Source organism: Numenius arquata, chromosome 14 (assembly GCF_964106895.1).
Source record: "Numenius arquata chromosome 14, bNumArq3.hap1.1, whole genome shotgun sequence".
Lineage (NCBI taxonomy): Eukaryota > Metazoa > Chordata > Aves > Charadriiformes > Scolopacidae > Numenius > Numenius arquata.
This window is the reverse complement of record NC_133589.1, coordinates 225533-367206: the sequence shown is the minus strand read 5'-3', so window position 1 is coordinate 367206 and position 141674 is coordinate 225533. Positions and strand designations below refer to the sequence as shown.

At 43.2% G+C, this 141674-nt stretch overlaps 7 protein-coding genes across 10 annotated transcripts; 2 read left to right on the top strand and 5 right to left on the bottom strand.

Moving 5' to 3' along the window:
- Nucleotides 1-14603: 14603 nt before the first annotated feature.
- Nucleotides 14604-22388, bottom strand: SMIM10L3 (small integral membrane protein 10 like 3). Its single transcript, XM_074158438.1, has 2 exons — nt 22149-22388; nt 14604-20544 (listed from the first exon to the last, which is right to left on the bottom strand). The coding sequence occupies exons 1-2, from the start codon at nt 22341-22343 to the stop codon at nt 20524-20526; spliced, it is 216 nt and encodes a 71-aa protein (XP_074014539.1). The 5' UTR covers nt 22344-22388; the 3' UTR covers nt 14604-20523.
- Nucleotides 22389-30629: 8241 nt separating this feature from the next.
- Nucleotides 30630-45506, top strand: RAC1 (Rac family small GTPase 1). 3 transcript variants are annotated; one of them, XM_074158435.1, is made up of 7 exons: nt 30669-30900; nt 37535-37606; nt 38930-39047; nt 41253-41309; nt 42884-42946; nt 43622-43781; nt 43943-45506. In XM_074158435.1, exons 1-7 carry the CDS (start codon nt 30866-30868, stop codon nt 44071-44073), a joined length of 636 nt encoding a protein of 211 aa, XP_074014536.1. In that variant the 5' UTR covers nt 30669-30865; the 3' UTR covers nt 44074-45506. The 3 variants fall into 3 exon arrangements, with proteins under 3 accessions (XP_074014537.1, XP_074014536.1, XP_074014538.1); XM_074158436.1 differs by lacking the exon at nt 41253-41309 and having other exon boundaries at nt 30630-30900; XM_074158437.1 differs by lacking the exon at nt 41253-41309 and having other exon boundaries at nt 30866-30900; nt 43622-43803; nt 43949-45500.
- Nucleotides 45507-45928: 422 nt separating this feature from the next.
- Nucleotides 45929-58624, bottom strand: DAGLB (diacylglycerol lipase beta). Its single transcript, XM_074158623.1, has 15 exons — nt 58530-58624; nt 57977-58128; nt 55702-55876; nt 54802-55063; nt 53572-53697; nt 52487-52614; nt 51485-51611; nt 51036-51119; nt 50541-50618; nt 50055-50135; nt 49841-49968; nt 49293-49361; nt 49124-49196; nt 47885-48138; nt 45929-47019 (listed from the first exon to the last, which is right to left on the bottom strand). The coding sequence occupies exons 1-15, from the start codon at nt 58622-58624 to the stop codon at nt 46827-46829; spliced, it is 2025 nt and encodes a 674-aa protein (XP_074014724.1). The 3' UTR covers nt 45929-46826.
- A 486-nt stretch (nt 58625-59110) lies between these two features.
- KDELR2 (KDEL endoplasmic reticulum protein retention receptor 2) lies at nt 59111-72146 on the bottom strand. Its single transcript, XM_074158471.1, has 5 exons — nt 71936-72146; nt 65340-65440; nt 62331-62489; nt 61003-61255; nt 59111-60204 (listed from the first exon to the last, which is right to left on the bottom strand). The coding sequence occupies exons 1-5, from the start codon at nt 72024-72026 to the stop codon at nt 60170-60172; spliced, it is 639 nt and encodes a 212-aa protein (XP_074014572.1). The 5' UTR covers nt 72027-72146; the 3' UTR covers nt 59111-60169.
- Nucleotides 72147-79819: 7673 nt separating this feature from the next.
- On the bottom strand, nt 79820-104209 carry OTOA (otoancorin). Its single transcript, XM_074158475.1, has 18 exons — nt 104066-104209; nt 103467-103682; nt 102768-102935; nt 102315-102455; nt 101674-101729; nt 101182-101299; nt 100602-100675; nt 99504-99639; nt 98000-98190; nt 95739-95832; nt 94477-94606; nt 90524-90711; nt 85944-86099; nt 84432-84574; nt 83898-84034; nt 82866-82963; nt 81220-81415; nt 79820-79907 (listed from the first exon to the last, which is right to left on the bottom strand). The coding sequence occupies exons 1-18, from the start codon at nt 104207-104209 to the stop codon at nt 79840-79842; spliced, it is 2454 nt and encodes an 817-aa protein (XP_074014576.1). The 3' UTR covers nt 79820-79839.
- A 15625-nt stretch (nt 104210-119834) lies between these two features.
- On the bottom strand, nt 119835-138284 carry METTL9 (methyltransferase 9, His-X-His N1(pi)-histidine). Of its 2 annotated transcripts, none has more exons than XM_074158603.1 (5): nt 137997-138284; nt 135693-135883; nt 133242-133451; nt 131984-132168; nt 119835-120569 (listed from the first exon to the last, which is right to left on the bottom strand). In XM_074158603.1, the coding sequence occupies exons 1-5, from the start codon at nt 138168-138170 to the stop codon at nt 120364-120366; spliced, it is 966 nt and encodes a 321-aa protein (XP_074014704.1). In that variant the 5' UTR covers nt 138171-138284; the 3' UTR covers nt 119835-120363. The 2 variants fall into 2 exon arrangements, with proteins under 2 accessions (XP_074014704.1, XP_074014705.1); XM_074158604.1 differs by having other exon boundaries at nt 119841-120566; nt 137997-138170.
- IGSF6 (immunoglobulin superfamily member 6) lies at nt 121359-128600 on the top strand. Its single transcript, XM_074158696.1, has 6 exons — nt 121359-121454; nt 123045-123398; nt 124314-124414; nt 125482-125538; nt 126166-126249; nt 128151-128600. The coding sequence occupies exons 1-6, from the start codon at nt 121388-121390 to the stop codon at nt 128187-128189; spliced, it is 702 nt and encodes a 233-aa protein (XP_074014797.1). The 5' UTR covers nt 121359-121387; the 3' UTR covers nt 128190-128600.
- Nucleotides 138285-141674: the final 3390 nt, after the last annotated feature.

The following is a 141674-nucleotide window of genomic DNA, read 5'->3' as shown; positions in this document are numbered from 1 at the left end:
GCGGCGGAGGCGCCGGCTCTTTGGAGGGGGTCTTCGTCGGGTCAAAGGGCGGGAGGTGACAGGGCGGCGAGGGCCGGGCTGGCCTGAGGGCCCGTCCCGGGGGACGAGGTGGGCTGAAGGCTCCGGACAGGAGCCTGCGGCACACGGTGCTGTTTCTGCATGTTTTCCGCTGGTTCTCGCTGACTCCGTGCTCCGGGTCCCGGCGCTGGGCCCTTCCCCGGCGCCGCCGCCGTGAGGAGCCCGGTGTGTAAAGGGGATGGCTCCCTGCGGGGCGCGGGGTCTGTGGGGTCACGGAGGGTTTGCCGGTTACTGCCCCGGGAGCCGGCGCCGCTGCCGGGGTTTCACAAGTCCTCGTCAGAGTCTTCAGTGCGGTGCTCGGGAGCCGGTGTCGGCGAAGGTAAGCAGGAGTGTGCTGGCACGGACCCTCTCCCTCCCTTCCCTCTCAGGCACCACCCCTCTTCACGTGTTTGAAACGTTTGGTGTCAAAATTTTACTCAGATAGGAAGCTGTGGGAGGAAAGGGTCAGCCAACAGGAAAATATCGGTCTTTTCATTTTCCTGCTGTAGGCTGGCATGGGGCAGAGCGCCGCCGAGGAGGTGGCACCCCGCCGAAGGTGGTGGGTACAGCCCCTTTCCTGGCCATAAAGCATTTTACCCCGTCTAGAAATCATAAACATCGCAAACATTTAAAATATTCCGTATTTCATATCTTAAAAATTGTTGTAAGTTTAGTAAGTTAGTGTATAAAAAGGATATGATTACATAAACCAGAAGGATTACCTCCGTAAGAGATTTATTTTGAAATGTGTGTCTATAAAGTGCAGTTACAGGATGGTTTTAAAATAAGTCTGAATGCAGATGAACAGGCAATGGGCTTTGAATATTTTTGCACGCTGAGCAAACTGTTAAATTACATTAGAGGGGAATCTGGTTCATGAGAAAAAATCTGATTTTGTAATTGATTACAGATTGCTTTCATTTCATCTGTGATGTTTCACACCTTTATATAAAATATATTCCTTTCTTTTGTTGTTTTTCTTTATTATTATCACTTTTTTCCTTCCTTCCTATATTTCGGTATAACTTAACATGCTTTTGCTGTAAGGAAAGTTCTAATGCAAGAATAAAAGACAGCCCAATCACTAATTGTAGTACCAGAGAAGAGTGAGCTGTGGCGAGCCATCCTGCTCCCACCAGTTCAATGCAAAATTCCTGTTGACTTCATGGAGGCAATACTAGGTTTTAAAATTCTCCAAATTGATAGCAAGGATAAAAATTCTTGTGAAAAGATATGAAAGATATGAAAAAAATCTGTCCTAGTTAGAAGTGATCAGATGGGATATTTTATATAAACTTCATGGTGAAATCAGACAATTCCAAACTTGTGAGATAAGCAAAATGTTCTTTATTGTAACTTCATTATTAACTTGAGCAAACAGTTACATTTTCAATATTTCTCATTATTGAATATGTAGCTTACTCTGTTGTAACTTTGAAATATACGTACTTCAATACCCTCTTGAGGGAAATCTGTTCTTTCCAGTCCCATTTTAGCAGGATGACTTATTAGTGATACAGAGTACAAAAGAGTATTGAAATCAGAGTGTCTTCTTCAAGGCTGTATGTCTCTGAAATGACAGCAGATAGTCCTTAAAGCTTCAAATTTTCATATATATTGTGTATATTGTAAATAGACTTAATTTTGCATGGCCTGATCCTACCAGTATTTTAGACATAAAACTGTTAGTTTTAGCATACAAGGTGCTTACTGGACAAAGCCGTGTAATCTTCAGGTGAGATGTGCTGTAGAAACTTTTAAGATCAAGCCTTTGACCTTGTTGTCTGATTTTCCTTTGTATAAAATAAGTCTCATGTCTGGCTAGAACCTAACTAGGTCAGGAATAGATTTTTTTGGAAATGTACAAAATCAGCTGTAGAACTACAGTCATAATTCTACATCCTAGCTATAGTAGTTCTACCGTAGCAGAACTGCTCTGTAGTTTTTGGTAATTCAACAGTAACGATGCCTCTGCCATTAACTGCTGGGGAGTTCCTTACCGACAAAGACACCAGGAACCAGAGAGGTTGCTATCTCAGCAAACTTGGGGATACGCTCCAATAAACTATTTCCTACTTATGTGAATAATTCTCCCGCATCTACTTTGTTTTCAGGAGCTTTGATCATTCCTCTGTTTTGAGATACATGTGAATTTTATTTTTCCTCTCCATATTAGTAAGGCTTTCAATCAACAGTTTCCTAAAGATTGCTTGATCTTTTTATTCTTTCTTGCAGTCCCTTCTGTAGTCATAGCTCTGTTTTTACCACAAGTATGTTTTGCCAGTTTTATATCCACAAGTGTAACCTTCTGTGTTGGAAGAACATCATAGTCTGTCATTCATGTAAATAATAGTCTAATAGCTGGTCTGTTGGAACTATTTTTAGGGGAAAATTGGGCCATCTCCAAACCTGCTGTTGGCAGAGTTTATTCCTTGATGATAAATGTGGTTATTTGCTGAATTTTCAGGTAATACACTGTGTCTTCTTTTTTTTCCTCTTTGAATAGTTTAGTATGTGTTTTGATTCAGTTTCCACTAAGTAGTAATTTATTATGTCATTTTTGATTTTAAGGGGTCAGGAGCACATTTGTTGTGACATTTGTCCCTATGCAGAGAGTCAGTGAAGACAACTGAATCCCTTGCATCGCATTTTTGTGGTCTGAAAGGCTCATTAAATATGAAGCCATTTCTATGGATTTCAATCTGAACCAGATTCCAAGCAGCAGTGAATAAAAATTAAAATTACTCTTTATCCCTCCCTTTTTTTTCTTTTTCAAATAATCAAAGAATTCAAAAGTAGGAAAGCCCTGTTGGTTATCACATCCTTTCCTCAGCGGGTTCCTTTTTTTTCTGGATTGGTCTTTATTGGCTAATGGAAATTCTGAAAACAAAACGTCTTCATTATTCACCCTCAGTTTACTTATACAAATAAATAAGCTTAATCTTACTTTGGTAAGTTTCCTCTTTTAGTAATGGAAATGTTTCAGTCGTGTAAAATTCCATTTTATGAAGATAGATTTTGTAAATGTTTTATTTCTAATCAAAAGCATGAGATATGATGATGTTCATTACATGGATAGTAATTGGAAAGTAGATGGTAACATTGTATTCAAAGACAGGAAATACAATTCTGAATTTTCTCAATGCAGAAAGAAACAAATTATCTGCTGTTGTGCCATCAGACCAGACAGTGTCAGACACAAGGAGATGAAATAACGCACCTTACTATTGGAAGGAAAAAAGAATCTTAGAAATCCTAGTTAAAGATGTAGTCACCCCGCATGCAGGTATGCTCATTTCGTGCCTTTGGTCAAGACAGCACTAATTCGCAAGTCTGGCTTATTGTGACTTCTGTTAGATTTGGTAAGAAGTATTTTATAGTTACCCTTAAGGAGAACAGTTAATCTTAAAGACATGAACATCTGTGCAGTTTTAAGAATACATTATTAAAGGATATAGATAAATCTTAAAGAATATAGATATATCTTAAAGAATATAGATATATCTCAAATAATGTAGATATACCTTAAAGAATACAGAAAAGAATCAGCCAATTACTTGGCTGATTTTATTACTTGCTCACTTAGATGCTCGCATTTTTAGAAAAAATGGTGCAAGCAGTACATTTCCTAAGACAGTGTCTGCTTGACAGTCAGAATCAGTCATCAATCCTCAGCCATTGGATTGAAGAATACTTTTGCTTCAAATCTAGACAATCAAACAATTCTTATTTTTTAAGAAGCATTGCCTAATAATTTTCAGGCAGGAAGGTCTTAGTCCATCATCATACCTTTTTTCCTCCCCTTTTTTTTTATGTAATTTATCCGTACTTGAATAATCTAGTATTCTTAAACCCTTCAGGCAAACTCCTTGACTTTCTCCGTCTGGCAGGCGGTTTTTAGCTATGTATTCTTTCTGAAGATGTTTATGCTGTCACACATATCCTATCTGTCTCAGCTGGAAAAACACTTTTATAGAAAATCCTGTTTGCTGATTGTCTTAACGGTTTCAAAAGTGCTTGCACCTTTCATTTAGTCTGAAAAAACCTTTACATGCGAGTATTCTATATTGCTTTGGGGAACATCAAAGCTGAAGCTTAGCAAGTCAAACATCTTTTATGAATGGTGCTTTTTTGTATGGGTAGGAAGCTCGTTCCCTTAAAATAATCAAAAACCCCGAAGTTGAAGATGCCTCTCTTCGAAGAATTTTGCATGGGTTTTTCTCCAGATGAACTTTTAAATCATCTCCTGAATCTTATTTGCAGCTTATTTCAAATTTCAATTCTTCTCGTATTTTGAGGTTGCTTTTTTTTTTTAAGACTTCTAAATGGGCTTAATCTACTCCTAGCATCAAATATTACTGGTTTCGGAAGTCAGTGCTTGTTTCCATTGTGTAACACTGGTAGGGCCACTGGTGAGTCATTGGGTAAAGAACACCAGAATGTCCCAGTGAGGAAAACCAAATGCAGTAAAAATTGTGGAGGTCCACCAGCTCCGTAATGCTTATAATCTGAACTACACTTTGCATTAGAACTTGTTCTACCTGTATTAATTATGCATAGTACTAGACACAAACAGGATGCTTTCTAGCATGAAAGCTGTGTGTAAAATAACAGAAAAAGGGGACTCGGATTCAAAGGACACGGGCTGAAACAGATCACGAGTGGAATTTTGTGTGAAGCTTGAGAGGGTTTTTCTGTCTATGTCAGGAAAATGAAAGAGCTTGATGTAGAGTAGTTCTCAAAGGAGAGTGCACTGAGTAAGGCTGGGCTGTTCCCAACCTGCGAAGTACCCACAGTCTGTGAATTCAACTCTGCTGGCTCACTCCAGCTTGGGATGGGTAAATGTGTTATCACATACTGCTCTCCAGTCTCACAAGGCCTGGGAATTTGGAATTCCTCATTCTTCCTGCCCTGGGAGCGGTAGCTGGGCTGCACACCACACTGGTCCTGCTCTGCCTGCGTGTGGAGACGTTTATTGTAGTAGTGGTGGTAACGGGAGGCCCCCACGATCCCTTCCTCCTCCCTGACTGTTCTTAAACACCTCCGCCGGGGGACAGAGCTGGCACCCCTCAGTACGTGCGGCAGCCAAGTGACAGGCCGGGCTCGCTCGTGACACAGGCTGGAAGGGTTGGTCCAGGTGCTCTTGTCGATCCACCAGTGAGCATCTGAGATGCCATTGCGTATCTCCACATGAGCTGGCACAGATTCTGCTGCTGGCTAGTCAGCAGGGCACAAATCTGGGCTTAATAAATAAGGAACCATAAATTTAGACAGGAGCGGGAACTGGCAACTATTGATTGTTACTTTTAGTACCCTCTCAGCTGTTCATGCAACTGTTTGCAAAGCCAAGCTGTAAATCAGATCGCTCAATACGGATTGTAAAAGTTCTGTTTAAACTAATAATTTTTAACCAGAGCAATTCCATTGATGAAGCTCACACTCTGGTCCCACAAACAGTGGCATTGGCACAGCTGCAGCGTTCGTAGGGTGTGCCCCATGGTTGGTGTGGATGGAGGCAGCCGGCTGGATAGTTATTTTGTCAGTGGGGGCAACGTCCCCACATAACTGTAACCTTATGCTGAACCACAGGTTCTCCCATCAATTTCACTTTCTGATCCCTCATGCTCAGCCCTTCTCAAACTGTGCCTACAGCCAGACTTACACGCTTGTTAACAGCTGGTCTGTACAATACTCGATCATCTCATGGTAATAAATTGATCGAGATCAAATATGAGCATGTAACTGCATTCCTGCCAAGATTAGCCAGCTGTGGTTAGTGGTCAGACCAAGCTTTATCCTGGCTTCATACCAGCAGCATGAAGACAGACTCTAACATCAAATCATTAGGAGTAAAACCACTCTCCACTCCTTGTTTTGTGAGGGTTTTGGTTTTTTAAATAACTTTATACCGGAGGGTTGAATTTGTGCTGTGTCGCCATCCAGAAACCAAATGTATTGTATCACGCCCTGGCAGTTGTACTGGTGAAAGTACGCCGTCAGCTTCTCTTACAGGGTAGTTTTGAATACGTAGCTCCTGTTGAGTCCAGGTGAAAAGGGAAGGTGATTCTTTGTTAAAAGGTGATGTGTAATATTTTGAATTCTTACTGTCTCTAACCAAAAAAGGTCCTGTTTATTCCAATTGCTGCAGTTAGAAAGAAACACACGGGGGCTGAGGCAGAAAAACAACACTTAATCCTTTCCCTCCCATGGCTGTACAAGCTATTTTATTCCTTTCATATCCTCATGGATGTAAGAATAATCCTATACACTTCTATACCAAAACAAAAAGGTTTTTATGTTTTCTTACCATAATTGAAGTGTAATTTCAATTTAAAAAGCAGATCTTCACCTTAATTGTCTTTCTCCTGCTGTATTTCTTTCTTAGAGAAACTGTCTCTAAGTACAAGAAGATGTTAAGCAAGGGAGAGTCAAAGTTAAAACTTGGCAAGCGCTAGAACAAAGAATTTTTCCAAGGAAATGGAGGAGACAGGTCAAATTAATTCCTTATGTAACTCCCTTTACCTCAGTGCAGTTACATGAGGGATGAATTTGGTACCTTATACCTCTGTGGTCAGAAAAGGATTTCTGTGATCTCAATCAGCACAGTATAAAGTAATCATTCTTAAGAAACAAAATTGTAATTTAAGTCTGATAGAACTGCCCTTGTTATTTTTAGTCTATTAATATAATTGTGAAAGAACAATAGGTCTACAGAACAACAACAAAACCGGCTTCATAAAAAGATTAGTACATGATGATTTGCAGCTTACATCCTTGGTAACCGTTTCTTGTGGGAAAGAGGAATTTATGACAGACTGCTAAAATGGGCAGTGACATCAGGGACAGCTGCTCTTTCTTGTGAGTTCCAAAAGCTTTTCTCCAGTTTGCTGCATGGCAACTTTAACTTTTTTCCTCCAGTCTCATTCTTCTCCCCTGTCCGTCTCTAATTCAGTTCTCCTTCCCCTCAGGTTTCTTTGGGTTCTGCTGCGTGTGCAGGGATCTCTCTGGCTTCTCCTCCCTGCTGAGTTTTCCAGGTTCTTCTCCTCAGGCAGAAATATTCAACGTCTTGGGACAGATAAAGGAGAGATGTTTGGCTTCCACCATAATTTCCTTTTGGATTTTAAATCTCGATATGCTTAAATTTGAGATGCTCTAAAATAAGGCATTTTGACTGTGAGAACCCAGCCTCCATGTGTCAATCTTTAGTGCTCAAATGTAGCTCTACCCAGAGATTATTTCCATTTTAAAACCTTATGAAACATCAGCTCCTGCCTCCCCACCCCACTCCCAAATTCAGGAAACACTTTTAATATCAATATGTTAAGATCTTTTAATACTGTAATATAAAAGCATCCATAGAGTATATTAGTGCAACGAAATGGAAGTCAGCGGTCTGTCTTTTTTATCCTTACCAACTTGCAACTATCAGGTTTAATACAGAGGAAAGGATCTGTGTATACGTGCATATAAAAGATGTGAAGATACAAAGGCATTTATTGAAAACAGACAAAACCAGGAAGATGATAAAATACCAGAAGGAAGTGGCCTCAGATATAAAAACTTTTGCTTTGTATAACAGAATCTATCGCTAAAAGCTAAGGTTGGCAAATTGCCATGCTTCAGATAAAACAGGCAAAAAATGTAATGTAAAAAAAATTTGTCTTAGTGTACAAAGTACAATAGACACATTTGAAAAACTGATGTCCTACAAAGTAACTCAATTAAACATTTTTTGTTTCCTTTTTTTTTAATGTGTACCTTTAAAAGTTTCATTATATTTTCAAATACCAGAAGTCTCAGTTGTCCCGATGGAAGCTCTCCTCCAAGGGTGTCTGCATCAAGTGTGCCATTCGGCAGGTGGAGAAAATGTCCAAACATCCCAAATTAAACAAAGGCGGTGGAGACATGTTTTGGAAGCAAATCTTTTGCTTTCAACATAGCAGAACTACTAAAGCATGTTTTATAGCAAAATGATTCACATTTAAAATATCTACTGCACAAAGCTACTCAAGTAAATATGTACTCCCAACATTTTCACACTGGATAAAGAATATTTTGTTTAAATGGAGTATTTCTCCATTTCCTTATATGTTTGTGGGGAAGAATTGAAAGCTTTAGGAAATAACAGTACATTTATACCTGAGAGACTTTTCACATAGAAGTTTTTGAAATCTGTTGACTGAGACACTTCAAAAGCTTGAGAATCTGGGATGTTTAGCTGTTATCGTGCCAGCTGAGAACAAATGAATCCTTTTCTGCAGGGACGTGTTCTCCTCTGCCTGGGAAGGCCACTCTGCTATTCCTGCTGGAATTCCAGCAGAGGATGGGTAACGAGCACAGCTAAATTCTCATGACTAACAAAATCATCCCTTGCTCTTTGTTCCCATCTGTGAGGCTTTTCCAGAACTCAGCATGGAGGGAAGGCTCCAAACCTGAAAAACAAGATGGCAGACAACTACAATTAAAACAAACAGATAATTTTTTCAACATCTTCATCACATTTGCAAAATAAATAGACTGTTATCTGAGAACTATTTATATTCTTAAATAAGGTCTCATTCTCTCACAGTGAAAACCTTGTTTAACTTGTTGACGAGAACGGTTATCTCCTTCATAGATTAAATCATTCCATGAGGTATTTTTAGGCATTTCTTATATTTGAATCTTCAGCATCCTGACTGCTTCTATGGAATTTCCAGATTTACTCTTTATGAAGAGCAGTAGCCTGGCAGTTCTTTTTCTAGCTGCTGCTTTTTCCTGAAATGGTCTGGACTTTCTGCATAATTTGTACAAAGCTCTCCTTTCTATAAATGTTGTATTTCATTCTGTTTTCGTCAAGCTGATATATACAGATAGACACATAAAGTCGTCTTCATCTTCTTCAGCTAAAATAATGAAAGGCTCACTTGAAACTATTAGAAAGGAGATAATACTGTTTTTATTAGATTCTGAAACTGCAAGTAGTGGCAGATGAATGCAGATAGAGCAGTCTTCTCAGAAATCTAAACTGCTTATTATAACTGATATTATTCCAGAACGCTGACCATAGGCAATAGGAATGAGGAGAGCAGTATCTTTATCACACTGGGATTTTGGAAGATCCGTATTCATTCCAGAATAATGCAACAGAAAAGAAAGGTCTGGTTTTACCAGGCTTAGGGTAGTGCTGAGGGGTGCGTTTCCAGCCTTTGCTACTGGACTTTTTATCATTTATGGAAAGCACTTGAGCAGGAATTTATTCTTGAGCTAAACAAGGAAAGATATTTATGCATGTGTATGTTTATATGTAAATATTAATATGTGGTTATTTACATGCAGTCAGAAAAGTACAATTTCATATTTTATGGTAATGAAATGGTCTTTTATCTCTAGATCACAAGATTAGAGGTATGCTGGGAGTACGATGAGCAAAAGGCTCTGTGAAGGCTGCGGCAAAGCTGGTGTGGACATACTGCATTGGTTTCAGCCAGTTTTGTAGAGAGGCACATCACTCACCTTCAGTAATTGGTTAAATAACAGGAACTCTTTTCTGATGTCCTCACAGAGCCCATTAGCTAAAGTTTAGCCGCAGACCCCACCTCGGAGTTTGGAATCTGCCTGATTAAAATAATTTCTTCTCCCCTCCTGCTAACCATCAGAAATTGTTTAACACTTCTGTAGTACTTCTTTAATAAAGCCACTGGTAATAACAGCAAATTAAAAAAATGTCATGTAAAATTCTCCCTGAATTGTTGAATTATTTACTGTTAGTTACGGTGTCTTCTGTTGGAAGTGGAAATTGCAAGGAGACACTATTACCACTCTGCCGACATGCGTGTCAGTCGCAGCATCCCTTAGAGTAACTGGGAGAAACTGACTCTGGATTTTTCCTTACAATAACGTGGAACTATTACAACATAACAATGTTCGTCAGATTAATTTGAAAGCAGAATTTGTTGTGATTTAAACTGTGAAAAGAAAATGAGTTCTGAAAATATTTCTTCATACACATTTCTTCTAACAGACTAATTTCTTGTAAGGGCTTTCTAATTAACATGATTTGGTGTTACTTCATTAACTTGCCATTTCAAGAAGATCGTTCAATATATTTTCTTGATTATTAGTAGGAGACAAAAAATATTAAACTTCTTTTTCTTTAATTACACCACGACATCAGGCAGCTGAATGTAAACAAAGCAATGCAAGAGCCAGCATATCGCAGGTGAACAGTGTATAGTCGAGAAACACAAAAATTAAAATGTATTACTCCAGGGGGAAAAAAAAATAAAGTTAAAAACCCCCAATGTTACACTTACTTTGCATAAAAAGCTGTAATAACCTTGTTAACAAAGGCTTTGTGCACTTTGTGTGAGAATATCTAAGATTAAAAAACCAATAGTGACTAAAGCTGTGTAAAAATTGGTAGCCAAAGCTGTTGCCAATTTAATCATTCCAGTAGAGTAGCAAATTATTCCATTTTGTGAAGTGGAATTCCTAGAAGTTTTCTCTGGTTTAGAAGACCATCCCGTAGTATGCTGTAACTTTGGACACTGTGTATTTTAGTTTTATACTTCTCAGTTGGTAAATGCTGACTTTTTGTTTCAAAATAATACAGTTTATTTTAAGATTGTTTTTCTGTGAGGAGTGCAATATTTGGAAAGTATGCGATGACTTCCAGAGCCCTTCAGGAACGTGGTGTTGTCTCCATTGAATTGCTGGGAAGGTTCACACGGACTCTGCTGTCGGGAGGCCTGGACTTTGAACCTGGCCGGAATTTGCGGCTATTCCCCCCAAACACCCAAGCCCAGACCTCGTCGCCTGGTTCCCGCGGGGGGATCCTCATGCTGACGGGGCTCCGGTGGAGCCAACGAGCTGGACACCAGTGCTATCTCCTGTGATGGGATTGCAGGATTGAGGCTGGGATTCGTCCGACTAAAGCCACTTTAAGTTACTTAAACAGATAAAGCCTACTATCAGATTTCTTCTTTATTGGTTACACTTTCTGAAATGCAAAAGCAAACCCAACCCAAAACCTCGCTTCGTTCTCCACTTTTTAATGGCCTACAACACCTAGTTCTGCATTATCCTAAGGTGTATGTAAGAAGGACAACAGAAATAACTCTGAGGGGAAAATAGTGTTCCTTTTCCATAAAACAAATGTAAAATACTTTTGCTTTTTTATTTCCTCTGAGCCCATCTCCAGTCCTTATTTAACCCCACCCGCTCCCTGGGATCCGCGTTCCTGTTATAAAGGGAGATACCCGCGTTGCCTCTTGTCCCAAGTTGTAATTCACATCTTCTCATCCCATGTTTCCGGCAAAGTCACCTATTGAAATAAAACCAAGAATATGTTCAAAGCACTTTTTTTTCCTTGGTGGGTCTTTTCCCCCCAGAGTTTATTCGGGTTTGTCTGTTGGGCTGCGGGGGAGTCACCCCCCGTGTGTCATTACCTGTCACAGCTGGGAGGCAGAGTGTGGCGCCTTCCCCGGCAGATCAGCTGCTGGAATTAACAGTACATACCAGTAACAAGTATTTTCCAGAGGTGTCTTCACCGATAAAAGCATTCTTTTATAGTAACTATAGTAACAGTATACAAAATGGAATCAAGCCTTTGGACAATGCTATTTCAATGGGGGTCTTCAGAAAAACCACTTCCTACGGGAGGAAAGAGAAACTGCTCAATAGCCCCTTCAGAAGAGCTATAATGCCTTACAGATACTTAATGAAAATATGTTAGAATTAACTGCAAATTGAGCAAGTAGCCAAGAAGCTTGAACCGACGAAAACATGCAGTGATGAAAGTCTGCAAGGGCTTGTGGCTTGCTGGCACTGGCGAGTAGTTCAGCTAAATAGGAGGAAATCAGAAGGTGCACTTACCAACTGCAAATGAATGATTGTAATTGAGAAAGAAAATGCGAGGAAGAGCTCTGAAAATCATGTTTGACAGCGACAACACAGACCAGACAGCTTTTGTTTTAACCAGCAGGTTGTGGGGAACTCCCGCCGTACAGCAGCGGGGAGGACGTGGAACTGCCGCAGTCCGTGCAGATGCTCTCACTCGGAAAGCAGCCGGAGGGAACAGGAGATGAAAGAAGGCTGTCCAGCTTTGAAAAAGGTTAACATTTTCCGTCTGTCTTGACAAGTAAATCCAGTTTTTGTAGCAGTTTCTGGTTTTCAGCCTGACAGAAGATTCAGCATCTACACACCTGACCTAAAGCAACGGACACCTGAAGGTGCACAAGCAAGGCCTTAGAAAGGTGCTTGACAGTATCATAAAAACATTATCTGGGTTTTCTTAATCTTAATGCTTTTATATGGCAGGAGGGGAGCAAGGCCCAGACACTGGGAATGCTGTAAGTGCTCCAGCCGTGGAGCGGGCCGTCCGTGCTCGCAGGCAGGGTGCGGTATTGGAACGCCAGGCTGAGGTCTGGGAGGCCTACAGGAAACCTCTGCTGTAGAAAAGGGGTTTTATTAAACGAAGCAAGACAGGATTACTGAGCTCAGGAGCGTGATTTGCGAGTAACTCCCAGCTAAAGTGACTAAGGGCTGCAGCCGCTAGCCCCCCAACAAGAGCATGGAAAACACCCTGCTTGTCATCACGGCTGGCTTTTTGTTCAGGGAGCACGAGGTGAGCGTTGGACTCGTGTGCTGGTTTTGGTCCTTTGCCCTTGTGGATACTTTTAATAATGCATAGTACTTGAAAGAACTCCAAAATGTGTTTGGGGTTTTTTTTTTTTCTTTTCCTTGAACTATGAGGTTAAAGATAAATAAAGAAGTATTTTGATATGGCTAGAAAATACCTGTGATAACAAACAGACGCAATAGCACTTCCTAACACTCCGGAGACTCGTAACGTGCGCTTTGCAAGCACACCACAGTTCTTGATAACGAGACCCCATCCGATATTTTCTTTTTTAATGGAAGGTAAAGCGCTCCTTCACTTTTAAAAAATCAGCTCCTTAAGAAATATGCACATCTTCAGTAGAAGCTTTGGTATTTGTGTCTGGTTTGAGGTTTTGTTTCTTTAAGCTGCTATGATACCTGCCAGAAACACACTGACAGGGTGAATGTTGTGATGAGTCTAAATTGCCAAAATGTCCCTCTGCAAAGGGATTTGCACAGAGGAAAGCTGGGCTCCTGCACAGATGAGCTGCTCTCAGAGAATTCCGTAGTACGAGATGAGCAAAGACACGGATGACCCCAAAGTCATAGGGGTCTGACTTCAGACCCCTTCAGATCCCAACAGGAAGAGGTTTGGATACACGTGGTGGCATGTCTGTTCCCGAGTTTATTCACAGAAGGATTCTGAGTTCCTTGAAGTTCCCCAGGTACTGCAGGTATCATGCTCATAGATACATATATATATATAAAAAACTACCGCTAAACCAACTGACAGGGATGACAACACGAGAAACTAAGGGCAGATGACCTTGCTGTCACAGTGGGTAGCTGGAAGACACTGGGCAGCCAAAGAGGTGAGAAACAATGACCAGAGCGTGCCGTGAGAACTGCTGGAGCCATGAGGAATCCAGGGACACGCTGGTGGCACTTCCTCAACGGCCAGTGTCTCACCCTGTGCCGAAACTTCATAGCCCTTGGGAGATCAGTGCATTCATTTCCTGCTTCCCCTTGCTTTTTTTTTTTTGTTAAATGCATGTTTTGAGGGAAAAGATGCTCTCAGCATTCGTCATCAAGAAAAACAGTGTGTGTTAATTTTGTACTCAAGGTATCAGCCTTTTCTTCAGGGTTGTCAATACCGTTTCTTTTCAGAATAAATACAGCACATTACAATACCTTTTGAGGAAGAATGCCATCACTTGTGGCATCAAGGGACTCCGAGATCAAACAAAAACTGTAAGTTAATTATGTCTTTTGAGACTGGAATCAAAGAGTCACCTGATAGCAACTTTCAGAAGAGAGATCTGGAAAGTGAGGGGTTTCTGGTTTGTGTTTTAGATATATTTTTTAATGCTCAACATTAAGCAGAAGATACATATTTATTCCACTCCTTTAATGTATTTTATTCAGCAAAACCAAGAGGTTCTGGTGTATCTGTTAACATTTGGGTGACTTTAACTCTGAGGAGGAACATCCAGCAGCGTCACCGCGACTGACACAGGGGAGTTCCTGGGGCCCTTCTACAGACTCAGCCCAGGTTCACCTTCTCTTCCCCTTCCCCAAGGGACGGTGGCGCAAGATCAGAGCTGGTCAGTGAGGAAATACCTCGGAGTTACGTTGACAGTAACTGGTTTGTTAAGGCGTGTCACTAAAAGAATTAAAGCGTTTAAAAAGAACGCCTGTGAATGAACATTGTTGGCCAACATGGCTGAGGCAGCCCAGAACTCAGACACCGAGTCCCTTTCTCACACGGGTTTTAAATTTGTTTGGTATTCAGTAAACACACATCTCAAACTGTGCCTCTGAAACAGCCACTCGCCATCTCACTCGGTATTGTCAGAAACACCATCTCTTTAAGTACCTCTGTACCATTTATACAGTGAAAAACTGGAATGAGAAGAACCCAAAACCAACCCTTCCACTGAGCATGGACAAAAGATCATTTTTTTAAAAGATTTTTATTTGTTTTTAAATAGCTTGATAAAGCCCATCAATTGGTATTCAGAGTGCAATTGTAAACAGTTACGATACATTACTGCTGCGTATTGATTTTGTACATTAACCGATGTGCAGTGACAGTCCATAACACAAGCCAAAGTCAGCAATATTTATCAACTGAAATGCACTGTACTACGGAAAAATGGTGCCGGGACTGAAGCTACTTTTTGAAAGAGCGATGTGTAACTCCCTCCTGTGGTGTAAGTGAGCAGCATCACAACCAGCAGCTTCTGCAGGCTCAGACAGCACTCCCCATTATCCAAAAATCTGTATTCTCCTCATTAGGACAACAGGCTTCAAGTTTACCGTGGAAACTCCTCTCACAAGTTAAAAAGCGTTACAATAAGTTTCTAAAATACATACAAAGTTGTAAACATCTTTCCCTGAAACAAACAAAAATGGTTTGTGCCAGCCTTCTCCATCTCTCACCTTGCACTTAAAAAAAAAAATTAAAAATTAGGGCCAAAGACCCAGGCCGTAGAGTACAACTGTTCTGCGTGGGAAACGTCACCCTTCCCTGGGTGTCAGCACTTACAGTCAGTGTCAGTCCCCGCAGGGAGCAGGAAAGTTCAGGGACACCCATCAGCTTCAGGTGACGTTATCAGGCACCGGGCATTACGTGTACCTGCTTTTAAGAACAAAAGCTTAAATCGCATACAGGTATTTTTATAGATGATCATAGGTAAAAATTGACTACAGCCAGAAAATTAAAGAACATCAATACTTTTACAAGTCTAAATTGGAACCGTTTTTGCTATTGTGTTTATACAGATCTCCCACAAAGGAGGAAGAAAAGAGATTTGCAAACCAGACTATAAATATATTGAGATCACAGAAATAAACTGGATCTTTTCAAGGCAGATTTTATTTCTAGAAGTTCAGTTCCTTGGGCCATTTTCTAAAATATTTCAGCTTTTAAATGGATTTCATCAGTTGAATGCAACAATGAAATAACCATCTACTTGGTCCAAATCTTGTATCACCAATTCCCAAAAGGCTCAGGTAACTGAGATTCTGGAATGAACCGCGGGATTAATGGCAAAGGATTTACTTAGTGCATGTTCCAGCAGCCCCACACTATTCCTGTTCTCACACCGTACTCAAGTGTGTGAGCTGATCATCAATATTAACAGTTTCATAGGCCACAAGCTGTTTATTCCAAAGTTCTATCAAATGCAGCACCTCCCTGCGGATTAGAGGCTTTTAGTCCAAGATATCGAAAGGGGATTCGCCACAAATATTTTCAAAAAAATGCTAAGAAGTTTTTTCCCCAGTTGCTGACTGCGCATCACAAACAAGTGTCAGAACACATTTTATTCCATGCACTCTTAGAAAAAGGTGGTTTCAAAGTATTAAGAGTATTCATGTGAATTTTTCAGAGAGTTACGCTAATGATGTAGGAGCCTAAAGAGCACTGAAGCGACTGTAGCTTTGCCTGCGATGTACGGGATAGGCCCCACGTTCTCGCTGCGGTTCCCAGCTGACAGAGGTACCACAGGTTTGAGTTACCTGTCAGATACACCGCTTGTCACACAGCCCCGTGACGGATAAATACGGGGGAGTATCACCATGTGCTTATGCTGAGCCGTGATGGGGAGGGAAGAGAAGGAATATACAGGTAAGACCAGGCCACAAAACCAAAAGAAACAGCTTGACCAGAGAAAAAACATTAGGAGAGTAGGTACAGGCTCGCCTCATCCACAATTAAAGTGTGTCTATCTGTAAGGAGGGGCAAGGGAGGAGAAAAGGAGAAAAAAAAGCAAACTTTGGCAAAGTTGAAGAAAGTACAGTCTTTACAGTCCTGGAAAAGCCAACAAAACACACAAAAAAAACCCCAAACGAAACAAAAAACCCCAAACAACCCAACACTGAAAAAGCAAAAGGCTCAAAACTGTGCTGGTGCGGGTCAGTGCCCGCAGGTGATTTCGAGGCGGCAGCGGGTAACGCCAGACGGGAAGGACCACACCGTCTCTCCTGCCCTTTGCACCCAGCGTCAGAAGCATTTGCAGGAGCCCCCCAACATCGCCCCCAGACACAACACCCGCTGCACGCACACACCTCTGAAAGTGTCTTTTCAAAGCAGTACACCATACAGTCAACTTCTACTGCAGTGTACATTTATGGGAAACCACTAGGCAGTTCTCTAAATATGGAGTGTTTTCTTGCTTTGTTTTCTAATGGCAGAAACAGAACTCTTTGCTATCTGGTGCAGGAAGGACCTGACAACGATCAATGAAATTTTAGGAAGTGTGAGTTGTTTAGCAGAACCCTGACATTTTGCTCAGAAATCCCTCTTTCCAACACCAACAGAACAGCAAGAGGAGAGAGGAACTGGAAATAAGAAGGCAACTCCCGGTTCAGGATAAATGTCCCTTATCCTACCGAAAATGTTATTCTCCTGCACTATAATAATCCTCCGTCTCAGCCCAAACGAGACGTTTGCTCAGGGAAGCAGTTTCCACGTCTGACTTACTGAAGCCCACACGAGCTGGTTCTGGGCTGAGACACCTTCCCTCTTTGAGGTGAGTCGAGAGAAGAGTGGCCCGAGCCAGCCAGCGTTGGGTTGCTGTGGTTCCTCAGGATGGCCGTCCCCCCAGCCAGCAGAAGCCATGGGAGCGCAGTCCCCGCCAGCCCCACGGCTCCATCAGTGCCAGAAGAGCGTGTTCAGCTTACAGCCTCCACACGCCTAAAGTGCAGTGCATTACGTGAGATCTGAACACACCAAACTGTCCTTTATTTGAATTTCAGAAGGAATGTTCAAGTTAGAAAGTTACCTTTTAGGTTTTAAGCAACAAAATCCAAGGCAAAGTACATAAACTATCTTAAAATGGATTAAATCCACTCACTTAAGACATATTCTTTATATCTTATGTTCAATATACATATAATACATAAAAAACTTCCATCATTTCGCTTAGCTGTACTGTATATTTAAAGTGATGCTGTAGTGATTGAAGGCCACTCACTCACAGCAAGTTTTGCTTAGAGCAGGGCTGTGACACAGAAGCGCACACTTCACTTCCAGTTTACAGGCGGTTTCTCTCATGTTTCGTTTTCCGCCCTCTTTATTTTTTTCCCTTTAAAATCACCACGAATAATAGATGCATTAAGAACTGGACTAATGCACTGATGCCTGTAGCTGCTCCTGCCTGTTACCCTGGCAGCGGCACCTACAAGGTTGTACTATGGGTGACTGTGGCTCCCCAACAACAGCAGAGACCCTCCAGTCGAACAGAGCAGCTCCCGGGTGCCCACCAGCTCGTTACCTGGGAAGCCCAAGCACTCAGCTGTGGATGCAGGATTGGGTTTATGTGTGCCCTACCCTACAGGAAAGGAGTGTTTCTTTACCCATGGAGCTCGTTACAGCCAGCAACGTGCAGTTGCACAATGTTTTCTTTAGCACTGAAGCCAGCTGAAACAGGCTCCAGCCCCTCCCCACCTTCATTCCTCTACGCTCAGCTCTCCCAAGTGTTTTTTTGGTTCACTTCAGCAATCTCGACCCCCAAACACTCCTGTTAACACCACTGCAACGGGGGGGTAAAAAGCAGCAGTGGAGATGGGAGAGAATAGTAGAAATGGTTTGATTAAGAGGAAGCTGTTGCTGTCAAAATAATTACTTATAATATGTAATCCATTATTATTTTAAGGGTTTTGATAATTTTGTGACAGGTAATCGGACGGTCAAAAGTCTGGAAATTAAACAATAAAAGTACACACCAGGGAAAAAGTTATTTTCTAAATTAAAGTAAGTAGCTTTTTATCTCTTCTAACATCCAGAAGAAATAGCCAACCAACAGGGACAATAAAAATGTAACATATCATTTAACATAAGTAGTAGTGTATCTTACTTCCAGCACTCAAAGTTAAAAAATGCCAACATTTCTCCCCATAACACTGATAACTGGCACCTCATCGTCATAATCCAGGACTTCTCTACACACATCTGCTTAACACCCAAATTATCACCACATTAGAACCTCTACCGGCTTCCCAGCTGAGTTCGCTTCAAACACGTGAAACACGCTGGCAACCAGAAAGGGTACTCGCTGCGTGAACCACGGGCACGACTTCACTCTGCCGAAAGGGCGAGCTGAAAAGGTATCCCACAAACCTCCCCGCTCCCCGGGTAAGCCCCTCCAGCGCAGCCACAGCAACCCCCTCCTTGGGAATTTTGGACACCGAGTTCAAGCTCTGACCTACTGCGCGATGAGCTTCTCCACCTGAATGCCCAGGGGAGCACCTTCCTGCAAATGCCTGCTGGCAGCAGCTCTGCCCATTCCACCGTGCGTGCTCCGCTCTCTGCCAAACCCCGGTGCCACCGTCTGTCCCGAAGCCAAAGTCAACAGGCCCAGAAATGATTACCGTGCTTCAGTGATAACAATCACTTTTTCAAGGAAAGAAAACATTCTTTTAGAAAATTGTTTCTAGTGTCTATTGTAGCACAATAAAGCTCACGAGACATTGGTTAAATTAGAGCAGTGCCATCCTGGAAAAGGACCACTGCTGAGAATTACGCTGTACTGGAGACCACCCTCCCAACAGCTTCCAGTTCCAAGCGTTTTAAGGACCGACACGTTAGTTACTGTTGGATTTGGAGCAGGAACTCAATGCTACAAGAAACAGTGTCACTGGAAATGGCTGTAAACAACAGGCAGGACATGCAGTTAATACAAACCCAAGGAGAACAAAGGACCTGTGCTGAACAATCACACTGAGCTCTAGTCTAGCGCTAACGGCAAACCTGCACAAGTCCCAAAGAGTGTTGAAATTAAGAAATTCTTTCCACTCAGATGCAGATATTCCTTGCAAAAAAAAGTCCCTATTATTCCAACAGCCAGTTTTACTAGCAATTACGCAAGTATAATTTTTACTTTAGCTGTCTACTTCTCACTAAAACCTGAACTGTAACCTTGTCTCTGTTGTCAATTAAGTTTCTATTAATGTTAAAAATAGTAGTTATTAAAATCTTAGTACTCTTTTACCTTCACTACTGCATACCAGAGACTTGCTAGTGCAAAAGCTAGAAGAGAAATTACTAGCTGTATGACGTGAAAACTATTAGTCACATATTGTATATTTGAAAGCATTTTCCTGTATCCAAGTGTTTGCTCTGAAGACATAAGGTTTAAGTAACAGAGAAAAAAACATGGTTCCTGGTCGTTCAAGAGTCCCAAAGTGTATTCATGCAGGAAGGCAACAGGAACAGAATAGAGATCAGGAAGTCCACCAAGCTCCAGCTCTTTAAGAAACGCAAGCTGCAATCCATTCTCTTTGCTGCTGCCCGTTTCTAATTCCAGAAACTGCAGTTTTTTATTGTACCACAAATTTCCCAGCCAGAAGTGTGCAAAAAATACAAAGTTGTCTCCTGGATAGTGCGAGCTAAAGTCTCCAGCAAAACTACAGGCTTCCTCCAGCCAGGCCATGACTGAAAAACCGTAACTGCAAGGAGAAACCCCATCAAGACTGTCTCTCCCAGAAGAAAAATGCAGATGAAATGAATCCTTCCACAGAGCAGCTGCACTCGAGTTCCTCCCTGCTGATTCACTCACACTCAGAGCCATTTCCTTGCCAGCAGAAGGCAGAGGTATAGTATTAAAGAGAGAACAATTCCTGGTGTTAAAATAAAAGAATTCCTTTTGTAAACTGCTACTATAATTTTGAGAATTGTTCAACAGGGAATGTGTGTGTGTCAGGTGAGCTGCTGCCTTGTGACGATCTGGGCCGCTGTCACATACTCGCTTCTGGTTTAAATCTCTCTTCATAGTCCTGGAGAAGAGGAGCACGGCCTTGCTGCTTCCCCACAGGCTGAATTTGCAGAGTGTGACTGACCCCAGTTGCAGCACATAGGGCAAGCAGCACACCAGTCACAACTCAGTGGATCTCAATATGGACCTAAAGAGAAAGAATGCAGAATGTTATTATACCAATATCCTGGTTTCTTGGTGCCCAGTATACAGAAAAACAAACAAAAAATATTTAACATAAAGAAAAGGAACAACCCAACTGCAACGAGTAACAGTGGTCCAAAAAGACAAGGCTCCCTGCAGGCTGCCTGAGCACATCCAAAAGGGTAGGAAATACACCCAAATATTAACTTCCTTCTCTAATTTCAGTTTAATCTGCTACAAACTCTCCTTCGGTAACAGCCGTCAAAATGAGTCAGCAAGTGAGCACCTGGAGAGATCCGCAGGGTAACAGCACGCCTTTCCCTAACCGATATAAATGTGGACTGTAACTGATCACAGGCTCAACGTTACATCAAACACTAAAGCAACGTCCCATACACAGGCGTGTGCTGAAATCAGACACGCGTCACTGGAAACCCGCAGCGCAGGGCACAGGGCCTCCCAAAGGGGACTGGCTGCCCTGGCACAGGCAGAGGGCACCGGCTGTCCCGCGGCCGAGGCTGTGACAGGAGAACCGTTGTGTACCAACACCGATAACAAGCAAAGGCAAAGCATTTTTAGCCACCAAGGTTACTGAGCCACGTGTACACTCCAGGCAGTGCGGCTCCATTTCAAGCTTCAGAGCTGTAGGTCAAGTCCCAAAAACAAAAATACAAGATGCCACGTTTTGACCTCTTCCCATTTCAACTTACCTTTCTCAAGTCACAAACAGCAACCGGGCTTGTCTTTCAGCACCTGGCCCCTGCCCAGATGTCAAACTCCCATCACAGCCCTCTTTATGGGGAAGAGGAAAGCGTCCAGCCCTTGGCTGGAGCAGACCTCCGCTGTGATGGTCCCCAGCCTGCTCCTGCTGCCAAGTGAGTTAAAAGTAAAGCTCTGATTTCATCACAAAACCAACGGAACTTCAACCCTGCCAAGCATGAGCGCTCCCAACGTCTGGGGGTCAGAGCTGTTCCAGGATGAAACAAACCCATTGCATCAAACAAACCCCAGGCTCAAGACAGGAGAGATCCAAATTAAACCTCAACTGTCATTTCATAGAATGGTTAGAGTTGGAAGGGACCTTAAAGATCATCAAGTTCCAACCCCCCTGCCCTGGGCAGGGACACCTCCCACCAGACCAGGTTGTTCCAAGCCCCCTCCAACCTGGCCTTGAACCTCTCCAGGGATGGGGCAGCCACAGCTTCTCTGGGCAACCTGGGCCAGGGTCTCACCACCCTCACAGCAAAGAAGTTCTTTCTGGTATCTCAGCTCAATCTCCCCTCTTTCAATTTAAAACCGTTCCCCCCTCGTCCTGTCATTTACACCCAGTGACGTGATCATTTAAAACTCCCTCTGCGTTTTCCCTGCCACAGCCGTTCTTCACTTCAGAAAACCCAACAAACCGGTGGAGGGAACCGTTTTACCGGCCCCTTATGGGGGTGACCGCGGCTCGGTAACGGGGGGAGCAGGGGGGGGGACCGGGGCCAGGGGGCGGCGCGGCCCCGCCCACAGCGGCGCGACGGGGGCCGCGACGGGGGCCACGGACACAAGACACACACACACACCCCCCTCTCCTCAGGGCCCCCCCACCGGGCCCCCGCCGCTCACCTGCAGCCGGACGTTGAGCATCATGGAAGCGACGATGTAGAGGTAAGGGAAGTTGATGCGGAGCTTCCAGGCCAGGTCGAAGAAAATGAGGAGGGTGCGGGTCAACCCTTTACAGAACACGCCGTAAGAGCGGGCGGCGGCCGACCGGGACAACCGGGCAGCCAGGGCGGACAGGCCGCTCAACGCCGCCGCCATAAACCCAACGCGGCCCCGCCGCCGCCGGGGCGGGAGGAAGCTCCCGACGCCGTACGTGCGGCTTTACGTCACGCTCCGACGTCGTGCGTGACGGCGGTCTCGCGCATGCCCCTCAGGGGCCGTGAGGGGCGGGGCCGGGCCGAGGCGGGAGCGGCGGCGGGGGGGTCCCCCCCCGCCGCCGCTCCCGCCTCGGCCCGGCCCCGCCCCTCACGGCCCTTCACGGTCCTTCACGGTCCCGTCCCCCGGGCACCGGGAGCCCCTCCCCCCCCAAAGGCCGCTTCCACCCCCTCTGCAGCGGCGGGAACGGGGGAAGAAGCCTGAGGGCTCGCGCGCCCCCCGGCCTCCTGAGTGAAAAAAGTCACGGATGTGGGTAACGACTGCGGGGTTTGGGTGGGGTTTTGTGTTGCTGTAGTTCAATACCTGGCCCATGTTTCCGAAAAAAAAAAAAAAAAAAAAAAGAAAAAAAATGAAGTAGATAGTGGAAATTTTGGCCGCCTTCTTCATGAGATCGTGGTCACGATATATAGGCGGTGAAGCACACACCACCTAAGGAAGCTACTACCTCTGGCCGGGAAGTTGTCCTACTGGAATTTGTTTCAGGAGGTGTTTTCCTGCAGAGTCAGTCTCTTAAGCCTTTACAACAATAATTCAAACTTCTACAATATTAGTACCTGCTAAGTAATTTTCATCTGAAAACAATGACTAGACTGCAATAATTTAATTCCTTCTAAAGATTTGCAAATTCAGTTCTTTTTTTCTTCAGTGCTTCTGAAGTTTACAGCAAGTAAAACTACCTAAATATTAAAGACAAACTCCTAAAAGATAAGGTGATCCTTTTTTCTTCAGTGTGCCACGTGTGCTTCAAACTTAGACCTGTGGTGCTGCGGGACATGGTTTAGTGATGGTTTTTATCAGGGTTAGGCTGATGGTTGGACTAGATGATCTTAAAGGTCCCTCCCATTCCAAGATTCCCCCCCCCCCCGAACTGCTCTGTAGAGTTCCCATTCAAACAACTGTAAAATGAAACAAAAATCAGTATCTTGATCTGAAATGCCTGAAAGTCACCATCCCTGGGGGTATTTAAAAGTCGTGTAGAGCTGGTGATGAGGGACATGGTTTAGAGGTACATTGGCAGTGCTGGGCTAACGGCTGGACTCGATCTTAAAGGTCTTTTCCAACCTAAATGATTCTGTGATTCTGTAAAATGCTATTTTATTGCCACAGAATCCTGCTGGTGCACAGAGAAAGAGTAATTCCAGAACAAAACCGGACACCTTCCCCCGTTTATCTGCAATCCCTTTGTCTGTCATCCATGAGCTATGTAACAGAGCGGAAAACCCCTGGAAAACCCTGTGTGTGCCTGGGAAGCGTTAACAGTTCCTCTGGGAAACCACAGGCACTAGGGGTTGCTGCGAGTACAGAGGGTGAGGAGAGCTTGAGAGGGTGAGGAGGCACCGCAGGCCCCTCAGAACCCATCGGGACCTCAGGCTTCTAGATAGCCCCTTCTTAGCATGGAAATAAATCCCTGATCTCCTTCCCTCAGACCCAGTTCTCCATCTTTGGACAGCTGCGGGTGGCTGCTGCCTTCTGAGCAGATCTGACTGGATTTCAAGCTGTGGAGTTCGGTGTTGTCTCAGCATGAAGATTATCCTACTGACGCTAACAAAGCAAAACACCACTCATTCGCATCGAAAAGGTCTCAAAGAAAATGTATCTTAAAACCTACTTTCTCAGGAGCTTGTCCAAAGGGTATCCTAGCAGATTCAAAGCTCTTGGGATCCCTCTTCTGTCACAGACTTCTGCCAGTTCTTTAATCAAAGATGAATGATGCTCTCTGAGGCCAGCATTGATCTGTGATTCCTTACCTTCCGCGCACCTGGCTGTCTGGAGTCTACCTGTTCCCAAAGAGGGAACGTTTCAAAGGACTTGTTCCCTATGCTGTTTTCATTTTGGAGAACTTGAAATAATGGCCCTCACTCTCCCCATCAGTTGGTTCGGAAGTATCCTTCAGGTTATTATTACAACAAGCCATGGAAAAAAAAAAAAAAGGCAGGCCCCTGCAGTTAGGTCTGTTATCCATCAAGTTCATGCAAAAGCTTCTGATTCCACAGTGTCCTAACCTCTCTCACAAAGTTCTCCAAAGGCATAGTGCTCCTGCAAGCAGTGAGCGATGTACGCAGGAGTGGTGCGTGGCGTCCTCCCTTCTGGGTCAGCTCAGCACGTCTGGTTTGTGAAGACAGCGGCGCTATTTTTTATCCTCCTCATCTGAAGTTTTCAATAACCCTGCTGGTACTGGGGGCACAGGAGCCGAGACGTGTCCAGGCCCTGCACTGGAATTCCAAGGTAATTCGCGTTCCCTGTCGTCTCCATTCCCTTCCCCGTTCTGTGTGCTGAGATCATTTTCTCACCAGCTAAGCACAAATGTGACTTAGCCGCCACGGGACATTTAGCAGCTTTCCGTGTTTGAATTGGAATGTAATGTGACACACAAAGGTTAAATCAGGAAGCTAATTAACTTTTGTATGTATCAGTAGTTATCTGCCAGATTCTTATTAGTTCTGGCTCATGTTGCACATTGAAGATGTGACATGATATTAATTTTAAAATCTTGATTAACTGTAAATTACCTTTTACACTAAAATAAGCAATATAATTAATAAATTAGGTCATAATATCAAGTTAGCATCGGTATTGATTTGGATCTAATTATTTAATTCAATAGTGAGATTGATAAAACACTCTTTAGCTTTCCAACAGAGAAAGTAGCAAATAATGCAATTGAATACCAATTTAAGAGATTCACCAGGTTTTGTCACATCAAGATTTGGAAATCAGCTAATTATTTTGACAGTAAAACTAAACCTCAAAACCATCCCACACTTCCTCATCTTATTTTGGGAAGTCTTCCTCAGAAAAATTGTTTCTTAGCAACTTATCAGCATACAGGCATTGGGGGAGGAAACGTACGTTTTCCATACCGTTTCTATATTTTATTTATGCTAAGATAAGCTATTTTGTACTTATTTATTATATTTATTCCTCTTGTAAGTTCTTCAGAATGTCTACAAATGGTTCCAGTGAGGAATAGATTCCAGAATATATCATTATTTTTTGACAATTGTCTTATTTCTGTAATAAATGCACATTTCTGTTCCAAATGCTCACCGTGCTATATGATGAACCATAATTTTAATTTCTGGATTTGATGGAATGTTTTTTGAAGCTCCCTGGTTATTGTCTGGCTCTGCACTCCTGGAGAGGTGGTTGGCTGGGGGGTGAATTCACAGCTGTGCAGCACACCAGAGGGGAGCAGGCTTCTATCTGTCCTCAGGCACACTGACCACGAAGGCTTGGTCCTCCCAGGTCCCAGCTCTGCTGAAGTCCAGAAGCATTTCTGCGAGCCTGGGGCAAAAGAAACACTGCATCTGTCTAAGGAAATCAAGTGGCCAGGCCAAAGCTCATAGCCTTCGGTCTTTATTAGAAAATGATTGGACGGTGGAAGGCAGTAAAACTGGTAATACCGAATGGGCTTCTGTAATGGTTAAGCCTCTATCCTTTTCCTTAACATTTTAACACTAATTTCTGTGAAATGCTTGGTATCAAGACAGGTAGAAGTTGAGGGGAACCTGCAGCTTACATATCTCTGTACTTCAGCAACGCCTCGCCTCGGGGCATGAAGTGGTGCTCACAGTTATAAAAAGGCTTATTCCCATATTTCTGCTGAGGGACTTAACAGCGGTAAAAAGCTGACGTGACACAGTGGAGGCTCAGGTCCTTGTTTATAAATATACAATGACGTCTCTATTCCAGAAAGCTTGCAGCCCTGTACAGAGATTACTGTATGCAGTCCCACTGCCTTCAACAACAACTCGCACTGTAGTAAGCACGGTCTGTTACTGCTTGCTAAACCTGAGGGTAGACAGAAGTGAATGCAAAGCTTTATGTGGATTTTATAACTGAAATTCTTGACAGAAGAGATATTTATCAGAAGCTACCTAAAGAAAATACAGGACTCATTTCTGTTGTATATGTATACCAGCTAAATCATCTATGCTAATGTCATATGAATGTGATGCATTTATTTTACAGTGCTTCATTATTAATGTAGAGATTTATATACTATCATTTAATTTTCGTGCTCCTTTAATCTGTTCTCTCTGATGCAGCAAGTGCTGACATTTAAACGTTGTGGTTCCTTTTTTATTGCTGGCTTTGGTTCCTCTAGCACAGACTGAGTACTATATTTGAACACCGTACATATCACATGCTGGTACAGGGTTTTTTTCAACACTCAGGAGACTAATCATGCCAAAAATGTCTGCCTGGAATATCTAGAAATTGCGGACCATTACTTGTCGATTATATTCTTTTCTAACACAAATTTTATGTCACAGTATCTCCCCAACTTCAGTGAAGATACTCTGAATTTCCTCCACAGCGATAGTATCACTTTCCTAATTAAAACTCTACTAGCTCTGTTAGCTTGACGAGGACACGTAACTAAAGAATTCAAAGATCATTAACAAAAAAAAACTTCAGACTCTCAGGAAGTGTGTTAGATGTGAATATTTAAGTTCTAGTTGCCATCCAGACAGCTTCAATAAGCCCTACTATCCCAGTTTAAAGCAGGAAGGCAGGGGGGCTCAATGCGCCGCAGGCCACAAAGGCAGAGAACTCCACAGGTGGAACTGGAGTCTGGAAAGGAAATTTAGATGCTTAGTGCCGTGCATTAAGATTTCTTTCTACCAGTTACTACATCGCTCATACTACATCATTAATCACCTGACTTTTACCTAGCAACTCAAATTAGGATAAAATCAAGGCTTAAGTACAATTTTTAAGGACAATTCACTTAGCGATTTTAAGATGAAAAAGTATCTGGAAATCCTGTTTTTCTCCAGTAAGAGAAATCTCTCTTCAGGTTCTTTGGGTGGGATTTTTTTTTTTTCTTCTAATTTTAATACAAATACCTAGAGAGAGAGTGCTGAATATGCTGAATATTCCACCCCCTGACACTTTGTGATACTCCTTTGCTTCATGTAAAATTGGCTCTTGCACATTAGTCCAGCCCTGAGCTTCAGGTGGCTGTGAATTACAATTACAGCTTTTCACCCCTAAAACGGTTTTTACACTATGGATAAGGACAGACTTTTACTTTTGACCTCAATACTGTGTCGTGCTGTTTCCTGAGGAGAAGTGAGCAGAACTGGTGGCAGCAGGAAGTGGCACCAGGAGCTGGAGAATACACCTATAAGTGAATCACGCTGGGTGTTGTTTGTTCCACTGACGTGTTTCCCTGTGTGTACACTCTGTATGCTGGTAACTTTTCTGCTTCTCTCTGCATTTGTTTGTGGCTTTATTAATGAACTAACATGTGAAAGCCCACAGTAATAGTTTGGGATGAAAGCTACTATAAAAGCGCAAATAATTATTGTCTCTGTAATGCTGATAGTCTGTGTCATGGTGAGTAGAACTTTCCAGCGTTGCATCAGCGTGATTACCCTGCCACTCCCCATCCACAAAGGAGAATAATCCTCCTCCAGCGCCAGCACATACACAGTACACACATTCAGACAGTTTCCGAGACAATTTTAAATAATTATTTCCTCTCAATGTCTAAGAAAAAGACTTTCAAGGATTGTAATGGATGAGAGCAGATAAGGTGATAGATTGTGGAACATTATTAGGACTGATCTAAGCCTCAACTTTATGATTCATTATCTTTAAGGTTTATAATTGGTTATTGTTACTGCCACTCATTATTTTCTTTTTACGTACTCCTCTGCGTGGTGCATTTATAACTATTCTGTATACAACTCAGCACTGCAGTCGTGGCTACCAAACTAGTAATTTTTCTATTAAGAAGTTTGTTATTAACTTCTCACTCCTTTGCCCTGTCTTTCATGCTGTTCTCTAAGTTTCTTTCCTTTTACCAAACCAATGTTTCAATATGTTCCCTGTGTCCGTCTCCTCTCATTCTCAGGGGAAAAAAACATATCTGCAAAGAGCATTAAGCGTTTGTAGCATCATGTAAGTTATTTGTTTCTCTTTAAAAGCAAATGTACTACATTCTAGTTAAATAAAAAATGCAAGAATAAAGTAAAATGTAGCTGATATATAGGAAGTTTAATAATAGAATAATTAACACATCATGTACTCTAAGGACCGTAGACTTAGGTAATAATTTGTCTTCCACGGCAAATAACAAATAGTTACATTAAGAGAGATATCAACTAGCATTTCAAATGCAAAATTTTGAAGAATTCCAAAAGGCTCCTTTTTATCCTCTTTGAGGAAATAAGTATTTACAAACACATGGGGAAAAAATTGTATAAATCTGTTACTGTTATCATCTATCCAAACTGTAATATTGTTTTTAATGACTAACAGTAAATATTTATCTAGGTGTTTTCTAATGTTGGCAATTACCCAATTGGGTATAAAATTGTCAATTTTGAAACGTATTCAAAGCATACCTTCTGCTTTAACTGGAGTACTTTTTTGACAATGCAAAACAATTAATCCCCAAGGAACAGACTGGAGGAGCACTGAAAAGAACGTATATAAAAAGATATTGCTGGTCCCATGGCAAGGTCATGAAAGCCATTTGTGCTAATGTGTTTTCTCTATTATAGCCTTCATCCTTGTCTTTGTATGCTATTTTGTAATAATACTGTAAATTTTGTTGTACCTCTTTTTCATGTAGAAAACTCCAATCGTCCACCTGATTTAGACTAGATAAAAAAGAACTGGTGGAGCTGGGTAGGTGGGAGGTAGGTGCTGGGAAAATCAGCAGCAGTTTTACATGTCATGGGAATCTCCGCATGTTCTGGGTCTCTCCAGGACCATGCCATCAATTTGACAGCTTCCCATCTGCTCTGTCCTCGTGCAGCATCTTGTCGGCCCCCGGAGCTGCTGCAGAGCCCAGAGCAGCCGGATCCCTGCGGTGCTGCCCACTCCTCTGCGCTGCAGTGCCTGTGCTGGGCAGGGAACAGCAGCCAGGCCTTGGCAGCAGCAAGGTATTTAGCTTTAAGGTATTTAGCTTGGCTTTAAAGTATTTAGCCTAAATTACAAGTCATTTCAGCTTCCATCTGTATGGGAAAGCGTGGATATGCAAGTGTTGCAAAAATAGCCGTTGGGTTCACTGACGGTTATGATGTTTTCCTCACTAGTGTGAAATATCTGAGTGTGAACATTTTTGTTCAGCAAAAGAAAAATGGAAGAGAGTACATATAATGGAATGCTCTGTCCACTGATGAGGTTGCATTGTGTGGTATCAAAATAATTCAGAAATGTTCCAAATGAATCAAAGATGCAGTCACTGGAAAGCCCATGATGGTGCGCCGTATCGATTCCAGCCAGTTGTCACCCCTCAGGAGCAGCCGGTGCCGGGTGTGCGGAGGGGAGAGCAGCCAGTGCCTCAGGCCAACCAGAGCCTTCTCTGCCAAGCAGAACTATGGCAAGAACTAACCGTAGGAATTAAAAGGCTCCTGGGTTCATTGAACCTGCTCTGCCTTTTACTTCAATAGTAACTGAAAATAACTGGTTGTGTGGGGAAAAACCACCAAGGCTCTGTGCAGCCTGGCAGCCCCTGCCTCGGCCCGTCTTGTGAAGACTGTGCACTGGCCTGGTCTAAAGCTTGCCAGCAGTTAATTAATGTCATGGTGCCTCAGGAGGATCCCTGGAAGAAGGGACCCGTCTCTGCAGGATGCTGGCACCTGGGCGATGGTCTGTCCCGCGGCGGGGCTGCCTGGGGAGAACGGCAGCGCCTTGGGACGGTGCAGGCTGCCCCGGGTGACTGGAGCTGCACCCGCCTGGTGCAGTTTTTTCCCCAGTCTGTGGGGAAAATGTACTTCACGTGCGCGGCGAGGCGACGGCAGGGCCGGCGCGGGGCGACGCCGCACTGGAGGCGGTGGCGGAGCCCTGACTCCTCTCCACGGGCAGCCGCTGGCCAGAGATGGCGGCGCGGCCTGCACACAGCAGCCAGCCCTGCTGACAGCGCCGGGCCCTCGCTCCCCTCAGCAGCGCCAGAGCCTGACACCGCACTCCGGCAGGACCCTGACCGAGTAACAGGGAAAGGGGATCAGCCCGGGGCCTGCGGGGCCCGAGGCGGCGGTAGGCGGAGGAGCCCCGCCATTGCCGGCCTAGGGTGGCAGCTCCAGCATGGCGACGGTCACCGCTGGGCGGGAAGCGCTGCCGAACGCAGCCGATGGCAGCCGATGGCGCCCGAAGCGCTCCCGGCGCGACGGAGAAACCCGAGCGGCGCCGAGGCGGCCCCGTGAGGGCGGGGCGGCGGGGCCGAGCGGCCCGGCCGGATGTGAGCGGGGCGGCCGCTTCCTGCTGCCCGCAGTCCTCCCTCTCCCGCTTCGGGTGGTGCTGCTGCCGCGTCCCGCTGCCGGCGCAGGGCGGAGGCGGCCGCGACCCGCTGCCGAGACCGCCGCCGGCTCGCTCCTTGCGCGGCCCTCCGCGCCCCCTGCCCGCCTCCCGCCCCGCTCTGCTGCAGGAGCCGCCGCGCCGCCGCGATGCAGGCCATCAAGTGTGTGGTGGTGGGCGACGGGTAAGTCTGAGGGGCCCCTGGGCCGGGCTCTCGCCCCGTGGGCCCCGCCGGGCCGGGATGGCGCGGGCCCCGCCGGGTGTGGGCGCCGCCGCGGGCCCGGGCGCGGCCCTGCCGGCCCGAGGGGAGCGGGGCCGCCGGGGCGGGGGGTGGCGGCGGCTTCCTGCGGGAGGGGGGGCGCTGAGCGAGGCGGCGGCCGCCAGCGAATGGCGGCTGCCGGGGGCGGCGGGGCGCGGGGGGATCCCTGCGGCCCTGGCGGGGCCCGGCGCGGCCGACGGGGAAGGCGCGGCGGCGGGGGGTGGCTGGCGGCCGGGAGCGGCCCTGCCCGCCCGGCGCGGAGCGGGAGCGGTCCCTCCGTCCGTCTGGGGGCGGCCCTGCCCGCCTGGATCCCTCCGTCCGTCCGGGGCGGGGGGGGAGCACCGGGCCCGTCCGGCCCCGGGTCCTTCTCCCGTCCGGCGCCGTGGTGTCACCCGGCACACCGAAGTGATCAAGGTCTATTAAAAAAATACTGTGGTTTTAATGATAGAGAAATGTATTATTGATTTGAAATACCTTTTTGTGACAGTAACAGACATTACTGTTTATAGCTTGTTTCTTGACACCTGTCTTGCGGTAAAACGAAGTGAAATGTGCTAAACTCTAAGCAGATGGTAAAGGCTTCTGAGCAAGGGCTGTTTTTCTGCATGCATACATCTGGTCTTGTAAGGCTGTTCTCTAAAGGAGACTGATAAAGCACTCGAAATACAAATAATTAACAATATCCGTGTCTGTAAAGAACTGTTCCCTCTACAGCATTCTAATAGGGCATTACTCATAAGTGAAACAACTTGAGCACGCTTTTTAGAATGGAGTTAACTCTTAAGTTTAGCTGTTGGGTTTCAGCGTGAGGAGTGCTGGAACTGTGGTGGGGAAAGAGTTTGTGTTTGAGATTTCTGAACGTTCTCCATAATGCTGTTCCATCAGCTCAGGGCGTTCGTGTCCCCCCCCGGGTGTCGGAGCTCAGGGGAGCATTGCAGCAGCTGGAGAACAAGACTTGTCTTATGCAGTTGGGGAGGGTATTTTCCTTAGGAGAAACAAAAATCCCAGTGTAGGCTGAGCATAATTGGTATCAGAGCAAACCTCTGTAGATGACAGAGGAGTGAAGTGTATCTAAATGGTCTTTCCACTGTCTGTAATTTCACGTGGTGCCTTAATCTCCAAGTTACTTGTGTGTGTGGTTTGTTGTTTTGGTTTTTAAGAGATAGAATCCCCCAAAAGGCAGCTAAGTATGGTTGAGAGAGAAATTTACTCTGTGTGACAAACTCGTTTTGGCTTGCTGCATAAGATTTTGAGTAATATGAACGTGAAAGTGGTTTCTTGACAAATGGAGACTTTTCATAGTAATGTAATTCCTTGATGCTATATAGGATAACTATGGACTGTTCTTTCAGTTATATTGTTTTTTAAAACAAAAAAATTGCATTTCAATTATGTAACTTTTGGAAATTGAGCTGAACTGTGTTGTGTGAGACAATGCTGTAAATAAATGTGATGCATCATGTTGGGTGGGGAAAAAACTTCAGTCTGCTTCCTCCACTGGATTTGAGAACTCGGCACAAACTGTAATGTTCAGTAATTCATTCAACAAAACAGTTCTTTTCCTCATTTGCTTTGAAAAGCGCCCCACTGCCGAACATGTTTGTTGCTCTTTGCCTTGGGAGTAAAAGTGGTGTAGTTCTACCTGAGTTTTGTACATATGTGTGGACAAAACGCAGTAGTTTAATTTGTTCTCCTTCCTCCTTAGTTGGAAACAAATCTCTCTTAAGGTTCCATTCAACTACTGTTGCTCCTTTTTGGTAGTTTTTGTATCATTCTCCCTTCAGTGTTTTTAAAAAAACACCTAACTACTTTTCTTTCTCTGTGCTGCTGGTGCTTCAAAAGTCCCAGTGTTACAGGTATTCTAGGAAACGTGTAATGTTTGGCTTAGATAAGGCTAAAGCTTTAGTGGTTCTGTAAAACAATGCAAGTTAAAGATTTGCTTGTGTAATATAAAACTTAGGCATTGTTATATGTACCCTCCACAAAGATCTGCTAGGAACAAAATAAACACAGCTGTAGAAGTAGCTGTGAGATTTTTTTTTTTTTTAATTTGTAAATGCATAGGCTGTTTCTCATACCTAACTCATGTTTGTTCTTAGAGTTTTGACTAGTAGCTGTTCAGATAATGAATTTGACTAGAAAACCATGGCATGTATGCTAGTTGTGCTAGCATATTTTGCCCTTGGTGGTGTGGTTTGTTTTTTTTTTTTTTTTTTTCCCACTGTGAGGATTGTTTGGGGAAAAATAGATGGCAACTGTTGCTTTCACTTATTGATGCTCTAGAGAGCAGGAATGTGCAGGAAAGATGAAGAGCCCTCCACTCAAGGAACTGCAGGAGCTGCTGCTGATTGACACTTGACAAAAAGCATTGGTGTGGGTTATTTTTAGCAGCTTTTGTTTTAGCTCTAAAAAGGCAGCTGTTAAGTGGTATGAAATCTCCAGTGATGCCATGTAGTGTTAGGGGAGTTCTGCATTCTGCAGAAATGACTACTAGGTGCCACGGAGATGGTCAAACTTCATGCTCTTTCCTAGGCTTTTTTTTTAGTTGTAGAAATACTGTAAGAACAAAAGCAGTGAATTCAGAGTCCCTGTTTGGAATCCTGCTTGATTTGAGACCGTGTCTGCGGAAGCGGTGCTGGATTTGGTTTGATTGCTTCCGGGGGGGATAGTGCAGTGTTTGTGGAAGGTGCCGAACACCTCGGTTCTCTCCAGTGCAATCTGTAGAGAGCAGTGACTTGAAACTTAGTCTGGACTTGTAAAGTTTTAAAAAAAGGTAGTATTGTTGTAGGTACTGAGCAGCATAGTTGGGAGAGGGTGTGTCACAGCGAGTAAAACAGCTTATCTGGCAGAGCCCTGTGTAACTAAACCTGCTACAGCGAAAATGCTGAACTTTTGCTCTGAGGATGGTACTGGAGAAGCCTCGGCTGCTGTTCAACGCCCAGGTGAAGACCTGGCTGTTGTGCCTCACCTCTGCTGGGGAGGTGGTTCAGGTGGGTCACGTAAACAAAGCTGTGTGTGTAGGCTGCCGCCTGTTTGCAGGTATTGGTGTTTCTGGAATTAAACCAGCAAGTGCTTCAGCTGGTCCTGTTACTGTGGCTGCAGATGGGAACTAAATTCTCACAGTTCAGTTGTGGGGAAGCAGGAAACTCTCAACCATCTGTGCAGTTCCAGTGGGTGCCTTAGTGTGGAAAAAGTGCTGGGGCAGGTCCTCCAGCGGCATTTTCAGTGGATGTCACGTAACATGGCTCCGAGCAGCTCTAACATAGCGGGGAAACTTCATAACACTTGTTAGTGTAAATAAGGCCAGGAAAGAGATGACATGTTTTATTTTCAAGATTTAATACATATGTGGTTATATAAATACATTGATTCCTGGACGGTACCCGGAAGCAATAAGGCATTCGATGCTGTCTTTTGTAAGTCTTTCACTTATTGTTTCGTGGTTAAAATGCTAGATTTCTGTAGGCCATATTTTTAATTGCAGTCAAATGTTACTAGTTTCATTTATGTAATAGTGTGTGGACAGAGCTATGATTAAGTAGTTGCTAGAAATCTTGTTATGACTAATCTTGGTTTGGTGTTATTTTAGTTTGTTAGTCTCAGCCTTTATGAAGGATTTACATTTTGCCAAACAGTTGGAATTCTCTTTAGGGGAGTTGCTTTAATATGGAGGTTAGCAGTCTAAAAAAGTTGATCGAGAACTTAGAGGATGTACTTTATTTATAAAGGTAGGCATTAGTGTTTATTTTTAAGACTGGCGACCATAATGATCTGATTCGTCGGGCAGCAAGCCAAAAGGCAAGGAAAGCAGGAAACCTAGATGGAGAGTATGTGAAACAGGGCTGTTGAACGTGTTTTTTCTTGTTGAAATGACTCAGGCTGATTGGTGCTGCAGAAACACACAACAGGCACTTCTGAGCTTGGAATGAAATCTCACCACCTCCTTCCTGCGCAGCTTTGATTAGCCAGAGCAGGCTCATCAGTTCCAGTGCAAGATGAGCAAAGGAGCCTGGGTGTAGAGGAAAGCTCTTCATCCACTGCTGAAAATGCGGAGTTCAACATTAATTTGTTAGAAGCTTAAATTACCTGCAATGAATTTACTGGAAAATGAAGGGTCAGGCTGTGGAAGCATGAGAACACATAGCTTCTGCACCTCAAGAAGTTTCCCAAAGAAGCTGGGTTTTGCTCCTCTCAGTATTTTGAAGGCTTTCACGTTTGTCCTTTATAAGCTGGACAGGCGTAGCCTGCTCTGTAGTGTTGTGAGTGCAATTCAGTAACATTCACACTGATGGAACCGATAGCTCAGGGAGCTGAAATAGCAGGTTGTGCCGATGGGGAGGCGGGTGAGCAGCTTTCCTGAACTCCCTGTTCCGCGTGTTACAGCTGGTGAGTGCAAGGGGTGAGGTGGGGTCTCCTCTGACAGCCGCTCAGTTAGCGAAGCTGTGTGTCATACTGCTCCCCGGTTCCTTCCCACAGAAGGTTTTGAGTGGTAAATCCCTCTCCTGCTTCTGAGCACAAGTATATCTCAAGCCTGTTGCTACAGGGGAATATTCAGAGATTGTACTTATCAAGAACGGAGTGAAATGTCTCTGTTGTTGTCTGGTAGAGAGTGTGTGCTGAAAGAGGTGTGTGTGTAAATCAGGCTGTGCAAGGAGCTGGCATCTTGTTTCTGTAGAAGCAGGTGGGAAAAGCAGTGTGGAAAAAAAATGCATGGTCTGATCAGAGAGTTGCAGCAGAGGGGATGTTTTGCTAAGTGTCAGCTCAGAAACATAACAATTACAATTGAGAAATGGGCACGTAGGATAAAATCCAATTCCTTTGCACATGGAAGCAACTCTTCCATAGCTCTGGCATTTAAGGTAACATTGTCAGATGCTGCATACAAATAACTTCTTGGGAACACTGAACACTGTGGAACTGCTTAAAGTTTAATGGAGAGACTTGTTACAGATTGAGCTACAACGTAGACGGTAACTTACAGTTGTGACAAAGCTCAAATTCACTTAACCTGCCTTATATTGGGAGTCGCTAGGTGCGGCTGGCTGGTTCGTGTTGAATGTTAAATCATTTTAAATAACGTTTTGAAGACTGTCTTTGGTAAGTGAAGGGACAGTCCTCATGCTTCCAAACCAAAAGAAGAAATGCAATGATTTAAGTGGAAGATACATAGTAAAATTCAAGTAGGAATCCCTCAAAATGTTTGCAACTGGAAAGCTAGTGAGCTCTTGACTAAAGCTTGTTTCTGTGAGGTTTTTTTTGTTCTTCTGCAGAAGCTGAAGAAGAATAATAGGATATTTTCAGCAGTAGCGTTTGGTTCTTGGGTTGGGTTTGGTTTGTGTTTTTTTTTTTTTTTAATATTAACTGTAATTCTAGACTAAAACTTTAATGAGTTCCTTCAGCTTGTGGAAGATTGAGTTCAGGAGGCTCATGAGTCAAACCTAATACTAATGACAAGATTTTAAGTGTACAGTAAGGTCTCAAAGTTACTGCTGACTTGCTCTGATAAAACATGTGCCAGGCAGTGCAGTTTTCCCCGCCTGGGAGAAGGGTGGTGGGGAAGGCTGTACGGGCACCCAGGCACTGCCTCCTTTGCGGAACTGGTTGCACGCTGGCCTCCGGAATCTCTCTTGGGTAAAGGATTCTGCACCTCAAGTGAGGAGCAAGCATGGGAACCAGTCTGCAGCGTCAGAAACACGCTTTACAGAGACTGTTTTGAAAAATAAATGTGGTCCAATTTCAAGTTTTCCAACCCTTTAATTGAAACTGCAACAAGAATTGAATGGTGTCGTTAGTCTAAGGTTTGGCCATGGATCAGAGGTGGGGAGGGGGTGGCTAGGAAAGCAGCCGGCTGCCGGAGCTGTGGAAGCAGCCTGGGACAGAACCTCATCCTGCCCCGTCTGGGATGTGCAGAATTAGATCAGTGGGGAAAGGTTCGGTGCTGCAAGTTCTCCACTATTGGAACGTAATTTATCTATAAATCAGTTTATGGAATGTTTGAATAGTTGACGAATGCATGCGGGGAGTCATTTTGCAATAGCAGTAAATATTGTGAGGATTATCATCTGCATTTGTTCCTCAAATACTGAAAAGTAGCGATGTGTTGAGAAATTATACTTTTGCAAGCTTTTTCAAACTTTATGCAACAGTATGCCATTCTCTGGAAAAGAACAGTTTTGGAATTGTGCAAAGGGCATCTGGAAATACTTCTCAGATTTTTTTAATTTTGGGGAGGTAGAGCAAGGCAGTGTTGATAGTATTCAGTCAGGTGACTAGCAGATGTTAGTACTCTTATTAATACTTGTGGATTTGTTTCATCAAGTGTAACAGAATCTGGTAATTTACCACTTCACAAAATGAATGTTTATATTTAAAAGTGTGTCTTCAATGCTAGTAATCTTAAGGCTCTAGGCTGTTAGCTGTTTGCGTGCACTGTAGTGACTACTGGCACCCAGTTGTTCCTTGGATAACTGGATGTAATCAGTCTTCTTCCCTAAAAGCAATATTATTTCTCATTATGCAAGATGAATGTGTTTTACATGTGAACTTTCTCTTTTTGCAGTGCTGTAGGTAAAACATGCCTACTCATCAGTTACACCACCAATGCGTTTCCTGGAGAATATATACCCACCGTGTAAGTACTTACGGAACCCAAAGAACTCATTTCTGTTGACTTGTCTGTGCTCACTGCTCTTCCAGCTCCTTACCTGAGTTGTTGAAATTGGCCGCAGGCACCATGGGTTCTGTCGGACCCGCTGGAGTGTCGGGGTATGTGTAGGGAGAAGCCCTTTGGGCTTTCCCTGCTCCGCACCGTCGGGCAGTGCTTTGCCCCTCGCTGCCCTCTCCTCGGGGATTAACATTTACTGACACTCCCATCTTTTAAAATAATGCGGTGTTTCTATCTTTAATATCATTCATAACAAGCAGTCCCAAGGCTGAACAGCTTGGAAAACATCATATCATAGTCAGAAATGGTTGGTTTATGTGGCTAGAGACTTTTTTTTTTTTCATTTGTTCCTTCTATTTTTTGTGCTCCTGCCAATCCTGTGCGAAGCCAGGCACAGCTCTCGAGCTCTTCGGGTGAGATTGCGGGCACTTGTTTATTTTGGTGCTTCCCATTTCCTTGCATGTCAGGATTTGTCGGTGTCGGTATTAGTGTAGTTCTCTTTTTGGGGGCTGGCTGCAGGGAGGCGTTTTATACGCGAGCAGCTGCTTTGCTTGTCTCGGATGTCTATGTTTATCTGGCTGTTTTGCTCTCTAACTATTGATGAGTTTTTCAGACAACAAAATACATTCTAATGAGATTTACAGATTAATTTAGTTAACCCTTCCAAGGCCTCGTCGTCTTAATTACTCCCATTTCCTGGTTTTGGTCTTAAATTCAGATTTTTTGCATTATAGTATGCTTGTGTTCCCCGTGAACTTAGTTTAGTCTTAACAAGTAATTGGAACCTTTGCACCTACAGTAGTGATGAGATAAAAGTTCTCTACTGGCCACTGCTTTGATATTTCATTGGAGGGGTTTTTGATTAGCGGGATTAATAAGGTTTTTTTCATACCTGCTGTCGTCATTAATGATTCCTTGGTTGTTGCTCATGTATCTTCTATTCTAAATCTTACAAAATTACTTGCTGGATGTCCCACTAAGACTGGAAGGTGCTTGCCAAGTGCATCGCCTGCTTTCCTGTTCTTACTGCCATAAACGCTTCCTTTGGAAGAGCAATGGAAAAGACAACTTCTGTTCAAACTGGACCGAGTCTGTTGTGCGTGTTTTTTCCTTACGTTACCCAAAACCAGGCTCAGTATTTAAAGGCCAACTCTACTGTTTCTGAGGAGCCGAAGGATGTAATAAAAATGTTTCCTTTTGTAGTGTTCCCAATTAGGACTCTGTAGGAAAAAGTTCCTGGGTGCCCTATCTCACTGCAAGCTAAGGCAGCTAACTGTCTTTGTTTTCCAGTTTTGACAACTACTCTGCTAATGTAATGGTTGATGGAAAACCGGTCAATCTGGGTTTGTGGGATACAGCTGGTCAAGAGGACTACGACAGGCTACGTCCGCTCTCCTATCCGCAAACAGTAAGAACTACAGTGGGAAACTAGAAAGAATCTGTACAGCTTTGTCTAACGTAAAATTTTTTTTCTTACTGAACAGAAGGCCAACATTGTCACATCTGGAGTTATATTTCTTAGTGACAGTGACTTGTTGCGAGCTGCCTTCATCCTTCCACATCCTGTGATGTGTGTAGTCATACAAATGTTAAACTGTGCGTGCCTGTGTATTTGCACGCATTGATACTTGTTGGCTTTTGTGGAGTTGTAGCCTCAGAATCAGCTGGAGTGCTTGATCTATAACAAGAAAAACAAACAAACAAATCCCCACAGAAAGCCAAACCCCCTGGGTGAGCCAGTCCATCCACGTCGGGGTTAGCACGGCTGCCAAGAGCAGAGGGTTGGTTTTAGGGGGGCGTTTGGCTGCAGCCTGGCCCTGTGGCTGCTGAGCACTTGGTGCTGTTCAGTCTCTGTGAAGATGCTCTAATGTGAGAGAGGCAGCACTGAATGAAGATGTTCGTGGTGTTGACAGAGGCTGCCTCGGAGCTTTCGAATGTACTTAAACCCGGGGCTGTTTTATTACTTACTGTGGTTCGTGCTGTAACATCAACACAGATGTGCTCTGTCTCCCGCGCTGGCACGGGCCGAGTCCTGCCCACACGCTGCGTCTTTCCGTCTGTATGGAAAGCGCTGGAGAAATCTGCGCTGCTTTTTCCAGTGTGGCTTCAGGGACAGCTAATCCTTGTAGAGACGGGCTCTCTAGTCTCTTTAGAGCAGTTACTGTTATCTGGTGGAGCAGTGCTGGTAAGTAAAGAAAGGTGGTGCTTTGTGGGTTGTTTTTTTTTTTTTGCATTGATTACTGTTGTTAACTGTCAAATGCAGAGTCAATGCTAATGATGTAAAATGCAAAATTATTCCAGTTATTCTACAGCATAACTGCTCTCCTGAGTAATGTGAAGCTTATTTAATGAACTCTGGTGCTTTTTTTAGTAAACCGTCTTAATTCATGGTTTTCCTTAATTCACTGCTCACTAGCTCATACAATTGCACTTTCCCATCAGTTACATTGCCCACGATGAATAGGAACTTGCCGGCTGTAGGCAACTCTACCAGAAATGCCAGAGATACCTGCCTTTCCTAGGAAGAGAGACAATAGAAAGTGGTTTTTCTCTAATACTTAAATATTTATAGTATATTTAGAACTTAAGCTTTGCTTAACATTGTAAAAATATTTTCAAAAAGGCATTTTGAAAGATCACTCAATAACAGAGTTCCTCCCTGATGGCAGAGGGACACAACACTGGGCATGTCCTCAGCCTGTCAGAAAGCCACAGTTATTTCAGCAGACTGCAAAAGAGTTCCATGACAATCTAAGCATACTTGTGGGGAAAAAGTCCCCCGTACAAGCACCTCTACCTGTGAAGTAAAGGTCTGAAGTATTTTCAGTTACTTGGATTTTTTACAGCAGAAAATAAATCAGTGCTAAGTCTTGAAGTTCTTATGAAGCAGTCCCAGATTTCAGACTTGTGCAATACACGAGATTCATCATCGCTTAAGGGACAGAAGCCCCCATGACACTAAAGGCACGGAGGAAGAGAACAGTGGAGCTGATGAAGCCTGACTTTTTTTAGGCTCTGCATTCAGTCTCCCCCGTGCCCCCCAAGCTGTTTAAAACTCCCTCCTGCGGGGCCAGGCGAGAGCAGGGCTGGCTGATCACCGGCCAGTGGCTGTGTCTCAGTGAGCCACCCAGCAGGTCTCCAGCTTGTAACTTCACAGCAAGGATTTTGACATAGTGGAGGATTAATTTGTACCTTTCCCTTTATTCATATTTTTTTTCCCTTAAAATATGCAGGAATTTGATACCTTCTGCTGAGTGTATTTGAAATCTGCCAGTATTTCAAAATATTTAGGGAAGGAGGAACTTGGGACAGAAAAGGTAGTTAACTGTGTCTCCTCAGGAGACCAAAGCAAGAAGACAGTTAAGTTAGAAGGATGCTTTTTATGAGAGGTTTTGCTCTTGTGTTTCAGTGCCAGTGCAGAGGGGCGCTTACAGGAGTTCGGGGAAGTCTGGTGGCCTGTTCTGGGTGCAGGTGGTTGGTTGTGCTGAATTCCAGGGCAGGGTCTCTCTAGGAAGAAAAGCCGCCTTGTGAATATTGTGAGCACAGGTCGCTGACTGAGAACATTCTCCCTGAAATCCATTTGAGGTGTAACTTTATCTCCTGCTGTTATTAGGTTGGAGGAACCAATGGTAAGAATATATCTTCCAGTCTGACAGATCAACCTATTGCCGTATGTAAAACTTTAAATAAACTTCAGTTCCAAGTTCTGTCATCTTGTCTTGCTTATGAGAGTGATAAATTGGCCCCTATTTTTTTAAACAACTACTTTTCTTGGAACTATCAAATTGTTAGATCTGAGAACTCTGTTACCAAATCTCTTTATATGAGTTGCTAAGAGTAAATATTTTTATTTTTGCAAATAAATAGCTTTTCCTCCTACTTACTAAGATTGGTAGTGTGCAAGACACCTGAGATCTTCAAGTAATTCCTCATGGTTACACCGAATTTTTTGATCTCTGGAGCTAGTAAAGGAGAGAGTCTGCGCAACGTGCAGAGCTTCAGTCACCACAAACCTGCAGAATTGGACATCAGAAGTAGTGGCCATAGTATCACGTTATTTGATGTTGTTTCTTTTTTCTCCTGGGACGCTGCTACGGAAACTTGTTGGGGTGATGCATGAAGGACTGGGCTGCGAGCGCTTAGTGCAGTCGGCTGCTGACCTAACAAAATGCCTTGAAATGCAGCACAATCAACTAACACTCTGAAACGCCTGATTCTTTAGCACATTTGGTAGTGGATAAGTTCGGATGCAGAGGTAGGTTGGGGAAAGTTGGGCTTGTTTGAGAGATGCTGATTGAGGTTCGGGTTTACAGGATCACAGTCTTGATCTTAGAGAAGATGTGGTTATCCTGAATGCTTGTAGCTTCAGCGCCACGTGTGGAGCCTTTTGTTTTTGAAGTGTACCCTGCACAGTGGTTGGTGTAAACGTGGGCTCTGAAATGGTTTTGCTTGCTGTTATTTACAGTCGTCTTTTGCCTTCAGTTGAAAAGTGAGATGTGCAAGATCACTAAAAACACCCACCTTTTTTCTGTGCTTTCTCATTATTTAGAAAGGGAAGGAGGGAGCTTTGAGGGTCTAATGCCATTCCCAGTTCTAATTTGGTTATAGAGAAATTCTGAAATCTTTAATACTGACATTCAGTAGAAGTGACAGTTCTACAAGATTCTGCTGATTTAGGCATGGAAGTAATAATTGTAGAAATTACTGTCTAATTTTTTTATTCCATACTGTACACTTTGCCTTTGCAATTTAAGACTACTTTAGAGTCATATGTTCATATTTAAAAAATCGGTGCCAAGGGTTTTAATTCTTTGCAACATCCTGTGCTGCCGAGTCGCATCCTTCAAGGTGTAACTCACCTGGGGGGCTGAGCCCCCGTTCAGAAGCCGGTCTGAGTCCTCCTTGGGTTTGTCAGATCTGAAGTGTTTGGGGTTGGGTTTTTTACCTGAATGTCAGGGAGGGAGAAGAAATAACGTTTAGGGAAAAACGGCTTGAATGCAATGGTCTTAATGTCTTAGTTGGTGGCTGCTGCGACAGCTGATTGCAGACGGGACTGTGGTCCCTGCGGTTGGTGCCCCCGCTGTCTGTCTGTGTCTGCCTGGGAATGTTTCCCACGGGGACATCTCTGTCGCCTCCGGCTGCCACTCGCACAGAGGAGTGTGATACAGGGGCTGGCGATACCGGCCTTCTTGTGAGATTTCAGCAGGTGCTCTGCTGGGCTAACTTTGTCACCTTGCTTTGTAGGATGTCTTCTTAATCTGCTTTTCCCTTGTGAGCCCTGCCTCCTTTGAAAACGTCCGTGCTAAGGTGAGTACAAGCCAGGATCATTTTAAGTGTTCAATAGAGTGTTCACTTTACAGCGGTGGTTGGAAAATATTTTTTTTAAGTTTCTTTTCGTCAGGCAGTGTGAAATGTAGTTTGAAAAGGCAGAAATCCGTTTGCCTACCTTAGAAGTCATGGAAATTAAGGGCATGTGAAACACTGTAAATTTAAATTGTTCCTTGATACATTGGTAAGATAACAGTAGTTTAAGAGTGTTCAGCTGAGACCACAAACAGGAACTTCCCTTTTAATGCAATTTAAAGAAAAATGTTAAAAAAACAAAGGCATGTAAAAATTGGGTCGATACCAGTGGTTTCTTGCATCAGCCACTGTTCTAGCACGTGTCCTTGGCCAGCTCGGCTGGGTGGCCTGGGCAGACTGTGCTGAGGAGAGCTGGGAGAGCAGATCAGGGCTGTTCTGGTGTGTGGAGAAAATACAGCCCTTAAGAGGGTGAATGTTTAAACTGTACAGAAATAAACACCCGTTGGCTTCATTAAATGTTTTGCAATTTTACGTTCTTTTCTAATACTGCCTTGGTGGGGTCTTACACATTCCCCTTCACTCTTGGAATTACTTTGGAGAAGGACCGGGAGCCTTTTAGCCGTAACGTCTGTTTCCGTTGAGGAAATCCGCCCCCCCAACCTGCGCTCTCTCTTTCAGTGGTACCCCGAGGTGCGGCACCACTGCCCCAACACCCCCATCATTCTAGTGGGGACCAAGCTGGATCTCCGGGATGATAAGGACACTATTGAAAAACTGAAGGAGAAGAAACTGACTCCGATCACCTACCCCCAGGGTCTGGCCATGGCAAAGGAGATTGGTATGATGGAAACGGGCTTATTGTGGGCTTCATCTAAACTTTATTTGTGGAAGATGTTGTACATTAATTGAAATAAATGCCTGGCTTTTGTTGTGGAGTTGGCTAGAAGCTGCTGGAATTGTGGAAAACGGCTTTGTGATTGGCTTTTTTTCTCTCCCCAGGTGCAGTGAAATACCTGGAATGCTCAGCACTTACGCAGCGGGGCCTCAAGACAGTGTTTGACGAAGCGATTCGAGCAGTTCTGTGCCCCCCTCCTGTAAAGAAGAGGAAGAGAAAATGTCTCCTGCTGTAATCGCTTCCCTCCCCCAGCCCGGGCTTTGTCGGAACAATGGAGTGTTCACACTCCATGCCAAGTTTTTCTGTTCTCAATTAGGTCTCTTCCATAAATTCTTGAACCGATCAATGATTTCACGGTTTCATTTGTTTAAAGTATGAAAGTTACTTTGCATTCTTCTAAAAGCAAACTCCTGAAAAGACAAACCTATGTAAAGCCTTATTTTTAAAATCCTGTTCTTGCTCAATTAAGTGTTGCCAAACGATCTGCTGAACTAAGTTGCATTGTTGTGCTATGAACACTAAGCACTAAACTGTTTTTTAAAGATTCTTCTTGAAGATGACTCTAATTTCTGGTAGGAAATGCAAAAACACTTTCTAGTTTTTCACAGTAAGTAACAGTACCGTATAATTAGCAAAACACTGCACTCTAATGTGTTTTATTATTAAATGTTTCTCAACCTACAGTCATTGCGCTGTGTCGTGTGTGGAACCTAAACCTTTGACAATGACTGACACCCTCGAGTCACAGTGTAAAATGCTTTATCGTTGGTAAGGGCTTGGTTGCAATCTAGTTCTTGCTGCTGTGATTTAAAAAATAAATAAAACTATTCTTACTGAAGTGTATCTAGTCCTTCTGACAGCACTGCGTTGTGACGGACAGATGCTAGTGCCAGACAGTATTGGGACACTGTAGGGATGAGCTACACCGTGCTGCCAGGGTTGTGAGGCTGAACCGACTGTAGTGCAGGTTAGAACCAGGGACCATTTTCCAGAGGTGTGGAGGGGAAGAGGTTGCTGTTCGCAGGTGAATTCCTCGGAATTTCAAGTAGGGCATTCCTTTAGGTACAATTCCCAACCTGTCATTCCCACAACTGCTGTGTAGTAAATGCTTTTCTTGTAGAATCTCTTTTTACTGAGGAATATAACTTGTATTTTAAAACCTTTCTGATGGTAGAAATTTGCTCTTTTTTTCTTTCCTGTCTGTAGAGTAGAACTTGAGTTCAAGCATATCTCCCTCCTCCCCAGTAAGTTATAAGCTTTCTGAGGGGCTTTTAGTCTATTAACTAGGTGTAAAAATCATGTGGAGCAGCTTTACACATTTTAGTCATTTTTATATTTTAAACCTCTATAAACTATGAATCTTCTCAACTGTCACTCTCTGCCAGATGTCCCCACACTGTAACGTCACTAATGCAGAGTGTGTTCTCGGTGTCACTGCCTGTACGTGTGTGGCATAGATGGAGTCACGGTAACTGGGGTCTGTGAATTAGTGCTAATGTTCTGTACATCCTCAACTGGCAGGAACACAATGTTCAACTACACCCTTTCAACCACTAAAGCAAAATTTAAAAATAAAAGTTGCAAAATTGTGAAGTTTTTACATTGATCTTTTGCTAATGCAATTAGCAGTATGTTTTGCATGTATGACTTAATAAATCCTGGAATCACATGTGTGGTGCTGTTTGAGTTCCTGGGCAAGTCTTCCCCTTCTGCTGCTGCCACTGTAGCGGGTCCCTGCTCTGCGCTGGTTTGTTGCCCTGGCTCCAGGGAAAGGCAGGCAAGTCTGTGCCTGCCCCTGTGCCCCGGGAGCCTTGGGGACCCTGGTACCCCCAGGGCAGCCCCAGGAGTGGCCACTGCGGCCGCCTGTGCCAGGAGCAACCCCTGCGGGGCCATTGGGGCTGACTTACCCTCCGCCCGGCGTCGAGCGCCCAAACAGCTAAAACCAGAGCTTTTGTCTGGCACCGGCAGACCTGGACAGAGCGAGGCAGCTGTTTACACTGCATTTTATTTTGTCTCCACGTTAAGTAAGTATCACAGCAAGAACATCCACACAGTTACTACTTTTACTTATTCCTATCAATTTTTTTTTTAATAAGAAATGCTGCTGAGCCTTAAAAAAAAAAAAAAAAAGTTAAAATAGTTGCACACTAGAACCATGGACTTCACTTTTTTAAAATCAGTACAACTGGTTACACACTTTCTTGGCAGAATTGGATCAGTGCTCTCAGTGGTTGGAGCTGGGGCCTCACATGATGCCACGGCATGAACATTTTTTTTTTTTTTTTTTTTTTTTTTCCCCTCTCATTAAGTAGTTACAGTATTAGTTTAGTTTAAAAATCAATAAAAGTAGTCATGTGGATCAACAAATACAAAAGGTAGATTAAAGAATATTGCACATGTATATCCAAGCAGCATTTAACCACAACACCCTCCCTCCCTGGAAACTACCACACTCTGTAAGAAAAATAGTGCAATCAATCAATCAATGACTCAATCACTCAGCACTGCCTGAGCAAAGACTCCCACTGCTGGGGCCTCCTCATGTACCACCTCCCTCTTGGCACAGCTTGCTCCCAGGGCGCCCAGATGATGGGGTGAAGTGATTGAAGCAGACACAGATTTTACTGTTTGAGGTCTGGCAGGTCTGCGCTGTCCTCACCCGCTCCCTTTGGTCACTTACTCGCCTGCCACCGTGGCTCCTCCGCCAGAATCAGCTACAACTTGGCAAACGCTGCTGGTTTTGTAAAAGCTCAACCTTCAGCATAAAGGCAGACTGTGCTTTAACCAGTGCACCGTCACTCGAGGTTGCTGCCAAGGCAAGGGCGTCAGGACCCTTGTTATTTTATGCAGTGTGAGGAAAGTACTGAACTCCACTTGGGTATGAAAGTGGGCTGGGTCCTGAATACTTGAAACCTGCAATTAAAAAAAAAAAAAAAAAAAAACCACAACAAAACACCACAACCCCCACAGCTCCTCCTCCAGCTGTGGTTAGACCACGTTGGTGTGATAGTTCCGTGTTTGACAAGAAATACATGATCCCTGTTCCTGAGACAAACTGTTCAGAGCTTTGAGCACAACATCTGGCATATGGTCTGTGATCATCTTGGGACTTATCAAAATGCTGCTGAAGACAGTTTCGTTTGACCATCTTGCCGTATACTTAATATCTGAAGAGCACAACCTAAAAAACACAAACACACCACAAATACAAGGGCTGAGGCAGCAGAACTGGTGCCCGAAGCCAAGGCTGGAATGGCCTGGAGCTCTCTGCCCTCGCTCGGGGAGGAGCTGGAACCTTCTCAGCTCGGGATGGCGACTCCCAAAGAGCAACAGTTCTGACCTTCAGGAACAATTGGAAACGCCGCCTTTCCCTGTCCCCGAAGGCAGAACTATAGCAAATGACCCTGCGCCATCACAGTGAGAGAAGCCACCACCTAATCCTGCTCAGAGAGAGGGACTGCGGGCTGAGGGGTCCAGCACGGCCCAGTCACCCCGTTAGTGTCACATTCAGGCACTATGGCACAGCGGCAGCAGCAGGAGACTGACACGAGATGTAATGCTGCACCTGTGATGTATTCAGGATTGCATTTTACAGAATGGTAGGTGATGGGGGCTCTGTGCACTAGTCCAATTAAGAAAAAAAACCCATATGATTAACTGCTGTGCTGCGGAGTAAATGAGGGAAGAGAAATGAACTCAACAAAGTAAAGTAGAAGAGCAGCCGTCGAGAAAACCTGCCAGGTCACAGGTGTTAAAGTATCTAACTTGTAGAATCAGTATTAAAGTTGTTAAACATTAAAGATGTGAAGCTTAAATAAAATACTAATCTACTGACTGGGAGGAAAAGGAGTGGGCTTCTCCAGCCCTTTTCTCCCCTCTTCTGTAACGTACAGATTTTTTTTTCTTCTTTAAGATGGTCTTGTGCAAGTTACAGATGCGCTGACTTCTGCTTCAGAAGCAGAGTGGAAACACATCCTTTGAAAGCAAGAAGCAGCTTTAAGTAGATTTTAGGAAAGAAAGACAGTGGTATTCATGATCCTACTTACCTCCTAGAGCTGGATTCTTCTACAATATGGATAATCTTTCCAGGAAGATACAGGTGAGGATACTGAGGTGGTGAATTTAAGTGCGACTCATCCTCAAGGGCGTTGTATGAAGGTGAGCGATGAACCATTAAACTCTCCTCAGCCAGGAGGGGCTGGGTGAGGGCATCTTGGCTTCTACCATCCAGCTCCGTGGGGAAGTTATCCGGATCTCCTCCAAATACTTCGTACCAACATCCACGCAGCAAAATCTGGTACTGAAATCAGAAAGAAAAACGGTCAAATTGAGGTTTGGCATCTCTTCAAGTAACTTATTCTAGTGGTGTGCTTGCACACACATCATCTGAAACTACGACTGAAAGATTAAAAAGGACTGTATGCACATGCTCCCCATACTTGTTGTCTGATAAAATCTTACTGACTTTTCCCCACAGTAATGCCTATTTCACCGATACCTAACCCAAGCCACTGGTAACACTACAGGAAACATTACAATCTGTACCAGTTGAATTACTGTGTGTGGAACCTGAAAGGAAGGTGTAGCCAGGGGGGGTTGGTCCCTTCTCCCAGGGAACAGGTGATGGGACAAGAGCAAACGGCCTCGAGTTGCGCCAGGGGAGGTTTGGGATGGAGATTGGGAACAATTTCTCCACCCAAAGGGTTGTCAAGCCTTGGAAGAGGCTGTACCCCCAGTATCATTTTGCGCAACACCACACTGTTCCAGCACTTTCAAAACTGTGTTTCTCTCCAACGATAAAAAGAAAAGGTGAGCAATTAGCACCATATCAGAGAAATATTTGCTTTCCAAATGACTTCTGAAGGTAAAATTTAAATAAAACCACTAACTTGTTTACTTACCAATACTAAATGGTTATTAAAGTAAGTAATCTCACTGACTTTTCATCATATTAGCTGATTTGGTTTGGTTTGGGTTTTTTTCCCCCTTTCTTTTCATTTTTTTATAGTTTCCTTTATCAGCAAAACTATCAAACAAATCACTTCAGGTCCTGGATGCTGAGCACAGATACCTTCCAGGTCTTGTTGAATCTTCATTTCCAACCAGACAGCTTTATAGGATAAGAGACCAACACAAGTGTTGCTGAACTGAAAACAAACACTTTTGTTCCAAAGCACAGTTGTAACTCATCATTAAGATCAAAATACACACACCAATCATTAAAGCCGGGCCTTAACCCAGCTAACACTTCCGCTGACTTTTAACCAGGAGCTGCATTCCCTTACCTTGGGTCTGTTGCAGTTTGCCACAATTCTCACTATTCTCCTCTTTAAATCCTCCATGTTGGGCATACTCAACCTGTTTGAACACATAGAACAAAGTAAATAAAAGCCTCCCATTCTCTGCCATCTAACACATCTCTGAGAGAGGAGTTCAAAAATATTTCCCTCTCACCTTGCAACAAGGTCCTTTCCAACAATGACCGAAACAATGAAGTGCTTGGTGTAATCTGCAAGGGATTTGCTTGAGGAAAAAAAAAAAGACACCCTTTAGATACACAAAAGACAGGCACGCTTGAGTTTTATGGTGATCATTATCATTCAATCAAAATACAAATACATGGCAGCAGCAGCAGCGTTTGCAGTCAGTTCTTCAGGAGGATTTCAGACCCACCTGCTACAGACGACAGAGTAATTTCAATGCCGATTGTAACGGTAGGTGTAGGTGTCAAACAGGCCAAGCTAGACTAGTCAGCGGAGCATTTTGTTCCAAAACTCTTGATTATACGATCTGACAGAATTCACTACATATATTTAATTCTGTAATATTCCCCCAAGAACTCGACTGTAACTCGAGATGGAGCAAATCTAATTCAGTGGAGAATATATAAGCAAACTCTTAACACAGTCAAGCCCAGAGTTACCACCTAACGTATTTGTCAACTACCTTGAAGATTTTTACATCTTAGACACAGAAACAAATAACAGAAGTCTCATATTTACCTTAAAAGTCCTCCTGGAGGAGAAAAGGCATAACATCTCAATGTTGGGAAAGAGTTCCTGAGCATGACTGCCAATATAGATGCTGTTCCACCACCCAAACTGTGACCAACTATCACAAGTTTATATTCCTATAGACAGAAAATCAAAATACCTTCACACAGAAAAAGCTTTGCACAATTTTGCTGGCAAACAAATTATTTGGAAGGTAACTTACTGGAGCGATTGTGAAAGCCTGGTTTAAAATTCCATCATTTACTAGCTTTCGATAGATGTAATTTGCAGCTTGAGTTATTCCCTACAAGACAGCATTTACAGTTAGAAGAGAAGGGTATATCTAGTCTGAAGTGTGATACATGTATACTTTAAAGACAACACCATCACAGAACAACCTCCTTTTTGCAAAGCTTGTCTTCTCTTATAACATGCTCCTCACAGAGGTCTAATTATAACCAAGTGGTCTTGTACGTAACGGTTAAAAAGTTTTTGGAGCATTTAGTAAGGACATAAAGTCTGACAAGAGGATTACAAATTCTGCCTTGCAGTTCCCAAGGCAGTATTTGATGCAACAACCAAGTCACTGAAATGATTTGTGCAATCCATCTCACAAGGAGAATACTCTTCTGTTTAACCAAGGGATCCCAGGTGTTTACAGGTTTCTTACTGCTGAGATGATTTAATAACAGCCACAGACTGCACACACCTTATGCACAAAGCCATTCTCCAAAACATCCTCCAGTGTCAGGTCTTCACAATCTGCTGACAGGTCTGTGAGAATGTCCTGTAAACAAGACAGCTCTGGTCACACCTCTCTGCGGGGCCTCATGGCTCGTGCTCTGCTGCTCAACATCATCACAGGACATCAATGAGCTGCTTTCCCAGTGCGTAAGTAACAACCCACCATCAACCGCTGCCCAGGCAAATACACAGAGCAATCACAATTCTGATTTCAGCAACTGTTTCCAAGCTGCACACACACCCACACACACATCACAGTGAGGAGGGATTACCACTGCCCGCCCTCCACACTCGCCTCCGCTGGCACAGGGAGCATCACCCACCCGAGGGCTACAACTCAAGCCTGGAAGACTCATACCTGTCAGCGAGTAACTTTTATATGTGCCAGTGTAACACACTTTCCTCTACTAGAGTTCACACATTTCTATAAAGCTAATTATTTATATCGCATGGATGATACCTCAAAAGACAAGGTTCCTCTCACTGCAACCACAATGGCTTCTTTTTTGTGATCCAAAGCAACAAAAAATGGAATCTCATAGATCTGGAGGGGAAAAACGTAATCAGTAAAGACACCAATTTTTTATAAGAGTAAGCATTTGCTCTCACCTTCTGAAAGGTCTCTTATTGAGCTCTCTATTGTACTATGGAAAGAAGCTGAAGTATTTTCTTATCAAGTTACTCTAAGTGCCTTTTCTGCAATACTGAGACAAATTTTTGTCTACAGTTTTTGTGGCTGTTCCTTTAGATTAGAAAAAAAAAATCAGAACTGAATGTTTCAGGGCTTGTTTTCATTTCCTTTGCATCTTGTGCTTTATAAATGATGAAGGCAAACTAGAAACTTCACCCCTTGCTTTCACCGAATTAATGGCTAAGGTTTTTTGCTGAATGCTTGCCCAGATTGTTTACCTTGTTATGAAAACTGATGTGAATGAAGTCTCTGTACTGCAGCCCTGTTATTTTCAGGATGGATCCAAAGTGAAAGTTGTGACGATCACTGCCGGTTATATCGGAATCCGTTGGTCTGTTTCTGCAACTAACAACCACAGAAGAGAAAAACTTTCATGTTCAAATTTTTTAGGTTTCCTTTCAAGGAATCAAACTCAGTTGCATTTGCAGAATGATTTCTGCCAGGAATCAAAAGCTCCTTCTTTTCTTTGCAGTACTACCAGTAGTCTGACAAAGATGTTACCTCTGCCCACAAACCCGTTTTTTCCTGAGCAGCACGCCAGGCATTTCCAGTTCAAGGACTGGCCAAGACACCAGTGCTACAGGACTATCAGCAGAGCAAACAATGCAATAAGAAAAGAATTCTTAAGACGACAGGCCAATGACAGAAAATACAAACAAGGAAAAAGGAAATTGAAACCAAATTCTGCGCAGCAGGCTTACCTCATGTTTCATCCGTTGTGTTATGCGATAATTTTTTTCCAAGTAATTTATATTACATTAAGTTACATTTCTATTTCATGTTACTAATTAAGTTAATCATGGTTACAATCACAAATGTCAGTGGTCACATAAATATACAGTAATTCTACACAGCGGATACAGTAATTCTGCACTTCCATACTGACTGTAAACGTTTCTTTGAGTAAAGGGGGCAAAGGGAATAAAATGGAGGCTGGAGGGACACGTAACTTTTGCTAATTCCTTTACGATAGGGAAAACTATTGATACACTTTTACTTCTATACATACATATGCGCCCAAAAGGCAGCTCTAAAAAGCCTCATTTTAAAACATGTTTGGTTTAATTCCAATTCTTCCTTTGTGATTTTGCTAAATTAATTTTATTTATCTCAATCGCAAACACGTCTTAAGGAAAAAAAGCTAATCTGTTTCTGAGGGTGGAAAGACACTAGAGTAACAAAAGGAAGCTACGTGTTTTTAAGCTCTTGATCAAACCTACCAGTCACCATTGAGCTTACAGAGAGCGGTAAATGGGTTGGTGTAGATGTAGTAGGGCCAGCCATAAGCAGCTGCAGCAAACAGCATGTAGTGAGCAGCATTCTCCAGTTCAACGTCCAAATCATCTGTCTGAAAGGACACAGGGAAAGAAAAGGAAGGAGAGGAAGAAAGGTGTGTTAGGCAGCCCCAGAATAAAACCTGAACACAGAGTAGTGAAAATCAAAGCATGATGAAATATGCACCATCCAAAAGGAAAGCCTCAAGGTCTAAGAGGAACTAAAAATAGCCACTCATATTCCAGGAAAAAGTCTGTGTTTATTTACATAGCTACATGGCCCAAGAATCTTGAAAAGCTCTCATTAAATCATTTTCTTCCAATACTTCTACACTGATTAGCTCCATACCCAAAGCAACATTCACTCCAAATATGTTACTTAAGGACGCCAAAGGATCAGCTGCAGAGTCTGTAGCAGATCTCTCTGGTAAAGACTTTTAAAGCCTGACCCCATCGTATTGGTTGGATCCAAAAGGAAGCTGATAGAAATGCATTGGTTGAATGCATTTATATACTTCCATGAAACACAGACCAAAAGAAGGTAAAATAATTTACAAAGACATTTTACCATAGAATACAGCAAAAATCAATTAGCAAACTGTAACCCATCTGCAAGCATTTAAAAGACACTATTTTTGCTTCTTACCTTATCTGGATATTTGCAGCAGACATAATTTAAACAGACCACAATACTAGCTTTTCGGTTCTACGCACACAGTACTAAATATTAATTTTCTCTCTGTTCTCTTTTCTCTCACAGCTCTTCAACAATGTTCAAATGTCCTAAATAGTTCCTTTTTGCACCTAATTCCTCATTCATGTATGTTCTACTTATGGAAAAGCAGACTAATGTTTTGACTGAAAACTCATCAAGATGTTTTCACTGCATTTATTAATAATTTAAATTGCTGTGAATTTTTATAATAGCGTTTAATTTTGTTAAAATAACCAAAACACCCTTGCACAAAGAACTGTATTTCAATTTGATCTGGTACCACCTCCTAGAGTGATTGCACCAGAGGCAATCTTACCACAAGAGATGACGGAGAATGACACAGGACTTCTTCTGGCTCTTTTGGGCAGCTTTCCATTTTATCTTGCTCCTGATGGAGCAGAGTCAAACCAGCTGCTATGTCACTTGGCACCAGATCAGTGTCCTGTACAAAGAAATGAAAGAGCACTTAAACCATCCCGCACCTCAACGTGGCAAAATTATCTCATACGACAATGCACACGGAATTGTATTTTTTCAGTTTATATGAATACATTTCACTCAGAGACAATGCACGTTGCAGAAACAGGTCACAGCAGCATCTAACCTCCCTCCTCTTCTGTACACAGAGAGTGATTTCTTCAAGAAGACCGATGACAATTCTACACATGAGTTTCATCACTTGACAGAAGACCCAACAGAGCATCAGCCATCGCAAATAACGATCCAGACGTTATTGGTCACCGCTCTACACCACTATGCGAAAAGTCCTTTACGCTGGAAACAACTAAGAAGGATTTTACAGAGGAGAAGGCTGAAGGGTGTTTATTCAGCTCTCTGGGGCAGTCATCTCTCTCCATGACTGACACCCTTTGCCCTAGAAACCACTGCAGGCTGCAGCTACACATCAGCATGCCCAAAGGCCACTTCATCAACAACTACTAGTTTTGAAATCATGAACAGATTCCAGAGTCAACACTGAACTGCGTCTGCCCAAGCAACAGGTGACATACATTTGAGCTACATCAATGCTATGCAGACTCCAATTTGGCAGATGTTTTATTTCCAAAAAGCAGCTTCCCACCTGTGCACACTCTGGCCTGGTTCGTGCTCACAAGTCGCTCAGGACAGAAGAACTGCTGAACGTACTGTGGGACTCAACTGTTAACAGTCAGAGAGGGGTCCGACTCTTTGCTCTGGGTACGACTCCTTACTCAGCAGCAGCAGGAAAAATGCCTGGATGCTCACATACTGAGGAAAAGAAACCCACCTATGTTCTCCTGACTAGATACTTAAGGAGAAAGAATACTGTTTTCTCACACCCTTCACACTTGTGAAAGGAGAGAAACCTTTGGTAAAGGGAGAGAAAAATCAGCGTTGTAGACCTTGTATGAGAATCACCTTTAACTCTGAAATTGGCAGATTCAAAACCTGGTTTCCAGGCACAGGGTACCGGGGAGCTCTGGCTGAACAAAGGTACATGTGTGTTGCAACATCTGCAAAATCAGAGTTAGTCAGAACAGAACACAGAAAAAGCTTTCCATCTTACTGAAAAGTAGTTGCGGAAAAGCTCTGCGATGCTTGTGAAAGCCACTCGATGGTCGTCATCTTGCACAATACAACAACAGAGCAACCGGATTCTTTTTTCCCAGACTCTGGTGGCAGTGTTCTTCACGTTATACAGCAACTGCCCCGACTGACTGCTTTCCAGGTTCCGATTTACACTATCGGTGAGGTAAAACGTCTTTTTGCCCCCAAGTGGGTCAAAGACAATTACAACTCCAATGATGGTAAAGATGATGATAACCCAGCTGCAAAACAGAAGGAAGTGGGATAAAAGGACCGTGAAACCAAATACTTCTGATAAGTATGCAAGAAACACAACCACAGACCTTGACAGACAGAAAACAAAGGTATGAAATACTGTATGAACACCATCTGTTACTGTCTTAAGGTGCATGTTTTGTTACCGGGCTTTCAGTCCCCTGGGCACAAGAACAGGGCTGTCAGCTCATTTCACAGGGGACACAAACTCAGCATCACAGCCCTGTGCTTCGGAAATATTCACCCAGAGGTGCGAAGGCTCCATTTTTCACTACCAGTTAAGTGATCTAGTTACTACCCTCTCCACATTTATGCAGTTATCTACATTACCATCTATCCCTCTTTCTGATCTTCACATCCTTTCCTTCACTCTAGCACGTGCTCTCTCAAGGCAAGTAGCTCAAGCTCTTTTAGGGAAAGATACAAACACATTCTGGCTGTCTAGATTTAAAAATTGTACTTTCATAATGAAAACTCTTCTGTGAGAAACCGGAATAATTTATAAGAAATATCAAAGTCTCCAACTGCTGGAAAAGTCTTCAATAAACACATACAAACCCCACGTAAACAGAATTTCCCAGTCCAATATGCTATCAAGCTTAGATGTGGGGGGAGGCACCTTTACCTTGCAATAACTGTCCCAATGATGACATTTATCACAGTCTTCTCGCAGCGCACGCTGCTGTCTGACACCCATACAGCTCCTACCACAGCCCAGATGAATTCAGGCAAATAGAGAAGCAGGCGAGTATAAAGTAGCTTGGGAAGTGATTTTCTTGGGCCTGGATTAGAAATTGTTCCTGAAATTACAGGGCAGATTTAAAACAAGAACTGTTTATGAAGGTGTCTTAAGCACATAAAATCTGACCCAGATACATGAACTTTCTGAGCTCTACAGAAAGTAAGAAACTTAATTGAAACTGTAAAGTGTTTTCATATTAATGGAAAGCTGTCACTGAAGCTGAGAAACGAAAAACCCCAATGGGTTTACAGCTGTGATTCTCAGAATCTATTCTACTAATACCCAGCGCCCCTCTCCAGTCAGAGCCAGTTTGCAGTGCACTCGGGGAGCAGAGCTCGCCCAGCATAAGCCAAAGCACCACGCCAGAGTGCTGGCTCCCCTACAGCTCCTCCTGACTTGTGGTGCCTGCGTTTGCTGTTATTCTACGTAGCTTTTAGTTGGCTGAATATTTCACTTTTAGAAGCTACTTTGCTGGGCTACACTGAGGTTCTGCATACCGAGTCACTAAATAATAAATTCATTCACATTTTTAGAAAAGAAGGTAGGACCCTTATCAGGACAAATACTTCTCAGACTATTTTCTGTATTGTTAGCTTATTAATAACCTCTTCCTTTTAGCACTGTTAGGCAATAAAACAGGGGAGCAATTTTTGGACAGCTCAGGTCCTTAAACCAGTTTGTTGATCGCAGGGTAATGAGGTGGTGGGGCAGGATAATTTCTAAAGGCTTAAAACACCCCAGAACAAAAACAACTTTGAAAACACTTTTGCAATTGTAAAGCTGTGGTTCACATCCAGTGACAAAGCTGTTTAAAAAGCCCTTGATCCAGAGGTTGCTTATTCCCACTGCCGGGTTGCAGCCTGCACAGCAGCTCACACAGACACAACCAGATGGAACCGTGGTTCCTGAAAAGTACTGCTTCCCTTTCCCAGCACCACAACCCCGTGCCTGAGCTCTCCAGGCAGGTTCACCGCTGGCTTCATTAACGCCCTCGTCAGCGCAGTGAAAGAACCACTGCTCCAAACCCACACTTTATAACCACAGTCCAAGACCTCTCACCATTGATTTCCTTGGAAATTCAGCCTCAGAATTCTTCCATTTCTCAGTTACAATGGCCTTGTAGCTGCACTTTTATACCCATCAAGGCTCTTTTCTCTCTGCTATTTACAGTTATATCTTTCATCTCCTCAACTTTGATATAAATAGCATAATTAGGCTAATCTTCCTTTGCCTCCTCTGGAAACTGTAGAAAAAGCAGTGGTTGGATTCAAGGCCAGGATTATCATCCACATCGATACCTTCTCTTCACGCACTCTTTATGCTTCTTTCCATTTAAGTCATTTAATAACTTTTCTATTTACACAGTGTCGAGAGAACCAATGTACTAGAAATTGTCGGGTCTCATCTATTACTGCCAAGACTACACACGCATTTCCAATTAATCTTTCTAGCATTACTTTGATAATGAGGTGTCTCACCAGGAAAAAAGCTTTCCTAGCATTTTTTAACCCCAAATGAAGCATTTCTACAAATGACTAGAAGTTGCATTGGAGTCCTTACTTCTGTTTAGCCATTCCCTTCAAGCTGTAAGTCCTGTTCTATTTAACAACACTTAATGCATCAGTTTAACTATGATATTTATATGGATCAAGTTCCTATGTGTTTGGTTTTTTCCCAAGCAACCCACTGCAGCTAATAAACTTTTGCAAGATATGACTCGATTTGCCTATGCAAGGCAAAGCTAACGTGATACTTCAGATGAGAAACTGATTTGGGACAAACTCCCCTAAACTCCTGTCAGAACGGTTGAGCGGTGTTCCATTCGAGGTCAGGCATTAATGGTGAAAGGAGAGGAAGTTGTGGAGATGTTTTGATGGCAATGAACGTATCACCGTTAGCTGCACTAAGCTACTGTGTCCATTTATTGTTTTAGATTCCTGGCTAAGAGGTAATACTATTAAAGCAAATACGTTAATGCCGACAGACACTTTCCCAAGTTTGACTACCATTAAAGCACTTGATTTTTTTTTTTTTTGCATTGTTGGTTTGTTTAGTTTTTTTTTTTTAATGTCAACTCCAGGTTAAAAACCATATATATTACAATTAATAACATTAATTACAACAACTTTCTATTAAATACAAAATATGGACTATTTACCTTGCATACTGACGTACACAAGAGCAGATAACACGCATATTATCGCAGCCAGGAGAACGAGGAGCACAAGCAGGTAGCTGTGCAGTAATCCTCCCCCGGGGCAGTTAAACTGCCCCTTGTGGATCGTGTAAAGCGCCAGGATCCCCACCCACCTACGGGAGAGGGAGAGGGCAGAGGCTGTAGCTGGAAGGGAAGAGTGCGTCTCGTCCCCACCGTCAGGGGAGCGCTGCGCACGGGCTGACAGGAGGGGGCTGGTGCAGGAGGAATCTGTCACAGTGAAATGCCCACGCCAGCGCTCGGCGGTGACCGCCGCAGCCCCGCTCCTCCCGCAGACCCCGCCGAGCCCAGCGGAGAAGTCCCCGCGTTCGCCCCGCAGTAACGGAGCCTCAGCAGCACTGTCCCCCGACCGGACACACCGCGGCAGTCCCGGGCCCGGCGCCTCACCGCTGCCCCGCTCCCGCCGCGGCAGCGCCCGCCACCCGCGCCGGAGCGGACCCCGCGGCCGAACCCCGTCCCCGCGGGCGCGGAGTAACGGCCCGGCGCGCCGCCTCACCACACCAGCCGGACCAGGAGCTCGAAGGCCCCCGGGAGGACGAAGTCGTCGCTGCCGATGGCCCAGCGCCTGCCGAACACCACCAGCCCCGGCATCCTGCGGGCCGCGCCGCCGCCGCTCCCTCAGGGGCGCCGGGCCCTGCCCCTCGCCCGCGGCCGCCGCCGTCCCGCTGCCGCAGGCCGCACCGCCCCCGGGGGCAGGCCGCACGTCACGGGAGCGCCACGTCACGACGCAGCACGCGGCGCCCCACGCCCTTCCCCCGCGTTGGGCCTTCCCGCCGCGGCGGGGCCTTTCACGCATGCGCGGCGGCCACAGGGAGTCCGGCCGCGCGCCCAGAGCGGGCCGCGGGGTAGGCCCCTTAAAGGGCCAGTGCACCGAGTCCGCACCCGCAGCAGCCGGAGGGGGCGCTCTCACGGAAGAGGCGGAACGAAGCCACCGCTGCTCCATCCCTGGTAAGGCCTTAAAAAGTTCACATTTCAATGGAGCAAACCGACATGAAGCAACTCGTCCCGACTACAGCTTTCCAGCCGGCCTAAGGCTAGCAGAAAGCTTCAATTCGGGAATAAAACACTCACCATTTTCACCATTTCATGAAGTGTTTATTGAGGATGGTAACACAGGATAAATCATGCAACAGCTCAGTAAAAAAAGGGAATCATTTAAAGGATAAAGAATGGTAACTGGCGCTGCTGATTTTGAAAAGTTTATAAAAAAAATATCAATTGTCCAAAAGTGACATCAAAAACCACTTGAAGCTGAACATGGAAGTTGCTTATAAAGCATTAATTAAAAGAAAATGTAGTTACTGTTTAAAATGATCGCCTACAGATTGCTGCAGCCACGGTACGAGTCCCCGTGTCCCCACGCCCAGGGGGGTCACCAACACCACCCCACAGCCAGCGCTCCCCCCGCCCCTCATCGGGGTGACCTCCCCGGGGGCGGCAGGGCAGCAACGGGCCCTCCCTGACCCCAGCCAGCGGCCCCAGAAGGGGAACAACCACAGGCGGCGGCGGCTGCTCCCCTTCTGGCACCAGCGCCGGTCTCACGGGGAGCTCCACGTCAGCAGATGGCACAAGGAGCGGGCACCAGCACCCCACCCCAAACACCCGTGGTTTCAGATTTAGAGTTGACATATATTCACCTTTTGGAAAAAAATAAATACAGTGGAATGAAAATTGAATCAAAGGGAAAGAACAGATGACTACCATCCATCGAGGATGCACAAATCTGTGCACTGGGAAAAAAAAAAAAAGAAAAAAAATACATCAGTCATTTCAAAGAAATTCTTGAAAATGAAAAAAAAAAAAAGTTTGCACTTGTTCCTGGTCATAAACAATCTCACAAAAATCTCACTTTTGGAACTATTCCAATTGAAACCATACACTGAATTTATCAATACAGTATAAGTTTCTTTATGTAAAAAATCTTTATACATAGTAATAAAAAAGATAAAGGCAAGATGCATCAAACAGAAATCTGCTGGTTGTTTTTCCTCCGTTCTTACAGAGCCGCTGATGACTACCTGCACTATAAAGAGCTGTTTCTGACTTTCTGTCTCAAGCATCTTCGCCTTTGCTTGTGATAAGGATTGTTCTGTCCAAGCATCCCAAAGGACAGATGCTGGTGATGGTTTTTGGCACTTACGCTGGCAAACTGAGCTTCTTTCCCTTGAGTACTGTAAGGAAAAGCAGGAAAGGGGACAGTTAGCAGAGCAAAGATGTGTTCAAGGAGAAGCACACACTGTTAAAACTTCGAAGGGACCAAACCCCCTTCCAGGGAGTCAGCGGGTGCACTGCAGACAGCCCTCCCAAGCCTGCCTCTCTCTCCAATACGTACTGGGAAAACTATGATGAATCAACAGCTATTCAGATCCTGCCTTCTCGCGGCACCCTGGAATTCTCACTTTCCATCCTCGGGACATACCAGCCTGTGACTGTGGTTTCTTAAGAGCTAATACTGCAATAACACAGCCCCGTATAGCTTTGTAGTTATATGACAGAAGCTGGAATGTGAACAAGGGCAGAATTACTAATGCACCGAGCAGAAATAACTGCTTCGATGCTTAGCATAAACAGAAACATCCAAAATCCTTTGGACTCTTAAGGTATTTAAAACACTGAGAAAGGTGTCTGTAAGCGTGGAATCTGTACAAAACTGTATGTTGTCAGGAGAAGCATAAGGATCACGCTTAGCTATGGAAGACAACAACAACATGTATTTAGCCATACTTACTTTAAATTTATCAATGAAGTTCATCAGACCATTTATACATTTATATTCTACCCATAACCAAAACAATCCTCAGAAACACCCCACACTAGCAGAAAGTCTACTCGATAAATCTGTCAAGGAGATTTCAGCGATAATTTGCATGCAGAATTAACAACCTAGTAATGTCGATAGAGCAGATCCCCACGAACGTGCCAATTGCTAAATTCCACAACCTGAAGCTGGAAGTTATTGCACTACTTACCTTTTGTAACATACAAATAGAAGAAGTCACAGTAAAGAACGGTCTGGACCACACCAGCAACAACAGCTATGAGGTCGAAGAATCCCTCAAAATAGTAGCGCCAAATCCAATTGACTAAGTACAAGGCACGGTACAGACCCAAGAAGAAGAGATAGTGAGTAGTGATGGTCTCTGCTTCCCCAGTTTTGCTGATCATAAAAAGTTGAGGGAGAATAGCAACCGATTCAAGATAGATGGAGAAGGTCCACAGTATCTGAAAGGAAAAAAAAAAAAAACCCACAGGTGTATTCAACTGTCTTCCTGATAACAGAAGAAAGCAGGTATTTGACTTGGCTTGACTTTTCACTCTCTAACAATGTTATGAGCACATATGCTATTTTGGCAAACTACCCTTGGTACAGGAAAAGCTAAGTGAAAGCTTCGTAATCAACCACGGGACGGTACGAGGGAACAACTCTCTTGGCAGACAACAGACTCCCAAACCAGCTCTCTAGGGAGTTGGCAGGCACAGGTCCATTCGTGAGGAAACTTATGTGCATCCACCAATTCAGGCTTCACAGTACCATAAAATACAGTTACAGAGCTGGTGCTGTGAAAAGCTGCAGGGAAGATGGAAGTCCTTTTTCCTCCATGTTCTTCCACCTTTTTTAATCTAAGGGTTTAAAGAATGAGTTAATACAGAACAAAATTTAAAGTAATGTCTCAAAAATGTTGCAATTAAAATTCCTTTATTCTCTAATAAAATAACTTAATGCCACTAAATATAAAAATGCAGCTTAATCCACTTAAGCATTTAAAGTTATCTGCTATTTCATGGGAAAAATTACCTGTTTGAACTCTCTGTAATTACATTTTTAATTTTTTTTTTTCTGATAGGAAAACACATAGCTGCATCTCAAATACAATGCACTTCCTCCTAATACTCTAGAATTTGCAAGTCTACAAAATTTAAGAAGTATTAGAATTCCTTTTGTTTTCACCAGGTTTCACCAACTATTCACAAACTGCATTCTGGGGCATTTCTTTAACAAACATAACAAGAGAAAGGATACTTTTGAATTAATATAACCATCAGAGTATACCTGGGAAAAAAAGTAAGTGTTCTTCTTAATAAAATAATCAGTGTTGATAATGCTAGTCTCCTGAAATGCGTTAAATTTTCACAGAAATCTACAATGTAAAGATGCAATAAGGAAACAGGATTAGCCTGAACCTACCAGACACAGGCATCTTTCAAGCATTCCTCAATCAGCCTAAAAATGCTCATCTTCATGTTCCAAATAATTTTAGAGAAAAAAAGTATAAGCTCCAGCTCACATTGAACTCACCTCCAGAGGAGAGAAGTCATGGTTGACAAGAAACGAGAGTCCACCAACAGGAACTATCAGAAACTCCACTCTGAATGTATCATGGTTTCCATCATAGGTGGCCTTAAATTTCATGTAGATCAGATACACGGTGGCATACGAGCAAGCGATGTAGATAAGCTAAAGAGCAAGAAAGAAACAACAAAAAAAACCAGAACCCACAGAGGTTGCAGGATTAGATCAAACTTGCTGAACAAGGATATTCCCAGGCACTAAGAAGAACAAGTGCTGTCTATTTTGGTTGCCTGCTGTTGCAGTTCCAGGCTATGTGGTGGAATTTAACTTTTCTCCGCAGAGTAATAATTCAAAACAAGTGACTCGGGGCTCTACTGGTTTTGTCGCTTTAAAAGCATCACCTTGCCTCTGGTTGCAGTGACTGCCTAAAGTCTCCTCACAGACCCTGTCCTGAGCAGGCAGCACTAAGGAACACCCCTTCTGCTGCTGCAGGGGAAGCACTGGCCCAAAACGTTTACGCTGAAAATGTGCACATGCATATATGACGGAAAGGGTCTTTTTATATTCAAAAAGCCTGAGAGTGGTGTTGCTCAAGTGGCAATTAAAAACTTACTCATTAAGCCCCATTCAAACTCAGCCATTTAACATATCACAAATTAGCTGATTTGATTTAGACCTGTAAACACCTCTAAAATCTGAAGAGTGGCAATTGGCCAGCGTTCTCCACTCGCCAACGGCCATAAAACTAACAGACTGCTAGGAGCACTGAACCAGAACTCAGTTTCAATTTCAGTTGATGTTTAATGTCACCGTTTTTAATTGTTATGGTACAGTAGACTTCATAGCTATTCTCTGTGGAATAGGCAAATAGCTTTATTTTACAGACGAGAAAACAGAATGGGAGAAAATACATGACTTTCTAAAGGTCAATCTGCCATCATCAGGACAGAGCTCACATTGTCCTGGAGACAACATAGAACAGTGGACTAGACAAATAGTTTAGCTTCTGCCTCGGTTTCATCACAAAGATTAAACATTCCAAACCATTTATCACATTAAATATAGGTTCTTTACAACTGAGAAGTAACAGATTTAAAACCCCATTGTTTGCAGATGCTACTTATCACTAAAAGCACTGCTCACTGATAAAAAAATGCTACAAATACTATATTAAGGAGCTCGGAATCCAAAGGCAGTAGCACCCCAGCTGACTGGAGACAAAGAACTAGAGGACAGGATATCGGATACAGGGAATCCCTACTAGAGGTGTAAATTAATTGTAATTGGTATGATCATAGAAGACACTAAGAAAGCGTGAATGAACACCAACTCCCTTCAGGAGAATTATCGTGTGTTTTGGGACACTCAAAAAGTTTTCATTTTTAAAGATACCAAAATAAAAGAATGGTAGAAAAATGACTGCAGAGTGCACCAGCAGAGATGCATCCGATCCTCAGATACAGGTACCATGAAAAAGAAACTGTAAGATACAGAATGCTGCAAATCACAAAAATTCATCTGCAGGTCAGTAAGAAATGCAGATAGTGCCAATTTGTGTATTTTGTATATATTCCTAGAACACAGCTAAATATGTGATGACCAGTGCCAGACAAATACAGCACCAGTAGTTTAATTAATATTCCTCTAAAAATACTGAAGAAAATCCTAGCTCTACAGAAATTAGCACTAGTTTTTACTGCCAATTACAGCATTTTCCTGAGATTAGAAAGTACATCTAGTTATGCTCTGGGTAAGCTTATTTGTATATAATTCATGTTCTCTACAACTGTCTAATGTTATATACTCCGAAATATAGGCAGACAGAACAAGAAGCTGTGATGGGACACCCAAGCAGCTTTGTCTCGGCCTTACAACGGGCTGCCACACCAACTACATCTAGCAGTCTCTCTAAGCAGTAACCTTTGAACCTGTAACAGAGGCTTCTATTTTGCAAGTTAATATTGGATTTGAACAGAGGACCACTCTTTCATTACTGGACTCAGTTTGTATGAAGTTGAGTATCACAAGTGTCATTTCTTATATTAATTCCTTTTCTGGGTAGGCAGGCTGCAGAACAAAGATGTGGTCATGACCTTGAATCACAACCAATAAATAAATTGCAAAAAATCTAGCTGCACCTTTAGTGCACTCAGAAATTACATAGGAAAAAAGCTTGTGTTTCAAGAATATTTTACTTAATCCACAGCTCTTCATCTGAACTGTTAATATTAAAACTTAAGCTTACATGTTTGACTTGTTAGAAGACAACAGCATGAGTGGGTTTAAGATCTAAAATTTTATTTTACAGTATTAGTCCCCTAAATTTTCAGTATGTTTTGCATTATTGCCTATCTAGACTCTCCTCTTGGCAAAGTTCCTCTGAACTAAAGTTGGAGAGCATCAAGAAAATCCAAGAATAAAGGAAGAGGCTTAAAAAGGTGTCTGCTCTGATGCACTCTCCCAGTCTACTGTTTTATTCTCTTGTACTCAGCACCAGAAATTGCAGGAATAAATAAAGAAATAACAAAACCAAATGCGGGCTCACTAAGTGGGCAAGTGAACAGGGTACAATCTGATGGAAGCCACATTCCTAAAAGCATACTCCTGTCAGCTTTTGATCCGCCTCTGACCAGATACTAGCTACAATTCTGGCAGTGCATTTTGAATACTCATTGACCTTGTAGTGGATAAAGAGAGATTTACTTAAGCTCTAATGTCTCAATTGAGAAATACAATTCATTTGAACCATCTTTCCAAAAGCTTTTATTTTCAATAACCAAAATGGCATTTGTTCTAAATGTCACCGTCCCCATACAAACAGTTTTTAAAAAGTGCATGTGGAGTACAGAAAAAAGTAGGGTTTTGAGTTGATTTTCCACATTCTTTATCCAAAGCCCATCTAGAACTTATTCTGTAATAACTGTACAGTAGGCCGTTTAAAAAGGCTTTTATTGATGAAATTATGCACTCTGCATGCAACATTACTAGCTTTTCTAACTCTGCAGTATACTCTACCTTCATAGATGTGTTATACAATGAAATGAATGAAGTGAAGAGGTCCAGATAACGGGTAGTGAAGACCAGTGCAAACAGAAGCTGGCTTTTCCCAGAAATACCTGAAGCGATAAAGGAAATAATTAATTATTCAAAAAGTGATGATGTGCTTTAAAACACTTGATGCCAAGGATGAGAAAGGATATATCCTTTATTTCTGAGCAAGTTGATTACAAAATTAGGACAAAATCCAGGCTTCCAGAAATGAACTGTACAAAGAGAACTGTAAGTTCATTTATGTCAGTGGCGTGGGTGTAAGCTACCTGTACACCATTGTACTGGAAAAGGCGTTCGCGCTACACAAGATGCAGAAGCTACTCACAGCAGACAGATTGCAGGTGATATTTTTGTAGATTGCACTATCTGTCCTGCATTATCACTGGGCACTATGCAGCAAGGCTGCATTAGCTTTCAATTCTCAGAGTGCTGGCACATGCCTCAGTACATTCTTTAGATGCTGAATCGCTGGAAAGGTACAAGGGCAATAGATACTACAGATCCAGTGATAATCAGAAAGTATGCTAGCACCAATAACGTGATTTTAAAGGAATAAATAATTTTTACAACATAAGGCAGTCCAATTCAGAAACTTAATTGACGACATGGTGGGAAAAAATATCAAACAGCCAAAACCAGATGTTCCTATGTACTAAACCAAAACAGAATAAAGAGAGAAGTGAGCTAAAATGACAGACATCTACATCGCATCTTCAAAGTAACTTTAGATTCTAGGCCAAAGCCCCAACATTAAAACATTTGTTTGTACTTAACTTCAGCCAGTAGAGCAGAGTCAGAAGCATAAAAGCTTTGCACAATCAGTCACTAAAAGCTTCCGAAAAGTGAGGTGAAGCATCACCCCATAATACTGACGTGGTGGTGTATCACAGCAAGGGAACAAAACAACCTAGCTTGTGCCTCTATCTTGTTTCTCCAATTATTCTTGTTTACAGGCATCCAGGGTGAAAATACTTGAACCTGTTCAGCTAAGCATGCAAATATTGTTCAAAAAACAAGAGGGAAACATATTCTCTAGGAGAGGGTTATGATGCATGGCTGAAAATCCTCATCCCTTTATACAGAGGTATTTCTGAGAAAGGCTTTTATTAACAGTGCCATAAAGCAACTAGAAGAAAGGCTATCTGCTATGATTACCGAACTCCTTTTTCACTCTGGCATAAGGAACACTGAATAAGCCGTCCCAGACGAAGGGACTTTATACATAAAGTACAGGAATAGCTGAAACGGTAACAAGAAGGGGTTTTGTTTGCAACTTGCATATGTGAAATGTCTCCCAGGTGAGCCTGCAGAACAACCCAACTGCCCATAAGCAACTGTAGCACAGGAAACAGCAAATGCCTCAAAACCTACAGTTACACAGATGGTAAAACCATACAACAAAAGGTGTAAGTATAAAAAAAGAAAACAAAATGAAACCCCCCCCAAACAAGCAACCCCCTCTCCCCCAACAAACCATTTCCTAAAGTTTAGAAAAAAAACACATTTGGTATTTCTTGAACTAGAACTACGTTGCCAAGACAGCCAAAGCAGCTCTGTTGCATCCGGGGGACGCTGACACTACAGCTCCCGAGGGAGCCCTGCTCTCCTGCTGATCAAACCTCCCAGCATGAACGATGGCCTTGGGTCAAAACCTACAGGACAGAGAAATCCACCCGGACAGACTGCAGCACAGCATCATGCTGCAGCATATAGCTATGGTCAATTATTCAGCATGCTTTTTCTTCTGGTAAATAACTGCGAACAGCAAAAAAAGCATGTAAGATACAAATTTATAGCCATTATCAATCATTAATGTATCTGGATGTATTGTCACATAAATACAAGTAATATACTTAAAAAATTCCTCTAAGCCATTGCCAGCCTCACCTCCGCCCCTAACCCCAAAGCTGTAATTTTTATTAAGGCTTTCAGTATTTACACTGAATTTTGAATGTTTAGAATTGTCAAATGCTCCTGAAATACATCCTAATGCCAAGTTTAAATTAATTTTCAAGTTAAGTAGGCTAGACTAGGCAAAGTTCATAGTTTAAATCAAATACCTACAGTGAGACCAGCAAACTGGGAGAAAGCAGGATCTATAATACTAGAAAAAAAAACAAACAAACAAACCAGGGGGAAGAAATGGGAATCACTCTGAATTTGATGCATTTCAACACTTCCAGAAATACATCAGTATACCTGCTGCAGCACTGACCTCGGCTCATGGTTGGTAACTGCAATATACTGAGACTACACTGCATTATTCTCATCCTTCTCCCTTTCCTTTTACTCCCACAAACATTACTTGAGCTAAACAAACACATTTTTATTTCTTCTTCCCAAGCTCTGGGCTCAAATTTTGAAGAGTCAAACCTCTCATTTTTGTTTCATCCTCAAACATGGGAAAACTCCTTCCACTTCTGCACTCCAGCAGTAGCAATTCCCCAGCCAGAGAGGCCAGAGAGCAGAAACCGTAGTACTTTCTCATCAACCTCATTTTGCTGTTGTGAGTCGGGTGAAGAGCGACAGGCAGCAGCAGAGAGGGGGTTTGGTTGGCCTGGCTGCGGAGTGCACACACTACTTACTATCAACTGCGGATCACAGCCATAAAATCTACAAACAGAAGCTTTTCTAAGGAAAGCCAGTCCATACTTAGTCATGGGAACTTCGCAGAGTTTTTGAAGCATTTAATAAAGAAAGTAATTTTGTTTGGCACAAAGTCCACATCAGCCACAGAACCACAACTTCTTTGGTTCTACTAATAGAATCCTGTTTCAATTAAAAAAATAAACCAACCTAAGTCTAAACACAAATTTGCCAGTTGAGAAAGGCAAAGTTTTCCTTCAAAGAAATTCCAAACCTACCTAAAGCAGCATTTTTGAGAAAATACAGATAAATTGGCAGCAGCCTATGGCAAAGTACTAAAGTCTTCAACATAGTATATGATCTGGTCCATAGTAGATGCATAAACAAAATTATGAAACAGATACATTACCTAGCAAAAGTATTACACATTTACTATCTACACTACTTTTTTTAGAGCATTCAGCATATAATTTGACAGCCTTGCAACTGCAGGTCACCTTTAACACTCAACAAATGACACTGAGAAAAGCAAATCAATTTTCAGGCAGTAATTCCCAGTGCAAACAATCTAATTTGACTTGGAATAGATTAGAAAATACAGTCTGAACATGACAATGTTTGAAAGCACAGGATTCTTCAAGTCTCATGAATTTCCTAATTATGACATGAAGTCAATAATGGAGTTACCTCCTATATTCTCCACGGCTCCTAGTAATTATTTTTGAGCTGTTATTTGGAGTGGCAAACATTTTTCCAAATTCTAAATTTGGAAACTCAAATAACCAGTGATGCAAAAAATTGTTTCTCTGCCAGATCTGAAATCACAACTTGATTTGCTTTCCCCTTGTTCTCTTTTTAACATACTGACTAAATTGGGGGAGGGAGGGGATGTTTGTCAAACACTGAAAACACAGATTGCTTCATAATGCAGATTATCCTAGCCTCACCTATTTTCCTCAATTAGAAGAAATCTTAGGAAAGAAAACGTGGAGCGATGTGTCTCAGAAAACAGCAGGTTGCAGCAGAGGTACACGGCCATCTCCCTGCTTCCAGCTGCTTTTCCAGGGCTCCACGCTCCTCCGGAACAAAGGCCTCAGACAGACACAGATGCAAGCAGAGGAGCCGAGTCGGCACCATGTGGTTTGCCAGCTCTTCATGGATCACAGCCTACCAGTCAGGAGCCTTCACTTATTGTCTGAGCTTCTGCTGCTTCAAAAGTGCACAGTTAAAGCAGCAGCTCTTCTGCCTGCGTTTCCGTAGTCACCAATGCCCATGAGGCATACTATGTTTATTTAATTTATAAACTGCTCTAATATGCAATGTAAAGGAACACAGACAGCCTGCTAATAAGAGGCATTTAGCAACTGCTCAACATTTACCTGTCACTATTTAGGGGTTATTGTTGTGTATGACTTTACAAATATATTTCATGTGAATATATAGTTATTTTACTAGTAGAAACCACAACTGTCAACAGCAAAGCACTAAAAGGAACAGGATAGAGCCCCAGAAATAAAATCCCATGCTCCCTTGAGGTGCTCTTCTCATTCTAGACAAGCTTGTTAGGCCTCAGACACTGACCTCAAAGGAGTAACGTGGATCTGGATTTACTCCTAAGAACTCAGGCAGAGCTGGAAGACACCAAAAAACCAATCTCAGACAAACACATCCCCGTTTCTTTTTTTGCTCAGGAAAATGAATAAAGCAGATATTTTCTATGGAAAAAGCCCATGCACATACATTTGTGTGTGAGGATGCTGGCTAATTTGGTAAAGGGAAAAGTTGAGGGCCCAACGCAATACAGGTACATGCACTTTTCTGTGTTGGAGAAAGCAGTGCTAAAGATAATGATTGCTACAAGTCTGCTTTCTTCTGAATAAATCCCTCATGACAGAGATCCTCGATCACAACTGACTTAAGTAAAACAACATCAGATCACTTTTCAAGCAGAAAGATGGGATGAGGTTACATTGCACTTTACTGTGCAAATAACCTCAAGTCCAAAGGTCACTTAAGAATCTCTTGGCTACAACCTATTTGAATTTTAGCCTTGCACTACAATTTCTCATTTTCCATCTTCAGACAAGAAGAGATATTTAGCTTTCGATCATTAGCTCTGTTTTTGTTTGTAATCTTGACTGCATTTCTCAAGTTAGGCGGAGGACAACTCTACAGAAAGAGCTGGAGAAGGTCAGGCCCTCCCCTGCCAGATCCTGACAGAATTCCTGATTCACTAGAGCTTGAGCCAGGAAAGCTCATTAGGAAGGAGCTCTTGAGCTCCAATGACTTCAGATGCAATAGTTCTGCACTACTGCTTCATTTGGACTGTGGAGTCATTTGCTTGAGCTCTTTTGTAAAGTTAAGAACAGTTTTTACTTTAAGTGTGTTTAAAGCAAAAGCCATTAATTCACCTTTTTCTTTCTTTTGCACTATGAAGTGACTAGCAAAAAGTGACTTGACATGAAGACACGCAGAACCTGTACTTCCTCTTACCTGTAGCACAAATCTCTTCCGTTTCCTCATTTTCAGTCCTTTCAGATTGCAGATTAAACTAATTCTTCATGCTCTTAACCAGAGACTTTACAGATACATCTGTTCAAGAGTGTTAGCTCACTATTTTAATGATATTTTATGTCAACACAAGGCAAACTGACTTCAAGAATAACCGCTCCTCTTTAATGAATGAGAAGCTCAATGAAGAGAGGGCAAAGCCAACCTCACAGTCAGACCCCAGTCCACAGCAAAACGGCTATTTCCAGGGTCGGTGGCCTGATCCACGTCATACACAGAACACCAAAATGTCCATTTTGAATTACAACAACTCCTAATTTCGGAGAGAAATCAGCTATGCTGCAGTTATAAGATCCGCTTGCAGTTCCCCCCAGCCACCACACCGTACACTGGAAGCGAAGCAGCACACCACATCACAGGGAATGCGAGCAGGCACCAACAGAACACGGGGGAAGCGCGGGCGCTGCTCCGCCGGGGGAGCCCGGCCCCCCCCGCTGCCACGTCAGAGCGGGCCCTATCGCGACAGAAGGCCTCTCGGCTCGGCCGGGGGCCGCTCCCCGACAGCCCCCACTGCAGCTGGCCACGCAGAACACGGATCGCCCTGCAGCCTCGCAAACGGCACGAATCAGTTCGATCCTCACGGCAGCGACCGGAGCGCGGGGCCCGGGGATCCGCCGGCCGCCGCTCCCGGCGCTGCGCCAAAGCCGGCGCGCCCGCCCCGGAGCGGCACCGGGGCCGCCGAGCGAGCAGGCGGGCGGCGGGGCGGGCTGCGCTGCCCGGGAGGGCGAGAGAACCAGCGGCGGCTCCGCTCCGGGCAGCGGCGGGGCCGGGAGGGGGGGGGGCAGGGAGACCGCCCGCCCCGCCGGGGACACCCCTCCCGCCCCGCTCCATTCATTCGCCCGCCGCCGGGCGGTTGCATAAGGCGGGAGCGACCCTCCCGGGGACGGCCAAGCGCCGATGCTCGGGGATTAAAGTACAAATAATGGCAACCGCTAAAGCTTTAACGGAATGGCAGCGCCCACGAGTGCCCCCCACCCCGGTGGGCGGGATGCGGCTCCCCCTCCCTTCCCCCCCGCTCCCCACACCCCGGTTCGGAGGGGGTCGGTCAGGACGAGGCCTGAGCCCCCTCTCCCCTGCGCCGCAGGGACCCATCGTCCCTTTCCCCCTGCTCGCGTCGAGTCCTGCCCTGTCGCCCCGGGGGGGGAGGTGATCTCCCCTCCCCGTCTCACCACAGCCGCCCGCCGAGCAGGCGGGACCCCCCCCCCCCCCGGCTCGGCCGAGCTTTCCTCAGGGAGCGGCTCCCGAAGGGCGGCAGAGGCGGCGGCAGAGGCGATGGCAGCCCCCCCCTCCCCCCCGCCGCGGCGCGAAGGCGGCCATCGGGCCCAGCCCCCAGCGCGGCTCCCCTCAGGCACCGCGGCCCGCAGCTGCCTGGCCGGCCCCGCCGCCCCCCCTCCCGCACGCACCCGCGCAGGAGCGGCTCTTCCAGATCTTGAGCAGCAGGATGATGATGGCCGCCAGGTGGGACAAGTCCCCGGTGAGGCGGAAGATGTTCATGGCGGCAGAGGCGGCGGCGCAGCCCGGAGCCGGGGAGCGAAGATGGCGTAAGCTCAGCGGGCACCGAGCGACGTGGCCCGGGGACGTGGCCAGACAGCCACCGCGCCCGCTGCACCCTGGGAAACGGGCGGGCGCGGCCCCGCCCCCGCGCCGCCTCCCGCCGCCGGGCCCTGCGTCCTGAGGCGGGCCCGGGCCGCTGCCGGGAGGGGCCGGGCCGTGAGCCCGGAGATGGGACCGGCCGAGCCCTGCGCTGTGAGGGGGCGGCCCGGGCCGGGGCTGTCTCCCCGCCGGGCGCCGAGGAGGAAAGGCCTCGCTTCGGGTGCCGCGCGGGGCGCCGAGGGCGGAGCAGGCCGCGGTCCCTTTTTCGCTTTAAACTCCGCCGTTTTAGATTAATAAATTGGAGGTTCTTTGGTAGCGGAGCGCGGCGCTGCGCAGCCGGGAGCGGCGGCTGGCGGCGGCGCGGGCCCGGGGGAGGGCGATGGCCCGGCCTCCGGAGCCGGTGACACCGAACAGCTATTGCCATGTTTGGTGAAAACGAGCAATTGACTTGGCTGGTGTTTAGCGGCCCAAGAGAATATGCCCGTCTCCCAGGAAGAAAACCCAGCGGTTATTCCCGGCCCCGTTGAGGCTCTGCGTGAGGCGCTGCCGGCCGCCGCCGGGCAGCCCGGTCCCGGACCCGAGGGAGGCATCGCCCCCCGCAGGGCGCAGCTCAGGGATGTGGCGTTAGGCACTGCTCCAGTAACTCTCCAGGGCTCCCTGGAACGTGGCAACCACCAAACCAGCAAAAAAGCCAGGAATGGGATCCCAATGACTGGAAAATAGGTAACAGGTAATCCCAGCTGAACAGTGGTACTTTGCTTTTTTATAGCATCACAGAAAGAGTAAGTCATTTCTTTAAAATTTTTTGGTTTACATTATTACACCTTGTGTTTGAGGAAATAGTGTAAGGACTTTACAGCTACAGAACGATGTGCAGAACCATGTACAGGAAATTTCCCACACCACTTACATACTGTTTGAAAATTTATGAAGAAGGTCCTAACTGCAATCTTTCATTTTCTTGTTTAAAATGTAGCATAAACATTGATACCTTTAGAAGGCTTACCTAGTCCCTGAAAGAAAAGAGAACTGATTAGTACCTACTATTGAGTTTATCTTTTTTTAATAAGAACCCACAGTGTGACAGATTTACTCATTTTCAGAGACTAGGAATCAAAGCCTGTCCTCTTAGATCACTGTTTACAAGTACAGCAATACGACTCCTTGACAAACCCCATAGTATCTCTCATAATGCCCTAAGAGAAGAGGCTATATGTTACATTTGAAAAGTTTAATAGATTTGAACTCCAGCAGACTAATTATTCTAAACAGATATTGAATAACTTTCAGCATCAAATAATATTTGATGTAATTACCACTAAGTTGCCTACTTGAGGACACGTTTTAGGAGCCCAAATCCAGTAGCTGGAGAATTAGTACTGAAGATGATGGCATTTGACAGAACTCCCCAGGTCTGTGGCACAGGCGGCCACGGTGGGGGCAAATGTGCAACTGTGCAAGTACAACCCCTGTGCTTGCAGTGCTGTGGCACTTCAGTCACTGTATATAAATGGAATAATAAGGTCTGAAATACAGTTCATGTCTTAAAGCAGTGGCTGAACTAGACAGGTTAGCTGTTTGATTGAAATACGTGCATTTAATATGTTAGATGTAAACACTTCTAAAAGGATGAATAGGGAAATAAGAGTAGCTAATAAAAACACTGACAGGTGCATAACTGGAATCTATTTTAATAGATACATTAAAGGCAGAGAGCTGACATCCCTTCTCTCTCTACCCCGTTCTCAGTTCACACAGGATATATTCGGGACTTGTTTGTGATCCAAGTTGTTTTCTGACATCTGATTAAATATTGAAACACGTCAGGCCCCAGTTAAAGATGACCTAGGGCAGCTTTTGCTTGTGCATCAAACCAGCACATGATTTTAACTATAGCAACAGCTATTCTTTGAAAAATCAATAGAGTTCTTTTCTATACAACAGTTATAAATTATTAGGGAAAAGTGTACCAGAAAATATTATCCTGCTGTATTTGTGACAGATTAGCATTTTCCACAATTTTTGTGTTTCTCCTCTAGGAATTTACCCCTGGACTCTCCTATTTTCTCCTTGTCCCCCAAAGTGAAGATCACAGATATTAAGTGAGCTGCTGTTAAATATTTGTAAGGCTAATTAATACCAGCTAATACATTAGAAGATAAATGTTACACTGTTGCTGGCAAAGCAAGAAGTCCAGCAATCACAGTTTCTCCATGTAGTGCTGTGATGTACAGTTCCTTGGACTGTAAGCTCTGAACACGCCTTGTGTTCCTGCATCATGAGGGCAAGAAAATCCTCTCATTAATCTGGATCAGAAAAGCAGACTGATGCTGAAGGGGAAGGGGCAGGAAGAGACAGATGGATGTTGGCTGCTTGCTAATCTTAGCAAGCAGAAAAAATGTAATACATTTCTAGACTGTGTATTTCTGTGTCCAATTAAAGAACCGGATGTGAATTTTACAAAAATATCCTATGGTATAAAACTGGTACAGGTCCTGTAGCAAGGACAAGGTCAGGAGGGGTGTATGAGGCAGTCTCATCGTTTCTCTGCTTAGGGATGAGTAGATAGAGATGGAAAGATGGTCTGATAGTGGACGAGACACTTTACTAAAATAGGGAGTTCTGGATACCTGGATGGCACACAGAATTATTTTGTTCTTGAAGTTTGTCATTTATCTGCAGTTTTAAAAGCACGCTGTATAACAATGCACAAAATACCATTTCTGAGGAACAATTTCACATGTTCTGGAATACTGGTAAGAGAAATCTAACTTACATTGGCATTTGTGTTTATTCTTCGCAGACCTATCTTTTCTATCCAGTTTCCTTCCTGCCTTACTGGAAAGGGAAGTCAGATCCTGACCTCAACAGCAGTGGAGGAAGCAGTTCACAAAGCTGTCCTATGGCATATGACACAGGAGGGAGTATTTTGCTGATTGGGACCATAAGGTGGGGAAATAAGGTTCTTAGTCCTCCTAAGGCCCATGTATCTGCAGACCTTGCTTTAACAAAAAAAAAACCCCAAACAACAAAACCCCCCACACTTACCAAAACCACTTTCACTGAGAGACCACAACGCTTAAAGTCGTGAACCAGCCTAGAATATCAGCCTTTTCTGAGGGAAAAAAAATGAATAGAGGAAGAGATTATTTGAAATTTGATTTCTATTTCTAAGGAAGACAGCCTATCACAAGGGAATGGGATACCGCAGTTTAACGAGTTACTGTTCCTCGACTGATACGCCATAATCGCACACTCGGAAGCAGCATGTGATGACTATAACCACAATACAGTAGAACACCAGCAAGCGCAGTATGGCTGTGGGGTTACCTGTGCAAGGGGCACATTCCAGGTGAATATCAGATTCCCTGTGCGTTTGTGGGTGCCAGCCGAGTTAGCTGGACCTCTCCTGTGACCCCATCCGTCCAGCTGGCATGCCGCAGGCACGGCTCACCTCCGCTCCAGCGGGGCAGGCAGTGGGGCTCTTAACAGGGTCCCCGTCTAATGTGATGGGACTGCAATCCATGTTACGGGAAAATAAACCAGGTGGTGATGATCCTAAGATAGGCACAGCAGTCAAGTGATAAGCTAAATCTGCCATAATGCAGTATATAATTGCCTCTGGAATATTTGAGCAGATTATACAGAGGCATAAAGGGCTTCTTAACTTTAAAACTAAAAAAGGATGCCATTTTTTAAAAGTGCTATCTTTAGAGCTTCACGCTGACAGGAGCTGGGTAGCTCTGATGTGACAGATTGAGATCACCGGGAGTCAAACATTCTGTGTACTGTACAATACCTGACAACAGCCATAATGCCAGCTCTACAGGGACAGTTTTCAGACACTGTGGATGGGTAGTTGTTTTCTTATCCTCAAGGATTTAAAGATACTGGAAATGTTGCGTTGCCTCAGTACTGGTTGCAGGGATATTTTCTCCATCAGTGATCCAGAACTAGTAGCCCCTTTTTCTTTTCTAAACACTATTCTGAATATAAAGGTGTCGGGCATTGAAATAATAGGCCAATAAAGTATTTTTTTCCATCTGCTAACCCTCTAAGAATCCTACATGCAATCAAATGAATGAAATGAAATATCTGCTGGTACACACGGCTGGACAGGACCACGTGTCACATGGGTCACAACACTCGGAAGAGCCAGGCCTGCACCAGAGTTGTCAGACTGTGCACAGCCAGGTGTACATCTTGCGGTACGTACGGCTGTGCCTGGCAACCACCAGGGTAGTCACAAGCGGAGAACAGAGCTGCAATTCTCACAACATGCAGATAAAAAAATGATTGTCGTGGTATGTATTCAACAGCAGATTTATCCATTAATCTGATGTTTTTTTCATTCTCAAATGTTAGAACTAAAAAGATACAGGAAAAACATATACAACAAACAGCAACATTTCTTAAAGTATCAAAGTCTTTGTACAACATTTCTCTGTAGTATATTCTTCCCTAAAATCCTGATGGTGTGAAAAGATGGGATGTTTTTCCCAAGAATGCATTCCAGGGAAGATGGTGATGTGCATTTTGTATGTGATGTGCATCCGACAGGGGACAGATCCGTGGGACCGGCAGTATCCTATAGCACGCTGCCGGCATCGAGGGGTTCTGTGGTTTGTTTCACAGGAGTGAAAAGGAAAGGTACGTGTTTCACTGTCCTCTAGCCAGGGCAGTGTGGCAGAGTGGGCAGCAGATCCCGTACCCTGCCTGCCAGCACTCTCCAGCTCTTTCTCTCCTTTCCACAGAAATTCAGTTTCAACAGTTTTGAAGGAAGTATCTCATGAACCACAGTTTTTGTAGAATGGGTTTTTCCATCAGTGACCTTTACAAGAGGTACATTGGCAGAAGTAAAATTGCTTTTCTACAGTACTCGCCATCCAAGGTGCTCACGCCACTGTAGAACCAAACAGGATTTGTAATCTCACCGTGAAATAAGTAGAACGTTAAGTGGGTGCTCCACATTTACCCGTCCTACACTGCTCTTGTAAGAAACAGATATGTCTTTGACCAAATGTAAATGCAATGCCAAAGTTATTAACATAATTATTAATTTAATAAAATAAATAAATAATCAAGGAGTTCAGCTATTTAAAAGCGCTTGCGCTTGAAAGAAATTACAGCACAGATGGCACAAACCAAGGAGCTCACTCCTGCTCCAATTAAAAGCTAAACCCTGACTCACATAATTGCAGACGGCATCACTCCCAGGTACATTGACAGAAGATCATTTTCAGCTCGTGTAGATTTCTGAAGTGCTGGGTACAGCTAAGTCCTGTATCTGACTTACGCAGCTGAACTGGAAACACTGACTGTCTTCTGGACTGTGAAAATATTCTCCCGCAGCGTCACTGAAGTGCACACAAAATTCAAGTCAGGCAATTTCTAGAAATCAAACAACCCTTCAGTACTTTCACATCTAAATGAGGCAGAACTTTTTAATGTGAAAAAACCAGATAAATATTTACAATGTATTTGATCCACTGAAGCATATTTTTTTTTGTTTTAGTGGGCATTTGCATGTATTTGCTGGGACTGATAAATTCTATTCTATTTAAGTAAGTGTCACAATCTACTGTTTACAGGCAGAAAAGGGAGCACAGCGGGAAAAGCTGGAATCTTATTAGCGTTAGAGAAGAGGGCTCAACGCAGTTTGCAGCAAGAGCAGCTCTTTGCTGACAAAACGTGAAGGGAGATGCCGTGGTTCCCCCGTACGGTGATGTCCCGCTCCCGGGTCAGTCTGGGCAGAGCGGCTGGAGGGTGAGGAGCGGCCGCGCTCCTCTGCCTGCCTGGCCAGGAGCAAAGCCCTGAACACCAGCCTGCTCCCGCTGCGACAGGAATTACAGAACACACGGGACCTGTTATTCCCACAGCTGACATTCACTCTTCCCCAGCAAAAGCCTCTGCCCTCCAGCTCCCCCCTCAGCCCCACTCCTCTTGCTTCCCCGCCTGTAGCAACACTCAATTCTGCGCCCAGCACTATGAAGCTAGATGTAATTTTTGCCAGGAAGAAATACAAGTAAAAGTTTGAAAGGCATTTACTACAGTACAGCCCTCAATGAAAAAGCTAAGCTTTTAAGTCTATGCATTGCTTTTTTTTAGTCTAGAAAAGATAAAGACTTTTGCAATGGCAAATGGAAAACTGTACCATGTGTTCTTGGCGTAAAATCATGTTGAACGACATCAAAATGTATATTCACATGCAGAGGATTTTTAATGTATCTGCTTTTTTCCATTTTTTTAAATACTAAGGCGTGGCATGAAATGCATTACACACATAAGCCATATGTTGATAAAACACATGAAAATATTTGTGGTTTACAATTATGAGAAATTAGTTATTATAGAGCTTGTGGAAAGTACTGGGTTGACAGTCCCAGTGGTACGTAGCCCCTTACCACTGGCAGGTGTATGCCTCGGCCCCGCCTGACGGAAGGGACGATCTCATGGTGAACACACGCAGGTTTCCATGGTGCATTTTGTCGCATGAAATACCAATGGTATGGCCAATCCCTCCTGTGTCAACAGTCCTGCGTTGAATACATACAGCCACGGGGAACTACATTCTGTACAGGTGCTCACAGCATAAGAACACGTCATCGCTTCTTATCTGAGCAGGATTTAAACCAGCAGCCGGAGATGAAGCTATTTTATTGCAAGAGCAGTAACTTTTAGTATGGTTTCTACTGCCTCAGAGAGAAGGAGAGCCTCTGTCCGAGGAACGTACACTCAGTGTAAAAAGAAAACCCAATGGATGGATACAACAGTGTGACCAAATTACCAGAGCAAGGAGCACCGGGTACAACACATCAGCCTCCAAGTGACCGCTCCGTGTCCCCTGGGCCATCCAGGCTCCTCCCTGGCACCTCAGTGCATCTTTCAGTGCTTTTCTCATGAGACAGAGAAGCCATTTCCAGTTCTGAAATTAGTCTGAAGTATTTGGAGGGATCCTGTGTTACTTGTTAATGGTAAAGGTAAGGAAAAGGGATACTTCACATCATGATGGCAGATGAAGGCGTTGCTTTTAAGAAATTAACCACTTTGCACTCAGGCATCTCAGAGCCTCTTGATTCTACTATTCTTTATCTCTAGCATCTCCTTTGTAAGCTGCGGGACACTGAAAGTCAAAAAGCAAGGAAAAATATTAAATCTTTTGACATACCTTGATTTGCTGTCTTAAAGACTAAGTAGAACGCTTGAGCATTTAGTTTGCTTAATTGGAATTCATACCTTAAGCCCACCAGTGCTCTCGCTAAATTTTAGCCTGTCAAAATGGTAAAATCCAATTAAAGTTAATGGCAGCATTCTTTTAACTGGAGATTATCAAAGCAGTCGTGGAATAAAATCTAATCAATAGACTGGAACAGGTAAAATACAGATTAATACCAACAACATGTTCCAAATAACAAAGCAGTAATGGATTGGTGTTACATGGAATTTTAAATCTACTTTTGTTCAGGTTGTCTTTACAGTAAAGATCAGATAAGCACTTTCCCCATGATTAGATTCTAAGATAGTCTAATGGAGGTACAAGACACCTTTGTAATAGCGAAAAATTATTCAGAAATCGTTATCTCTGTATTCAAAGCAGGAAGGGGGTCCCGCAGTCCTTCACCCTGCAGTGTTCACTGTTACAGGTGAACCATGTTTCTGTTATAAAGCTACCTCTTATTGAAAATACAACTTACGTCAAGGTTAAGTTGTGGATTCAGAAAGGGAGGTGCAGTGCAAGCACAGCACACAAAACGACGCCGAAGCCACTCAAACCAGGAGCACCTGAAAAGCAGAAAGTGTTAATTCTTAGTGTCAGGATACAGTTCAGGTCTGGTACAGTCTTACCTACACCACCCCAGAGAGGTGCAGACAGATCCAACACTGGAATCCCAGTTACATTCAGCTTCAAGAGAGGACACTGCTCAGAACGGTCATCTCCCAGTTACACACACAGCAGTGAAGAGAAGCGTTTTGTAGGGTGGTGCTCATTAGGGAGAGGAATAACCAACGAGAAGCTCCAGAACTCGGCTGATCTTTACCCAGAAAAGCCCTCCCTTTGGCATATCTGCAGAGGGAACAGGTCACCCGCACGGGGAGCTGGGCCCAGAGCACCGCTCCGATTCCGGCAAGGGCATCGTAGCAATTTAGTCCCTCTTTCTCCTATTTTAGCACCTCAGCACCCCTCTCTCTTCTCCAGTAGCTTATGTCTCGCTGATGTCACTGGAAGCAACAATATTTGCTGTCTGATAGGGGTAAGTTCTCAACATGGGTTCATTATGTGCAAAATCTCACGCCCACTAACGTACTTGCCAGCGTAACTTGCCCAGTATGAACTGCAATTTGGAGAAGTAAGATGTTAAACCACTGAAGCAGAGGTACGAATAGGCTTTAATTCCAAATAGGATGGGAACCACAGGAAAAACCCTTCAAGGGGTTTCCACGGTCTGGGTAAAGATGCTGCTCCACCCCAGTGCTACCTCCTCTCCCACTTGCAGCTCTGCAAAGAGGGTTCTGCTGCAGATAAAGGTGGTGATCTGAAGGTCCAGAGATGGAGAGTCCTGCCTTAAATTTAGGCAAAGAATATGGGAGAGAAGGAGAGGGAAAAGCTCCCAGTTTCAGACCACATTTTACACAAGCTAGTGCTTAGCGTAGTGCAACGCTCCCAGCAGCACACAGCTGCTAATGCCATCTGACAATCCTCTTCCGTTACCTCTTGCTGTGGGTAAATCCAACAACATCCCCGCTGTTTGTCATGGCCTGGCATGTGATTTCATAGAATCATGGAATGGTTAGAGCTGGAAGGGACCTTAAAGACCATCCAGTCCCACCCCCCTGCCCTGCGATGGACACCTCCCACCAGACCAGGTTGCTCCAAGCCCCGTCTAACCTGGCCTTGAACCCCTCCAGGGATGGGGCAGCCACAGCTTCTCTGGGCAACCTGGGCCAGGGGCTCACCACCCTCATTTGAGGCAGGAGTTAAAAAGCTGATTAAAAATTTCATTGTACCTCCCCCCTTCAGAACAGAGGTCTGTTCCTGGTGGGTGCTGCAGGGCTGCCCTCCCCGCTGTCGTGTGGAGGGAGAGGCTGGACTCACCGCCCAGGGCCGGGGTCGGCAGGGGCTCCCCGGTGGTGCCCGCACCCTGGTCCGTCGCTGGGCTGCTCCCCCAGGCTCCGTCCTGCGCCCGCTGCAGGCTCCGGAGCTGCCAGGTGTCCAGGGGCTCGCGCTGTGACCTGGTGACAGCGGCGGCATTCTCAGGGCCCAGGTTTGCTATTTGCTCTGGGGACAACGCCTGGGTGGAATAAAAGCCAGAAAAATTGGGTTTGGCTGTCAATTAAATAAGGCAGATAAGGAATCAGAAGTCAGCACTGTCTTGCGTTTGGAATGAGGGGAAGTTGCCTTCAACACTGTGCTGCTGTAAAAGAGCTCAATAGAGCTTAAAAGAAATCCTCTGCTCTCATTTACTTCACTGACTGCTCATCTGTCTCCCACCCTGGAGTGCTTTGATTCTAGTTAATGTTCTGCAGTCACAAGAATTTGAGCCCTCCCACACAACAAGCCTCCTTTGCTGCAGCAATTCTCCACCCAGATTCTGCTTTAGAAAGACTAAATTCCCTGTAGGTCAATGGAGCAAACCCTTCCTGATTTTTCATTGTCTACCGAACGGTGCTCTCTTTTAAACTGAGTAAACTCATGTAAGTGCCTACAGGTCCAGAAATTTTTAATTGAGTCTCTTCTTAATTCAATTAAAGCCCATAATACAATGTAATTTTTCATAAATAAAAATCTGAATACTGTATACAGCCGTAAAATGAAGTTACATAAAACCTGTGTAAAACCAAAACCTGCTTCGAATCTTTCAAATACAGAAAACTCTTGAGAAGGTCCCCAATATTTGTTAAGCACATTTTGTTGTATCATTACTATTCTTACTAACAAAAATGTATGTGATTTGAAAGAAATTCTACAAGATGCCATAGATCTTCAATTTTCCCTGTTTTTCAAAGAAACAGATTCACTAAGGACATTTCAAGCACATCTAAACTGCCAGCGGTGCTGGGCAGAATGGTTAGTGTTCAAGGAGCTCTTCTCAGAAGCTGACACAGTTAACTATCTGATTAGCTCCTCTGTCCACGAGCCCGTTGCTTGCCCCAGCATCTGACAGAGACCGGCAGGGGCAGAACATTCATCCTGTCACTGCGTCAAATAAAGTCTGGAGCAACGATCTCAAGATCCATGTTCTAATTTCTGGTCCACGTTCAGAATGGCTGTAATTAGATATAATTCCTTTGTGATCTGTGTCTGCTTGTACAATCTGTTTTTCAGAGCTAACTCAGGAGAATGTTGCCAGAGTTTAGGATAATAAAAAAGCTCTTACATAGTCAGCAAAGAAATTTGTAGCTATGACAGCATCCTTGCCAATGTTAATAAACAGAGAAAAAGACCCCTCAGACCTGAATACAGTGTTGGAAGAAAGAGGGAGTCCATTCCCTGGTTTCTGACCCTAGATTTTTGCCTTTTCCTCAGGATGCATTCTGAAGAATAAATAAAGCTTGTGTAGCGTATTTATGGGCATCCAAATACAGGTGATAGAGCTGAAAGTTCATGTTTCAGATCCTTGACTGCCTCTCACTTAACACACCATAGAAAAATTCTTGCTGAAACCCAAACTAAATCAGTGCTACATTTCAGTTATACTAGAGTAAAAAGAAGTTTGGTTACTTCAGTAATCAAGCTCTTACTTGGAAGATTTCAGGAGGTATATGTCTTATTGCTATTGGCTGGAAATATGGCATCAAGTTTTTATCAAAAGCTTTTAATTCATCCTCATTCAAACCACCTAAAAAAAAGTAAAAAAAACAACAGGAACAAAACTTAGTTAATATTCTTTTTATTAGATTTATTTTTAGGCTAGTAAAATTTTAAGCATTTACACAAAATATCTAATAAATGGTTTTCTCCAGTGTGTTGTGGAGAGAGATAATGGTTCTTTTTTTGGTCTGTTTCTTTCATTGCATTCCAACACTGCAAACCACCAGACTTTAACCATTGGTATGGAATATGATTTACCCGAGTCACTTTATCTTGGAAAAGAGACAATGATAAAAATCAATAAAACCATAAGCAGTGTTATTAGGGAATGCCTGTTCACAGCCTCTTCTGAGGCGAGATGAGGGAGCATAAGCACGGATCGGGAGCTGCTTCTTCACCCGCTGGGTACTTACAGCACGGGGTCATCGCCCCAGGCATTGCTCAAGGTGCAGTTAATCAATCCCAGGGAAAAATCCCTGAACAAAACTGCGTGAGCTCTGGCTGAGGAAGTCTCCACGGCTGTGGGAGTGCCCTGGAGAAGTTCCACTCCAGGCTGACGGGGTCTCGCTCCCCCTGGGCACCCCGTTCCCCCCGCTGCTGGCAGCAGGATGCTGGCTCAGCCACGGCGCTGCTCGGCCCAGCACAGCCCCTCTTCAGCAGCACGGGCCTGAAATCCAGGTTTTGCCCTCCTTGATTTACCCTTTCCAACTCACAGATCCCAAATGACTTCAGGCTGTGCTCCCCAAGGTCGGTGTGAGCAGATTCACAGAACCTTCCGGAGAATACCTCCACTTTTCCTTAGTGCTAACGACATTGCTGCATGGTGACACCCTGCAGGTGACTCCTCTCTGGAAGAGATGTCTTTTGCCAGTCTAGACAAACGCACTGCTACGTGAACCTGTCTTTAGTGCTTAATAACAATGCTTCAGAACCATCGCCATCAGGACTCTGAGTTTTGTTACCTGCTATAGTACCAATTTCCTGTAAAACAGAGCCGTTCCAGCCGGCTGCAGCACCAAACACAGACTCTGTCATCTTCTTAAACTGCCTCAGAACAGGGGTGCTACAGAACAACAGCCCAATTCTTGCAACAGCAGCACTGCAAAAGGCAACGAGGCCAACGTTACGTGCTGTAATTACATGCAATACTAAATATGCCTGGAATATACTTCGTCTGCTGTCAGAAGACTGTAACCCCATTTTCAATTTAAAATATACGCACACAAATTGCATACAAATGCTTAATGCTTTGAGGAAAAGCCTGGGTTTCTCAATGCAATACTTAAATTGTGGGATATAAATGGCAAAGGAAACCTAAAGTAGAATATATATAACAACTAGTGTACGCCTTTCATAACAGTTATTGCTTTTCTAAAAGCATTCAAAACATAAAATAGTGTCCTTTAGGCTCTGGAAATCTTGAAGGAGGACAAATTGCACAATAAATTTTATCAAGAGATAGTAATAAATATTTCATTAAGTATTCAGTGAAGTACCTGAATTCAGCAGTCCTTATGGACATGATTTCTGTGGAGTTCAAAGCACAGAGAATAGCTCCTAATCCAACCAAGTCAAAGCTTTTCAGCATGCTGATCGTCTGGCCAGAGTCTTCCAGAAAACCTTGCAGAATAGATCTTGCCTACAAAAGCAGTAAGATCTTATGCATGAACAGAGTAAATATAATTGAAGGTTGTGTTATAGAAGCTCAAAACCTTGGCAGAAGCTACAGACCATATATAATCCCAAACCCCCCCAATGTAATTAGTTGGAGTTTTGCCACGGCTGTTGGGAGGAGCCCTGCCACCACCTACACGTGACACTGGAACAGGGCACTGTTACACAAACACTTCCCAAGTGCAAGTGATCTGAAAGCACTTTGTACCTCTTCTGCCAGGTCACAAGGAAGCACTTCACCAGAAGAAACTGGCGTTGAATCACCTATCAAAACTGCCCAATTCAATTAAACTGCTAGAAGAAAACATAAATTACTCAAGGGGTCAACATTAAATTTTTAGTTTTTCTAAGTGTCACGCATAGGTGGGGACCTGTGTTTAGGATTAATTTTCAGATATGAATGGGATATTAGTACCAAAATGCCGAAGTCATTTAGGCTGGTTCTCATCCTAAACTAACCATTTAAAAACCGTGTGTCCAGCTTAAGCCTGCCACCAAGGCATCCTCCAAAGCCAGTGAAAGAAACAAGCATCTTCCAAGATTCCCTCATCTATCCACAATGCCGAGCTCAATGACTAGCCTAAACCAGCTGCCTGACTTTTGGACACCTGAAGCCAGGCAGGATGAATGCCTTTTAAAGAGCTATTCTTGCCGCCAGCAGGAACCCTCAAAAGCCAACTAGTATTGTATAAAACCCTCCCACATGCTTCCTTCTGACGGTGCTCTTCAGAACAAGAATCTATTAAGCAGGTTGGTGACACTCTGCTGGGGCTGGCTGCCACCACGCCAGCATCTGTGCCACCGAGGAGCCCTGATGGTGGGTCACAGAGCCAGCAAGAGCTGCCAATTGCATATACAAATAAAAACTCGTAGCTCTTATTATCAAAGTCCCAGTGACATAACGAGAAGTTAATCAAGGAAAGGAAGAGGAGAGGAGCATATCTGCTAATAACTTAGGCTTCCAGGGCAATGGATGCTGGGCTGGGGGCACGCCACCTCTTCAGTGACTGCTCTTTGTGAGGAAGGGCTAATACCTCCCTCGCAGTACGGTCTGTTCTGGGGCCAGTCTGAGTGGAGCTGCTGACCTCCTTCTGCAACTCAGTGGGCAAGTGCTAAAGAATACACTAGTCACCACCACAGTTAACAGAGATTGATGTCCTGTTGGCCATCTCACCGGGCAGCTGGGCAGACCCCAGCACTGACCGACCTGCCGGGGCTCGGAACGGCAGCGCTGGGGATGGCTGTTTCTGTTTCCTGGGCCATTCCAGGACTTCAGACCCAAAGGGCACGATTCCAGAGCCTTTCACCGGGAGTACACTCAATAACGCTCTCACCTGGCTAAGAGTCCATTCTCTTTGCTGACTGAGTGCGGAAACGGTGTCCACAGAACACAAATCCAGCTCTTCAATTTCATCTTCGGTGAGCGCCAGAGCAACGCGGCCCAGGGAAACAACACGGTAACTCTTCCAGCCTGGCAGCCACCCCCAGACCTTCAGAAGAGATTTGTTAATCTCTGTTAGGTCATTACGCGTCTTCCTCTACATACACCATTCTCAGACCCCCTGGTTTCCAAAGTCCCAATGCCCGAAGTATGCCTCCGCACACAAACGGCACAGCTTAGGTATTGTGAAAGTTTTCGAGGTTCTACACTAATAATGGTCAGTTTATCTAAAAATGCTGCAATTTGTACAGCTTGAGCTTGCTGACAGGTCAGAGCAGGGACTGCTGCAAGTGTTGCTGTAGGAGCAAGTACCACTGAACACAACAAAAACTCGAGTCTGTGCCGGGATCCACTCCGTTACTCCGCGACCAGGAAAGCAGCACTGGGACTGGCTGGGCTCCTGCCCCCCCGCAGCCACACCGGGCCAGCGGCTCCCATTGCTTTGGCCACCGGTCCTTCTGGCTCAGTCATTGGCAAAGGGATGCAGAAAGTAGAGAGTTGGGTAATACAGGCAAATAGCCTGTTCCTAACGTTCTGATTTCTAGTTTGTGTGCATACAATATATAAAATATAATCATTTACATATGTTTGTACAGATACAGTTAAATCTGTAAAACTCTGTAAAAACAAACAAATAAGCAGGGGCTCTTCTAAAGCAGTACCAGAGTATTTAAAATGACAAGTTCCACTGCTTTTAACTTTATCTGTGATATAATTACAGTGTCAAAAGCTGTCACAGATGGGCCCTAAGAAAATTTTGATTTCAGGAAAAGGCCTGCCTGGATAAGGAATAATGAAAGTCCATCAAGACCTGAATTTGCAGAGGCCAGAACTGTCAATTACATTTATTTGGAAACGACAGAAGACAGTAGTCAGTGGTCAGTATCTCTCAGGATGTGGCCAATTGTCTTCACAGAAAAACCCTCGGGGTTTTGGCTGGAGGAAGTGACTTGAACCAGACAGGCATACATTAAAGAAAAAAAGCTCCCTTTAAAGGTCTCATGTACTTCAACAACTTTGCTTTATGTCAGTCAATATATGACAGTTTTCTAGTACATGACTGTGCTGCAAACTCCACATAGAAAAATTAAAATCCCAGTCCTTGGCTAAGCTGATCATTCATGCTGTCTGATTCACGGAAACATTTATTGCACCTTCAGGGTAGCTGCAGCTTCGCTTTTGTTCAAAATATTAGAAAGGCCAAAGCTAGTAAGGACTTGTTGAAGCAATATCTCTGCAGTTGCCTACTCAGTAGTGTTTGCACCTTCAGATGCACATGAAGATGTACAACCTGCATAAAAGAAAGAAAAAGGGCTAGATCTCTGGAATAAGCGGCTGTTGGCACCGGCAGAGCAGCCTCAGGACTGCGAGACCCTGTTCCCAACTGGGACCCTCGGAGTTTGGGATTTGGTTAAGACATGCTTTGCTGGACCTGTATCTCCTGACTGAGTTTCCACCAGATCTTTTATGTTGTTTTTATGATGTCATAAAGAAACAGAAAAAGGGTCTAAGCCTGTCCATCTTTTCCAAAGACAATACATAGTAAAAAGCATTAGCCCAATTTTAAAGCTCTTAATTCTGTAGCTTAAGAGATACATGAAACACATACAGTTAAAAATGTTGTGTGTCTATTTCCTGATCTAGGTCATAAACTACAGAATTTGAAGTTCTTTATAAATAGCATTATCTGACAGTGTTGGATGAAATCTCACACATAATGGTACAAATAACACGACAATGAAACTGAAGCACGCCTCTGTCCTGCTTCACTGCAGATCCCTAACGCCGTTGACTGTCGCGGAGCCCGGAGACCTTCCGCTTACAAGCGAGCTAAGCTTCTTACTTTCATTAGGACACAGTTTGATAACTAGGCTTTTTGAATTAGTTTGGGACAGTGAGTAGCACATGGTTTCTTTTAGGGGAAATCAATCAATTTAGGAGAAATTAAAGCTGGCTTAATCAAACCTTTAATCAAAGATGCCCTTTAGTTAATAACATAACAGCATCTTGCGCACATCATTTCAGAGCTTTGTCTGTAGGATCTGATTTCTCGTGCTTCACGTTCAGTGTAGCACCATGTTACATTTTGCAGATTAACACATAGGAAGCCTGTCTTTGTGCAGCTGCAATCTGTCTTACAAACACTCACACCGACAGAATACACTTTCATTCCGTGCGCTACAGATCTGTGTGTCTGTGAACTGAATATAACTGAATGCGTGCATTAACCTTGCTGGCAATTCCTCTACAACAGGTTTCAGTCTCTAAGTATACTACTATGTTGCACTGCTGTAAAATAATTCAGTTCCCACTATCTCAGATGAGCACTGTTTTTGTTTTCTTCTAGGATTATATTTTTTTCCCTTTTCCTACCCACATGTCTCCGTGCTGACAGAGGGAAGCTGTCTTGGGAAGCACGCATTTGGTGCTGTGGGCTGTTGTCCGCAGAGAGTCACCACCTGCTGTCGGAAATCTGGGTAGTGCCACTTCTCTTCTAAAGCTCCCGAACTGCAGGTGCTCACAGCTGAGCTTCACTGCTAAAAACTGCACTGCTGGCCTTGTCTCTTGCCCGTGACAAGCTGTGGGACGACATGCCAAGGTCAGAGGGACGGGGCGCCAACGAGGGCCCACAGCTTGTGCTGGCTACACTGCAGCACACTCTTAGGGAGATGAGCCCAGGGCTCCTGAGGTCATGGGACCCAAGAGGGAGACACCAGTGAAATACCCCAAAGGAATCAAGGGGTGCTCCTCTGAGGTGACACGGCTGACAGCTTTTTAGCAGGGTCTATTGCAACAGGACAAGGGGCAACGGTTTTAAACTAAAAGAGGGAAATATATATACTAGATAAAAGGAAGAAATTGTTTACAGTGAGGGTGGCGAGGCCCTGGCCCAGGTTGCCCAGAGAGGTGGTGGATGCCCCATCCCTGGAAACATGCAAGGTCAGGCTGGACGGGGCTCTGAGCAACCCAGTCTAGTTGAAGATGTCCGTGAAGATTGCAGGGAGGTTGGACTAGATGTCCTTTAATGGTCCCTTCCAACCCAAACTATTCTATGATTCTGTCTGCCCAGAAGTCATGTTCAGCTCCACTACTCTGGCTGCAGCTGCTGGTTTGAGGAGATGCTGCCCAGGTCCACCTTGTCCCCTGCTCCTCCTGCTTTCCTCCAGAGGTCACAGCCCTCAAGAATCTCCAAGCATCTGCACTCATGCTAACTGCACTTCTAGATGCTTCCTCACCTCATTCTGTCAAAATGGTCTGATGGAGCCTAAAAAGGACTTTTAAAAAGCTGGATCATTTGACAGAATGGGATTAGAGAGTAGCTAGCCATGCAGAGATGGGAGCAGAGAGCTGATAACCTCCAGCAGATGCTGGTGACAGGAAAGTGAAGATAGTCTGAGGATGGTAACCTCCGCACCTCTGGGTTTTCTGCAACCAAAACAACTTGTCTGACTGTACCCTATGGCTTTTCCTTGCTGAAAAAAAGGAATGTTTCGGACAGTACCTGTCCCCTGGCAGTGCAGACAGCCACAAAGCAGCAAGAGGAGGTCACCCCCAGGAAGGAGTGCAGTGCCAGCAACAGGGACAGAGCAAGGTCTGACTCCTTGGGTGGCCAAAGCAGTGCTGGTGGGAGCCCAGACGCCTTGCTGATGGCTCTGCCCCTGTCCCGGAGCTGGCACAGGTTGGGCACTGCAGTGCCAACAGGGAGTCCCGGGCTCCTGCACTGCTGCTGCAGCATGGACATAACCTATGGGCTGAGCCCGGGGCAGAGACCTCTCTGAGGAGCTCATGAGGAGCTGCATTGCTGCACTGAAAGGAAGAGGAGCCAGCAGCGCCGCGGAAGCGGTGACAAGAGCTGGGACTGCAGCCCTGTCCCTCTCCATGAAGCTACAGCCTGGCAGAGATCGAGGTCTTCTCTCTGCCCTCTCCATAACTTGCACTCACCAGTAACATCCCAGTAAAGACAGATGTGACTTTTTTTTTCCCCTCCCTAAAATTTCCCACTGATGGATTTGTCCACACCTGTGACAAGAAGGTGGGAGAAGGAGCTTTATTCAGCTAATAACAGTCTCTCTCAGTCAGTCTGGTTTTACACCACTGTAAACTATATTTAACATTGATGTAGACAGTTTAATACTCTGAGCTTAATTCTCAGCAGGCCAATCAAGAGCCTCTAGTGCTGCTGGCTGATTTTTCATTTATGAGAGAAAAGTGAGAAGCAAGCAACTGAAAAGCAATTCAAAAGTAAAAGCACTTAGGTTTTTCAGCTGCCAATAGCTCAGAATGATTTGCCTGTTGACTCTAAAGCAAGGGCAATAGTCTTCTATCACCATCTCACATTATTTTTCCAATAAACAATAGATGTTCTCGCAGCAGTAGTGACATTGCCACAGCACAGTTATTTTAGAACTGCATAGCTCAATAACAGCAAATCAAATTATGGATTTAATTTTCCTTCACAGACAGTATAGTTACCTGCTTGGCTTTTTCCTTCAAGGCAATAAGCTGGGAGCTGTTAAAACCCGAGACAGTCCCAAGAAGTTCCACATTTTTGTCAAAGGTCCCTGCATCCATGCATTTCAGTTCCTGAACTGACCAAAAGACATTTGCTTCTGCTAATTTAATAATTTCATCTGAAGAAGGAGCTCTGGTTCCCAGGCAATCTGGAAAAAAATTCAAATACAAGAGTTTACTTCAATGAGACTGAAAAAAACAAATCAAAGCAATATAAAGATTTAAGAGGGTGACAAACTATGAATTAACTGCAGCTGAGGTGATATTGATAAATTGATTATTTAAAGAAAATATTTCATGGCAAGATATTTACATTGTTACATTCTGGATATAAAAACTAGAATTTGCCTAACTTGCAAGAAATTTGTTATATTCTTTGTCCTCCAAACGCAGTGCATGCTGGAAAAGAAAACAGAAGCAGACATATATTTCAGAACATTTACAATATAGGATGCCACAATAAAACTAAAATCTGGATGTGAGCAGTAAGAGTAAGCAATATCTTGCAAGTTTCTTTCAAGTCTAACTCCCTAAAGGCATCACAACCCAGGCAAGGGCTTATTCTGAGGTAAAAGCACTGTTCTCTGGCAGCCTTGCCTGAGTAAGAATGAAATGCAGATCTTTGGGATACTCCATAGAGCTGTGTCGTTGTTCACAAAAAAGTGTTGCAGCTGAATAAACGTCCCCACGTTCAAACAGCACATAGGTGAATCCAGCTCAACAGGAAAGCAACAGCAACAGACAGACGCGAGAAGTCCTTTTACTCTGACATACCCTGACAAAGATGTACGTCTTCTTGTAAGACTTGCCTGACATTTAAACAAGGTGAAGACAGGCTGGATGTGTCAGCGGAGCACAGTGCTTGCTCTTCGTGTCAAGCATGTCGTTAAAATGTCAGGATCTGAGAGGGCTTTTCACTTATGACAGAACTGTTTGGACAGACAAACTCCATTTAAAAAGATCTTATTTACGGTCAGGTTCTAGCCCTGTGCGTGATCAAACGAGACAGTTTCCATTGTGTGTTTTAACAAATCCTGGTCTTTGTTGGCATAATCTAGCTCTAATATTGATGGAAAGCAGAAATTAAGAGTCTTAATGTGGTTGCTTACGACTGCTCTCTCTCCTGTCACTAATTTAGGAAAACCTTATTAAATAATTACCTAAACCAAATAATCCCTTCATGTCTTCAGATATGGTCATTACCAGTAAAAAGCAAGAATTTCACAGATGCTGTGGCTGAGCTAAGCTCCCCCAGATAAATAAAGCGAGGATGTACAAAGTAGATTTGTACTTTGAAAGGCGGCAGAGGAGGGATTTATTTGCATCAAAGGAAGCTGCAGTAGTGGGTAGAACACTGAAAAGATTGAATCTGTTGAGCAAACGAAAATGTTGTTCAGCTTCCACTGCACCAGCTGATGCTCTGCCCTCCTCCGGGGCTGCGCTGTGTCACCCCCCCTGCTGCAAAAGCTCAGCTTTTATTGTGTAAATACAACCCCTCCAACACAATGCAGTTCCCTTTCCCAAGTCATGAAAACCTAATGTTTTGTGTTCTTAGAAAAAACACTATTTTATTATTTGTAACACACCAAATACACTGGTGTGATTAGAGGGAAATACTAATTAGACACCTGGCTTTGCTTCCTGTACCTGATGCTACTTCACTCTTCCTTTTGCTATATAATCCCATTTCATTTGATTAAGAACTTACTATATATATATTAAAACATCTCAGTGCTTGAGGTAAGCAACTTGAATTCTTTTTCCAGCACTGCCATGGCTTTCTGGTCGCATCTCAGACACCCGAGTCCTGAGTTTTGCCTCATATGGTCCACCTTGCCTTAAGCACCACCTTTGCTTTTATCTTGATGCAGGCACAGATGTAAGAACTCTGTCACTGGTAATCATTACTGTTATTAATATTAGCTCACAACTGGACTGTGGGAAATGTGAAATAGCAGGTTGGTAGCATGAAAAGCATCAGCGTTATTCTAGAGCCATTTTCACAATACCCAGTTGTCTAGTGATTTACAAATCAGCCATAAAACTTCATTCCTTATTAAAACCACCATGTGAGTTGTGTGGAGTTGGTAAGTTTATGTTTGGTAACAGAAATTCAGTACCACACTTGGACTGCAGAAGTATTTCTTAGACTAGCACAAACAATCCTTCAATTTTTCATCTCCCAGACTCCCCCCCGGCTGAGGTCGTGCACCCCAAGTGACGAAGGACCCCAAGGAACGAAAAGCCTCCATAGCCTTGGAGCCAAGTCATCCTTTGACAAAGATCACTGGCTTCACCGGCAGGTTGATATTGGTCTTGCAATGTGGGTGAGACACCTCTGCAACTGCCCTGGACATGAGTTAGTCTGACTAGAGAAGCCTTTGGGGCACACGTTGTTGTGAAACAGAGGCCTAAAAAAGCACACGTAAGGACACAAGTGTACTGAAATACCTGGTGCTGAGCCTTTAGTCCTGCGGCCCATGTCTAAAGAAATATGATTTATGATCTGATGGTTTACTTGTTCAAGGAAGAGTGCATTTCATGCATGCAGATGGACTGCTAGCAGATACTCTGCTATTCCATCAGATTGATTCTGCTTTTTTAGATCCTGATAAGCTCTAATGACTCCTCCGATCAACAGAGGTCATGGGGTTTTTTCAGGCTATGAAAAATACAAGTCTGTGGAACACCCTCTGTCTCTCTGTGTATATGAATACAGCATTATCAGGAGCAAATTCATTCCCAGAGACACACAGTCATGGTGCAGAGTTGCTGCTGTACATTCCATGGTGGCTCAGGGCTGGCCGAGAGCTTGGACCTGCATTCTGTTAGGCTGAGAACTGATGGGGAGATTTTCGAAGACATAAAGGCAGATGGTACCAAACTCCTTGGAATTGCTGGGGTCTAAATTCCCATTAGTGCTTTGAAAAGCCTCCCCCCAGCGGGATTGTTTTCCATGGCACAGGATGGCATGGCTTAAAACTGTGCTTGGGTGAATTTCAAGGAAGTTTCAAGGAAGTTCCATTTAAATATGAGGAAGAACTTCTTTATGGTGAGGGTGACAGAGCCCTGGAACAGGCTGCCCAGGGAGGTCGTGGAGTCCCCTACTCAGGAGATTTTCAAGACCCGCCTTGATGCAGTCCTGAGTGATGTGCTATAGGAAATCCTGCTTCAGCAGGGGAGTTGGACTAGATGATCTCTAGAGGTCCCTTCCAACTCTGACAATTCCGTGATTCCGTGATTCAAGTAAGAGAAAGGACACAGTTACTGTAATAATAGAATATAGTCAAAGTATGTACCTTATACAAAGAAAATGATTCATTTATCACCAGAGATTCTAACAGATTAGTTTGGTTGCTAATTAAAATACTGTTTAGATTATAACAAGCTTTGTCCATTTGGACAGACAGAACGCAGTGTCACCAACATCAGGTTCAAGAACAACCAAGTCCACATATGCTCACATCTGGCAAAGCATTAACTACGTGCAATCTTTCAGCACAACAGTAACTTGTCACCTTCACAGCTTTTTAATTCAAGGATTTTCACTTAGATTACAAAGGAAAGTAAAAATAAACAAAACCCTCTAATTCAAATCATTAATCTTTTTCCTTTGTGGACTCGGGAACATTTCAGGAGATGGTGAACCATACTGTCCTGTAATGGAATCTGGTGTTTCAGCAATTGGCCGATGCATGAGACAACTACAGGCGACAGAACGAAGACTCTCACTGTTATTTGCTAAAAGACTGAACCTCTTTAAGTTACTCAGTGTTTTACTTTTTATTGCCCTGCTTCTTGGAATGCATTTGATGACAAGGTGAAACAAAAATTCTGTTTGAACTGCACCCTCAGAGCCCAAAATGGCACTGTTGTAAATGTGGCACTTCACACAGAGAGCAGGAAATACTGACCAGGTCTGGCGAGAGAGGAGTCGACGCTGGAGGTGCCACTGGAGACAAATTCAAATACAGTTGAAAGAAGCTCTTCAGCTGAAGAGATCGGTCCAATTGTCTTTGTTATTTGTAAAATGATATCAGGGAACTTCAAAGGGAAAGAAAGAATAAATAAGACTTCTTTCTCCATTTCCAAACAAATCAGTTTGCAGACCCAGCCTTGTGCAGACCTCAGCAAAGTAGGGGTTCATAACAGCTCCGCCTCCTATTTGTGCACGTGTTTCAGAAGATGAGAGTAAATTGGGTGCTACTGAAAGGTCAACAGTGTAAGTCTGAGGGGGGAAAAATTAGAAACAAAGCAAATTCTGAATTATTCTGTCTCTGGTTTGCCCTCTCGTCTTCTAGCAACACCTGTGCACTGCCTCACTGGAATCTGTGTCCAGACCCTCCTGTAGCAGTGAGTTCCACTGTTTCAGTATGTGCAGTACAGAAGGTACTTCATTTTGTCTTAAATTTGCCAGCTAAGAGTTGAGAATAGGGACCCAATTAAATTATGAGAAATAACTTTAACCTGTTCACCTTTTTTAGGCTTTTTTGACCTCTCTCCTCCACCCTGCTAGACACCTTCCCTTCCGTTGAAGAGTCCCATTTTATTTGGTCAATTATAACCTTTACCTCCTGAGGTAAAGCTGCTGACTGCGCTCACATATTTCTGCTGAAGAATGAATTCGCTGTTCCAGTACAGTTTACTCCTAATACATAAAAATTAGAAGACTATAAGAACTAAAGAGCGCAAAGAAACTCCAAAGTGCAATGCTGAGGCTATCAGTTCTGTGTGCTACGCTGGCCCTGGGGCAAAGGGCCACATGAGTAAATGCTAATTTGATCAGTACAATCCCATTATTAACAGGATAAGAAATGTAACTTTTATGGTTGGAAGGCAGATGAATGGAGGAAACAACACCGCAAGGTGTAAAGTACTAAAAATGTTTGAGTCTGCGTCACTATAAATGCACCATTTTTTTTTCCTACATGGCAATGTACAATTATCATTGTACACATACAAATAAGTGTTTATACTACCATTACTTTCAAGAAGAAATCTGAGAAATTTTGATGGAGTCAAGAATGTGTGAAACACTAACACGTGGTTCTTTGTCAGGAGAATTTTTTACCTAGTTTAGCATCTAGGTTATGTAATTTAGATTGCATTATGACATTCACAAATACAAATTCCAACATTATCTTTTACAAATTTAAAAATTATAATAAAACCATACCTTTTCAGCAAGGACGTTTAATTCCCATTTTGACAGCAGAGCTATGAACGGTCCAACATCTAATGTTGTTTCAGCTGTCCAGTTGTTTGGGGAGCTGAAGAAATATTTTGGAAAATTATATTAATGAAGAATGTTTGCAATCAAAATTATACTAAAGCTTCAGAGTTTATTTTATACTATATCATATAGGAAACAGACACTTCTATGTCAGTATGATGGTTCATGCTTATTAACATCAGATTGCATTTTCTCATCTCTCTGTGATATATAGGGCATTATTGGAATTCTCAAGTGTATTCAGAGAAAGCCTTCAAATATTCTGGCAATGGAGCTCTCCCTCCCGCAACACTCATAGTATTCTTAGCATTACACTGTTCAAGCAAGGAGAAATAATTCTTTTTTTTTAAGAGAAAACTGACCATTTCTACCAGGTTCATACTGCAGTAGTAGTCTGCAAAATGGTATCAAAAGAGAAGTAGAAACCTCATAACCAAAACTGAAACCATCCTTTTTCCAAGAATCTAATCCTAAGGACCAATGTGGCCATTACTTCAAGCAAGCAATACTTGCCAGTACTTGCTTATAAATGAAAAAGAACCCTCCTCTATTCCAACATTTAACTATTTGCAGGTGTACAGGGTCTGGTTTTCATTGGTGTTGGGCAGCTGTAACTTTCCTGGATCCAGCGGGAGCTGTGGGTGCTCGCATTTCTGGGAAGAAATGGACAGTTTCCCCCTCACTCTGAACAGATGGAGTTCACTAAACTACCCCAGAGAGTAACTCGGTGTGGCACCAGGAGGAAACTAAGGGACAGAAACACGGAACACAGGGATGGAACAGAAGATTTAAATCCACACCTTATTAGTGCCGTATTTTTACTGTCTGCTCTTTCATTCCTCTGCAATGTCAAGAGTTACAGAAGGCAGATCTAACACCTTTGAGAGCCACATCTAATGACACCTGTGCCATTTCCGAATGAGAGATCAATTCTATGATAGGCACCGTATCTCCTGAAATAACATCCTAAATTATTTCTCGGAATTTCAGGTCTTAAAAATTCAGTTCAGGTTCAGTTCTGAGTGGTGCTGGGTTTTTCAAACTGTACATAGCTTAGCAATATGCAGGTTTGGGCTGTTTGTTTGATACAAAGCTGAAAAATGTTAGCCAGCCCTGTTGGTGGTTGACTTAAGAAAGCACTTGGGTAAATAATTTTTTGGCCTGAAAGAGCCTGAAGATGATGATAGTAACAAATCTCTTACTAGTGCGTGTTCTCAGAGAAAACTTTATCTGGTTTGTTGTTCCACTATGAGGAAGTTTGACTAGACAAATATTGTCAAAATAAAATAAAATAAAATAAAATAAAATAAATTAAGATGAAATAAATTAAGATGAAATAAAATAAGATAAAATAAAATATTATGTAGCACAGTGTGTCATGATTCAATAAAATGGATCTGTATCAAGATTAATGCAAGGATGGGATCTGGTGGAAAATATAGCTATTCCATGACCAGAAGAATGCTGACCATGAGGAAGCTGAACGAGCAACCAAAATGATGGTTCCAACAAGGTAGATCAAGTGACGGGCTTTGGGGCTGAAGGGATGGGTTAGGAACTATGCATTCAGTCTCGCTTTTCAAATGCAAGATACTCCTAAGAGACAATGCAAGAGAGAAACAGTATATTCTTGCCAGATAGAGGATGGCTTCATTTTTTGCATGACTGATACAGCAGCGTGGTTCCATCAGCCTCCTAATCTGAGTCGATACTGACACCCAACACGCTGCCCGCTTTGTTGCTTCAGTTGGCTGAACTTTATTTCCCTCTGCTGCATCTCCAGCTCTCCTATTGCCAGGGTGTTTGCAGGCTGCTTTTTTTCCCTCCTCACACCATGACACTGAGCATCCCTTTGCCATTTCCCCATTCTTTGCATTCCTGCGCCATCCTTTGCCTCTAACACCCTTTCCCATGCCGTGCCAGAGAGGCTGCTTGCCGGCCCCTCCTCAGACACTGCTCTTCTTCTCCCTTTCCTCGGGGACTGCAGTCATGCAGGGTGTCCCTGGGCTTGTACTTGGTCCCACAGTCACCACGCCACACACGAGAGGAGAAACCTCGCTCTACAGCACAGAGACCCCAAGCTCGGACAGTGACAGGAGCTGCTTTGGGTTGTTTTCGCTGCAGTTCTACCTGGCAAAGCGAACGTCTGGTATTTGCACGGCGTAACCCTCAGCACACTCACGGTGGTACATCTAATACCTTACCCATACAACTCGAGGAGCTTGTATTTAATTTCAGTCTTCTGCTGGTGGCTGAGCTGGTGGCAGAGTTTGAATTGAGGAAGGGCTGCGGCCATTGCCTTCGGGGACATTCTGCCATGCAGAAAGGCTGGAGGCAAGTGGCAGATTAGATTTCCAAGCAGGTCAACATCAAATTCATCAGAAACGGAGCCGTTCTGAAACAAGAGCATTTACCTTGTTGGCAGAGCTGATCTTGGCTCTTGCCTGTATCACTCAACTGCATCACAATGCATTTAAACTCTGTGACTCTTTAAGGAACAAAGACACAACAGTTTGCTCTGGCAACTTAATCTACAATTTCTGCTGAGACTGCTTTATACTTTCTGCTTTTACCAATGCAACTGGTGATATTTAATAAGCACTTGTCAGAGCTTTCAGTGTATTCTTTATTCCATATTGAAGCACACATAAAAAATAATTAAAACTTAATCTCCTGCCACAATCTCTGCATCCAGGTGACCACCCAAAACCCACAGAGGCTGCCGTTCTGCCTGGCAGCAGAGCCCTCACATGGCAAAGGGCCACAAGCTCTTGCTGTCAGAAGGCTTCTCTCTGTTCCTCAAGAAGTTGCTAAAACACTGGGGATTATAGGACTGGATGGTATGTATAAGGACATGAATATTCACAGCTACATCAAAGAACTTTCTTCCCCAGGAACTGGTGACTCCTGCAGCTCCCAGACAGCAGAAGCCACAAGAACCGCCTGGTACCTCCAACTCTCCTGTGGGGCTTGCTGCCCACCATGGCTCGCAGCAGGGGGGGAAAGCCCTGGGTGGCAACGGGTCAGCTCCAGGCTGTCCCAGCCAGCAGTGACATTTGGTGAGAACATCCTGTAACATGCATCAAGATGTCAGGGAAAATTGTTAAGGAAGCTATAAAAAAGGTTTCCTTTGGCAGGGAACAATAAAATCAAAACAGTACATGAAAAAACAGTAAGAGTACAGATGGGTAAATCGAGAGCTTACGTAGATGGTGACTGACATAACTGCATGGAAATGCAGTGCAGTAATACGTGCAAACAGAACCACAGAGTGGTTGAGTTTGGAAGGACCTCAGGAGGTCCCCTGCTCACATCAGGTCAGCTACAGCAGGTTGCGTGGGGTCTCGGCACCAAGAGCTTCTATGAGCTAGGTGATAGCCCAAGCTGCTCTTGCTTGTGACGATGAAGAAATTAGCAGGCTGTGTTATTCCCTGTTGGGCTCTCAGGGTCCCTCAGCTGTGGTTTCACCGCAGGTAGAGCAGGGGAACCCGTGTCCCAGGCTGCTGTCTACAGAAGAGACCATGAGCATGTGCATGTGGACCAGAGAGTACAAGTAGGCAGGATAACTTTGTGATGCACCACGTGACAATAAAGGGAGAGAAAAATAATCAACCACTCTCACTTAGTCTGGAACTGTCAGTGTCTAATTACAGATTACTTTTTCTGCAGCTCCCCCTCCGCTGCTGACCCCCTCCTTGCTGTACCCACCAAGCACTCCTGCACTTTCTGCAGGACAGCACTCTTTTTGTGAAGGCTTGGATTCAAAAGGTCCATCTCAGTCTTCCCCAGACCTTCAATGAAAGGGACACACAAAGGGCCTGAGACATACTCCAGGTACTCCGTCCTGCAGAGAGAATTTGAACGGTCTCAGAATGTAAACCTGACTTTCATACACCCATACCCACACACTTGAAATCTGTGACGGTGGAGAAATTTATAGACAAGTCTGGACTTGAAAAACTATGAACCGTTCAGGACAGAAAAGTTGCAATTAATCCACACCTTACTTTAACTTACATCAACTTCCAGTTGATCTGCGCATGAACCTCACTCCAAAAAAATGGCTAAGGGTTATAAATAGCTGCAAGTGGATGAAAGTGCTCTGAGATGCTTTAACACCATATGGCACAAGACTGCAGTTCAGAAACTTTTCCCCTTTCTCCTTTTTCTTAGGAATAATTCTCTGATGAATGAAGATGTGGTGGGTCGGTTAAGGACAACAAGTAGTTTTAGAGTAGGCTTCCTTATTATCAAAACCTACCAAATTAAACAAAACATCCTCTTCTCCACTAGAGTGGCAGGCAGCCGTCGCAAACAAAGCCATATCCCAAAGCCGTGCAAGTCCAGCCTTATCAGGGTTTGTAGCCAGGAGCAGCAGCAAATTCTGATGGTCCTGAACAAGCAACATGCAATTGTTGGCCAAATAACTTGGTGCTGCACTCTGTAGAAAACCTTGTATTAAAGTATTTCTGTTATTATTTTATTGTTTTTCAAATAGAGTAATGCTTTTTCAAACAGAATCCTTTTCTTTTTTTTTAGTTTTTTTTCAATTAAAAATATTCCAGGAAAAGAATAGTGCTCATTCCCTTTTATCGCTTAAAGCATGCGTGAAGAAAGAAAAAAGAAAAAGGGGAATTAACAAGTTGTACAATTCAGGACTACCATTTGTTTTAGATTCAAACTATGATTTGTTTGAATCATTAGTTTTCTTAAGACTGAAGAGATTATTTAAAAAGTGCTCTGAAGGCTACTCTGAATGTACTGCTACGAATGCAGGAGCTTAAGATGTCATAAGATGTAACTTACGGAAGCACCAATAAGAGGAAGGGAGGAATAGATGCATTGGAAACTTTCCAAAACTTCCAAGCCAAACAATTAACCTAAAAGCAACAAAAAGCAACAAAATATTATGATCTTAAACATTTGGAAATTTTGAGAACGAATTAAAATCATGTGGTTTGTTTACTACAGTTTATAAATTAGTATGTATAAAACTGTATACTATCTTCAGAAAGCATTTTTTTTTAAGTGGTTTAGAGCTTTGTTTTTGTAGACATCAGAGAGGAAGCATCCTGTATCTGAGTGCATGAAAGCATTTGTATGTTTCCAAAACTGATATATATTTCTAAATAGATTACTCATGAATTAGCAAGTTAGAAGGACTGTAGAAATTTCTACCAATTTGTAAGTGACAAATGAAATTGCCAAAATGAAGTATGATAACTCAAATTCACACATAAAAGATTTACATAAAATATGTTAACAGAAAAGTTCACATACAGGATTTTGAAAGAAATTTAAAAATGAATTAACCAAATTCTAATTTATCTACAGTTTGGATATTGGGTAGTATGTTTATGTACAAAAAGTCCTTTTTTGGTTTTACCTGATATGGAGAAAGCAGATGAAGATTCTTTTCAAAGAATTTAAAATTGTTTAAAAAAAAATCTGCACCCATACTTTCAATGAGTTGACAAGTTACTCCTTTCACAAGCTGTCCTGTGCTGATAGGAAAAGCAAAGTTCAGTCTTTTGAATATTGAAGCCAAATCAGGTCCTTGCTTCCCACAACCACATCCTAAGATACAGTTTCTTGACTGTCTTTCTTTCCCCTTTCTTGTAATTTAAAGGCTTTTGAAAGTAAAAATGTAATCAAATTGAAAAATATTGGCCGAGTCTTAAAATACCAAAACCTCTGCAATGCTTTGATCCTGATTTTGGATTTGGAGACTGTTTTAATAAGAAAGGTGAATGATCTTGTGGTATCAAGGAATGAATACACTTAAGAGTACAAAATAACCACATCTAGTTTATCTCAAAGTCGCTCTCATCACAAAACTAGACTTAAACCCCATTTCAAGAGAGACCATCATCCATACCTTAGAAGGTCAGCAGGAGAGTTTTTCTTAGACAGTAATTCATACAGATACAAAGCCTGAAATAAAACCCAACATACTTGAAGTTAAGCTTAGGTAATTCATTTGTAAGATACAATAACTACTGCCAGGTTTTTGTATGCTTAACTCTCTAAAGGCATTTCTGTGGTCCAGTTTGCCCAATCTAAAGGCATGGCACCCAGTGCAGATTTTTTTCTTTGCAAGACAAAACATCACTGACTGGTACTATGGGATGATGTTAAACACACTCATGGCACACAAACACAGAATAATTTAGGTTTGAAGGGACCTCTGGAGATCATCTGGTCCAACCTTTCACCTCTGTGGACGGAGCCAAAGGAGTGGCTGTACATGCAAACGTATAGGATACAGCACTGGAAAGAGAACATTTATGTGGCAGAATACTGAGGACTTTTAAGCTCGGCATATTAATGCTTCCCTTTCCATAGCATTGTCTCAGGATGCTGCCTAGGCTCTAAGTGATCTCTGCTTGTTTATATCAAGATATATTTGGGGTAGTACCTTCCTTTTACCAATATTCCTTTAACACACATGTATTACACTTTTCTTGTTTTCCATCATACTAAATTGCAGTGGAATGGGAATTGCAGAACAATTTTTACCTGGCTTCTTCTTAATTCTTTTTCTTTCATCATTGAAGAATTATATTCAGTCTGTTTCCATAAATCAGAAAGGGGTATTTCTTTAAAGAAAGCTCCTTGTATATCTTTGACTGATGAAGCAAAATCTCCAAATGCAGCTATCTAAAAAGAGGATCAGATAAACACACGGCATTTCAGAACTGATGCTTAGATTTACAGGATTTGCCCTTCTTTCTATTCTGTGTAATATTTCTCTTAAGAGGATAAAGGGAAAACACGTCAGTATTAAAAACACCACAGAACTCAGCAAGGAAGAACCTTCAAAATATAGTTGGTGTTCAGAAAAAAATATAAACATTAATCACTGAGCTAAAACACATGTGTGGGTGACAACATTTTAAATCATGCTCTGCATATCTGGTTATTGCACTCCCGTGCAGAGAGAACCTGCTACACGCGTGAGTTTATAATCACCTTCCTGAGGATCCCTTGCCGTTGTGCGGGCGATAAGTCAGATAAGTATTGGGAGGTCGTGCCTCGAATAATCTGAGAAAGCTCCTTTGGGTTCATGCTGTAGAATGACTGGGTGCTTACACCAGTTACCAATGCGCCCATTTGACTAACATTATAAAATGATAAAACCTGCAGAGATAATCACAAACAAAGAGAAAGTGTTCCAGCTTGTGAACAGCAGACACATGTAAAAGCAAAAGTTAATAAATAAATCAAAACTATTATTGTTGGATACTTAATACATTTCTTGCATGGGGATGCACTTTCCTCAGATTTCTTTCAATTCAGACAAGACTGTCCAGGGAACAAATGTGACAGTTTTCTCAGCAGCTCCTTTTTTGGAAGCCAATTCCTTCCATTACAGTGTATTTGAAAATATAGTTTGGGATCTCTGAGAATGCAAATTCTGCCTAAGGCAGTGATACAGACAAAATAATATATAAAACTGAGAAATGCAAATAGTAATTCTCTCTGTTACTAGAGAATTACTTTGGGAGGTACCGTCTTGGATGTTTTTATTTGATTTAAACAAAATTTTTAGACCACTAACAATGCTAAAAAGAAGTCTTGTACTAAGTTTTCCAAAATCTACGGTTATTGTTAGAAAAAAGCCATTTCACTTTTAAAAATAGAAGGTAGGAAAGCTGTTATCAGAGGTACCTTTTCATAAGAGAGGTATTTACTGGATAAAATCATAACTTGGCTTTTTGCCCATCCAGAAACTTGGTTTAATGTTGCAATCGCATTATGCACCGCTTCAGGTGACAAAGATTCCAGCTGACTTGAAGTTAGCCCAACCACAGCATCCGACAGAGATCCAAGGACATCATTCAGTGTCTGGTTTTGCATGGCAATGTTCAGGAGTTGAGATTTGAGCTAAAGTAAACCAAAAAAAAGCATAAGGAAAACAAAAATCTGCCAAGAACCAATTTTCATTATCAACCGAAACTTTAACAGGAGTTTCTGGAACACGCACTGGCAACCACTTAGTGACCACACACTTCATAAAAATTCAAAAATGGAACCACAGTTGTCAAAGGAATATTGAACAGCAGGAAACAGAATGAGAAAAGAATGAGCACTGCATAAAAAACCAAAAATGGGGTTTTATTCTTTGCATTATATGATTGAGAACTATTTCCACTTATTTCCAAGATTTCAGTCATTTTTCACTCTTTTCTTTCCAAATTCAAGAAGGAAGTCACTCCTCCTCTGTTTTCAGGATTAAGTTAGGCAAGAAGAACAAGCATTGTACCCACCTTCTGAACCTCAGCCTGGAAACCTCTCAACTGATTGCATTTAATCATTTGATGAAGTAAAGCCCGGGCCACAGCAGAATCCATCTGTTCCATGTCATCATAAAAGCAAACCAATAAACCCAGCCTATATAGAAGAAAATACATTAGCTAACTTCTGCCATAAAAGGTGTCATTCTCAGGAAACTGGAATTTAGTATGGTATACCCTACTTATGCTCAAAACTTGAGTAACTTCTATCTGTCACTAACGCCTTAAGCTGCAATCTTTAAAACTCCACATGGCCTGAAATTTGGGTATGAGACATATGCACCGCTCTCCATATTCAGCCGAACTCCACCCAGATTGCCTGTGCTGTCAAAAACTCAACTTTCCTGGTTCCATTTGTCTGTGGCTGGATTTTCCCAGCTAATGACTCCACTCCCCTTGGCAGAACATGCAGTATAATCTCTGCTTGGAAAAGGACAGAATCTCTGGAAGTGGCTCGCTGAGTTCTTATCTGGATCGACTGGATGTTTTGAACTCTAAATCCTGCTTGGATTTCACATGCAGCGTAACTCACTCCTGTGCCAGAGCAGCAGCTAGAGCGTCACACAGCCTCTTTATCATTTCGGGTTTAGGCAAATCCTGCTGTATTTCACATCAAACGTATGACTGGCCAATGGATGGAGACCTGTCCAACTCAACACTGGCCAGCAGAAAATGCGCTGAGGCTCTGTCTCAGTTGTGCCCGCACAGCAGTTTGCAAGGCTGTGAACCAGGTCAGTTTCCTCCACAGCACCGCGATCTAACATTAAAGTCATGATTTCCATTAACCTCTGTGAAGTGCAACCACAGCCACGGTTGGTGGAGAGCAGTCACACTACAAAGGGCAAGCACCTTCCGACCTTGGCCTTGTGCTTGTTACTGCCATCACCCACAGCCCTGCAAAGCAGGTCTGAATTGTGAATCGCTCCTCTGGGCTTTAAGCTGCGCAGTGATGGTGATGAGTTCGTTTGTGGGAAGCCTGAATAAATCCCCTGTCACTGTAAACAACGAGCCTTTGCTGTCATAATTTACACAGGACAAGAACGTACAAAGCCCAGCTTTCCCGTCTCCGTTTTTAGCAATTCAGTGATGCAGGCATAGGCAGAGTCTAGGCAATAACATCCAGGTGTGAATGAAATCAACAGCAACGCTGCAGCACTAGCACAAATTCTGCAGCACAGGAAGGCTTAGCTGTTAGTCCTTCTAGCGCCTCTTACAACAACCTGCTTAATGATATAACAAAACACTGCTTCAGCAGCCCATCTGGATTCATGGGACATCATCAAACTAACATACAAATCAAAGAAACATCTATAACTGCATTTTTATAACAAATAATTACCTTCTGATGCATTATTGCATAGCCACCAAGAGCTCTTCATCTCCTTTGGGATTAGCAGCAATGAATAATACTACTTCTTAAAAGTAAAAGTGCATTTAAATCATCAGTATGGTTAAAATGAGTAATATAAAATAAGTGTGTTGTAAAAGCGGAATATATTAAGGATTATGGAGCATGACATTTCTCTCATCTGTGAGAATGTGGCACCTCTCATGAGTGGTAAAATAATTTTTAAGATTCTTGACATTGAAATTTAGAGCGTGGGCATAATTCTTCTCTCGCTTACGTCTCCTACCATCAGCAATACTTCATGGAAGTCAGCGAGTTACATTGCAGTAATGACAGGAACTCTGAAGCCATAAAGCATATTCTCCATTAGTTTAAAACGCCATGGTATCCCCCAAGGAGACTACAAATAACTTCAGACAGTGGTGTCTTGGGACTGAATACATCCATTTATACGACAGTAATATGTAAATGTGGAGTACAGCACTTTCTCACAGGTAGCTCTTCCTCACTGCATATTTATGAGTAAGAACAGTTTATTTTGTTCTTTTCATACAATCATGGAATGGTTAGAGCTGGAAGGGACCTTAAAGACCATCCAGTCCCACCCCCCTGCCCTGCGATGGACACCTCCCACCAGACCAGGTTGCTCCAAGCCCCCTCCAACCTGGCCTTGAACCCCTCCAGGGATGGGGCAGCCACAGCTTCTCTGGGCAACCTGGGCCAGGGTCTCACCACCCTCACAGCAAAGAAGTTCTTCCCCAGATCTCAGCTCAATCTCCCCTCTTTCAGTGTCAAACCCTTCCCCCTCGTCCTACGGCTCCCCTCCCTGATCAAGAGTCCCTCCCCAGCTTTCCTGGAGCCCCTTTAGGGACTGGAAGGGGCTCTAAGGTCTCCCCGGAGCCTTCTCTTCTCCAGGCTGAACCCCCCCAACTCTCTCAGCCTGTCCTCACAGCAGAGGGGCTCCAGCCCTCCCAGCATCTCCGTGGCCTCCTCTGGACTCCCTTCAACAGGTCTACAGTCCTTCTTAGGTTGGAGGCCCTTCAGGTTCAGGTTTTTATTATTAAAGTTCAGTGCTGCTTTAACAGCCCTGAAAATGCAGTTTCCTGCTTACAGACGCACTAGTCACGTGCATTTAAACATGGCTCATGTCTGCCCTGCAGGATGTGAAGAGGACACAGGATGGGCTTTACAACCCTTCACTGTGTGACTTCTCTGGTGACATCCAAGCCAATTAAAAACCACTTGCACTCCTGGCTGGCATGAGCTAAAGTTTCCTCCTTAAATCCTATCTGTAACATGATTTCCACAAAACACCCCCATCTTCTGTGATTCAAACAGCCAAGGCAACTCATGTCCTGCTGTCCCGATTTGTTTTATTGATGCAGTGTACAACGTGATGGAGCTCCGACTGGGTCCCCCATATACTTCTGTAGTCCTGCTATGAATGCTACAGACAACTCCTCACTGCGGAGCAGGAGACAAAGCATTAGATAATTAGGCACACCTCCAAAAATTCCTGAAGTAGCAATTCTTCACTGTTGCTAACCAGGGTTGGATTTCAGCCTAGATTTTTCTGCTGGAAGGAAGAAGCTATGCCATATCAACAATTTCATCAGCTACTTATTGCCCTTCTCTATTCTCCTTACTTACTCGTTCTCTCCATACACAGCTATAAAAGAGAAAGAAAAGCAGTCTTGCCTGTAGATAGTTGAAGCGTTTCTCATATCAAATCCTGACGAGTTTATTCTTTCCAGGAAAGCTTGTGCGAGCTCTGGTGTGATATCATACACTGCGTCCAACTGCTTTGTGGCGTTGTCGTAGCTAATGAACAGTCTTACCTGACCAATACAAAGAAAATCAAGTGTCAGGATTATGAAACAATTACATCCAATAAAATATGTTTGACACTAAATTAATTGAATCCATTCATGTTCTAGAGAAAGGAAAAAGACAGATTTGGATAATACAGTATTTTTGAAGGCAAAGCTGAATGAGCGATCCTCTGACAAACTGTCAAATAATTTGAGAGTCTTCTATCATTGGTCCCTATCTTTCTTTCCATAAAAGTCAAAGAAGTCTGATACAGATAAATAACTACATATTAATGACAGGCACTTTCAAATTCCAAAAAGAGAAGAATATTTGGTCGACAACGGATTTGGTTTCAATTTCTATTTAAGTAATTAAAATATATAAACTTCTTTTTCATGTTTAAGTTTGCATTTGTGTTCATATTGTTTGTAGCTGACATCACTTGACAATGATATATTCAATTACATGTTGTTACTTACTTCATTCAGACTGATTTTCAGAATTTCTTCTAATGGGAGATGGACCATGTATCTTCCCAAAATCCATAAGTTTTCTGCACTGACCCAAGAAGTTGATTCACTGAACTCTGTTTTGTACAAATAAATACTCACTACAATGTTAAGACAGTAATTATTTTTGAAAGATATCGTACCCAAAAAATTGTTATTGGTAAATAATCAAAAAAATATCTGCAAATCAGAAAAATCCTTAGCAGAGGGAGTCAGGTTCCCTCCATCAGCTAGATTTTAGCACCACACTTTTATGAGCTCATACTTTTTTTAATGAAAATGAAATAGTCATCCAAATGTCTCAAATTTTCTCATATGAAAATTATTAATGTTTTATGTTGTTGAAACAGAAAATGGATAAAGTATGGGAAAGGAAAAATTAAACCAATAGCATTAAATTCATAGTAGCGCTTTTTAAATTCAGCTTTCCTAATCAAATATATTATTTAAGAACACCAGGAAGGCATGATACTTTCTAACACTTTATACATCTTCTATATTATTATTGATGATACCACTCATTTCAGCAATATGCAATAGCAATAATGGAGAAAATGGGAAAACATTCATATACCTATATGGAAATAGGCTGACAAAAATTACAAAATACTGCATAATAGTTTAAAAATGTCATTCATTTAGTAACATTCTCCCAAGGACTGAAAAATGAAACCATGATTCAAATATCCCTGAGAAAAATGTACTCATGGACTAGATGGGTACTTTGAACCAAAAAGACAGTTTTTTCTCCAAAGTGTCCTAATTTGCATGTCTCAACATGTGGTGGCTCTGAACGTATTCCTTAGCAGTGCTGATACAACTCTGTTAAAATAAAATCATCAGCGCATTTTGCAGAGTTTTCAGTATCTGAAAAAAAACAGCCTATAAATAACAGAAGCTGAAAAACCCCTTTTAGTGGTTTTTTTGAAAGCACAGATCTAAGCTCCTTAGCTGAGACAAGATGATGTTCCCAGCAGACCTGTCTGTCAAGCCTCCCGTTTTTGCAGCGATACTATCTCCCATTGCCAAGAACGCTGGGACACTTGAAGGTATGACAGAAGAGTTAAACAAAAACTATCGCAATTTAAGAATGTTGACTGTGGCAGAACAGACTTGCAGTTACCAAGCGGGGAACCCATGATCCCCAAAAGCTGTTTGACGCCGAGGGGTTTTTTCCCAGGACTGCTGAGTATCATCAGGCACATCCTGCATCCTTCTTCCCCAGTAATGCACTGGCAGTAACACCACCTCAGCAGCATCATCCACTTCTCTCTACCAATTAACGAGTTACTCTGGTATTTTGAAACAGCAGAAGTCCCAGGAGCCAAATTTAGCTCCAGTGAAGCAAGTGAGCATTTTGCATTTGATTTCCAGGGAAAGAGGAAGAACATACACATGTAAAAGTCTAAAATGCTCCCACGACAGCACTGCCGGGATGTTCAGTGAAACCCAAGCACTGGCTCTGATGCCTCAGTGCCGCTGCCACTTTACAGCCCCTCATGGAGCCTGTCCTGCACTGTCCCAGCTGTGGCACATCTGTTTAAGACACATTAACAAGGCAAACAGATGTGGTAAAATGCATAAAATCAGAATTAATGAGCTTTGTTTTTATCTTGTGCCATTTGAACAAGCCGGTGCCATGTGCAGTAGAACTTTCACAACATCCTGCATTTCTTTTGTATTTTTAAACAGTGCATTGTCTAATGTATTCTGAGACAGATCTATTTCTCTAGTCTGAATAGGAGGTCAGAAGTGAACAACACCCCTGTGCAGAGTACCTGACAATTGGATCCTATTTAAGTCTTAGAAAAAGGACTCGAGTACAAAGATTTTGTGTATAGCTCTGTGCAGAAGAGATGAAGAGCAAGCCTCTTTGGAGAACTATTTGCCGTGAATAACAAATATATTATGTTTACTGTATTCTGGAGCAAAGGTATTCAAGACAGCTACTCTTAAACAGACGTGTTAAATTTAGGAAACAATTCAGTATAACAGATAGGCCTTTTGCCAACTGTTTTTCTCTTATGATAAGCAAGAAGAAAATACTTTGTACATAACGTACCACTCATGTTGTAGGATTTTTGTAGCATCTGCTTCATCCAGCCATACAGCGCTCTCTGTGTATTTGCTGAGGTTTTGTCATAGAGGTCCTTGAATACTGTTGATCTAAGTGATACAAGGACATGTAAGTTCACTAATGAGTTAACTATTTTTTTTTAAATTACACACTTGGATAAATGCTTTTAGAAACAGCATCACATAAGCAGAAAGCTGTACCTGGAAAATAGACTGAGACTATATAATAACCTATTTTTAAAAGCATATATAGTCAGCAAATACTACATAGTATTAATTGTGTCTGGAAAATAAATGGCTTACAAGTTTCTGAAGGCATCCTCCGGCAGAACGTTTGGGAGGCTCCCAATGACATCAGGTTGGAGATAGTTCACCCCTGACACCCGCAAAACCTGGCTTAGGATATCCACACAGTCCAAAGCACTCAGAGCCAGAAAGCATTTATCCAGTGTTATAAGGAACAAGGTCCTGTTTACTCCTGGACTTTGAAAAATTCTCTCTTTAGTCTTGTCCCAATCAAGAATAATATTTCCCATTTCCTGCAAGCAACAAAGGGTTTAAACAATGTCTCTTTCAGTATACTCATATATTGAATGTCTCTTTCTATATATATATACATTCAATATACTGTTCATTTTGAGGCCTGACAAAAAACATTCTACAAAAAAATATGGTGCAAAATTCTGTCTGGTTGCATTATTTCATATAATTCCTTTCTGGCATTGGCCAGAGACCATCTTGAATGTTTTCATAAAATCAAAATGCAAACCAGAAAAATAATCCAAATGGTTGAAGTTATAGTGTGCGCTCGCATGAAAGAATTAGTTACTTGGAAAATGAAAGGATATCGGGATGGAATGGGTATCATTTCATATATAATTTAATATGCAGACATCTCTAGAACAGACCTTTCCCCATGCAGTATTTCTTGCAGCCATTACTACAAACATCCCTTCCAGAAGATGGGGCAAGGTCAGAGAGCCAAGCCCAGCAAACAAGTCTCCCTGGCTGGGGATGGATTATGAGGTTGCTCCTCTCACGAGTGTCATGTCCAGGACAGCGTGTCCAGAGCCCACAGTCGCAGCCTGGCCATCTGCTCGTGCGACACTATCAGTCCTGGAAGGACTGGGCAAGGTGTTTGAGAGGACAAAACCTATAGCTACTGAGTTACGCTGTGCCGCGCTGGCTGCAGTGTGTGCTGCACACCCATCCCGTGAGCAGGGGCTGCACCACCATCGTCTGAGCGCTGGATGATACTGCCCTTGCTCTGGGCAGTCGCCTCGTGCGTTGGGGGAAACGCTCTCCCTTTCTCCCAGATTCAAGTGCTCTCGGACACCAGGCTGTGATCCCACCCCTGCGGTGGGGACCTCCCTGGTGCCCCTCGCTGACTTTGAGTGAGGCTTTTAAGATGGGTTACACAGGGAACGCACCAGAGGCAAGTGAACGTGCTATGCTGCCTCCTCTCCAAATTGCCTAACAATCCACTTGCACACTCCACAACTAATTAGCAAGATAATTTCACCTTCTTCAGTCCTCTTGGTTCTCTTTCTAGACACTGAAGAGAAGCAGATGCTCCTATCGTCTGGTCCTATCTACCTCAGACACTTGCATAGGAAGGTAAATCATGCTCTGGAGATGCGTTTTTTTTTCCACTGATTACAGAGAAAATCCAGACAATTAGCTTGGACTCGGCACCAAACTTTTAAACAAGAATTAAATAAAATAAGCCCAACCTAAGGAGCGGGGCTCCTGGAATCTAATCCAAACCAGCTAAGTAACTGGGTGGTGTGCACTGCGAGACCCCCCGCCCAGCCCTTTCCCATTTGCCCATTTGACAGCAGCTTTTATTTTTCACAAGTGCAAAGCGACTTACAAGATGGTCCTTTCTGATGTTGAAGAGATACTTCATCGCAGTTTGGAACTGCTGCTGATCAAGCTGTTGAAATTCGGACAGTAGTTGCCTAGGCTGGTATAAAAGGCTCTTCAGGTAACTTTTTATGGACATCTGAAGTATAGAAAAATATGCGTAATATAGATAAAACTCGTACTACTGTACTATGGGCATCTTTTACTCCCCGAAAATCTCCATTTAAGGAGAGGGAAGTGCTTAGCTCCTGTATTGCCTGTGTTGTCAATGACTACAAGAACTATATTCAACACAAACTGCAAACAAAAATAATCTGAATGTAATGCTGAAAGAAGTAATTTTTGAATCCTATTCTTGGCTTCATGAGCGAGTCGTCTCCAGTGAGCCATTTAACAACAATGCCTCAGTTTCTCACTTCATAAAACAAGAGTAATAATGCTTTTCTGCTTCATGCAGCAGAGCTGTGAAAATGAAACCTTCCTTTAAAGAGCTCAAAAAAAAAAATCAGGTACTGTGTGCATATCATTATTACTTAAAAAAAAGGAAGGAAATGTGCAATCAGATGGGAGGAAAAGTCTGTACCAGGTTGTAAGGCAAAAATATTGTCTCTCACATCAAACTGCATTACCAGCTAACAATCTCATGCCTGTTTTGAAAATCTAAGGGGAATTATAACATTGGAACAGAAAGTGCTGTAAGGCTCATTAGCACCAGGCTGGAGTAAAATCCCTTCTAATTCCTGACAGAATTATTTCAGAATTGGTTTGGAATTTGAGTTGAAACTGTTCTTTGTTGTCTTTGCTCAGCTTGCATTGCCACCAAGAAATATGAATATAGTTGGGTCCTTGTTGCCCAGGGGGTCCAGGCCTGATTACAGCCCTAAACTGTTAATAAACTTAATCGAATGGGAAGAGGCAGCGTTAGTCTCGTGTAGCCTTGGGTGGGCTGCGGCAGTGAAATGGAGCTTGGGAGGTCTGCGCCGTTGAGATGCACGGCCGGGGGCATCAGGATCACCTGAGGATGCCAGGGGCATCAGGATCACCTCAGGATCACCTGAGGCTCAGGGATTGCACATTGGGCACTTTCCTTTCTCCAAGCGCGCAGGGAGGGGGTGAGTTGTGATGAAGCCACAGCTGCACTTAAACCAGCTGGTAACCTCTCACAGTGACCAGGGATAAAGAACAAGGACTTCTTCCTGTATCACTTACACATCCACAATTTACAAAAACAGAGTTCAGAGGAGCCTTAGAAAGTGGATGTGTTTTGTAGGATGCTCTGGAGCTCCTCATTCCACCAGAAGTAGTGCAAACTACAGCCAAGGTCACAATCTGGGAGAAACTTGCCGTTTTGTGGAGAAACAGCATGTGGATACACTCAATTCAGAAACAATGGCTAAGCCTGAAAATTCTGCTTTCCATCAGAGAAAAAGCAAAGAGATCTTCTTTCTTATTATTTCTGCTGTGCATACTCCTGCAATCTTAGGGGAAAAAACAACCAAAAACCTATTCCCATTTTCTACTTATCTGCTACACTGTAGATCTGTTATCTCTACTATTGACAACCTAGCTTTGGTTACAGACATAGGTTGCTTTTTTAATTCCTTTTTAAATAAGAATTTTCATGCATTTTAAATGGCACAAACCTGTAGGCTGCTAAGAGTAAACATAACTTCCTGGGCATGAAAATACGCCATGACTTTTGTAAGCATATCTGCTGTCCAGACATTGGAACTGTAACAGAAAACAGGACCAAAAATGCCAGTAAAATAATATAACACGTAAAAGTGCAGATTACAAGACAAAACAAGAATAAGAAAAGCAAACACACTTACTCACACTGTAATGACACAATATTCAGCTTTTTGGCCTAACAAGACTAATAGACAACCTATTTAATGCAATGAAAACGTGTGATTCAACAAGGAATGCAATTAATTATTTATATTTTTTTTAATCTAACTCCACAGCCACCCACAATAATCTCAATTTTCCATCATGCTGCTGCTAGTATGATCTCCAGGCATGAGACAAGCCGTGCCGCGGCTGGTCCGGAGCTATAGGCGTGTGTGCTAGCACCCTGCTATGCCTGTTCTGCTCTGCTTGTAGAAAGAAAGTTGAGTCTGCTGCCTTTCCCCCAGCAGAGGCTTTAATTTCAGCCTGTCTTCTTTATGCAGCCATTGATTTTTTTCAAAACACGTAGGAGTGGATTTGCCTTTGAGGCTTATATTGCTCTTTCAAATTTAGACAGAATTAGCAAATAATTCAAAAGTCTCCAGGAGCTGGAGGAAGTGGGATGGATGGGGGACAGAGCAGCACTGAAAGAAGAAGGACAGAAAGTTGGAACTGCACCTAATTTCCTTAAGAAGCCATTCTGAAACATACGAACAAGCTAATCACAAAAATTTCTGAAAACTTTAGCAGATACTTATTCTCAGCCCCATTCTATGCATGCTTTTTGCTTTACCATGAAAAACATTTTCCTTGTTAAGAGGAAATACTCCTCACAGGGGATCTAAATCAAAGTAATCCTATGTGCCAATTTCATTCTATCCATAATATCCCAGTTTCTGTGGAAATGAAACAGATCATATCTGAAGTGCAAGATAATACTGAATATCAAGATGTTGAGAGTAATACATTACCTCTGAAAATGAAGTATATCAAGGAGGGCTACACATGAAAAACGGAACATAAAAAGTTATGGTGAGATAGTGAGTTCTAATTCCTTTTAGAAGCAGAAGTGGGAACAATTTTGTACATTACCATTCAGATATTTCCCAGTTATTACTTCCTCCTAAGGAAAAAATTATAAATATATGTAATAAATTATTATTTTTAGATTATAATATAAAATGTTAGTAGAGAGATCAAATAAAAATACTAACCACAGCTTTGTGTAATAATGGCGGCAAATCTGTAAAAGATTATCCTGTTATTAAAAGTGGATTTAATGTTTTACATTCAACTGTGTTATACAAAAATACATGTGTAGTATATACAGTGAAACTATATATACACATATAATCTATTTCTAAGCATTTAATGCAGTTCTGATTGAACATATTTACAGAAAAACAGTGACAATAAAAGGCTATTAAATAATAATAATAATAATAATCTTGGTCAAAATCTTTGCTGGCATAGCTCCATGAAATCAAGACAGCAGAAAATATGGTCCTAGTTACTAAACAGCACTGCATCTATTTTACTACACATAGCTTCTTCCATCCACACAAAACACATCCCTCATACAGGAGCTCTGGTCTTACCTTCAGAGTCCTGACTGTGTGTAATCTCAGCATGACTCACTGATATCAATAAGAAACATATCTTCAAAAGTCTGGACATTTCTTCTAGTGTTTATTAGAATCAAAACATATTTGGATTGAAAAGGAAAATAAAAAGAACAGAGTCAAAAGGCAATATTCACCCAAACCTTTCATAGCTATAAATCAGAGACAGTACAGAGTGCAGATAGAGATCACAATGATCTAAAAGTACTTGCTCCTAATTTTTACATTTAGATCTTTTTCCAGGGTAAACATATCTTTTATGCAAATACAAGTCTGCCGAGTGTGCCTGTGCAGCCAGATTTATTTCCCTTTTACCAAACAGCTGTTTAAATTTTCTTCCTAGGACCACCGTTTATTTACTAAGCCACATTCCACCTAATATTACTTAAATGCAGTTTTGTTAAAGCAAAAAAAACACAAATACTTTTAAACTCAGATAAACGAGAAAAGAAATAGAGGGAGTGAAAAAGGAGATCGTAAAGAAGCCCAGATTAACCCTAAACTGTGTCTAGCTCGCGAGGTTGTCTGCACGGTCACTGCCGGTGGGCCCGGGACCCGCAGCCCCCTGTACACAGGGGGTGGTTGGTGCTGGTGCCAGCTCGGGGCAGGGGGTGAAGGAGTGTACCCCCCACCACCACTGCAAAAGGGGGAGAACATCCTTCTGCCCCTCTGAAGTGGAGGGAAAGCGACACGCTTGGGAAACAGAGTTCAAGACCGTGCCACTTCACTCAGTGGGATCAAAGCTCTAATCTGTGCACTCATGAGAAGGGTACCATCAGTTTCTCACCACTAGCTAGGACACAGATTCTATGCAAACTCGTGTTTTAGTAGCTCTTGCTATCCCTGCTACCCCGTGCTATGCGGTGTAAAGATCACCGAAAGATAAATTAGCTGGAAGGGCAGTAACGGGACACCTGGAGCTTTTCACCAGGGTGTCACCGATTCTCATCGGACAAGACTGACAATCTCACCATTGTCCTATATGAAATCAATTTGTTGCTTTCCATCTAGGTCCTGAATGACAAGGATGGACACCGCAGTAGCACAACGGGGCGGAAGGGAATCAGCGACAGAGCAGGTCCCGCTCTCGTGGGGCCCCTCCACAGCACTGAGGACCACGAGCTGCTTCACCCCACGTTGAACCACGCTGGCTGCCGAGAGGATTTCTGCCTCTGCCCCCCTGCCTGGCCCTCTGCCCAGCCACCAGAGTCATCTTCCCCCCAGGTAAAGCAATTAATTAAACTAGGATAACAGATGAAGCCCTGTTCTACAGATCACAGCTTCTTACACTGGGATTAGTCCCTGATTTTAACAAATGACATGGAGGTCCCCACTGGCCAACCTCACTCTGACCCCGAGATGACTTTGTTAGGTTTTCTATTTGCAGCCGCATTTAATTTCTGCATTTCTTTTTGTTGCTGGATTCATTCTCTTTTTTTTTTTTTCCAGAAGTTTTTTGCCACAGCTTGAGTTACAGATCTGAAGATTTGATAAATACAAACGTCTTTTTAAGATTGTGTAATCTCACGTATCAGCAAGGTACTCTTTTATGAAAGCATCTTTCAACAGCCTCTAGCGATACTTCAGTCTGTCGCAAATACTTTAATCCAGTCTTGTAACAGGAGTGACTCAAACTGATGGATGATGAAAAATTTAAACACCAGACTTTAAAAAGCTATCCCCTCCGTCCTGTTCTTGCACACACTGAAACCCTTCTCAGCTATTCTTTTGGGAGCGCCACAGTACACGTCTCTCATTCAGACATATCCTGTTTCCTAGACAATGAACTTTCTTGTGTTTGTTTCTGCCTTTGCCCTATTAATTTTGCAGCAAGGTTTCATTCCTCTGCATACTTTAAATCATGCTACCAGTGTCAATCCTGATTTGCTTATTACAACTCATTCACTTTGATCGGGAGTGTATTTTAATTAAAGCACACTAAATTAATACGTAAGGATATTAAATGCTAGAGAAAGTGCTTTTTTACCCTAACTCTGCACAATTAGCAGGTGCGGAAAAAGCCTGCTGTGAAATAGCCCTGCTTGATAAAACAATCTACGGCATGAAATAGTTCCTTTTGTGGGTGAAACCAGTCTGCAGAAGCTCACTGCAGCTTTTAGACATCTCCAAATCACCCTGTCGGGATCTCTTGCAGATCCCATCCAGCATTTCCCCAGAGATCATTCCTTGCATCACAGCATCTGCTGTGATCACATCCCTGAGATGTCACCCTTGCAGGACTCCCCGGTCACGAGGAGCTTGCAGATTGCCTTCTTTAGCTCCCTAAACAGATGCTCTTCCATGTAAGAAATCCTAGACATTTTATCACTCACTCCAATGCAGCTGTTGCCTTATCTGAAGCTTGATAACCAGAAAGATAACCTCATAATCAGAAATCTTGCTGATAAACCCTTGCACGACCGGCAGTCGGGCTCCCGGCACCTGTGCAGAACAGCCCCATGTGCAGCGAGGAACCTCATGGGGTCCTGGCTGGAGAGAGGGGAGCCAGGGAAGGGCAGGAGAGAAGAAAGAGACGGAGGGTTCCTGGGCAGAGCCGGGACCCCCTGGCACTTTACCTGCCTCCGCCGTGTGCCTCCTTCCCACGGTCGCGGTGCAATGAGTGGGGCGTCTGTGGTGAGGACGCAGGGCAGGGACCGGGAGCGGGGCCAGCACCGCCCGCAGCACTGCGGGGGGAACGTCTCCTCGGCAGGGGCTTAGGGGGCGAGGGACCCACAGAAGGCAGAAGAGGACACTTCTTCTGAGATGGAGAGAGAACACTCAGGGCCAGGCTGGTGCTGCCCCACGCATCCCCAGCAGAACAGGGAAATAGCCTGTACCTGGGATCACCTGGCAAAGGGGCTACGGTTTCCTGGAGATGAAGTCGTTCCAACTTTGTGTTGAAAGTTTCTGACTAAATCATGCCCTTGTTCAGCACTTTTTTCCTGTGAGGCAGCACCTCCTGCGCACCTTGACAGAACGGAGAGCTCAGTTACTCTGTGGGGCAGAACATGCACACGTGTGAGGACTTGCACCGTCACCCACAGCCGGACAGGCACAGCGGAGAGATGAGGCAGGTCCCCCAAGCCTGGGACAATGAACTTGGACATGGGACTTGCAATAAACACTTGTCCCCTTGGAAGACAGTACTTCAGGCCATTTAATCAACGACTGGACTCAAGAGTTTCTTTGCGGGGGCTGTGTGAACAGACATTAGCCACACACAAACTCCCACCGTCTGGCAAGAAATAGCAGCCCCTTTCCCCCGACGTGACGGGCCATGCTGTGCCCTTCCTGCACAAGGAACTCCAATTGTACAAGAACAGGTGTAGGTACAGTCCCTTGGCGCCACATTCAACGGGACTAAGCAGGTTTTGGACCCTGCTGGATCTAAGCTTACTCAGTTCATAGCTTTTCCCTGTTATTGCTCATGTTTTAATAAGTTCTAATTCCCCATCTCAAGTGTAAGAATAGTTGTTTAAATAGAGGGAACAAACCACGAACTCATAAGAAAAAACCCCACTGTTATTTACGTTGTATCTTCTGTCCCAAAATTTCTCACAGCTATTACAAACCGAAGCCCTAAGTGACAGGACTAAAAGATATGAGATGTGAAATGCATAGTCTCTTGTGTGATTTTTAACCTGTGGGATTAAAACATTTAAGCACCTTTGAAGAAGTCTGTCTTAATACATATCTGCTACAGGAAGCTAAATTCATTACACATTAAGGAACATATTTTCCCACTTCTAGATGAGCACAAATGAAGGTAACAAACCAAAATGAATGGATTCACTCCCAAGCTTACATAGCTTGCACTCCATAGCTTGCATTTTTTCCAACACATGAATCAGATTGTACTCTGTGCCAAAATTCAACAGCACATGCTGAAACAAGAATAATACTGAACCTGAGTTACTGTTGAAAAAACCCACCAGTCAAAGCCCTCACCCCATACTACGGAATACTTACCATTCCACAAGATGACGGAGAATGAAAGGCGAGTAAACTAGCAAGAGAAATCACTAGCCATCAGGCAAAGGAAGTCCAAAGTAAACCTAAAAAGACACACGGGAACATCCTACCTGGCATAAGATCACCAATTGTAAAAAAACCCAAACAAAAACCACAATGCACAACTTTTTTAGACTTCAAAAGCAAAGGTAAGTCAGTTCTTACTTTACTTACCAGCCAATATACAAGCTGAGGTCTCTCTGCTCTCTCACAACACTTACATCCCAAGCAACGTACGACACTGCTGCCAGCACATGCTGCTTGTTGTTTTAAAGGAAGGTTACATCCCAACTGCCAGAAACTATCCATTTTAAACAGAGTTTTTAGAATAAAACATGTGAAAATAAATAGCATTTGCTTAGAATTCCCAGAGCAAGGAAAATGTCCCAAGCTAGCAAAACCTTCAAAATCAGGTCCCTATAGCCTGACCCTCAGAGGCAGTTTGACTCACAGAATTTGCAAGGAACTGCCTGCACATCTTTTAAGCTGAAAACTTTTGGGAACAACTTGCTTATAAAGTTTGTTATTAAAGCCATCAGTTTAAAGTGCAAAGTTCTGACAAGGTCTACCATAAACCCTGTTGCTGGAAAATGGCCTATGCAAAAGCAGTAAGGATTTATGAGCTTTGAGAGGAACATGAAAGAAATCCAACCAGAAGTGATACATTTTTTTGTGGACTGTTATCCCTTTAAACAATAGTTAAATGCTGTTCAACAAATGCAAGGTTGTGCTGCTACTGAGAGCTTGATTCCCAACACAAAGAGCAGTTGATGCAGACAAGCGTGGCTATGGTTACAAAAATGAACACAAAAATTAATGCAAAAAGTAATCTCAAAAAAAGTTTATTAGCACGATTAAAAACACGTGAAGAATGACAGTAAGAGAGAAAGTAACTTAGCATGGAAGAATATCCATTTCAACAGTTTATATTCAACAAGGTCTGAACTGGGTGGATAACTTTATTGCCAGATTTCGCTTCGTTTCTTTAAGAATGGTTCACATTTTATCAGTTTCATCATTATTAGGACTATTGCTTTTGTTTGAATCTGATCCCTGTTGCAGGTAAGTATAAAAAAATATCGCCCATTACTGCTGGATTGCAGAATGTACTGTTGGTTTAAGAGCTGGTAAAAAAAAAGAAATTCTCAACTGAAGAGTCTGTTTAAAAAACCACCTTTTTTTTTTCCTAATCACACTACAAAGAAATACATTAGTATTTTGGCCTTTAAATTTCTTACATGGTATTTATTTAGCATGGCAGTCCCCAAATTCCCTCCCTTTAAGTAACCATAAATCAAACCTCTCTTGCAGAGGCTGCTTCTTGGGTTAGATTCTGGAGATTTACTTCATACACGCTTACACTGGCTTGAGGACGAAGACAGCATCGTCTAGTACATAGTAGTCATTATACATATCACCTTCACATAGGTACGGCAGTCTGGTGAAAGCCTCTATGGCAAAACCAGCTTTACTGAACACTTCTGGCAGGCTATTCACCTGTTCTTCCCAAGTGTGCCCTTTGATTTCCAAAACTTCTGAGGGCTTTTCCCACTTGCCACCTACTGAGAAAACAAAATGGTTTTGTTTAAATTACAAAGAAAACTTTGTTGTGTTTTGCATTTTCTTACAGAAAGCATACTACACAGATTAGGTTCCATTCCACTCCAAACAGGAGGTTGACAAGCCATTTGTAGAGCTGTTGGAAGATCAATTCAAAGTTTTACCTATTGTTCAGAAGCAGCTCTCTTTTGTGACATTTTTAACTGGCAGCCCCGAGACTGGCTGAAAAGTAACGTCCATTAGTGAGCCTGGTGTTCAGCAGACATAGACAGGCAATTTAATGCTTTTCCAGCATTATAAAATTCTTTCTTTATGCTCACTGTCTGGCCAAAGATGGCTTCAGGTAATTACAGTAAATCGAGCCAGCAAGTTGAAAATTATGCTTTGCTGTGAAGCTTCCATCAGCAGATCACCACACTTTCATGGATGGCTACAGAACCTTTGGTCCTCCAGTGGCCACCTACTAGCTGATACAGTAAAGACTGCTAGAGTCATAAAAAATTAAGAAGCTGAACACTTGTATCACATTGGAAAACCCATTGTCATTTGTTATATCTGATAAAATAATCTGAAGGTTATAGGCACAACTCTCAGAAGTTCAAAATTTAAAACTCTCCACCCATTTTTCCAGTAACATCATCCAGAAATAACAAGTGTTTTCTGGTTTGATCTGTACCTTTAACCAGTTTGCTAAATGCAGTTATAAACACCCTTCTAAACAGGAAGTTCTAAATCTTGTGATTCAGAGCGTTCTGCAACTCCAAAGATTTCCTAAGTTCCTCTTCCTTTAAGCAGAATCATTTCCAGAAAGATACAAGAAATGGCATCTTTCAACAAATTAAAAAACCTCCTGATGCTGGCATTTGACTGCATTCTGTACGGTGCTGGTAAGACTTTCGTTTAAGCTTCTTGTATTTTCCCATGTAATAGCAGTTAAACAAGACTGAAAAAGTTGTGGTTATGATTTGCAACATAGCTACAAAATAAGGGCAGTAAGAAGTTTTGCTGAGAATCAAGCTAATTTCTGCTATCTTCATACAGCTTCCAAATTAAGCAACTGTTAGCAAATGCTTTTTCTTCTGAAAGTCAGAAATTACAGATTACAGGAGCATTTCAGGGTCAAATTCTACCGCACGTCCCTGCAAAGAAGGGTCCCGCAGCCGCACCGTGGCTTCAGTGCAGCTGTGCTGTTTGGGAGGAAGGTTTGGGAAGTCTGGCAGCCAGTTTCTGCATGAACTGGAGCCATGGAGCCCTCCTCTGCAAGGCCACCCAGAGCCCTGGGGTGAGGGGAAACGATAAGGGATCAGCTGTGGAAGCACCAGCTACTGCCTCTCACCACCCAGGGTGCGAGGACAGCAACAACTTAGATTACCACAACCTTCAGATTGCTGCAGCTGCTGTGGAACGGCTCTGATGTTGATCTGACACAGAAGCAGAGTTTCATTTTATTCCTGTAGAAGTCAGACACTGAATCTGCTTGGATTTGGTCCATAGAACACTCAGGGAGAAAAATGATGAAGGGTCAATGCTGATTGTCCACAGTGGACAAGCTTATAAATTGTGTATCAGCAGTAGATTAAGAGACTTCAGTGTATTTTTCTTATAATTTGTTATTTTCTAGGAAGCAGAAAAGGATGCTGTTAAGCTTCTACCTTCATTTTCACTGCAATAATCTCAATTCCGTTGTTCAAATAACTAAGCAATTTATTTGAATATAATTAAATATACTAAACCAGTATTTAAATTATGAATTTCAATAAGGACTTAAAAAAAAACTCCCAGACTAGTCATATTAAATCTTAGATTTCAGTTCCTTAATTAGAATTCTCTTCTCTGATTAACCTTCCTTTTTTCTCTACACACATTTTTAAATATCAGAACTAACAAGCAATATTATTATCCTTAGAAACCCAGAGTCAATATATGTGATGAAGTGGAAGAATGTTTAGGAACTACTGTGAATTCTAACCAATGTTAGGAAATGGCTGTTATAAACGCCTCCATTTACATGATCTCCACTGCCTGCCATCGGGCTGTCTGACTTGACTCGCAGATCAGGAACGGCCGAGGAGAGAAACCATTGCAGAACTACTACTCCAAGCATCTAGACTTATGTCACACAACATCCCCAAATACTCAGGACTAATCTGAGGCAGGAAACTACACAAAGTATTCTTTCGGTCTTCTCCACAGCCGAAGGAGACATTCACATTATTTTAGATGTACGAATCTTCTCTATACTTTTTCAGAAAAAAGTAAGTTAAGCACATTACCACATAGGTAAAACTGCTAAATGAACGCATGGGCAAGCTGTAGGAATTATCGAAAGTTTGCTGGAAAGAACTTTAAAAATGCCAAGTTCAAAACACAGTTGGTTTTCCTCCTTTCCTCCAATGAACCAGAAGGTTAATTTTCCTTTTAGATTGTGCCTTGCTTTTTCCCTGTCCCTCATGCTACCAGCTGTTTATTCTCAACAGGTGCTGCAGAAACCTGTCAAGTGACTGTAACACAACCCAGATTTCAGGAGGCCGACCACTCCATGCACACCGTGTTCCTAACATGTGCTTTCTCTGCCTCTGGATGCTCCTTGTCCCCACCTGAAGTGCTATGGTTTCGTTTTTTAACTAACAAACATGAGGATTTGTGTACTCCTGGATGCACAGATCATCAGAAGTACCAAGTACATGTATTATCAGGAAATAACTTTTCACTTCAGATCAATGATCTGACTGTAGACGACAATGCTGTTTACATCTGTGGAATAGCATTTTCAGATTCAAGTTCACCCCGTTCTAAACAAGTAGGAGGTGGAACAGTACTAACGAAAACAGGTCAGTTGATAATTCCTTCTTAATGAAGTATCTTAAAAGAAATGAATTATCTTTCCTAAATACTCCCTTTACTTCCACTTTCCAGAATGGCATTTAAGGTGGAAATACCAACAAAACTATTAGGAGGACTATGACTATATTAAAATATTTATTAAAACCATGGAAGGATTCTACAAATAAGCATCTTAATCTTGTTTGCTAATTAGAACGTTCTGTCATACAAGGCAAATGACTCTAGAAATCTATAAAAGAAAGAAGTTTTGTATTCTGTGTTATCTAACAATACTCTACATCCTCTTACATAAAGACTTCAATGTCTATCAGAAAGGAAGTATCAACAGAAAAACGAGAAGTAGAGAAACTGACATTTAGTGGAAACAGGCGCCAAAAGTAGAGGGTCCCAGAACCGGGGATTCACTGGGCCAGCCTGAGCAAAAAGTTTTGGTTCTGAACCTTTGTATTATTTGCCTTCTAGTTAAGAAAGTGATCTGACTTCATTAACTACATTTCAGTTTTACATGACTAAAATAGAAAAAAAACCCCAAACCACCAACTAGTTGGATTATTGCTTTCCCTATATTCCTTCCTTCCTCTATCTGATAGCACTTCTCAACAAAGGTCTGTAAGCTTTATTCAGATGTTCCTTCACAAGAGCAGAAAACTGGATTCTATTCTCTGTCTACTCCTCAAGGAAGGGTTCATAATCAAAACCAAAAAGTCCCCATTGCCCATGCAAACATTCACAGAAACAAAAGTGATGTCACTAAGGAATTCAGACTGAAAATGAACCAAAAAATACTGTCGGGTTTTTCAATTCCTCAAGAGGAAGGGAGGTGAAATGCAGAATCCTAAGAAAATTATGTGAATCTGAAGAACTGTCCTTTACTCTAACACTCACTTTTAATCGAGGAGCAGAGAAGCAGCACAGCAACGGAAAACTCATCTTCATGATCATCGCCTTGTCCTTATTGCTTCTGTACAGTACCACTGTATTCACACTCCTTGTAATCTACAAGGTAGGCTCAAAGTAATTCTTCTGATTTTGTTCATTTTGTAAATCTAAGCAGTTTTAACATCTCCATAAGGAGAAAAATAAGACATTCCTAGATTCCACAGCTTTTATGATTAAGTTTTAAAGAGGTAGTTGAAGATCACACACTGCACACATCTGCAAACTTGTGTGGCGCATACCTGTACTCCCAACAGCGACCACATTTTCTTTTTTCAGTAAAGTGTCTAAAAGAAAAGGTATTCTAAAGTTAAAGTTATCCTGAGAGTAATTATTGGCACGTTGGACATTATCTGTCAAGGCACACTCAAAAAGCAGAACTAGAAGTCACCACTGTAAGTCATAAACTCTTTGGATTAGTTTCCAGCAAAAGCAAAATAATTTAAATTTACTGTAAAAGTATTTGTGAGCTGCAGTAAAGTTACTGCAGACTGACTTTGCTTCTGTAATAAAATTCAATTCATACATCATAAATATACGGAATAAAGACCTTGGTAAAATTTAAAAATATCAGCAACATGGAAGAAGTTTTATGCTTATAGGAAAAATTGTGTTTAGTTAAAAAAAACCAACCACACCCAAAGCTGCAACTGGAATCTTTACATAATAATGAGACTTTGACATGACAATGAGGGCTTCACAGTCCTAAATGGTATGGTATGGTAAAATGGTTCTTTGCTGTAGTGATCAGTGTCTAAGCATAAAGACAGGACAGATTTTTGTTTTTCTTCAAACTAGGTGAAGCAGTATAGTGGGAAAAATGAGTCAAGCCTTCCTCAAGGGGAAAACCTGATATCTGAGATGCCGTTGGTTTATTTTTGAGAACTGGGTAGTGCTTCAAGCAGGTCCCACTGCCCTCAAAGCAAAAATACTTGCACTATCTACTACCAGAAACTGAAAAAGGCCTTCGACACTTGAAAACTTCCCTGATTTTTCAATGGTATAAGCTGATCTAATGATTTATCTACACACTGTTGATGCTGTAAAAGGGCAACACGTTTAACTATTTTGCTTCTCAGTTGGCTTCTCATCTTATGTTTTAATCAGTTTTTATTTTATCATCCCTCTCTCCAGTTAAAACCAAAGCTGCTAAAGAAAAGCGGGAATGAAGACCAAAGAACAGAGAACTGTGTATGTTACCACTTTGCTTCCTTTGTCTGTGATTCAGAGGGGGTGGATTTTATGTCTTTAGGTATACTGGGCATCAGTTCTGTGGTTAATTGATGATTCAGCTAAAGAGACATTCAGAGCTATTAAGGCTTCACTTCAGATTTGCACAAAACTAATTAATGATTTTGCATTTAACTAAATTATTAATTAATTTATTTTTAACTAATTGGATACAGGATAAAGTCTATCTATGTAAAGGCCATCTCTAATACACAGCTTCCTTTAGCTTAAGTAAGTTTTGTTCAAACTTCTTCTGAAAATAACAGGTTTTGCTAATAATTCTTTTTTTTGTTTAAATGGTGCATTCAGGTAAGCCCTCATGTATTTAAAACAGCTCTATTAAGAACCTCTGTCACCATGTATCCTTGAATAAAAATCAGAAGCAATACATTTAAATATCCATTAAAGGTATATATGTTAAGAGATGTAATGTTAATGTAATTTAGAACCCTTCTGCCTACCAAACCGTATGCTATTTAGTAACATTCCCAAAGATAAGGAAAAAATCAAAATGATAAAAGGCAGAAAAAGATGTTTCCCTCAACTTCAAATGTAGGATTGACCTAAAATATTTTAAATAACTTGCAGAAAATCAGTAGTGGACGAAAAATTTTTCAAGCAATTGCCCAAGAACTTCAAAAGCAGAGGTATGCTGAACATTGCCAACAGCCTGTAAGTATCTATAAGCCAATACTGAAATTCACGGGGGAAAAAGAGGAACTGTCAGGTTTTAAGTGTATCATTTCTATTTCCTCTGGAAATAGATATTTCTTTGTTCATAAAATGGTTTGTGTTGGAAGGGATCTTTAAAGACCATCCAGTCCCACCCCCCTGCCCTGGGCAGGGACACCTCCCACCAGACCAGGTTGCTCCAAGCCCCCTCCAACCTGGCCTTGAACCCCTCCAGGGATGGGGCAGCCACAGCTTCTCTGGGCAACCTGGGCCAGGGTCTCACCACCCTCACAGCAAAGAAGTTCTTCCCCAGATCTCAGCTCAATCTCCCCTCTTTCAGTGTCAAACCCTTCCCCCTCGTCCTATGGCTCCCCTCCCTGATCAAGAGTCCCTCCCCAGCTTTCCTGGAGCCCCTTTAGGGACTGGAAGGGGCTCTAAGGTCTCCCCGGAGCCTTCTCTTCTCCAGGCTGAACCCCCCCAACTCTCTCAGCCTGTCCTCACAGCAGAGGGGCTCCAGCCCTCCCAGCATCTCCGTGGCCTCCTCTGGCCACGCTCCAACAGGTCCATGTCCTTCTGATGTTGGTGGCCCCAGAGGTGGAGGCAGCAGTGTGTGGGGGTCTCCCCAGAGCAGAGGGGTAGAATCATCCCCCTTGCCCTGCTGGCTGCTGGGGATGCAGCTCAGAGTGTGGGGGGGTTTTCTGGGCTGCCAGCGCACGTTGCCAGCTCATGGCCAGCTTTTCTCCCCCCAACACTCTCAAGTCCTTCTCCTCAAGGCTGCTCTCCATCCATTCTCCACGCAACCTGTATTTGTGCTTGGGATTGCCTTGACCCATGTGCAGGCCATTGCACTTGGCCTTTTTAAAGTTGATAAAGATCTAAGAAAAGTATTCTGCACAACAGTCAAAGCCATTATAAAGCATTCTAAATTACTATACATATACATTTATATATATGGTAGTATATACCTATAGAATGTATGTATGTACATTTAAAAATGAAGCTTCTATATATTCATATTTTCCCAAGAAGAGGTCTCAACAAGTGGTTCTAGACTGTTTGGTAAAATGCATAGAGCTATTAAGAGTTCATTTTTGAAAAATATTTGTATTGTATTTATTTATGTATTGTAGTTTCCTCTTGCTCCCTTAGCCTAGGGTAGCTAGGTGACAGAAATATAACAAATCTGTTATAAAAACTCTACAACATTCTTACAGATATTCCTCCCTCCTTCAACTTACAGAGCCTAAACTAAGTATTCAACATCAGTGGGTAAAGCCACGAAAATTATTTCATCATTCCAAATTCAGGCCAGTAAGTCATATATGACCATATGACAATAATTTTGCACGTAAGTTACAAAAAAATGACCTTAGAAGGCACATGTATTTGCAAGCAAAGAAAATGGCTTCAAAATCCTGCTTCAAAAATGTTACTTCTCAGAAACAGTGTAAATTCTTTCCTATTCTGAGCATGGACCACACCACTTCAGAGATGCAAGGAGAAACCAAAAGAAACATAGAACAAAGTCAAACATTTCTCCTCTATACATTTTACTTCATTTATTTCCATACAGCTCCAATCGTTTTCCTCTGTCATTACCCCTTTAAAGACTTCGTCTGACATCACCTGGTCCCTGGTTTGAGCATCAGATACGAACGCAGTGAAAATAAGGGATATGTTTTACTGCCTCTGTGCTCCCTGGAGATTAGGAAAAGCCAAAATTAAAAGAAATAGGGTTTGTATCCCATAGATGCCACATGGACAAAAGCAACTGGATAAGCGGGGAGAAAGAAGTTTACTGAAACAGTAAAGAGATGGAGTTTGCCTCAAAAATGAAATTCTGCCTTTATTAAAAAAAAAGTTCACATCAGTAACGAAATACTTCTTTGTTTTTCTCCTAGGATGATCTGGAAGATGACACTGTTTATCAGAACAGATGAGTATGTGCGGCAGTTCAAATTGTTCAGTATTTCTGATGGAAGCAAAGAGGCAGATGAAGAAGTTAAGCTTCTTCACAGATTTCCTTTGCTTTAAAAAGAGAGGAGAAAGCCTTGCAGGGCAGCGTTCCTCAAGAGTATTTTCTAAACAGATCACCAAAACCAAGTGCACTGTACATTACATCTGTGTTATATATTATTCCCATTTTCCATTCTGCAAGAATAAGAACTGTAGAAAAATACTTCATCTTTCATAAGATAACTGCTAATGCTTCATAAAAGTTTCCTTTTTCAGTTTATTTACTTCTATATCTTTTTTCCTTTTTACGTATTTACATGTGTTCCTTTTACATGAATTGAGCATTTGTGAAAGATGTATGATAATTGAGAGCAACGGAAAATAAACTCATTTCATAGGTGAAATTCTGGTTTTAGTCATGTTAATGTGATAGTTTTTGATGTAACAGATACACAGATCAACAATTACAGAGTCTTAACAACAGCTTAAACAGAGCAAACCCTACATGTTCTGTAGACAAGCAAGCAGAAGAACTAGACAATATAAATACACATACTAACATGGTGAAGCTCATTCGGAATGGGAGCGTCTTCCGAGCCTATTTAGGAAAGGGAAGTAGTGGTCATAGTGAGAAAGTTGCTCCTGCAATATTAAAATTCACTTGCTGAACAGACAACCCCCATCTTCCAGTCCTACTATCCAAAGTCAGGATTACCTGGAGCACCAAGTTTTGCCTTAACGTGCCTGCTCAACACAGATAGAAGCATGAACACAGAAGTATACTACCTAGTCAAGGTAGTTTAACTTTTTTTTTTTAAAAAAATAATACTTCCTTTTTTTTAGCAGTTACTACCTAGCCAATCTACAAAAGCAGCACTTTTACAAGAGATCTGTTAGTATCAGGCATTCTCCCTACTAAAGAACAGCTGCATCTTTTATCATCATTGAAATAAAGCAAGGGTTTGTTTAGCAAATGAAATGGCATTTCTCAGAGTCGGATGAGAATGACAACCGAGATAAAGCACAGGTCCCTCTAGCACAGTACTGTGTTTCCAGCTCAATTTAGTACCAAGTATTTCAGGAAGATGGAAAATACACCTTTGTCTTATTACCCGTAAGTCAATCACAAGGACATTAAGGTGTTAGACAAGAAAATTTCACAATCCCAGGCTGCTAGTATTTACTACTTCTGAAGTATGGTGTCACTCACATTTTTACCTTAGAGAAACTTAAAGCAGTCTACTCGTATGGTATCTAATAATGCCTTTATACAAATACGATGTCTATGTTAAGAAATACAAAGGATTTTTATATGACCCTATGGGACACCTATTAAAAACATGCAGTTACAATAATACATGGCCTTATGTGACTAGGCTAATACCTTATAATTCATCTGGCTTACTTGCCAAATTTAGACATGTGCAACAAGTGCATTATTTGTTGTTCTGCATGCTGAAAATAAAACTCTGAAAAGCCCCAGAAAGAATTTATGATTAAGATACTTTGGACTCTAGGTGTCACTGTAATTCCAGAAACAGTAAGCACAGAAACATACTTTACTTCCTCCTCCACCTTCCTTTGTTCTCTTAAAGCAAGTTTCTGTAATTAATCTCCCATTACATTACGTGTAATAACCCAAATATCTCATTTTGATTCAAATAATTTATCCATCTCTAGAAATTGATCTATACACTGATCAAACACCTTACCTGCCTCATCTCTTCCCCATTTGCTCCCCCCTCTAAAATTCAAGTTTCACTAGGCAGGTCCACACTGTTTTTAATTAGCTGCTACAAGAAGTTACTTGAGCCATGAAATGTCCTCCTCTTTGAATGTTCCAAGTATATGTTTTTCGTTAAATATAAAGCATATGTACGTATCAAACACTTCTTAAAATACATCGTCTTGTAGAACAGCTGAATGAAAATAAAGAAATTCTATAATCATTTCTACATCACGAAGACAGTCTGGCAGTTTATTGTCTATTTCTTTAGACTACAGTTAAGTAGATCTTAAATGGGGAAGCTTCAGTGGAGTGACAGTAAGTGTTGCATGTGCTGACTTGCACTGTCTAAAGAAGTTTATATGGGCCCATATCCACAATAGTGGTAAACAGACTGAATATGTTTTTAAGTTTCAGAATGAATTAAGGAAACAAAACTGCCTTAAGCAAAGTGATTAATCTGCCACAACTCACCACCACAAACAAAAGTATCACTTTGGCTTACAAGGCATCTTACAACAGCTTTCAACTTTCAACAAGTAGGAATGACCGAGCTCAACAATGACAGTACAGGTTTCCAGTCCTTTGGGATTTTTAAATTTAACACACTATTCTCCCACCAGTACACTGTAGGAGAGGATAGGGAATATAAGCGAACTTAGAGTAGTTTCTTCCTTAATTTATCTACCTCCTGTTGAGCCAGGAAGTTGCATGTGGTTGTCACGTGGTTACCAACAAAACGCACAAAAGTAGATGCTGGGTGAAATAATGATTGCAAAACACAATGACATATAGTTTTGAAGGCACACAAACGAAAAAGCCACCCAAATAATTTCTCAATTCCTGCTTCTAATATGCCAGTGAAAGACTAGAAAGACATTGCTATTATTCAGAATTTTAAATACTTTTTAAAAGAGGAAGCCATATTGTTCCACATTATAGGAACAATAAGTTGAACCAAATATGCTTGAAATACCATACAGATATATGTCAACCCCCCAGCTCATTTAAGACACACTACTTTTCAGAATGGTTACAAAATAATATGCTCAAATACCGTATTTTAAGCAGTTCTTCATCTGATGGCATTACTTTTTATACTTAAAACTTTTTTTTACCCCTCCTCCCACCAAAATACCACTGGCCTCTAAAAAGAGCAAAGCAGATTCAGTTTGATGCATTTGTGATTGCCAGAATGTTAAGGTTGTTAGTTGTGCATTTTTGGGGCACGCATGCCTTTCCACAGACAAGTCTTAATACTCAAGGAGAGCCAGTGTCCAAACGATGACTGATGAACACCATACTTCTGGAATTCAAACCACCTTTAGGGTGCCTCAACCTGAATCCACAATCACAGACATGTAAAAATAAAGTTTCTAGTCTTTTTTGAAGTTTAGTCTTACGGACAGATTAATTTGAAAATCTCTCACGTATTTCTTTTAAAATGCAGCTAGGGGAAATAATGGAATTTTGGCACTGAATTTTACTTTTATGTTCCAGTTACTTACACAATATAAATAGTGGTTGATACTTCCTATTAGTAGGGGTCTGTATTTTACTTTGAGAGCTCATGTTGGAAAGTGAATGTTACCTCCCTGTGATTTTGAGGTGCAGTTCATCTGGAACACTTGAAACAGTGTGACCTGAACAGCTCTGTTCAGCATTACAGACAGTTCTGATGGTTTTGCTCAACGGTCACTAGAGACAACTGGGGTGACCTACACGACAGCAGCAAAGGGTCCTAATCAGAGATGAGTTTTCCCATGTTGGTCCAACACAGCTCAAATGTGGCAACCTGCAGAACGGGATATGTGACCTCAATATTTGAGCTTTTTGTTGGTGCCAACAACATATGTTGGGAAATTAAGTAAACAGCTTACAGCATGTGGCCTATTTACCTACGATTTCATACTTCTGAACATGCACCATACAAGTTATTTGTAAAAATCAAATACAAGCATGCCAATTATTTATTAAACATTTAATTTGGGATACTATAACCTACAAATGTTTTCTTTACCTATGTAAATAGGTACTAATCTGTGTACTTACCATTTTCCACATATGGGTGAAATGGCAGAACTAATGCTAGAATGACTCTGCCTCTAGTTGGCTCCAGTACACTTCTAATATCTTTTAATACAGTCAGTGGCTGATCACAGCGATCCAGCAAATTCAAACAGCTGATAACATCATACTGAAATCCTATGTTTTGCCATTCATTTATACCCAGCACCCTAAAAAGGGAAAGAGATACAGTCTGTTAAACAAACACAACCTGAGTTCAGAGAGAACCTCTGAAGAAATTCCCTATGGGTGTGTTGATAGTGCAGGTAAGATCAGCCACCTAGGCAACGAGAAGAGGCAGACACGATCCTTCTGGTCTTTTGGAAAAGAAAACTAAATCGACAATGGGCATGGCTATATATCCAGCCATACGAACCTTTATATTGCCTTATAGTCATCAGGCAACAGAGGAGACAAAAAACAAAACCCTAGGTATTAAAAAACATGTGTTGTCCTAAATAAAACTGAAAATGCTTCTCAGGAAACAAGAAAGCTGAAATTATGATTATGCTGCCTTTTATCCACTCTGATTTACCAGAGTGCAAACCCAGAGCGCAAAGCAGCTGTTATGTTTCCACTCAAAGTCAGGCGAAGAAACAAAATCCACAGTTCCTTCATTCTTTGTGTTGAAGTTGGGGGATATAGTGCCCGAAATACTAACCATTAATCAAAAAAACTGGATCTGCTGCCTACAAGAACCTCCAGGAGCTATGACAAGTGCATGAACAAAGTTCTGAAAGTGCTGAGGTTTTTGTTACTATATATTATTCAATTTTAACAGCAGGAGCTAAGCATAGCAAGTATAAAAGAATCTTTACACTGTGGGATTAGACAGACACAGATTATTGAGATATTGCTATTACCAGGATGGTTTGTTTTCTCTGCAGTACCTCTGTTTTCCTCTTGCAATTTTGGACCTTTGAGTTATACTATTATTCTGAATTTCATCTTCCCGTCTCCCTTGAATAAAGCAATTTACGCAAGCTATGAAGAAAGAGACTTCAAAAGAGTCTTGCCTATTTTGTCTTAACTGATAACAGGGAACATCCACATAACAAAAGCACTGGTAACAGGGAACATCAGATGTGTTTGTTTTCCTGCTTTTGCATAGGTTAACCTTTTCCAGAACAATCAAACAATACAGGAATTCACTGAAAAGACTGAATATTCATTAAATATTACAAATAGATTACTTTGCTGTAATGTCCGATAGAAAGGATGTAGGAATTATTCAGTACAATACCTGTATTTCTTCTTCTGAAGCTGCCATATCATAGTTTCAGATAATTCAGTGGCATAGATTTCTTCAAAGTGAGGACTCATGACTTTAGTGACTTCTCCATCCCCAGCCCCTAAATCAAGAAGTCTGTGAGATTTCCATTCTGGATTTATTTTAAGCAGTCTTTGAAATTGTTCTGGGGAAAACACAAACATTGAGCCTCTTCCCAGCAGCCTGAAATGTAAAAATGAGAAATGACCAATTTGGTACAAACTTTAACAGAAAGGACAATAAAGTAATTTAGAATGTGCTTTGGCAGCAACCAGTCACACATACTAGCAGACAAGGTCACTGCTCAGATAAATTTTAAATCCAGTTCAACTCGCCTTGCACTTGTCAGAGATCAAACACAAAGCCACATGCAGTTACAGTGGGTAAGACTTCAGGAGGAATTTGATTAGGTGAGGAAGAACTCATGGGGTGCAGCTCAAGAAAATGATCGCTAAAAAAAAAAAAAAAGGAGGGGGGAAGAGAAAGAGAGGGAAAGATAAAGACTGAGCCTTATTTGTCACATTTGCAGATTTGAATCTCTGACACCTACCTTAAAAAAATAGATGATATAGCAGAGGAAATAAAATAGCTGCAGACACAGGAGTATGCACAATGAATGAGGAATAGGATGTGGAACTAGGAGGGAAGCCAGGGAACAAATTTAAAGAAAGGATGGGGGTAACACTGCTGGAGTGGCAAAAGACATTTTTTTAATTGTATGTTACAATGGCTTTTGCTGCTATCTGCAGATCTTGCATTCAACATGAAGAGCTGTGGAATAGAAAATAGGCAACTCATTAAGGAACTGGGTAGAGGTGACAGTTGGATTCCTTATGGACTAAGTCAATGACATATCTGCCCGAAACCGTTTGAAGACTATATAGTGACAGATTTCAGCTGTCATAGCACAATTCAGAAGATGAAAGAGCTAGGAGAACAAGCAGAGGAAAAAGAACTGGTCAGAAATAGACTGAAAGTAGATAAATACTATTCTTTAAACTAATGCTGGATAGCAGGTTAAATAAAGACAATGAACAGAAATCTTTTATGTTCAAGGGGAAAAAAAAGGTAAACAAAGATAAAAAGAATCAAAGAATAAAAAAATGTGAAGAAGAGGCAGCCTAGGGAAGATTGACTGTACTAAAAACCAAAGAAACAAACAGACCAAAAGGATAGAGTATACAAAGTCATATAGAAGAAACTAAAGCAGGATATTAAACGTATAAAGATAAACAGAATACAGCCACTTTAAGTATAACCCCCTTCCAGCACACTTGTGTCAGCCCACACTGTATAATTGGCTCATAGCTATTATTCCTAACAGCACTATGAGGTGTTATTCAAAGACTGGAGAGCCTTTGAAAAAAAAATGGAAGAGAAAGGAAGAAGAAGAGACCAAAGGAACCCTTACAAAGAGCTATCAGTAACTAAGAACACCACAGGGAAGCTCATAAAGTCATCTGATCAGAAAATAAGAAAAAAGATTATTTTTTGAGCCTTAGTAGATGGCTACTATCCTCATAGCAGACTGTGCAGAAGTATGTAATAGATGCAAAGGTGGGGAAGGTGAAGAAATCAGGTAAATGTAACAAAATGCATTATTCGTAAGGTCAAAACTGATAACCTGTTAAACATATGTCTGAATGGGGTGACGTGAGCAAAAAAAAGGCACTGACTTTCTTGGAAAAAATACTAGGGCACCCATGAACAGCTAAACTCCTCTGCAATCACAAAAGAGACTGATGCAATAAGACTTGGAGAATATTGTTTTATAAACTACTCTTTTCCTGCCCTCCTGACCTTTCATCAGTAAAACACGCTACATCAGAAGTCACCTGTTCAAGTACAGTTTACACACAAACTGAGGTTAAATTAAGTTTTACAGAATAACAGAAAGGACCAAATTCTGTTCCACGTTAGTGTTACCAGACACAACACTCGACCACCTTCTGTACTGTTCAGAAATGTGCCTAGGTTTGCAGTGGGTATGCACACACTCGCTGCTAGAAAGACTTTGAGATGCAACACAGAACTGACTGGATACAGCCACCTTCAACAAGGACAGTCACAGTAGTGATAGGGCAGTAGGTAAAGGGCAAGGGGGCATGGGAAAGAAAGCAAAGGGAAGGAGACATTGTCCAAGACAAAGAGAACACTCTCTTATTCCGAAGGAAATTAATACAAGTAATGGTTATAAAATACTATCTCTTACTAATTGCTATTACCTCCTCCATCCCCCCATACTGGGAATAGTGTTCTTCAATTGAGAGGGCTGGGTGTGAAGAGCACAGTTAAAGCACTTCAGATCTGTTAGACTAGCAAAGGAAAAACTACAAATTTAAGAAAAGCTGACAGATCAAGTGGTAGGGCTGAGTACTAAATCCAAACTGTATTTAGTTTACCTAAGACTGACTTTTCACTTACCCATTGATAGATGTTCTAGACATAAAGAGGCTAAAAATTGAGGACACAAAGGAGTGGTAGAGCTGGATAAACAGCCAGCCTGATTTCTCAATGCTGTTGATTAGGAAGATCTGTGTTCCTTGGTCAAGGTAACTCTGGACAAAAATAGGCTGAAGGGATTCAGACAACTGTTCTGTGTTGCAGACATACCACTAGAGAAAGAGATAAAGGATCATTACAAAGTTCAGCAATATAAAACCAGTAGTAGTTAAAAAAACCTGAATATATGGAAGGCTATTATCAATTTCTGTAAATATAAACATTTAGGTTTTCCAACAGACTTTTCAACAAGCTTAAGGATTAATTTAACTTAGACTTGAATTGTAATCAAGTGAGGACCAATTACTTGCCAAGAAATAATGCTTTTAACTTTTGTCTTAATCATTACTCTGTACTTTGAAGAATTTTACAAAGTAACTTTCCTAGAAAGCACAGGTCCTCTATGGAACAGCACCACACTTATAGTATGAGGTGGGATAACATTGTTCTCTATCTTCCAATTCATTCTCAACTTTTCCCTAGGCATCCTCTGAAAAGAAATCAGCAAGTGCCATTTGCAGTATTTTTCCAGGAAAGGAGATAAAGAATCCAATCAATACTTTAGACAACAGCTTGTCTGTCTTAACAGCGCTGCTGGACTACGTTTCTTCAGGTCCGCAATTCTTTTGAAACAATAATGTCTATGAAGCTGCCTCCCAGCATCTCTACTAAACAAAGGATCAGGTTCCCACATCGAGGGAGTCATCGGTATCAGCTGAAAGGCAGTTCTATACTTTTATACTGGTAAAACGCAAAGCCCAATCTAGAATGGGCCAATGATTCCTTTTGCCTCGTGTTACCTGGTAACAACCACTCCTATACAAACTAAACTAACTGATACACAAGCTATTGTTCAGTTAATTGTGAAGAGAAAGGTAAGCAAGGACTCCATCAAACACCAACCCAAAGTAGCGAGGGCAAGACCCTTCAGCTGAGGAGTGAACGTATGCCGCCTTAGGTTTACTTCGACAGCCACCTACATAACAGGTACATTTCTGGCAGAATCAGGCTCCCAGCTGTACTTTCAAACACACCTGTAGGTAGCAGCAGTGATCCTTTCCTCTAAAAACCAGATTTTGAGCAAGCCTGTACCACAGGGATCCCCGAGACTGCCAATTTATGAGTTTAGGTCTTTTCTCACTGTGGCGCAGTGCTAGTTAAACGAATCAGCATAGTCCAGGGACTCCCAAAAGGAATCCTCAGCCAATCGTGAAAAACCTCTAAAGCAGCAGCCTGCGTACTTTGTCCATCCATCTTCAGAAGTGGACAGTCCCAAGGAGCCAAGCACTCCAGTAATGGATCAGCTTGAAGAATTATGATGCATAATTATGTTCTTCCTTTGTACAGCAGTCCTCAAGTGTTTATGCTACGTCTTCTCAGCTCGGGTCTGTATGTTTTACTTAGAATAAGTCAGTATTTTCCTTTAGCACTGGGAGTTTTTATTAGACCTTCTGAACTCCTGTCAGATTTTCAGTAGCATTTTGGTAAAAGGTAGTGCAGATCTGAACATATTCCAAATGCAATCGTACCATATAATCATTGTACAGCAAGGGCATAGTCCCTAACTTCTCCACAAAGTACTGATCCACATGCCTTTACTGCCCAAACACAGCACGAACCCTTTACTGCAGCCGTTATCACATCCCAAACTCATCTCCAGTTTGCTGTTCCCAGGCCTAGAGCTTCAGTTTCCCAGCTGCTCGCTGTTTTATTTTCCTCTAGCTACACCAGTATTAATTAACACATCTCTGCTGTTGCAAATCCATCCCATTCCACACCACCCGCGAACTTCACTCGAGCGGTGCTCGCCCACGGGCTCAGAGGACGGTCTGCATCTCTCGGGAGCAGCCCCGACCCCGACCCGCCCTTACCGGCCCGGGGACACCGCGCCTCTCCCCGGCCCGCCGCGGCCCCGCAGCCCGGCCCGCCCGCGCCCCCAGTGGGCTCCGGGCACGTCAACTTTCTCCTCGGGAAGACCCAGCCGTTCCCTCTCTTTGTCTGGCGCTGCCGGCCCGGTGCCCCCCTCAGCCCGCAACAGGGTCCACCTCCCCGCGGCGGCCGGTACCTCAGGGCGCCCCGGCAGAGGAGGCCCCGCTGCCCCCGGCGGAGCACCCCGGCTGCCCGGGGAAGCGGGGGGAGGCCGCCGTGCCTGCCGGCGGCGGACTGGGACCGGGGAGGGAGGCGGAGGGGGGGGGGCGGGAGGAGCAGCTGCCCCCGGGGCTGTACCTGGTGGTTCTCCCCGGCGCTCGGGGCGGGCTGGCCGCGGCTGCCCATCATGTTCACGTAGAGGGACCGGGATAAAGGGCTCCTCAGGTACCTGGCGGGGCCAGACCACATCCTCCTCCTCAGCGCCCACAGGAACAGGGTGTAGCAGCCCAGCCAGCTCAGCCACAGCCTCATCGGGGGATGGGGCGCCGAGTCACCCCCTCCGGCTGCCGCCGCGTCTCCGCTCCATGGCAGCGGCGGTGCCGGCAGCACGCGACTCGCCCGGCCCGGCCCGGCTCCCCGCGGGGCCCGCACAGGCTGCGGGCGGAACGCGCGGCGCGGCGGAGGGGCCCGGCCGGACCGATGCGCTGCCGCACGCCGGCGCCTCCCGCGCGCCCGCCCCTCCCCTCCCCTCCCCTCCCCTCCCCTCCCCTCCCCGCCTCTCCCCTCCCCTCCCCGCCTCTCCCCTCCCCTCCCCGCCTCTCCCCTCCCCTCCCCGCCTCTCGCCAGTCACAGGGCGGGCGGGGCCGCCGCGGCCAGACCGGGACGGCGGCGGCTCCTCGCCCGCGCCCCTCCCTCCCGCGCCGGACAGGTGGGCACTGCCACTGCCGCCGCCAGGCGGGCGGCCGGACAGGCGGGCGTCGGCAGTGGTGGCGGGCGGGCGGCGGGCGGCGGCCGGGGCTCCTCCCTCCCCTCAGAGGGGTCGCGCGGCGGCCTCCCGCGCGCACGTGCTTGGCGCCGCCCTGTCACCCGGGCTGCGCGTGCGCAGAGCGCGCGGGGCGGGGGGGGGGGCGGGGCAGCGCGCCCCCTCCGGGCCCGTAACCGGTACCGGCAGCGCGGGGCCCCCCTGGAACCGGGGGCCGAGAGCGTGGGGGGAGTTCCCGGTGTGGGAGGCTCCTGGCTGCCCCCGCAGCGAGCGCTGGGCAGCGGCAGCGGCGCTTCCCGCGGAGCCGCGCGCGGCTCCCGTCACCCTCCCGCTTCTCCCGTCCGCGGGAACTCGAGGCGCATAGGCACGGGGGTGATGAGATTCCCGAAAAACCACGGCATTTAGAGATAAATCGGGTCATTGCAGCGTTTGCTCTTCAAAAGGGTCTTCTGTCTGCAGAGGGAAGCTGCCGGGGTTGGAGTTGCGGGATCAGGCGTGGCAGCTTTCCTTGTTGCAGTGGCCCAGAGTGAACCTCGCTGCTCTCGTGGAGTTGCTCTGACACCTTGTTTTATAAGGCCGCCTTTTTTCATAAAGCCTGGAGCCCGGTCCTGCGGGGAGCACCCGGGGTCCTCCTTGCTGCCGGCCGGTTTCTCCATCGGAGAAGTGATGGTGGAAAGGACGCGTCCATGGCCCGAGTCCTGCAGCCGGTTCCTGCGCGGGGGACGGGGTGGGGAGCAGCCTTCTGGCTGTTCGTACGGTGCGGAACCCCCAGTGGCGGTGGGTTTGGGCCAGGCACTGCTGTTCTCAGGTGCCAGCAAACGGGGGTTACTGGAGGTAATGGCACAGAGAGCGGGCCATACTGTGTGCAGTTGAAACGGAAAGAAAATCTAGGCAAAGCCTATCCCATTAATCAAATTCCAGCTGCGTACGGCACCAGGGCTATCATCTCTAATCTTAGGAAAACATTTCTTAACCACCACAAGCAATGGGCATCATTCCCTTTGATCAGCCCGGAAAGGCTGGAGTCCAGCTCCTGGATTCTGCTGCTGGAAGCCCGGCCAGCGCGGGATCCTGGCTTCCACCTGGAAGAGCCTCTGATCAAGCACCAACCGCATCCAGCCTTGCTTATCCTGGGAAACCAGCAAAACCCAAGCAACAACAGAACATTGCCAGAGGTTGTTTTTTTCTGTTCGTTTTCACTGATGTTTAAGTTCCTTGAGGAAGGTTTTGGACATGAGAGCTTTAGACAGTTTTCCACATGAAGAATTTTTTTTTTTTTCTCCAATAGCCAGATGGGCTAAGATGACTTTTTTGGTCTATTTCTTTTTACTTGGTTTGGGATTAGAACGCTCCTTTCTATGTATGTTCTTGTTTGTAAAGACAGATTAGCTTATTTTTTTCCCTCCAGGACTAAAACAACTTTATAATCAAAATCCAAAATGACAAAAACTAGATTTGCTGCTTTTTAAGCAGACATCTGCTCAAAGCGTATAAACCAATAAATAAAATTGCTTCAGGTTAGTTACATGTTGTTCACAGGAAAACACATCTTAAATTTATCACACGTAAAATACAGTAATTAATTGCATACTGAATAAATTAAGAAATACGCTAGCTTTTGTCTTTGCATTGTTAGTATAAAACCTGGGTATGTTTTAATGAGATTGTTCAAAGTTCCTACCCAGTGTTACATTTGTCATTAGTATTCTGCTGCAGTAGTTGTATACTAAGCATATTTTTCTCTTGACAGGCTATAAAGAACACACTATTCATCCATATTTAGGTAATAATTTTGATGTATTGTCATTTGCATATAGGCTGGTGGAATTGTAACCAAATGCTGCACAATCTTAGGAAAATATTTGTTGTATAAGCGTAGGCATACGTCACTCACAGCATTCGTGTGCTGGGAGAGGATTGCCATAAAAAAAGGAATGACCTTTTTTCTGCTTTCTCCTCGACTATCTAGATAGTGTTTCTCCTTTCTCTTGATGGACAATGTCTCTATAGTCCATTGAGTGCCTGGAGTCAGAAGGGTCTGAAGCACCCCCAAAGGCTGGGGGCCACCTGCCCTGGCGCCGAGGAGGGTGGGAGGCGCAGGACTCGAGGCACGGCTGGCTGAGCCGCAACGATTCCACATCTGCGCTTCTCCCCACCCAGTATGGCCATAAAACAACTTTCCTTTCTATTATTTAAACAATAGTAAGAAAGCAATAACCAGAAAGAGGTCATTAAGATGAACAAGCAGAGATATCTGTGTAAAATCCTCTCTCCTGGAGATAACCCGGGGAGCCCCACTGTGGGTCTGCCCAGCTCTCCGGGACAGCCCCCCCAGTCACAGCTCCATGGTCCTTTACAAAACCAGCCAGAATTCTTGTGACTGCCTGCGCTACCGCGCTGCTTCCCGAGTTGGCTTAATTCTGTAAGGAATTGCTCAGGAGTATTTGTGGAGATGTGGCTTATCTCAGCTGCTCCTTCGCCTTCCTGATCCTGTCCGACAGCATCCATTGAGCTGTAGAACCCTTCTCAGATGCAGACATCCCACCAGCCGCCTCAGCGTGGTCTGGTCACGAACTACCCAGCGGCTCCACAAGCAGCGCAGCAGGAGACCAGGAAGGTCACTTTGTACAAGATGAGAACAGAGGGCTGTAAGCTCCACAAAACATAAATCTAATTTTTTCCTACTTCAGATTAAATATGCTTTGTTGACATTTATTCAATGTTTTCACTCTATCATTAACCGTATATTATATTACTACTCCATTAGACTGACATTCTTTAGTGTCTATTAGGTAACATCCTTTTAAATCTAGTAGATGCTCTTACCTATTGATTTTCAATAAATAAAATTCATTCAGTGTATTAAGATCTAAATTCTCAGAACTTACAGAGAAACTAAGAATGGAATTCGAACATCAAATTTCTCATTCTCTGAAGTTATCACAGCATATTTTATATTATACACACTTAAATCCATTTTATCAGTTATGAGACTATTTTAGATGCTCTTAAATTATGAAGATTAAATTGGGGCATTTTTCCAGCAGGGGGAC

Coding starts and splice junctions, on each gene's coding strand:
- SMIM10L3 (XM_074158438.1), bottom strand. CDS start 22,343: ATGGCGGCGGCGTTGAGCGGCCTGTCCGCCCTGGCTGCCCGGTTGTCC. Junction 20,545..22,148: donor TGCTCAACGTCCGGCTGCAG/GTGAGCGGCGGG, acceptor CTTTCTCTTTAG/GTCCATATTGAGATCCACTG.
- RAC1 (XM_074158435.1), top strand. CDS start 30,866: ATGCAGGCCATCAAGTGTGTGGTGGTGGGCGACGG. Junction 30,901..37,534: donor TGTGTGGTGGTGGGCGACGG/GTAAGTCTGAGG, acceptor CTCTTTTTGCAG/TGCTGTAGGTAAAACATGCC. Junction 42,947..43,621: donor TTGAAAACGTCCGTGCTAAG/GTGAGTACAAGC, acceptor TCTCTCTTTCAG/TGGTACCCCGAGGTGCGGCA.
- DAGLB (XM_074158623.1), bottom strand. CDS start 58,624: ATGCCGGGGCTGGTGGTGTTCGGCAGGCGCTGGGCCATCGGCAGCGAC. Junction 58,129..58,529: donor CTCCTGGTCCGGCTGGTGTG/GTGAGGCGGCGC, acceptor CCTCTCCCGTAG/GTGGGTGGGGATCCTGGCGC. Junction 49,197..49,292: donor GGAAAGGACCTTGTTGCAAG/GTGAGAGGGAAA, acceptor GTGTTCAAACAG/GTTGAGTATGCCCAACATGG.
- KDELR2 (XM_074158471.1), bottom strand. CDS start 72,026: ATGAACATCTTCCGCCTCACCGGGGACTTGTCCCACCTGGCGGCCATC. Junction 65,441..71,935: donor GAAGAGCCGCTCCTGCGCGG/GTGCGTGCGGGA, acceptor TTATCGCTTCAG/GTATTTCTGGGAAAAGCCAG. Junction 61,256..62,330: donor ATGACTTCTCTCCTCTGGAG/GTGAGTTCAATG, acceptor TTTTCCTTTCAG/ATACTGTGGACCTTCTCCAT.
- OTOA (XM_074158475.1), bottom strand. CDS start 104,209: ATGTATTTTCTTCTATATAGGCTGGGTTTATTGGTTTGCTTTTATGAT. Junction 102,936..103,466: donor AATACCTCTCTTATGAAAAG/GTACCTCTGATA, acceptor TTATCTCTGCAG/GTTTTATCATTTTATAATGT. Junction 84,035..84,431: donor ATAAGGACTGCTGAATTCAG/GTACTTCACTGA, acceptor TGCCTTTTGCAG/TGCTGCTGTTGCAAGAATTG.
- IGSF6 (XM_074158696.1), top strand. CDS start 121,388: ATGGCATCTTTCAACAAATTAAAAAACCTCCTGATGCTGGCATTTGAC. Junction 121,455..123,044: donor CTGCATTCTGTACGGTGCTG/GTAAGACTTTCG, acceptor TATTCTCAACAG/GTGCTGCAGAAACCTGTCAA. Junction 126,250..128,150: donor CTGAACATTGCCAACAGCCT/GTAAGTATCTAT, acceptor TTTTTCTCCTAG/GATGATCTGGAAGATGACAC.
- METTL9 (XM_074158603.1), bottom strand. CDS start 138,170: ATGAGGCTGTGGCTGAGCTGGCTGGGCTGCTACACCCTGTTCCTGTGG. Junction 135,884..137,996: donor GCGCCGGGGAGAACCACCAG/GTACAGCCCCGG, acceptor CTCTTTCTCTAG/TGGTATGTCTGCAACACAGA. Junction 133,452..135,692: donor TCTAGAACATCTATCAATGG/GTAAGTGAAAAG, acceptor TTTACATTTCAG/GCTGCTGGGAAGAGGCTCAA.